Consider the following 144,179-nt stretch of genomic DNA (forward strand, 5'->3'; position numbering starts at 1 on the left):
AAAAACAAAAGGATTTCATGACATATGTGAGTGATGATAAACCTGATTCTGATGTGGGTCTCTATTGTGGACTGAGAGTGGGAAGGGGACAGGGAGAGTGGAATCATGGTTGGGAAAAGGGGAAGGGAGAGGGGAGGGAGCAGGAAGCACCAGAGTGATATTCTGTGATGATCAATAAACCAATAGTTTGGAGTCAAATAACCTTACCTGGTGTCCTACCCCAGCACTCTTTCTCTGCCTCCTGTCTCACATGCTTCCTGCATAACCCACCCTCACCATTCCCAGCATCCCTTGTGCCCGCCAGGTTTAGAAACTTGCTCTCCGCTCCATGTTGTCAAAGACAGGACCGTGCAAAAACCTTAGACACCCTAGCTACGTATAGCTAGGATGCAGCAATAATTGAACTCAATGTCAGTAAGACCAAAGAGCTGATTGTGGACTTCAGGAATGGTAAGACAAGGGATCATGAACCAATCCTCATAGAGGGATCTGAAGTGGACAGAGTGAGCAATTTTAAGTTCCTGGGTGTCAGGATCTCTGAAGATCTAACCTGGTTCCATCATATCATTGCAACTATAAAGAAGACAAGACAGTGGCTATATTTCATTAGGAGTTTAAGGAGATATGGTTTGTCATTTAAAATACTTGAAAACTTCTGCAGATGTACCATGTGGGGGGGAGGGGTTGGTTCTACTGCACAGGGTTTAAAGAAGGTACAGAAAGTTGTAAAATTAGTTGGCACCATCTTGGGAACTAGCCTTTGTCGTATCCAAAACATCTTAAAGGAGAGATGCCTCAGAAAGGTGGGTTCCTTCATTAAGGACGTCCATCACTCAGGATATACTCTCTTCTCATTGCTACCATTAGGAAGGAGGTACAGGAGCCTGAAGGCACACACTCAATGGTTCAGGGACAGTTTCTTCCCCTTTGCCTCCAATTTCTGAATGGACGTTGAACCCATGAACCCTACCTCAGTTCTATTATTTCTATTTTTGCACTATTTTAAATTTAACTATTTATTATACTATTTATTAGTGGTGCTATAAAGTTTGTAAATCCTGTAGAATTTGCTCTATTTCTGCATAAATATGACCTAAAATGTGACCAGATCTTCACATAAGTCCTATAACTATATAAAGAGAACCCAATTAAATAAACAGCACAGAATACATTATACCTGTTCATTTATTTATTGAGAAAAATAATCCAATATTACATGTATGTGTTGGAAAAAGTATGTGAACCTTTGCTTTCAGTAACTGGTTTGACCCCCTTGTACAGCAATCTCTTCAACTAAACATTTCCGGTAACTTTAAAGAGGAACTTTAGGCCATTCTTTCTTACAAAATTGCTTCAGCTCTGGGATGCTGGTGGCTTCCCTGTGTGAACTGCTTGCTTCAGGTCCTTCCACAACACTTCTATAGGATTAAGGTCAGGACTTTGACTCAGCCATTCCAAAACAAGAATTTTCTTCTTTTAAAATCATTTTGTTATTGATTTACTCTTGTGTTTCAAATTGCTGTTTTGTTGCATCATCCAATTTCTATTAAGCTTCAGGTGACTAACTGCTATCCTGACATTCTCCTGTAAAACGTTTTGATACAATTTTGAATTCATTGTTCCCTCAATGATGGCAAGCTGTCCAGACCCTGAGGCAGCAAAGCAGCCCCAAAACATGATGCTCCTTCCACCATGCTTCAGCGTTGGTATGGGGTTTTGGTGTTGGTGTGCAGTGCCCTTTTCCTCCAAACAGAGCAATGTGCATTTCTGCCACAAAGTTCTACTTTTGCCTCATCTGTCCACAGAACATTATCCCAGAACCATTGTGGAATGTCCCGGTGGTCTTTTGCAAACTTGAGACGTGTAGCAATAATTTTTTGGGGAGCAATGGTGTCCTCCATGAATACCATTCTTGTTCAGAGATTTTCTTATAGTGGACACATGAACAGATAATTTAGCAAGTTCTAGAGATTTCTGCAGGTCTTTTGCTGTTACCCTTGGATGCTTTTTCACCTCCTCTGGCTAGGATCTTTATGTCCTCGTTGTCCACGGGAATGTAACCAGAGGATTGGAGGGAGGCGAATGTTGTCCCCTTGTTCAAAAAAGGTAGTAGGGATAGTCCAGGTAATCATAGACCAGTGAGCCTTACTTCTGTGGTGGAAAAGCTGTTGGAAAAGATTCTTAGAGATAGGATCTATGGGCGTTTAGAGAATCATGGTCTGATCAGGGACAGTCAGCATGGCGGCTTTGTGAAGGGAAGATCATGCCTAACAAGCCTGATAGAGTTCTTTGAGGAGGTGATCAGGCATATAGATGAGGGTAGTACAGTGGATGTGATCTACATGGATTTTATTGACAAGGTTTTATTGACAACAATATGTCAACATATTGTCAATATGTTTATTGACAACATTTGACAAGGTTCCACATGGTAGGCTTATTCAGAAAGTCAGAAGGCATGGGATCCAGGGAAGTTTGGCCAGGTGGATTCAGAATTGGCTTGCCTGCAGAAGGCAGAGGGTTGTGGTGGAGAGAGTACATTCAGATTGGAGGGTTGTGACTAGTGGTATCCCACAAGGATCTGTTCTGAGACCTCTACTTTTTGTGATTTTTATTAAAAATGTGGGGGTAGAAGGGTGGGTTGGCAAGTTTGCAGATGACACATAGGTTGGTGGTGTTGTAGATAGTGTAGAGGAATGTCGAAGATTGCAGAGAGACATTGATAGGATGCAGAAGTGGGGCTGAGAAGTGGCAGATGGAGTTCAACCTGGAGAAGTGTGAGGTGGTACACTTTGGAAGGACAAACTCCAGGGCGTGGACAAAGTAAATGGCAGGGTACTTGGGCGTGTGGAGGAGCAGAGGGATCTGGGGGTACATGTCCACAGATCCCTGAAAGTTGCCTCACAGGTAGTTAAGAAAGCTTATGAGGTGTTAGCTTTCCTAAGTCGAGGGATAGAGTTTAAGAGACGTGACGTAATGATGCAGCTCTATAAAACTCTAGTTAAGCCACACTTGGAGTACTGTGTCCAGTTCTGGTCGCCTCACTATAGGAAGGATGTGGAAGCATTGGAAAGGGTACAGAGGAGATTCACCAGGATGCTGCCTGATTTAGAGAGTATGGATTATGATCAGAGATTAAGGGAGCTAGGGCTTTACTCTTTGGAGAGAAGGAGGATGAGAGGAGACATGATAGAGGTGTACAAGATATTAAGAGGAATAGACAGAGTGGACAGCCAGCGCCTCTTCCCCAGGCACCACTGCTCAGTACAAGAGGACATGGCTTTAAGGTAAGGGGAGGGAAGTTCAAGGGGGATATTAGAGGAAGGTTTTTCACTCAGAGAGTGGTTGGTGCCTGGAATGCACTGCCTGAGTCAGTGGTGGAGGCAGATACACTAGTGAAGTTTAAGAGACTACTAGACAGGTATATGGAGGAATTTAAGGTGGGGGTTTATATGGGAGGCAGGGTTTGAGGGTCGGCACAACATTGTGGGCCGAAGGGCCTGTAATGTGCTGTACTATTCTATTAGCATTGCATGTTGTGATTTTGGTGTGATCTTTACAGGATGTCCACTCCTAGGGAAAGTAGCAACAGTACTGAATTTCCTCCATTTATAGATAATTTCTCTTACTGTGGACTGATGAACACTCAAGTGTTTGGAAATGCTTTTGTAGTCTTTTCCAGCTTCATGCACCTCTATATTTCTTCTTCCAAGGTCCTCTAAATGTTGATTTGACGGAGGCATGGAGCATATAAACAGATCTTTCTTGAGAAGAGCAGGCTCTGTCAGTAACCTGACTTTGTGTGTGTTTTTTATAGGGCAGGGCACCTCTACAAACCACACCTCCAATCGCATTTCATTGTTTGCAACACCTGTCTCCAAACAGCTTTTGTAGAAGGCATTTCCAACAAATACATGTAATATTGGATCATTTCTCTCAATAAATAAGTGAACAAGTATAATGCTTTTGTGCTATTTATTTAATTGGATTCTCTTTATCTCGTTTTAGAACTTAAGTGAAGATCTGATGACATTTGAGGTCATATTTATGCAGAAATAGAGAAAACTCCACAGGATTCACAAACTCTCTAGCTCCACTGTGTATATAGTTATTGTAATTGATTTACTTTTTTTTCTATATTTTCTATATTGCATTGTACTGCTACTGCTAAGTTAAACATCTTTATGACATATGCCAGCTACATTAAACCTGATTCTGATTCTGATTTGTGTGCCGAAGACTTTTGCACAGTACTGTCAATCAGGGAACAGAGGGGACTAGAGCACTGGCACATAAGAGGAATCAGGTCAACCGATCACATTGAGGGATAGATCGGCTTGAGGGGCCAAATGGCCTAAACCTTCTCCTATTTTGCAATTTTGGGCAGGGTGTTAGAAGAGTGTAATGCTTTCCAGTGCCAACAGTAGGATTAGGGTTCAATTCCTGCCACTGTCTTTGAGGAGTTTGTACGTTCTCCCGGTGATCCAGGTGCTCCGATTTCCCCCCATTTTCCAAAACCATACGGTTTGGGATTTGTACATTGTGGGCATATAATGTTGACTCTGCAAGCATGGCAACACTTGTGGGCTGCCCCCAGCACATCTTGGATTCTGTTGGTCGTTGACACATTTCACGGTACGCTTCGATGTTTCAACGTACATGTGAGAAATAAAGCTGATCTCTTTCTTCCTAACATCTTTCAAAATTCTGCAGAGGTTACATCAGCATTGCCTCTACAGAATCCAAGTCCACCGTCAGGATAGGCAAACTGATGTCAGATCAATGTCAGTGTGGGAGCCATGTATCTGTTCTCTATCTGCTTTGCATTCTGTGTTGAGCATTTAATATGTTTATTGTGCTGAGTCACATGAGTGGTGACGTGGTAAAGGCAAAGGAAATAAGTTACATTTTCTTGCATATTTCAGGGCAGTTTGTAGCTTGGGACCAGTGGAAGTCATATCTTTTACTGGCCACTTAATATTGATGAATAATGCTTAGCTTACACTTAGCTTAAGTTCATTGCTTCAAGATTGTACGTTTGCTAATTGCTAACAAAGGATTAGGTTCTTTAGAACAATCATTTCATTGGAGCTGAGAGTGCATCATGCAAGTGTAACGACCCTGTGGAGGTCGCAAGCTCATAGCAAATGTTTTGTTATGATTTTACAGCTACAAGCAGGATGTCTAGTGTAACTGGACAGTACATGGTTAATGGCAGTTTCCATTGCTGTGGGGCCCTCTTCAGGGTTTCATCCCAAAAAGTAGACAATTCCTTCCCTCCCACAGATGCTGAGTTTCTCCAGGATATTGTTTGTGAAGCTGGATTTCAGCATTTGGAGTCTTCTTGTGTCTCCACGTTAGGCTCGGTCAGGTGACGTTGCTCACGCACCGAACACCATGTACTCGGAACAAGACACTAATTCCAAGCTCAGTCAGGTGGATAGAGGTACTGGTTGGGTGGTGGTGTGGAGACAGGTCTTGGTAGTTCGGGTTATGATGTGTTTCTGGCTTCTGTTCACTTTTTTTGTTGCTATTTTGGGTGATTTTGATTGGGGCAGTCAATAGATAAAGAATTGAGCTGAGTTGAATTGAATATGCCTCAACTCTTTCAATTTTATGCCTTTTTTCCATTTGTGAAATTTGTTATATTTTCACAAATGAGGGAGGTTGTGGTTGAAGTTTTTCTATGAATGGGTTCAGCCTCAGGCAAGGAACCCTCCCACCAATCAAAATCAGGGTCACGTGAACCCATGGGAGCAGGTAGTGAATGGTCGTGTGAGCAACTGATGCATATCACAAGTCTTGGTTATGTGATCACTGACACCAGGCAGACAATCTCTGAAGAGTATTGATAATGGCTGGGGTCACCCGTCTTGTAAAGACACTGCCCAGAAGAAGTCAATGGCAAACCACTTCTGTCAAAAAATATGCCAAGAACAATTGTGGTCATTGAAATACCATGAGCTCCCATGTCATATGACATGGCACATAATAATGATGGTGAGAGGTAATGGTGCTGCTTTATGATTGTTATATGTAGCAAGATGCAGTGAAAAGCTTGCCTGGTACACTGTTCATACAGAAAAACACAGTGCATTGAGGCAGAAGATGAAACAATAACAATGCAGAATAAAGTGTGACAGCTGCAGAGAAATGCAGTGCAGGTAAACGATAAAGTGCAAGATAATAACAATGTAGATTATGAGGTCAAGAGTCCACCTTATTGTACAAGTGATCCATTAAGTGACTGATAGCAGCAGAATGGAAGCTGTCCTTGTGCCTGGTGGCTTCAGGTTTTTATATCTTCTGTTCGATGTGAGAGTGCAGAAAAGAAGAGATGGGGTGACTCAGGGATATTCTCAATGTATCTTCAGAGGTTTAATATCCAAGCTGATTGAACAAAAGAATGAGCATTGAAAATGAGAGTTTGTTTTTACGAACGTTTATAGTCCATTGAGAACTCCAGTGTAAATGGTGGAAGAAGTGCGCCACCTCCCAAGCTGAGCCTATAGTGGAGTTTCCGGGTTGCACATTGGCTTCATTTGGTATTTTCTGCCCTCAGGAATGGAGCCAAGAAAGAGACAGAGGCTATGCCATACTGTTAGAAAGATCTTTTAAGAAAGTACTGGATTTGACAATGTGGAGCAGACAGCGAATTTGCAAATCTGCTGGAAGAAAAGGATGTTGGGAGTGGCGAGGGTGGAGTGCTGTGGTAGGGGGTGTGGGATAGGTGGCAGAGAAGGAGTGCCAGGGATGGGGAGGGGGTGGAGCAGGTGCAGACATGCCCAGCCCTGAGACACCAAGCAAGGTCATTTGTTTCCAAACAATTGGTTTATTGATCATTACATAATGTCTCTCTGGTACTTCCCACTCCCTCCCCTCTTCCTTCCCCTTTTCCCAACCACAATTCCCCTCTCCCTGCCACCTTCCCATTCTCAGTCCACAATCGAGACTCATATCAGAATCAGTTTTATTCTCATTCACATGTGTCATGAAACTTGTTTGATTTTGCTATAGCAGTACAGTGCAAGGCATAAAATTCCCTCCTTCCAAAATTAGTTCACCTCTTTCTGTTAAATCCGGATATGGAACCAAGTTGCCTCAAGTACAATTTGTTCCTGGCCTTCTTTCTAATTATTGGTTATCCAATAGAAGGCAGAGAGTTGGTATAAATGTATAAATGGGTGTTTCTCTGGTTGACATTCAGTGGTGAGTGGGGTGCCGCAGGGGTCGGTGCTGGGCCCGTAGCTGTTTACCATTTACAATGATGATTTGGAAGAGGGGACTGAGTGTAATGTAGCAAAATTTGCTGATGACAATAAACTGAGTGGAAAAGCAAATTGTACAGAGGATGTGGAGAGTCTGCAGAGGGATATAGATAGGTTAAGTAAGTGGGCCAAGGTTTGGGAGATGGAATACAATGTTGGTAAATGTCAGATCATTCACTTTGGAAGGAATAATAGAAGAGCAGATTATTATTTAAATGGTGAAAGATTGCAGCATGCTGTTGTGCAGAGGGACTTGGGAGTGCTTGTGCATGAATCACAAAAAGTTGGCTGGCTTGCAGGTACAACAAGTTATTAAGAAGGCAAATGGAATGTTGGCCTTCATTGCTACAGGGATTGAATTCAAGAGCAGGGAGGTTATGCTGCAACTGTACAGGGAACTGGTGAGGCTGCACCTGGAGTACTGTGTGCAGTTCTGGTCTCTGTACTTGAGAAAGGATATACTGGCTTTGGAGGCAGTGCAGAGGAGGTTCACCAGTTTGATTCCAGAGATGAAGGGGTTAACCTATGAGGAGCGATTGAGTCGCCTGGGACTATACTCTCTGGAGTTCAGAAGAATGAGAGGGGATCTTATAGAAACATACAAAATTTTGAAAGGGATAGATAAGATAGAAGCAGGAAAGTTGTTTTCATTGGTAGGTGAGACTAGAACTAGGGGACATTGCCTCAAGATTCAGGGAAGAAGATTTAGGACGGAGACGAGGAGAAACTGTTTTTCCACAATCTGTGGAATTCTCTGCCCAGGGATGCAGTTGGGAGCTGAGTTTACGGACAGATCAGCCATGATCTTATTGAATGGCGGGGCAGGCTTGATGGGCCGGATGGTCTACTCCTGCTCCTATTTCTTATGTTCTTATGTTATGTTTATCGTTGTAACGCTGATTAAGAACCATGCAGCAAACCATTACTTTTCATTTAGTAAATAATTATCAAACCATTGCTTTAATTTAGTAAATAATCACTAAATCACTAACTCAGACATTCTCCCTTCTCCGATCTTCAGTTGGATAGAACATAGAAATCTACAGACCATACACACAAAAAATGCTGGTGGAACACAGCAGGCCAGGCAACATCTATAGGGAGAAGCACTGCCGACGTTTCAGGCCGAGATGTCGACAGTGCTCCTCCTTATAGATGCTGCCTGGCCTGCTGCGTTCCACCAGCATTTTTTGTGTGTGTTGTTTGAATCTCCAGCATCTGCAGATTTCCTTGTGTTTGCTCTTTGAACCTACAGGCCATTACAGGCCCTTTGACCACAATGCTGTGCAACCATGTAACCTACTCTAGAAGCTGCCTAGAATGTCCCGAGCACATACCCCTCTATTTTTCTAAGCTCCATGTATCTATCTAAGGGTCTCTCAAAAGAGCCTATTATATCCGCTTCCACCACTGCCGCCGGCAGTGCATTCCATGCACTCACCACTCTCTGTGTCAAAAACTTAACTTTGATAGTCCCTCAGTACCAGTTTCCAAGCACCTTAAAACTATGCCTCCTCGTGTTCGCCATTTCAGCTCTGGGAAAAAGCCTCTGACTATCCACACCATCAATACACCTCTATCAGGTCACCCCTCCTCCTCCGTCGCTCCAAGGGGAAAAGGCTGAGTTCACTCAACCTATTCTCATAAGGCATGCTCCCCAATCCAGGCACCATCCTTGTAAATCTCCTTTGCACTCTCTCTAGAGTATCTACATCCTTCCCATAGTGAGGTGAACAGAACTGAACTCAGTACTCCAAATGGGGTCTGACCAAAGTCTTATATAGCTGTAACATTACCTCACAGCTCAATCCCACGGCTGATGAAGGCCAACACACCATACGCCTTCTTAACAACACTGTCAACCAGCGCAGCGGCTTTGAGTGTCTTTACAAAAACCTGACAGCATGTACGACCAAAATCGAGGACAGCTTCTACCCCACGGCAGTAAGACTATTAAGTGGTTCCCTAGTATAATCAGATGTTCTCTTGACCTCACCATCTACCTTGTTATGATCTTGCATTTTTACTGATTACCTGCGCTACACTTTCCCTGTAGCAGTTACAATTTATTCTGCACTGGTGATGTTTGCTTCAATGCACTGTATAATGATATTATCTGTATTATCGGAAGAAACCCACATGGTCACAGAGAGAACGTACAAACTCCTTACAGGTAGCGGTGGGAAATGAACCTAGGTCACCTGGTTTGTAAAGCGTTGTGTTAACCATTAAGATCCCATGCCCCCTCAATGCCAGTAGAACTCAGGGCTTTAGGAACTCAACTTGAAAATTCCAATGCAACTTTTATCATCCTTGATCAGCTTTCGGCTACAGTACTTTCTTCAGAGGCAGATTAATGAATAGAAACAATCTATTAAAGGTGAAACAAAACACAAAAACACAATGGTGTGGATGTTGGAAAGATGGAGTTGAAAGGACATGCTGGAAATACTCAACATGGCAGGCAGCACCTATACAGAGAGAAATAATGCTCAAAGTCCAAGGTAAAATGTATTATTAAGGTACATACCATAACACATACAACCCTGAAATTCATTTTCCTGTGGACATACTCAAGAAATCAGAGTGTGAAAGGCAACAAACTGTACAAATACAAAAAGAAAGAAATAATAATGATTAATAAGTAATAGATATTGAGAATGTGAGATGAAGAATCCTTGAAAGTGAGTCATAGGTTGTGGGAAAGTTCAATGATAGGGCAAGTGAAGTTGAGTGAAGTTATCTCTCGGTTCAAGAGCATGATAGTTGAGGTGTAGTAAATGTTCCTGAACCTGGTGGTGTGAGCCCTGAGGCTTCTGTACTCCTTCCTGATGGCAGCAGCAAGAAGAGAACACGATCAGGGTTATGGGGGTCCCTGATGATGGGTACCGATTTCCTGCGACAGTGTTTCATGTAGATGTGCTCAATGGTAGGGAGGGCTTTATCCAGGGGTTCCCAACCCTTTTTTTATCATATTGGTATACCATTAAGCAAGGGGTCCATGTCCCCAGGTTTGGAGCCCCGGTCTTTACCCATGATGGGCTGGGCCACCCACTACTTTTGTAGGGTTTTCTATTCAAGTGCACTGGTGTTTCCATACCAGGCTGTGATGCAGCCAGTCATTATACTCTCCACCAGACATCTATGTAAAGGGGGTTTCTTCTTTTTTCTTTGTTACTGTTGGGAAAGGGTTTCTTTTTGTTAACTAGCAGGAATGCTAATTTACTGATACCGAGAATGGTATTCCTTTGTAAACCAAATGGGGATTAATGTTCTTTCTTCTGAGTCTGTAAGCTTTTGTTGACGGGCTTTTGGGCAGATCGGCGCGAGGGGGTCGAGAGAGAGGACGCAATGCTCTAAGCTGGGCGAGGATCGGACCTCAAAGGGGGGGGTCCGAGGCCGGGAGATTCTCCGAGGAGGGGGGGGGATGAAGCTAGATGTGCTTGGTTGACCACTCGGAGGGTCCTGAGCTGTTTGGAGAGTCCGAGGAGTTCGGAGGGTCCTGAGCTGTGAGCCGAGGAGTTCGGAGGGGATCGAATGGTGGCCAGAAGACTTCAGAAATTGAGCTCCAACGGCTGTGCACGAAGTGGTTTGGACTTTGATAAGTTTGGCGCCTTTTCTTTAATTTTCTCTTCATATATACTGTATCGTTATTAATCACTTAGTTATAGTAACCTTTATAAATTGTACTCATTTAATCGCATATGGTGTACTGTCTGTTTTTGGGCGAGGCGGGGACATCACACAGCATCCACACCAGCTGATTACCCAGTTTGTCGGGGCCGAAGGCTGCTCCCCCTAGACGAGAACGAGCTGAGCGAGCCTGAGGCGACCCAGGGAGTTACATTGTGGGGGCTCGTCCGGGATTGATTTCTGTGGAAGCTGTGTGATCACCCTCTTTAAATTGTGTCTGCGGCGAAGAGCTGGTGTGCCTTTGTGGGTGTGTGATTGCTGGTTATCGCTGCGTGTGTGTTGGGTGGGGTGGCTGCTGTTGTTAGCCTCGAGGTCGTTGTTCGAGTTCCAACTAGTGCTGACGAAATGGTGATGGGACCATGGGTTGTCCGTACTGTTTGGAGAGTGAGGAGTGACAGGTTGGGATGTTTCAGCAGTGGTGGGCTCCGCCCGGTTATTGGAATAATGTCCAGCCCTAAAGGGGCGGAAGCGTGGGCGGAGCGGACCTCTCAGTTGTTGGGTGAGTGGCAGTGCTTGGCTGAGGGAAAGCGACAGGGACGGGTTGAAAGTTTGAGTAGGCGGGCTGGTGACTTTGTTAGAACTGTCGGGCGCAATTACCTCGAAGTGACCGCTGCCAGTTCTGGGAAAGTGTGGGAAAATGCGTGTGGTTTGACTGGAAGTCAAATGCCGCAGCTGGGGGGCTTATCATATCCGTGGCAGGAGATTGGTGGGAAGTTTTTAGGGTATCCCTTTTTGCCTAGGGGGGCAGATAAATTGCTTGTGGTGCAAAGGGGATCTGTCAAGGGGATCAGTTGTTCCGTTGATTCGAGAGGTGTCGGGAAACTTAGAGGAGGCCCAGTGGGGGAACGGCTTGGGGTCTCTGGGGGAGCACGTTCCCAGCCATGTACCAACGAACTCCCGAAAGGAACAGACTCTATTCCTGAAGGCTTAGAGGGGCCATGCGCACAGGTGTTGTTACGGATGGATGGAAGTCAAGTTAAAGCCATCCTCAGCACCGGGGCGCCGGTTAAGTTGCTGTACAGTTTGTTTCATAACCGTTATTGGAAGCATTTACCCTTGACGACATTGAGGACACTGGAGATTCAGGGTACCAGTGCCGGTGATTGTCCAGAAGACGGTTGTTGGTCAGTGAAAATGGAGTTCTTAGAGGCAAAAGTGGAGGTGACTGAGGTTCATGAATCGTTAATGCTGATGTGTCCGGACACTGTTGAGACGGGCAGCGTTTCAGTTTTGGAGAGAACCAATATCCTGCTGGTGCGCTTGGGAGCCTGCCCGGAGGAGGCGGGTGAGCGCTGTTTGGAGGCATTGTCGATGCACCCAGAGTTTCGAGCTGCTTGTGCGGACGTGTGCAGCAGCATTGGGCTGATACCGAATTCAAACAAGAGCCAGTGGTGGTACGGCCTGGGGGAAGTATTTGAGGGTGAGACCCTCTTAGTGGACGCTGCGAAATACCACGAGAGAGGGGAGTTGACTGCTGAAGACACCTCGGAGAGAGAGAGGTTGCGGCGACTGGCCCCTGAAGCCGTGGAAGACTTAGGCAGCGTGTGTGTGGATTGTATTGCGTTGAAGAGGCGCACTGTCAGTGACCAGAATATGGCCCTGAGGGCCGGAGAGGCGATGGCCTGTCTGAACGGTGCGATGTGGTTTAAGGTGCTCGATCTGAGGAGTGGATGTTGCCAGATCCCGACAAGGACAAGACGGCCGTTATAAATTCCCTAGGAGTCTTCGGGTCCGAAAAGATGCCACAGGGTATATCTGGAGCCCTTGCAACCTTCCTGCGGGGCAGGTGGAAGACCATAGGGGATATGGAGGCGTTTGGAGTTGTGGTGTATGTGGATGATCTCTTGGTATTTGGATTTGCCTCAGGAGAATATGAAGTGAGGTCGTTGCAGGAGCAGCTGAGAACTACCGAGTTAAAGTGTTTTCTGGACACGTGCCAGGGCTGGCGAAGGTCGCAGCTCGTGAGTGACTGTCTCTACGGAATCAAGTTTGAAATGAAGACGGAGAGACTGGAGAAAGCGATCTGGAACCAGTCGGAAGACTTACAAGTTGGAGGGAATGAAGAAAGTTGTCTGACTGAGGGTAATAGCAAACTGAGAACCCGGAGAGGGGAGTTTGCGGAGGTGAAGAAATTACAGACGAATCTCAGAAGAGAGAAGCGGAAGCTTGAAGGGAACCTGAAGATGACCATCGACAGTTCAAATGAAGTGCGAAACCTGAAAGTTGATCTGGAAGAAGTCATGAGGAAGAAAAAGCTGGAGGGAAGTGCAGTGAATACTGAACAGGAGGCTGAAGAGACTGCGGGAGCAGTGCAGGCCACATGTTTCCGTTTGGAGAAGATCAAACAGCAGCTACCGATCACAGGAATGAGGAAGAATACAGATTCGATGGATGATGTGCTGGATGTGTGGTACATGCTGCCTTTTGCTGACTTTCCCTCGATTGAGGAAGAGACCTTTGGCCCTTCTCCCATTGAGTCAGGTGTAGTGGGGAGGGTTAGCTGTGTGCAGTGTGGGGCATGAGTGAGAGGTTGAGAGAGGAGTTGGTAGTGGGCCCAAGGTATCCCCAGTTGTGTCCGAGCCTGAAGGGTTTAGGTGAGGGGGTACGGAGGCCTCAGAAGGGTTAGGGAACTCCCAGATAGTTGGCCTAAGTAGTGCCTGAGGAACAGGAGAGGTCACTGTTTGTGCTTGGATTACGGTGTGTTGGCAGGAAAGGTGGCGAGTTATTTAGTAGTCATGAGGACATGACTTATTTGGTGGAGGGAGAGTGTAAAGGGGGTTTCTTCTTTTTTCTTTGTTACTGTTGGGAAAGGGTTTCTTTTTGTTAACTAGCAGGAATGCTAATTTACTGATACCGAGAATGGTATTCCTTTGTAAACCAAATGGGGATTAATGTTCTTTCTTCTGAGTCTGTAAGCTTTTGTTGACGGGCTTTTGGGCAGATCGGCGCGAGGGGGTCGAGAGAGAGGACGCAATGCTCTAAGCTGGGCGAGGATCGGACCTCAAAGGGGAGGGTCCGAGGCCGGGAGATTCTCCGAGGGGGGGGGGATGAAGCTAGATGTGCTTGGTTGACCACTCGGAGGGTCCTGAGCTGTTTGGAGAGTCCGAGGAGTTCGGAGGGTCCTGAGCTGCGAGTCGAGGAGTTCGGAGGGGATCGAATGGTGGCCAGAAGACTTCAGAAATTGAGCTCCAACGGCTGTGCACGAAGTGGTTTGGACTTTGATAAGTTTGGCGCCTTTTCTTTAATTTTCTCTTCATATATACTGTATCGTTATTAATCACTTAGTTATAGTAACCTTTATAAATTGTACTCATTTAATTGCATATGGTGTACTGTTTTTGGGTGAGGCGGGGACATCACACAGCATCCACACCAGCTGATTACCCAGTTTGGCAGGGCCGAAGGCTGCTCCCCCTAGACGAGAACGAGCTGAGCAAGCCTGAGGCGACCCAGGGAGTTACATCTATAGAAGTTTGTCAAAGTTTTAGATGTCATGCCGAATCTTTGCAAACTCGTAAAATAACACTGGTTCTTTATAGCCACTGTTCATTTTGAGATATGGTAGAATATTAAGTGATCACTTCTGTAGTTGCAAGTGTAGAAAGGGGGAAGGATCTCATTGACAAGAGTAACCTTTCAGGTTAGTAAACACTTCAGCTTTGAAAGGTGATTCTTTGTGGAATTTATTGGAACGCTTTCTCTAAGGACAATAACTACAAGGATAGGTGGTAATTTTAAACTACATGTAATTTTAGCAGAATGCTTTACAGTATTAATTATGCGGGTTAATTTCCTGCTGCTGCCTATAAGGGGTTCATACATTCTCCCCGTGACTCTGTGGGTTTCCTCCGGGTGCCTTAGTTTCCTCACACAGTTCAAAGGTGTACCAGTTAGTTGGTTAATTGGTCAGTGTAAATTGTTTTGTGATTAGGCTTATGGTTAAATTAGGGGGTTTGATGGGCAGTGTGACTCGAAGGGCTGGAGTGGCCTGTTGCATGATGTATCTCAATAAATAAATACATTTCGATAGATTTTTGTTAAAAGGGTTAAAGGTAGGGGGTAAAAACAGGTGTATTTTGGGAAATCATAGGTCAGCCATGATTGTAGAATAAGTTTGTATGGACATCACCTGTGTTGATCTTCTTAAACTGATCTACCTATTTGGAATTTAACTTTCTAAATTCCAATGGATTCCCTGATCTGCAGAAAGTAGCTTGGGAGTGAAAAGATCAATTGGAGTTTTTTTATTTATTGGAGAGCTTTACTGCTTGCTGAGAGCTTTTTTATCCTTTCTACACACAAGCTGAAAGAGATAAAAGGCAGATGCCAAGTAATCTCTCAAACTTTAAATAATAAGTGTTTGTCTACAGGTACATCCTTTTCGGCATTGGAGAATAATCCTAATCCTGTATAATGGACATCAGTACCAAGATCCGTTCTGTATCTCACCAGAGGAAACTACGGATATAATCCAGAAATGAAACAAACAGGGTGTTAAAAGCATTTTGAAGGTTTTTTTTACTCTAGATGCATCTCGTGAATGCGTATACAGTGCCTCCTTTGTTTGGACATACTTCTTACTGCCGAATTTGAGAAAGAACAAGGGATGAATTTAAAATTATTTTTGATACAAAAGGGAAAGTGAGTTATTGTATAAAACTGGACATTATCTGGTATGGAAGCCTATCAATATTGTCAGGTGTGACAATAAAACTTTAAGATATAAGAGCTGAATTGGGCCATTTGGCCCATTGAGTCTGCTCCACCTTTTCATCATGGCTGATCCATTTCATCATGCTGTGATTGGATAGAAGATGGAATAGGGATAACCTTCTCACCCCAACACAGAGGTTTCACCTGATTCCACAACCTATGGACTCATTTTCAAGAACTCTACAGCTCCTGTTCTCCATAGTTATTTATTAATTATTCATTATTATTATTTTGTTTTACTTTTAGTATTTGCACAATTTGTTGTCTTTTGCATATTAGTCATTTTGTATGTCTTTGTGTAGGTATTTTTCATTGATTCTACGTATTTCTTTGTATTGATTATGAATGCCCACAGGTAAATGAATCTTAGGGTTGTATACAGTGACATATCTGTCATCATCATCATTATGTGTCGTGTCATATGTTGTGGGTGATCATGATTGTTCTTGGCAAATTTTTTTTACAGAGGTGGTTTGCCATTGCCTTCTTCTGGGCAGTGTCTTTACAAGACGTGTGACCCCAGCAATTATCAATATTCTTCAGAGATTGTCTGCCTGGTGTCAATGGTCGCATAACCAGGACTTGTGATCTGCACCAGTTGCTCATACGACCATCCACCACCTGCTCCATGGCTTCATGTGACCCTAATCAGAAGGGGAGGGGTTGCTAAGCAAATGCTACATCTTGCTCAAGGGTGATCTTCAGACTAGCAGAGGGAAGGAGCACCTTGAGCGACCTATGGTAGAGATATATCTCCACTCCGCCACCCTTATACGTATGTAAGTGCATATATGTACTTTGATAATAACTTTACTTTGAACTTTTTGAACTTTGAGTGGTCCAATTTATAGTTAGTCTGCAACTTGGTTTAAAGCACCCTGTTTAGTTGGGTCATGCACAGAAAAGCAGAGTTTAATACTCGCACCAGAGTTTGCTGATAATGTGTTAAAAATATAGGATTACTGTCTGTAAACGTTCCATCGATTAGGTCTCACTTTGGTTATGTTATCTTTACATAGGGGCTGCAGTTACAATCTGCTGTAGTTTAAAATAACGCGTTACAGTACAGGTGACCTGGGTTCAGTTCCCACTGCTTGTATGTTCTCGCTGTGACTGCGTGTGTTTCCTCCGGGTGCTCTGGTTTTCTCCCACATTCCAAAGATGTACCAATTGGCAGGTTAATTGGTCATTGTAAATTGTTTTGTGATTATAGGCATCCGTTAATCATGAGACCATGGATTTGCGCCTTGGAAGGTTTCCAGGGTGCAGGTGTGGGCAAGGTTGTATGGGAGACCGGCAGTTGCCCAAGCTGCAAGCCTTCCCCTCTCCATGCCACTGATGTTGTCCAAGGAAAGGGCACTAGGACCCAAGCAGCTTGGCACCCGTGTTGTCACAGAGCAATGTGCCTTGCTCAAGGACACAAACACGCTGTCTCAGCTGAGGCTCAAACCAGTGACCTTCAGGTTACTAGTCTGATGCCTTGCCCACTAGGCCACGTGCCAACACTTTTGTGATTAGGCTTGGGTTAAATCAGGGGTTGCTGGGTGGTTCAGTTCAAAGGGCCAGAAGGGCCTGTTCCACACTGTATCTCAATAAATAAATAAATACAAACACAAAACTCCACAGAAGCAGGAAATCAAAAGCAATATACAGAAAATGCTGGAGGAACTCAGCAGTTCAGGAAGCATCTATGGAAAAGAGTCGATGTTTTGGGCCAAGATCCTTTTTCAGGACAGCTGCTCATAAGACCATACACTGCCTGCTCCCATCGGGGGGGGGGGGGGGGGGGGGAGAGGCACCAAGCAGGTGCTACACCTTGCCCAAGAGTGACCTGCAGGCTAGTGGAGTGCCTTACCCCTCCTTTGGTAGAGACATGAGCCGTATCTCTACCTCCTCCCCCCCCCACCCCCCCCAAACTCTGTTAACATCAGTCACTGTTTAATTGTGATTAATAAATAGGTGGTGCCTGCACTGGAATGTAATTAAACACTTAGTTTGGTGATATTAGGTTTGCAGCAGTCATGGGGTTAAGGCAATTACCTCTGCAAGATGCATCATCCTGCTTTTATTCGCTGGGCCTGCTTTCACTCTTTTAATTATAAAGGGCAGTTATTCAGAAGCTGATAAGAGGGTAACCCTCAATTTCCTGTTTAGTGGGAGGACTTCTGAGACTTCCAAATGCCGGCAGCTGCCAAACATAAATTTGCTTCTCCCTCTACAAGTTTTATTAAGATCCTTGCTTTATTTTCTTTGGGTGTTATTTCATTTGTGGTGAAACCTGGTGGCATTAAAGAAGTCTGTCTTATAATGCTGCCTTTTCACGTCAGTCAATAATACACCAAGGACAATCCACAATGCTAGCTTTATCGAAGACAAGAAAACCTGTTTGTTTTCTTATCGCTAGGGGATTGAAAAGGTTGTCTGTAAAAACATGATAGAAATTCAGTAATTCTCATTTATCTTGCAATATTGATTTATAAAATAAAATTATTTATTGAGATACAGGCCTTTCTGGCTTTTCAAGCCACACTGCCCGTTAAATCCTCTGATTTAATCCTAGCCTAATTACAATGACCAATTAACCTACCAAATGGTACGTCTTTTGACTGAGTGAGGAAACGGAGCACCCAGAGAAAACCTACACACACACACACACACACACACACACACACACACACACACACACACACACACACACACACACACACACACACACACACACAGAGAAAGGAACGCACAAATTTGCTTATAGAGGATGCCAGAATTGAACTCAATAGAGGAGATGTCTGTAGAAGCGTAGTCTGCCATTATGGCTGATGTGTGACCTCCCACAGTGCACCTGTCTTTGCCCCATATCAGTTAACCCTTTTAACAAAAACCTATCAACATTTATTTATTTATTGAGATACAACGTGGAACTGGCCATGGAGAAGTGGTATCAGGGCAACTGGGATCCATCAATGCTGATTGGTTATTGTTGGACACTGAAGCGAGAAGCATCAGACACTAAGTACAAATGAAAATCATCAACAAAGCATTTTTAGCTATTGCAAAATGTCAACACTGTTATTCAATAAAAGTTAATTACTTGTTTCTCCAAATTCCTATGTGATACAAGTAGTCATGTTCAGCTCCCAGTGGCCTATCATAAACAAAAAGATTCTGAGGAAGCAACACATTTGAAAAAGTTTGCTGTCCAGTGTAACATGAGTAGCGTAAGGCCTCATCAGTGGCGTTTAACTCAACAGAATGATAGCCCACAAGAATTATTTTTGCTCACAATAAACCTGTATTATTAATACTTTATCGGCAAACCAAGGTGCTAGCATTAAGCAATTCCATTCAGTGCATGCCCTAACTAAACAGGGAGCTTTAAGCCAAGTTGCTGACTAACTATAAGTTGAACCTTTCAAAGTTCAGACAGTTCAAAGTAAATTTATTATCAAAGCACATATATGTACTTGTATTTAAGGGTGTTGGGTGGAGAGAAGTCTCTAGCAAAGGAGGTGTAAGACACTCCTTCCCTCTGCTAGCCTGCATGTCACCCTTGGGCAAGGTGTAGCACCTGCTCAGGCCCCCATCGCCAATCAGGGTCGCGTGAACCATAGGAGCAGGTGGTAGATGATCGTATGGGCAACTGGTGTGTATCACAAGTCTTGGTTATGTGACCACTGATGCTAGGCAGACCATCTCTGAAGAGTATTGATAATGACTGGGGGGTGGGGGGTGGTGTTACTTGTCTTGTAAAGACACTGCCGAGAAGAAGGCAATGGCAAACCACTTCTGTAGAAAAATTTGCCAAGAACAATCATGGCCAAAAGACCATGATCACCCACGACATACGATACAGCACATGATGATCTCAACCCCATTCTTCTGCCTGCTTCCCATAACCCTTGATAGCCTTACTAATCAGGAAACGATCAACCTCTGCTTTATAGAAATAAGACAATAGGTGCAGAAGTAGATCATTCGGCCCTTCGAGCCTGCACCCCCAATGACTTGGCCTCCACATGACCCTGATTGGTGGGGGAGGGGTATCTAAGCATCTGCTGCACCTTGCCCAAGGGTAACCTGCGCTCTAGTGGAGGGAAGGAGTGCCTTACACCTCCTTTGGTGGAGACTTATTTTCAGGCCACCACTCAGAACGGGGTTGCCGTTCCTCCCTGCTCCTTGCAGTGCTGATGCACCATCAATAACTCTCGGAGACTGGAGGTGAACGATAGGCTTTTATTAGCAGCTAAAGGGACCACGACATCTTGGAGACTGAGGGAGGAGCAGTGCCTCCAATCGCCTTTATACAGGGGTCTGTGGGAGGAGCCACAGGAGCAGTCAGCAGAGGGACGTGTGTCCAGACGGGTATATGTAGTTTACCGCAAGTGCATCAGGCGGCAACCTTACCGTTTCTTCAGCAGTTGTCTGTGTTTTACGAGACAAGAGTTGCTAGCTCGATATTCAACCCAGCAAGGATGGAAAGCATGCAAGGAGCTTGCTGGATTCATTTGCTTTGAAGTCCAGAGCTGATGGAACTACCCCTCCAGCTGGCTAGAATGTTGAGAGGGGATAATAGATCAGCTCTGATTCTTGATTGCTCAGGTCCTGAAGGGATAGGGGGAGAAGGCAGGAAATTGGGGCCGAGAGGGAAATGGATCAGCTATAATGAAATGGCAGAGCAGACTTGATGGGCCAAATGGCCTAATCCTGCTCAAATATCTTATGGTCTTATGGTTTTAATGTGGAATGGCAAAACGGACTCAATAGGCCAAATGGCCTAATTCTGCTCCAGTGTCTTATGGCCTTGAAATGAGGAAGGCATGGGTTACAAAATGTATGTTCGGCAAGCACTTGTGTTTTATACAGGACTCTGCACAAACCTGAAGACAAATGTTCCGGGATTCAAATCCAGCAGGCTTTCCATCTATGCTGAGTTGAGCATTGAGCTAGCATCTTGCCTCGTAAAAAGCAGACAAATGCTGAAGTGGATGGAATAGGGACTTGTGTTGGTGGGGTGGGGAAAAGCAAGGATAATTTGATTAAATACATTCATGAAAGAACCAGATTTGTGGGAAAGGCAGCTACAATGTCCTGGTTATTTTTCTCAGGGAAAAGACAAACAATTTTATAATGACGGTGTTTGCTTTTGGGGGAGGGTATCTCCTTGTTCCTCCAACTCTTTGTGTGTCTCTCTCTCTAAAAACGCAACCTTCTTAGCACGGACTGAATATTTAGTGGTTTAAAGAGAGGGAAAAATAAAAGGAAGAAGTCAATGTCTGTGGGACAAATACACACCTACAAATTACACACAGCCTCTGTCGGTGGGTAAATAAAGACAATGGTGCATTATAATTTGGTCTATTATCTCTTTCAGTGGCCTTTGTTCTGCATGCAATACCCATAGTAAGCATTTTGATTGGTCCAATTGCTATTCTGCCTTTAAAGGATTCCAACAATGGGCAGCCCCTATCTCTTGCAATCCAAAGTACTGGAATGCAAGTGAAATAATGATTACGTCCAAAAAAAAACAACTTATGTGCACTTAGTTGTGATTACTTGAAGTGAGAGGAGTGAAAGAGGTGCCAGAGGTTTCTGAGGACCTGGGCAACTTCTTTGAGTTCATTCATGAAGCAGCTTAAATCTGTCTCATGTCTGTTCTTTTCCCTTTCAAGGTTGCTGGGCTCAAACTGCGTTCTTCACTGACAGTGGGTTCTCGCTCTTTGGAAGTTGCCGAGCTGCCTGCATTTCGGGATCTCCAGGAGCAGCTTGTAAGAAGTGCACCTTCAGGGTGCAGCCCTGTTCCATGACCTGATTTCCTGCCAATTGAAGCGTCACAGGAGATGGGAACATCGAGACAGCGGGCATGGCTGTTGGAGACCTCTTTACTCTCTCTCTCTCTCGATGGTGAGAGAAAGTCTTGCCGATTCTTGAATCCTGGGATTTGAAACTAGAGATGCTGTAGGCTGTAATATCAAAAGAGCAAACTGTTGGCTCCCCTCTTGCTGTGGCAGGAATGATGTCTCTTTCTCCCTCGATTGTGAGAGAGCCTTGAGATGTCAAGGTGATGAGGTGGACGGTCGTTTTTGACAGACTCCAGACCATGGTCTCTCGGAGCTTGCAGTTGGCATTATAACATTTTCTGGCATTCACTCTTTGGTGTTTTTTTCTGTTTCATGGATGTTTGTGAAGAGTAAGGATTTTAAGTTGTTTACTGTATCTATTCTCTGATGTTAAATTAAACCATTGAACATGGTTCCTTTAGCGTAGTAAGATTTCCGGCGTTTTCTGGAGTCATAGAGGTATAGTGCACTACAGCACAGAAACAGGCCCTTCAGCCTGTCTAGTCTGTGCCAAACCTTTAATCTGCATCAGAATCATAGCCCTCCATACCCCTCCCATCCATGTCCTCTTTATCTCATATTCTTGTTATTTATTGCTATTTCTTTTATTTACAATTGCACAGTTTGTTGTCTTCTGCACTCTGGTTGAACCTTCATTGATCCTGTTTTGGTTACTATTTGATAGATTTGCTGAGTATGCCCACAGGAAAATGAATCTCAGGGTTGTATATGGTGATATACAGTATACGTACTTTGATAATCAAATTTACTTTGAACTTACTTATCCAAATTTTCTCTTTAATGTTGAAATGGACCCTGCACCAACCACTTGCACTGGCAACTCATTCCACACTCTCACCACCCTTTCATTTCCCCTCATGTTCCCCTTAAACTTCTCACCTTTCACCCTCAACCCATGACCTCTAGTTGTAGTTCCACCCAGCCTCAGCAGAAAAAGCCTTCTTACATTTACCCTATCTATACTCTGCATAGTTTAGTAAACCTCAATCAAATCTCTTCTCAATCAAGAGAAAACCAAATTTCTTGGTGTGCACCTGACAGAGAATCTCACCTGATCTCTCAACACCAGCTCCATAGCAAAGAAAGCCCAGCAACATCTCTACTTTTGCGAAGGCTGAGTAAAGTCCATCTCCTATCCCCTATCCTCATCACATTTTACAGGGGTTGTATTGAGAGCATCCTGAGCAGCTGCATCACTGCCTGGTTTGGAAATTGCACCATCTTGGATCGCAAGACCCTGCAGCGGATAGTGAGGTCAGCTGAGAAGATCATCAGGGTCTTTCTTCCTGTCATCACGGACATTTACACTACACGCTGCATCCGCAAAGGAAACTGCATTATGAAGGACCCCATGCACCCCTCATACAATCTCTTCTCCCTCCTGCCGTCTGGGAAAAGGCACCGAAGCATTCGGGCTCTCACGACCAGACTACGTAACAGTTTCTTCCCCCAAGCTATCAGACTCCTCAATACCCAAAGCCTGGACTGACACCTTGCCCTACTGTCCTGTTTATTATTTATTGTAATGCCTGCACTGGTTTTGTGCACTTTATGCAGTCCAGTGTAGGTCTGTAGTTTAGTGTAGCTTTCTCTGTGTTTTTTTTGTGTTAGTTCAGTCTAGTTTTTTGTACTGTGTCATGTAAACCATGGTCCTGAAAAACGTTGTCTCATTTTTACTATGCACTGTACCAGCAGTTATGACAATAAAAGTTGACGACTTGACTTTTATGAATTATAGATTTGATATTGCAATCCTATCTTCTTGGACAAGAAAGAGATACATAGGTATAAAAACATATTCAGTAAATTTGATTGAGTATAAATAAATGGCTTTTTAATCCTATTACCTTCTCCATGGTGATCTCTGGCCTGTTGAGTGACTCCATGATTTTCTTGTGCACATACCTGACTTGTATTTATTGATTTATTGTAATACAGTGTGGGTTAGGCCCTTCCAGCGCCCCCAGTCACATCACAATGCGCTGATTCAACCCCAGTCCAATCACAGGACAACTTACAATGACCAGTTGACAACTTTGCTGTATCTCAAAGTTCAAAGTAAATTTATTCTCGAAGTACATATATGTCACCATTTACAACCCTGAGATTCATTGTCTTGCGGGCATACTCATTAAATCTATAGAATAATACCATAACAGGATCAATGAAAGACTGCCCAAACAGGGTGTTTAACCAGTGTGCAGAAGACAACAAACTCTGCAAATACAAAAAGAAGAAATAAAAAAAATAAATAAATAAGCAATAAATATTAAGAACATGAGATGAAGAGTCCTTGAAAGTGAGTCCATTGGATGTGGGAGCATTTCAGTGATGGGGTCGACCCGTGAACTGTGGGAGGAAACCAGAGTATCGAGAGCAAACTCACATAGTTATGGGAAAACATACCAACTCCTTGCAGGCAGCAGCGGGAATTGAACCTGGGTCACTGGTTCTGTAGAGTGTTGTGCTAACCACTATGCCACCATGCTGCCCAAATCACTGCTGCCATTCCCTGGTATTTATTGACTTCTAGTTGAGCAATGCCTTAATTTTAAAGTTCATAGCCATTGTTTCTCTTACCTTGGTAGAACTCCGTAGCTCTGTGTTTCCCAACACTGGGCTAAACAAGGCAAAAAGTACTGTACAACAAATGACTAAAGGTTTAATAAGAGTCTGCCAAACAGCAGTTGCATAGAGAATCCACAGAGCTGCAGAATGCTACCAAGATACGGAGAGCCAATAGCTATAAACTTTCAAATTGAGGCATTGCTGAACTAGAAGCCAATAAGAGTCAGGGAACATAGCAGTGATTTGTAAATCAGAGTTAAGAATGTGTGCAAAAAATCATGGAATTTCTCAGCAGATCAGAAATCACCTTGTAGATTTAAAAGCCATTTATTCATACTGCAATCAAATTTACTGTATATTTTTTAATGCCTGTGTGTCTCTTTCTTGCCCAACATAGAATTGCAATATCAAATCTGTAACTTATAGTATTGTATAGTATGGGAGCTCTATGAGTTGGCCCAGCTGTTTAAAAACTTTCTAAGATAGACCCACAATTCAATTGCTTCTAATTGCCAAATTGAAAAGATCAGGATGGAGATCAGCTGGAGGCAAGGGATGGGTCAGTTCTGGTGGCTGCTCTGCAAGGTTTACTTTCCTCTGAGCTGAACTGATGCTGTGGCCTGCTCTGGCTGCAGTGATGCCTAACTTCATGTCTGTGGACACACTTTCATAAAACTTAAGTCTGAATGTTATTTGCTTATTTTTACTGTTGCACTGTTTGTTTTTTTTCCTCTCTGAACACTGGGTGTTTGATGGTCTTCTCTCTTTAATGGGTTCTATTGAGTTTCTTTACTTTGTGTAAAGAGACAAATCTCAAAGTTATACTTTAACAATGAATGTACTTTGAACTTTGAAATTAGTTCTCTTTAAGTGCAAGTCACCTTTGCCTTTTGATAGCTTTCATTAGATCTGATCAAACACCTGTAGAATCTCATCTTTCTCTGGTTCTTCTGGAAGTTATTTTACAATGAGCACCTGGATTAGAAAGAACCATTGACCAGGGGTTCTGAACCAATTTTATGCCATAGGCCAATTAAGCATGAGCAGTTATTGCCCTACAACCATCAGGCTCCTGAATCAGTGTGGAAAACTTCACTCACCTCAACACCAAACGGATTCCACAACCTATGGACTTAAGGACTCTACAACTCATGTTCTCAATATTATTTATTTACTTATTTATTATTATTATGAGGTTTTTTTGTATTTGTAGTTTGTCTTCTTTTGCACATTGGTTGTTTATTAGCCTCTGTGTGTAAATTTTCATTGATTTTATTGTATTTCTTTGTTCTACTGTGAATCCTTACTGCCCATCACACCACTGGCATTTAGGGCAGCAATGAACCCTTTTCTGTCTGTCCTTGAGCACACAGATGTAGAAAGATTCTTCATTGTTGTTTCTATAACAGTTTCGTTTGACTAGTCAGGGTTGTCGGCCCTGAGCTAAACCCTCAAACCTGGAGGACTGGTGGACGACGCTTAGTCTGGCCTCTGACCTTTGACCTTTTTGGTATGGGTGACCCTACCGTGAGCCAAAGTATAAAGCTCTAACTCAACCCAACATAAAACTGTCTGGGTCACTGAGGCACACAAACCTTCAAGCCACAACAACATTCTAATGTGAATGCCCTCAAGAAAATGAATCTTAGGCTAACGGTGGTTGTCCATTGTTGTCAACTTTGACAGGAAACTTTGGTAGGAGAGTTTTTAAAGTGGAAAAGTCCCTGCACTGGGGAAATTCTATTCCCCCAGCCTCAGAAGTCCAGATCTAGTGGTATGAACAAGCATCACAAGCTGGGGTCTTCCTTGGTTGCAGTGGATGACCATGACTTCTTTTATGGCATATATGTAATTTGATAATACATTCGCTTTGAACTTCGATCTTTGGATATTTGTGTTTTTGATAGCCCAAACTTTGTGGTGAAATAATCATAACTAATCAATTGTCAATAATTAAAGGAGAAAGTTGTGGCCAATAAGAGATCATACAGGAAATTAACTCACACAGGCAAAGAACGACACATAACTTATTAAAAATATTTTGTTATTGTAACTTACAGTAATTTTTAAAAGTGTATTGCACCATAAAGCCGCCAGAAAGAACAAAATTTCATGACAATCGACCCGATTCTGATTGCGATTCATGGCTCTTTAACAAGGAAGATGATGATGTCAAATATGAAAGAAGTGTGATATAGCTGAGAAATTGTATGGATTAAAAATTGATTCTGGACAGTAGTTTTACAAGTCTGGCTGGCTCAATCTCTGTGCAGATTATAGTAACCCAGGACTGCAGTCGTGCATCTAATTACCAATTTAATGCCATCCCCAACATCAGCATTGCAACATTACAACAACAGCATCCCCAACAACAGTATTACGACATCAACATCATTTTGGGGTCTGTATATAACTTGCATGGGTGGACGTCTGTCTCTACCAAAGGAAGTGTAAGGCTGTCTTTCCCTCCTCAAGCCACTCCCACCTCACCCACCGTTCAGAGTTATGTAAAGCCATGGGAGCAGCTGATGCTTATCACAAGTGCTGGTTATGTGACCACTGACGTCAGGCAGACAATCTCTGAAGAGTATTGATAATGGCTGAGGGATCAGCCACTTTGTAAAGACACTACCCAGAAGAAGGTAATGGCAAATCATTTCTGTGGACAAATTTGCCAAGAACAATCATGGTCATGGAAAGACCATGATTGCCGAAGTCAGATTTAATATCATTGCCATCTGTCGTGAAATTTGTTGTTTATGGCAGCAGTACAATGAAATGCATAATATCAGAGAGAAAAAATATGAAGTACTGTGTACATTTCTCTCTCTCTCTCTATATATATATATAATAGTTAAATGAGAAGTGCAAAAATAGAAATAAAAAAGTAGTGAGGTAGTGTTCATGGGTTCAATGTCCATTCTGAAGTCGGATGGCTGAAGGGAAGAAGCTGTTCCTGAATCATCGAGTGTGTGTCCTCATGTTTCTGCATCTCTTTCCTGATGGTGGCAATGAGAAGGATGCATGATCTGGGTGATGGGGGTCCTTAATGATGGATGTTGCCTTTTTGAGGTATCACTCCTGGAAGATGTCCTGGATACTGCAGAGACTGGTGCCCATGATGGAGCTGACTGAGTTTACTACTCTCTGAAGCTTACATTGATCCTGTGCAGTTGCCCCCACCCCACATCAGACAGTGTCCCGGCCAATTAGACTGCTCTCCATGGTACAGCTGTCGAAATTTGTGGGTGTCTTTGGTGACATACCACATCTCCTCAAACTGCCAATGAAATATAGCCACTGTCGTGCTTTCTTTGTAACTGCATCGATATGTTATGATGATGATGATGATGATATAACTTGTACTAGCCTTCTCCAGCTTTTCGCATTTTTTAGCTCTACCCATGCAGATTCCCCATCACCTCAACTAACATCCTTCCTCCTTAATCTCATTTATAACTGGTAATGTTACCACGTTTTTTTTTCCTTTTTGCATGTCATACATGTCCCTCTTCAACTTCTCTGCAACTTACACTAACTTTTATTCCTTCTTAATTCTAATGAATAATATTCGGCTTGAAATGTTAAAACTGTTTGTTTGTTGCAGGAGCATCACCTCATATTCCATCTGGGTAGCCTCCAACCTGATGGTTTCACCGAGAACCTGCACCTCGTACTCGTTCCCCTTTCCCCACCTTCCTATTCTGATTCTTTCCCCCTTCCTTTCCAGTCCCGATGAAGGGTCTCAGAACGTAATGTTGACTGCTTATTCCACTGCACAGATGCTGCCTGACCTGCTGAGTTCCTCCAGCATTTTGTGTGTGTTGCTTTGGATTTCCAGTATTGTTTGCTGCTTGATCTTTTGGGTGCTTTCAGGATCTTCTGTTCGTTTTTAACTATTTCAACTTGAGAGCTTAGGTGCATCCCACACTTTCCCAGTGGTTCTACAATAAAACATAACTGCAGGCATTCTGGGTAATTTATTTCATAAAAGGAGGCAAAGATTCCAAGTACATTCATTATCCAAGTATGTATGCAGTATACAACCCTGAGATTCAGCTTCTCCACAGACAGCCACAAAACAAAGAAACACCAAGGGACCCGTTCTAAAGAATCATCAAATACCCAATGTGCAAAAAAAAGTGAACAAATTTTGCAAATGGCAAAAAAGTGAAAAACACAGAAATTAAAACACTAAACCACAGAGTCATTGAAACAGTTTAGGAATATTCAGTTTAGCGCTGAGTCATTCATTGACTGCAGGCCGCAGAGCCAGTCAAAATCACATAAAATAGCAGTAAAGAAAATAACCAGAAACACATCAGAACATGAACAGCAGAGTCCAATCCACAAACTGCGTTGATCAAACCTAATACAGAGGTGAAAGATTATATAGAGGTAATGATCAAATCTAGAGCAACACACACAGAATGCTGGAGTAACTTAGCAGGTCAGGTAGCATCTATAGAAATGAATGTTTTGGGCTGACACCCTTCTTCTGGACTGAGAAGGAAGGGGGAAGATGCCAGAAGAAGAAGGTAGTGAAAGGGAAAGGAGGCTAGCTGGAAGGTGATAGGTGAAGCCAGGTGGGTAGGAAAGGTAAAGGACTGGAGAATAATGAATCTGATAGGAGAGGAGAGTGGACCAAGGGAAGGAGGAGAGGATCCAGGAGGAGGTGGTAGGCAGCTGAGAAGTAAAATGTCAGAATGGGGAATACAGGAAGGGAAAGGGATTTTTTTTCCCTGGAAAGAGAAATCAATATTCCTGCCTTTAGGTTGGAGGCTACCCAAATGGAATATAAGGTTTTGCTCCTCCATCCTGAGGGGGCCTCCCCTTGGCACAAGAGGAGTCCATGGACCAACATGTTGGAACACTATCAGATACACTAATTCAAATTAAACAAGTTAGGAAAATTAGTTAATTAAACAAATTAAATCAATGGAATGCCAGTTTATCACACTCAAAACCCATGGCGTGGAACAATAAGATGAGAGTGATGAGTCTTTGTGTTAAATGAAAAGAGAACAATTCTGTCTCCACACACCCTGACTTCTCTCTAGTGTTGTCTACTAAGCACTTGACAACATTGCATCCATTTCCCCAACTTCTCACCTACTCTTTTCCAGGACTGAGTAAGGTCAGAATTACCCTGGTCCTCCCCTTCCAGTCCATCAGCCCTCGGATTCAACAGATTTGAATTACTGCCCATTACGCCGCTGGTGTTTATGGCAGCAATGAAGCTCCTCCAGCTCTGGTGGTGTTCAGGGCTTTCTCCATCATGTCAGTGGCTTCCTCTCAGTTTTCACTACTGTCAGTCATGTAAGTCCTGGATGGAGATTCAGGAATACTGCTGCACTCAGATGTAGAAAGATTCTTCATCGCTGTTTCTGTAACAATTGTTTTTTGACCACCCAGGGTTGTTAGCCCTGAGCTGGACTCCCGAACCTGGGAGACCAGAGGACCACACTTCGTCTGTCTCCTACCCTTTGACCTGTTTGGCATGGGTGACCCTACCAAGAGCCAAAGCATAAAGCCCTGACTCCAGTCCATCAGCCCTCAGATTCAACAGATTTGAATTACTGCCCATTACACCACTGGCGTTCAGGGCAGCAATCAAGCTCCTCCATCTCTAATGGTGTTCAGGGCTTCCTTCATCATGTCATTGAGGCACACAAGCCTCCAAACCCTAATTCAAGGTTGTGATATAAAAGATTATAATCCACAAATTTTACCACTTAAGTGTTTTCAGCTCTTGAAAGGCCAGATACATCTTTCCCTCTCATCCCCTTTTTGCACTTCACACGGTCTGTTCACTTTATGACCTCCTGGTCCAATATACCATGCCCCTACTAAACAATGACCAATCCAGTGGATTGCATTCACTGCTAACTTTGTGGTTACATTTACATTGGAGACACAAAACATTTTTTGGAGATTGTGTTGCAGTGCAATTGCATACAGTCCATACTGGCATCACCGAGCATCCAATTGCCCACCACTTTAACTCCACATCACACCCCAATATTTATATTTATCCCAATATTCATTGAAAGGGGCGTCACAGGTTGATAGGCCGCACATTGGGCTTCATAAGTCAACGTATTGAGAACAGGAGATGGGATGTTATGTTGAAGTTATGTAAAAACATAAAAAATAGGAGCAGGAGTAGGCCATCTGGCCTGTCAAGCCTGCTCCACCATTCATTAAGGTCATAGCTGATCTGGCCATGGACTCATCCCCCACCTACATGCCTTTTCCCCATAACCCTTAATTCACCTATAAGACATTGTTGAGGCCTAATTTGGAGTATTGTGTGCAATTTTGGTCACCTACCTACAGGAAAATATCAGTAAGTTTGAAAAAATGCAGAGAAAATTTACAAGGATGTTGCCGAGACTGGAGGGCCTGAGTTATAGGTAAAGATTGAATAGGTTAGGACTTTATTCTCTGCAGCATTGAAGGATGAGGGGAAATTTGATATATACAACATTATAAGGGGTATAGACAGAGTAAATGCAAGCAGGCTTTACCCACTGCGTATTATAACTAGAGGTCATGGGTTAAGGGTGAGAGATGAAAAGTTTAAGGGGAACATGAGGGGAAACTTCTTCACTCAGAGGGTGGTGAGAGTGTGGAATGAGCTGCCTACACAAAGGGCACAAGTGAGCTTGATTTCAATGTTTAAGAGATGTTTGGACAGATATATGGATGGTTAGGGTTATGATCCCAGTGCAGGTCGATGGGAGAAGACAGTTAAAATAGTTCAGCGTGGACTAGATGGGCTGAAGTGCCTGTTTCTGTGCTGCACTTTTCTATGACTTTATGCCTTATTAGTATGCAGTCCTCTGAAGTGATGCAATGGGGTCAATGGAAATTTAATTAACAGGTTTGGGGTTCAGCTCAGGGCTAACAACCCTGACTGGTAGCAATGAGGAATCCTACATCTGAGTGTGACGATATTCCCGAGTCTCTATCTGGATTTGCATGACTGACAGAAGTGTAAATCAAGAGGAAGCTACTATCATGATGAAGGAAGCCCTGAACACCACCAGAGATGGTGGACCTTCACTGCTGCCCTAAATACCAATAAGTAAATAAGGAACAACACCTCATCTTTCATATGGGCACATTCTGAACTTGCTATTCACTTCTGTAAGCAATTTGATTTCTCAGACTATATCAGTCATCTATCTGTGATATTGACCCAATATTTTGTTTCTTCCCCACTGGGAGTAGGTACAGAAGCCTGAAGGCCCACACAATGATTCAAAAAATTTCTTCCCCTCTGCCACCCGATTTCCTAACAGTCCATGATGCGAATACGATAGGGTCTTTTAAGAGAGTTTTCGATAGGTACATGGAGTACATAGTACATGGATAGGTAAAATAGAGGGCTATGGGGAAGCCCAGTAATTTCTAAGGTGGGGACATGTTCACCACAACTTTGTGGGCTGAAGGGCCTGTATTGAGCTGTAGGATTTCTATGTTTGTATGATAACTATTTTCTTACTTCTTACACTATTTTCTTAGTTTTGCACTATTTATGTGTATGACTTTGTAAGATACCGCTGCTCATATGAGGCCCTCCCCGTTGGTCAGGGTCGACCACGAAAGTTGCATCCTGGCTGTCTACGTGATGCTAGATTTGCTGAGTATTCCCGCAGTAAAATAAATCGCAGGGCTGTATATTGTGACATATGTACTTTGATAACAGAATTTACTTGAATTACCTCATCCTCCGGATGCCTACATTTCCCAGAAGGCGCGGCGGCAGCAGCCGGAAGCTGGAACCAGAGCGCGCTTGCACAGACCGTATTACCGCCGTCGGTGGACATGATGTGACGTGCGTACTTCGGTTGAGAGTCGGTCATCGAGCGTGTGCTGACACCGTGGTTGCCTTGGTAACGAGGGCGGAGCCTCCATGCTGGTGCGGGCCCGGTGAGCTGGGGTCTGGGTGGGAAGGGCGGCGTGACTGGAATGGGGAGGGTTACCTTCCTGCACGGGGTGGAGAGGAGGGGCTCCCTCACTCCACTGGGAGGGAATGGGAGATCCCTCATTCCATTGGGGACTAGACTCAAAGAGTTGTTCAGGCCCTTCAACCCAACGCTTTTGTGGTGACCATTGATTCTATTGTTCCACTGTGAATGCCTGTAAGACAATGAATCTCAGGGTAGTATATGGTTACAAATACTTCTTTGATACTAAGTTGATAATAAATTTACTTTCAACTTTCTATGAGAGGTGGTCCCATTTGCCTGTGCTTGACCTTTATCCCTCTACAAAACCTTTCTATCTATGTATCTGTCTAATGTCTTTTGGATGTCATAATTGTACTGTCCTCGAGCAGGAGTTCCCAACTTGGGGTCCATGGATTGCTTGGTTAATGGCTTTGGTCCATGACATAAAAAAGGGTTTGGAACCCTGTCCTAGAGTCTGCACATGGCAGCTTGTTCCACACACCCACCATCAAAATCAGGTTTAATATCACCAGTATATAGTGTGATATTTGTTGTTATAGGGCAGCAGTATGTTGTATTACAGTCAGTATATATTTTACAGACAGACATACTTTATTGATCCTGAGGGAAATTGGGTTTCGTTACAGCCGCACCAACCAAGAATTGTGAAGAAATATAGCAATATAAAACCATAAATAAATAAATAATAAGTTAATCATGCCAAGTGGAATTAAGTCCAGGACCAGCCTATTGGCTCAGGGTGTCAGACACTCCAAGGGAGGAGTTGTGAAGTTTGATGGCCTCAGGTAGGAATGACTTCCTATGACACTCAATGTTGCATCTCGGTGGAATGAGTCTCTGGCTGAATGTACTCAACCAGTACATTATGGAGTGAATGGGAGTCATTGTCCAAGATGGCATGCAACTTGGACAGCATCTTCTTTTCAGACACCACTGTCAGAGAGTCCAGTTCCACCCCCACAACATCACTGACCTTATGCATGAGTTTGTTGATTCTGTTGGTGTCTGCCACCCTCAGCCTGCTGCCCCAGCACACAACAGCAAATATGATAGCACTGGCCACCACAGCCTCGTAGAACATCCTCAGCATCGCCCGGCAGATGTTAAAGGACCTCAGTCTCCTCAGGAAATAGAGATGCTGTGACCCTTCTTGTAGACAGCCTCAGTGTTCTTTGACCAGTCCAGTTTATTGTCCATTCGTATCTCCAGGTATTTGTAATCCTCCACTATGTCCACACTGACCCCTTGGATGGAAACAGGGGTCACCGGTACCTTAACCCTCCTTAGGTCCACCACCAGCTCCTTAGTCTTTTTCACATTAAGCTGCAGATGATTCTGCTCGCACCATGTGACAAAGTTTCCCACTGTAGCCCTGTACTCGGCCTCATCTCCCCTGCTGATGCATCCAACTATGGCAGAGTCATCAGAAAACTTCTGAAGATGGCAAGACTCTGTGCTGTAGTTGAACTCCGAGGTGTAGATGGTGAAGAGAAAGGGAGACAGGACAGTCCCCTGTGGAGCCCCAGTGCCGGTGACCACTCTGTCTGACACACAGTGTTGCAAGCTCACGTACTATGGTCTGCCAGTCAGGTAATCAATAATCCATGACACCAGGGAAGCATCCACTGTCAGCTTCTCACCCAGCAGAGCAGGGCGGATGGTGTTGAATGCATTGGAGAAGTCAAAAAACATGACCCTCACAGTGCTCACCGGCTTGTCCAGGTGGGTGTAGACACAGTTCAGCAGATAGACGATGGCATCCTCAACTCCTAGTCGGGGCTGATAGGCGAACTGGAGGGGGTCTAAGTGTGGCCTAACCATAGGCCGGAGCTGCTCTAGAACAAGTCTCTCCAGGGTCTTCATGATGTGGGAGGTCAATGCCACCGGTCTGTAGTCATTGGAGTCAGTGGGGCATGGTCTTCAGTGCAGGAACGAGGCAGGACGTCTTCCAGATCACAGGAACCCTCTGGAGACTCAGGCTCAGGTTGAAGACTTGGTGAAGTACTCCACATAGCTGGGGGGGGGGGCACAGGCTTTGAGCACCCAGGGGCTGACACCATCCGGGCTGCAGCCTTGCTTGGATGGAGATGTTTCAGCTGTCTTCTCACCTGTTCAGCTGTGAAGCCCACCGTGGTGGTTTCAGGTGAGGGAGGGGTGTAGTCACCAGAGCAGGGTGGGGGACTGTGAGGAGGGGTAGGAGGGGAGAGTAGAGTATGTTGGTTGAGGGCCAACAGCAGATGAATCATGTGGGGGATGATTAAAAAGTTAAATCGCGCAAAAAGAGAAAAAAAGTAATGAGGTAGTGTTCATGGGTTCAGTGTCCATTCAGGAATCAGCATTGGGGAAAAAGCTGTTCCTGAAACACTGAGTGTGTGCCTTCAGGCTTCAGTACCTCCTCCTCATTGCTAACAAGGCATGTTTCTATGTTTCTATATCCTGGGTAATGGGGGTCCTTTAATGATGGAGACCACCATTTTGAGGTATTGCTCCTTGAAAATGTCCTGGATGCTGGGGAGCATTTTTCTATGTGGAAAAAGTCACTCCTTGGATCTTTAGTAAATATTTCTCCTCTTACCTCTAGTTTTACACTTCTCTACCCTGCGGAGAAAGTACTGCAGACATTCTCCTTATCTACACCCTTCTTGATTTTGTATTACCTCAGAAGGTCACCAGGAGCCTCCCACGTTCCAGAAAGAGGTTTCCTAGCCTATCCAACCTCCTTATAACTCAAACCTTGCATCCTTCTGTGTATGGAGTTCAAAAGAATCAATAACGTAAATCATAGAACACTGCAACACAGTAACAGGCCTTTTGGTCCATGCCGATCTGTTTTCTGCCTAGATCCATTGACCTGCACCTATCCAAATCGCTCTTAAGCATTGGAATCGAACCTGCATTCACCACTTCCATTGGCAGCTCGTTCCACACTCTGAATGAAGAAGTTCCCCCTCAGGCTCCCCTTAAATATTTCAAAGTTCACCCTAACCTATGACCTTCAGATCTATCTCACCAACCATAGTCGGAAAGGCCCTCTTCCATTTACCCTATCAATAATTTTGTATGCATCTATCAAATCTCCTCTTAATCTTCTTTATTCCAAGGGAATAATGTCCTAACCTATTCAACCTTTCCATGTAGCTCAGGTCCTCAAGTCCCTGCAACGTCCTTGCAGATTATTTCTGCACTCTTTCAATCTTATTTATATCTTTCCTGTAGGTAGGTAACCAAAACTGCATATAATACTCCAAATTAGCCCTCATCAAGGTCTTATCCAGCTTCAGTATAACATCCCAACTCCTGAAGATTGTTTAATTCAAGATTGGAGATAGTTTAATGTCATTTCCTGTATACAGTGTAAAAGAGAACAAAAAGTTACTCTGGATCTGATGCAGTACCAAAAAATCCACAGAGCTACTGAACACAATAATAATAAAGCACAATAAATATAAAAACATAAGGTAGCTTATCTTAGCAGTCCATAATCCATCATCAGGGACCCTCACCACCCAGGACATGCTCTCTCTCACTGCTGCCATCAGGGAGAAGGTACAGGAGCCTCAGGAGTCACACCACTGGGTTCAGGAACAGCTATTACCCTTCAACCATCGGGTTCTTGAACTAGAGGGAACAGCTTCAGTCATCTTCACTATCCCATCACTGAACTGTCCCACAGCCTACAGACTCACTTTCAAGGACATTTCACCTCATGTTCTTGACGTTTATGTATTTATTATTATTTTTTCTTTCTCTTTGTACTTGCACAGTGTGTTCTCTTTTGCATGCCTCAGATCCACCTCATTAGTGCGGTCTTTCATTGATTGTATTATGGTTATTGGATTTATTGAGTATGCCTGCAAAAAATGAATCTCAAAGTTGTATAAGGTGACGTATATGTACTTTGATAATATATTTACTTTGAACTTTATATATAGTACTTTGCAAAAGTCTTAAGATCGTGCTGCATTCAATTTCCCTCTCAGCCCGCCCTAATAAATCTATCTGTTTGAATAGATTCTTGATTGGATAGTCTGCCAAAGGTGAAAGGGAGAAGCAGGAGAATGGGGTTAAGAGGGAAATTGAATGAAGCATGATTGCATCATGAAGCAGACTTGATGGGCTGAATGGCTAATTACAATCATAAGACATAGGAGCTGAATTAGGCCCATCAAGACATCAGGGCTGATTTATTATCCCTCTCAATCCTATTCTCCTGCCTTCTCCCCATAACCCTTGATACCCTTATAATCAAGAACCTCCACAGGTATCTGTGGCAATGAATTTCACAGATTCACCACCCTCTGGCTAAATAAACTCATCCTCATCTCTGTTCTAAAAGGATGAGGCTCGATTCTGAGTCTGTGCCTTCTGGTCCAAGACTCTCCCTCTACAGGAAACATCTTCTGCATGTCCACTCCATTCAGGCCTTTCAGTATTTGTTAGATTTCAATAGGATCTCCTTTCATTCTTCTAAAAACTCCAGTGAGTACAGGGCCAGAACCTTCAAATGCTCCTCAAATGTTAACCCTTTCATTTCTGGGATCATTCCTATGAATCTCATAATTCTACTCCTATGACTTATGGTGAGATATTAAAGAAAGCCTATTCTACTCCGACAGAAAACATCCTTGGGTGGTATTTTAAAGCAGAGCAGGGGAACTATCCCAGGTGTTGCCAACAATATCTAGCTCAGAACAAACATGACAAATGAAATACTTCAGTAAGCCCTTGAGTGTTATGCTTCCTACATTACAGATGTGACTGTAATTCCAAAAAACCCTCATTTGACTGAGGTGGTAAAAGTGAGGTTGTACAATCATACAAGTTCCTCTGTTTATCTTTCTTTAAGTGCTGTATTTACAAAGGCCATAAATCCAAGAGCTTCTGCAGATGCTGGAAATCCAGACAACCACTCACAGAAAATGTTGGAAGAACTCAGCATCTATGGAAATGAATAAACAGTGACACTTTGGGCCTAGATCGAAAAGAAGGGGGAAGATGCCAGAATAAAAAGGTGGATGGAGGGAGTGGAAGGAAGATAGCTCAAAGGTGATAGCAGAAGTCAGATGAATGGGAAAGGCTGGAGGGGAAGGAATCTAATAGGAAAGGAGAGTGGACCATGGGAGAAAGGGAAAGAGAAGGGGGCCCAGGGGGAGGTGATTGGCGGGTGAGAAAAAGTAAGAGGCTAAATTGGAGAATAGAAGAGGTGACGGGGAGGAGTGATGCTGCCTTTCAAATGTTGAAAGGCCTCGATAGAGTGGATGTGGAGAGGAGTGGTGAGGGAATGTATAACCAGATGAATCAGATTCAGAATAGAGGGTTGTCCTTTTAGAGCGGAGATGAGAAGGAATTTATTTCGCCTGAGAGTGGAGAATCTGTAGAACAGGTGGCTGTGGAGGCCTTGGGTATATTTAAGGCAGAGGTCAACAGATTCTTGATTAGCCAGGGCATGAAGGGATTGGGGGAGAGAGGGAAAATGGATCAGCCATGATGAAGTGGTGGAGCAGACTCGATGGGCCAAATGGCCTAATTCTGCTCCTATATCTTATGGTGTTATTAAATAACCATACCGTACTTCTGATTTTGATGATGTAAGTGAAGCTCTTCACTAGGTGGTTGAAGTTTTTACTCTTTTCAGCTCGCAACTGAGTGCCAACATGCTAGTGTAACTAATCTTTTTAGAATGTAAGATTAAGCACTAGTGAGTATGCCTTAATAGGGGAATTGGGTTTTGAGGTGATGACACTAGCACAATTCTGTTTCTCTGTGCCCACATAAGATCAGGAACCTATGGTGGTGTTCTCTGTCAATTTTGTTGTGTGACATTGGGTGGCCTGGTGGAGATAACATCTCCTTCCTTCTGCTAGCCTGGTGTAAGGGGTCCTTTCCTTCTGTTAGCTTGCAAGTCACCCTTGGATAAGGTATAGCACCTGCTTAGGAACCCCCCCCCCCCACCCCACTGCCGATCAGGGTCACGTGAAGCCATGGGAGGAGTTGGTGAATGGTCATATGAGCAGCTGGTACATATCACAAGTCCTGGCTATGCGACCACAGACGCCAGGCAGACAATCTCTGAAGAGTATTGATGATGGATGGGGTCACCTGTCCTGTCAAGATGCTGCCCAGAAGAAGGCAATGGCAAACCATGTCTGTAGAAAAATTTGCCAAGAACAATCATGGCCACGGAAAGAGAAACAGTGTAAAGGGGGTCTTCCCCACAGACAACAATCCCTCACGTGGTAGACAGATTAAAGGCATATATAAGACCATGATTGCCCATGTCATACAACATGGCACATAATGATGATGATGATGACATTAGTAATCATTCAACTTAAATTTTAGGTCAGTGAGTACCAACCACCTTTTTTTGCAGGGATAAGAAAAAATATATTTCAAAGTTTGAAGTACATTTATTATCAAAGTATGTATATGTAAAACATAGAACATAGAAGAGTACAACACAGGAAGAGGCCATTTGGCCCACAATGTTGTGCCTAACCAACTAGAAAGCAAATCTAATCCCTCCTACCTACACCATGTCCATATCTCTCCATCTTCCGCACATCCATGTGCCTATCCAAACATCTCTTAAAAAGCCTCTAATGTATTTGCCTCTATCACCATACCAGGCTGCACATTCCAGGCATCCACAACTCTCTGAGTAAAAAATTTAACCCTCACATCCCCTTTGAACCGACCCCCTCTCCTGTTTAATGCATGCACTCTGGTGTTAGGCATTTCTACCCTGGGAAACAGATACACTGTCTACTGTATCTATCCCTCTCATTATCTTATAAACCTTTATTAGATCTTGCCTATCCAGAGAAAACAACCCAAGTTTGTCTAGCCTCTCGTGATAGCACGTGCTAAACCTCCTTCAATAACCTGCAGTAAATCCCATCAGGCCCTGGGGATTTATCCACCTTAGAACTCATTAGGAGGCCCAACACTTCCTCCTCCTAGACCCCTAATTGCCCTAACATATTTATACATTTAGCACTGATCTCCTAGTCCTCCACATCCTTTTTGTTGGTAAGTACTGAAGGAAAGTTCTCACTAAGTACCTCACTCACATTCTCTGCATCCAAGCAAATGTTCCCTCCCCCCCCCCCCCCCACTATCCTTGAGTAGTCCTACCCTCTCCCTAGTTATCTCTTGATATAGAATGCCTTAGGACTCATCATTATCTACTGTATGTTATACAACCTTGTGATTCATCTCCTAGCAGGGAGCCAGGAAACAAAGAAACCCAAAAAAAAACCCCCCATAAAGAAGACAGTCAAATACCCAATGTGCAGACAAAAAAATCAGGCTTCCACGCTGCCTGTGACAGAAGTTGATAGACTCTTGATTTTTCAGGGCATGAAGGGATACGGGGAGAAGGCAGGAGTTTAGGGCTGAGAGGGATATTGGATCAGCCATGATGAAATGGTGGAGCAGACTTGATAGGCCAGATGGCCTAATTCTGCTCTTTTATCATATGGTTTATCATAAATCATGCAAACAATAAACACAAGTGAGTAGCATTCTGAACTGAAGTCCACAAAAAGAGTCCGTCCACAGACCTTTAGTTCAGCACAAAGAGGAGCAGTGAGCTGAACTGGCCCATCCCACACCTTGGCTCAGGCCACAATACCCTGACCTTTTCAATTTGGCCTGGTGCCAAAATTGTGGTCCAAACATGGAGTTCGGTCTCCTTGATCTGCTCTGGGGGCCTGTACCCTGCCGCCTTGAGTCAGTCCATACCCAACCTTTCCCATTCAGCCACACATATGAAACATAACAAGCTCATTGAGACTTATGTAAGACAGCTTACCTTGCAGGAACTTCAATTGTCTGTAGCTGAGATATATTTTACATTCTGTTGCCCTTGGGCACTAAACAGTGAAACTCCACTTAAAGACATACAATGAGGTTTAATTTCATATTGTTGACACTGCTTTCATAACTTGCAATGCAAATATGCCGACAGTTTATAAAGTTCATTTTCCATCCCTCTTAACAGCTGCTGTGTTCAATGTGTGTGGGCTGGTGTAACTATTATGCATGTTGCCACCTATCTACAGTCTGACTCTATTTCCCCAGACAATGGAGGGTACAGGAACCAACAGAGAATGATTATCACATCTTGTGCTGCTTTCAGAGCACACATTTTCAGCTGGAGTGATATTGAAACCCTTTCAAAAGTCAACAGTTAAAAATAATTGCTGTTTATGTTCATTTTCACTAAATAGAAAGAGTCGAGGAAAATTATTTGTTCCGATTTAGATTCATCCATATAAACATAATGTGCTGTCTCTTGCTCAGATTATAACATTAAGTCAATTAATAACCTTTATCTTTGTTGTTCTACTAACATGTCTTCAGGACTTCCGGCTGGCTGCCGGTTGCCAATGGAGTTCTACAGGGGTTGGTGTTGGGACCGCTGCTTTTTATGATGTATGTCAATGATTTGGACTATGAGATTAATGGATTTGTGGCTAAATTTGCTGAGCATACAAAGATAGGTGGAGGAGCGGGTAGTGTTGAGGAAACAAAGAGCCTGCAGAGAGACTTAGATAGTTTAGGGGAATGGGCAAAGAAGTGGCAAATGAAATACAATGTTGGAAAGTGTATGGTCATGCTCTTTGATGGAAGAAATAAACGGGCAGACTATTATTTAGATGGGGAGAGAATTCAAAATGCAGAGAGACAAAGGGACTTGGGAGTCATTGTGCACGATACCCTAAAGGTTAACCTCCAGGTTGAGTCGGTGGTGAAAAAGGCAAATACAATGTTGGCATTCATTTCTAGAGGTATGGAATATAAGAGCAGGGATGTTAAGGCTCGATAAGGCACTCGTGAGACCACACTTGGAGTATTGTGTGCAGCTTTGGGCTCTTTATTTTAGAAATGATATGTTGACACGAGAGTGATTCCAGGAATGAAAGGGTTACTGTATGAGGAACATTTGGCAGCTCTTGGGCTGTATTCCCCAGAGTTCAAGAGAATGAGGGGGGATCTTGTAGAAACATTTCAAATGTTAAAAGGCACGAACAGATTTGATATGGCAGTTATTTCCCATGGTAGGGGAGATCTGGACAAGAGGGCACAACTTCAGAATTGAAGGATGCCCAATTAGAACAGAGATGTGGAGAAATTTCTTTAGTCAGAGGGTGGTAAATTTGTGGAATTTGTTGTCATGAGTGCCTGTGGAGACCAAGTAATTGGGTGTATTTAAGGCAGAGATAGATCTTGTTTAATCAGGGCATCAAAGGGTATGGGGAGAAGGCAGGGGAGTGGGGATGACTGCAAGAATTGTAACAGCCATGATTCAATGGCGGAGAGAGCCCAGGAAATTATAGACCAGTGAGTCTTACTTCAGTGGTTGGTAAGTTGATGGAGAAGATCCTGAGAGGCAGGATTTATGAACATTTGGAGAGGTATAATATGATTAGGAATAGTCAGCATGGCTCTGTCAAGGGCAGGTTGTGCCCTACAAGCCTGATTGAATTTTTTGAGGATGTGACTAAACACATTAACGAAGGAAGAGTAGTAGATGTAGTGTATATGGATTTCAGCAAGGCATTTGATGAGGTACCCCATGCAAGGCTTATTGAGAAAGTAAGAAGACATGGGATCCAAGGGGACATTGCTGTGCTTGCCCACAGAAGGCTGAGTGGTTGTTCATTTCTCTGCAACTTTCATGGTAAATTCCTTTAGAGATGCTCAGAGTCATCTCAAATTTTTGCTGATTTGCCCTCGAATGTCCTTCAATGAAGTTACCTCAGTACTGAATGTTAAGTGCATCATGTCATACTGTGTGTCTTTCTACTTTACCATAGAAATTACAGAGCTGGATTACGTAATTCAGTTTTGGCTCATTGTGCCTCTACTGGCTGTCTGAGTGAGCTGCTATCTCAGCTTTACTTCCCTGACCATGTTGTTACAGTTCTTCTTCTAAAATATTTATGTACTTCCTTTGAAACTGCCTTATCAATCCTTTCTTTATTCATCAGCATCATTATGTGCCATGCTGTATGACATGGGTGATCCTGGTCTTTCCACAGCCATGATTGTTTTCTACACAAATCGTTTTCCATTGCCGCCTTCTGGTCAGTGTCTTCACAAAACAGGTGACCTCAGCCATTATCAATACTCTTCAGAGTTTGTCTGCCTGGTGTCAGTGGTCGCACACCCAGGACTTGTGAAATGTATGAGCTACTCATATGACCGTCCTCCACCTGCTTCCATGGCTTCCTGTGACCCGGATTGTGGTGGTGGGGGGAAGCGAAGCAGGTGCTGCACCTTGTCCAAAGGAGACCTGCAGGCTGGAGAGGGGCCTTTGGAAGAGAGGTATCTCCACCGCACCACCCAGCTGTCCAGTAAAGCCATGCCCAATGCTAGGTCTACTTCTTTCAGTTCAATCCATTTTAGTCATTGAGGGCCCAACATACATTTCAGTCCGTTTAAAAATAATATTCTAATCTGCCTGACGGTGTAAAAGGTGAACATTTGTATATTCCTCAAGTGGGTTGAATACCTGACTATGAATCCTGGCTACTGTTTTGCCGGTGAATGGAAGTTCGAACATAGAACAGTACAGCACAGGAACATGCCATTAGGCCCACAGCTAAAAAGCAAACCCAAAACAGCCAAACGTTAATCGTTCCACCTACACAATGCCTGTATCTCTCAATCTTTCTTAGATCTATATGCTCGTCAAACATTTCTTAATGCTGATAAGTGTGAGATGCTACATTTTGGTAGGAATAATCAAAATAGGACACACATGGTAAATGGTAGGGCATTGAGGAATGCAGTAGAACAGAGTGATCTAGGAATAATGGTGCATAGTTCCCTGAAGGTGGGGAAGAAAGCTTTTGGTATGCTGGCCTTTATAAATCAGAGCATTGAGAGGAGTTAGGATGTAATGTTAAAATTGTACAAAGCATTGGTAAGGCTGAATTTGGAGTATTGTGTACAGTTCTAGTCACCGAATTATAGGAAGGATGTCAACAAAATAGAGAGAGTACAGAGAAGGTTTACTAGAATGTTACCTGGGTTTCAACACCTAAGTTACAGAGAAAGGTTGAACAAGTTAGGTCTTTATTTTTTGTAGTGTAGAAGGTTGAGGGGGATTTGATAGAGGTATTTAAAATTATGAGGGGGATAGATAGAGTTGACGTGGATAGGCTTTTTTTATTGAGAGTAGGGGAGATTCAAACAAGAGGACATGAGTTGAGAGTTAAGGGGCAAAAGTTTAAGGGTAACACGAGGGGGAATTTCTTTACTCAGAGAGTGGTAGCTGTGTGGAACAAGATTCCAGTAGAAGTGGTAGAGGCAGTTTCGATATTGTCATTTAAAGTAAAATTGGATAAATATATGGACAGGAAAGGAATGGAGGGTCATTGGCTGAGTGCAGGTCGGTGGGACTAGATGAGAGTAAGCGTTCGGCACAGAACTAGAAGGGCCGAGATGGCTTGTTTCCGTGCTGTTATGGATATATGGTTATATAATGTGTCTGCCTCTACCACCATAGCAGTGCATTCCTGGCATCCCCGTCTATGTCCCGCCCCCCCACCCCCCCTCCCATATCTGTCTCTGGCCGATCCTATCCCCAGCATCTCTCTCTCTCTCCATGTCACCCCTCTGCCCACCATTTAAAATGCCTTGTTTCACTAAAAGCTGATTGAACTTAAAAAAATGACCATATCTTTGGCAAGATGTCAGCGGAGATGCCAGGAGTCCAGCACCACCCAAATTCCAGAAATCTAATTTGGAGCTATTTTGCTGTTGTCACATGTATGAAGATAGAGTGAAAAGCTGTTGTTTGCATGTCATACAGACTCTCGTTTCCACTCTTCCCCTCCTCTATCCCGGTGTTGACTAATCTGTGTGTTTCATTTTGTTTTTGGTGCTCTACAAGCTGAATGAGTAAAACTGCAACCTCCACAATTTTGCTGATTTCAGAGTAAGGTCTGGAATCAGAAACAGGTTTAATATCACAGGCATATGTCGTTTCTTGTCTTTGTGGCAATAGTACAACACAATGCATGATAATAGAAATAAACGTGAATTACAGTAAGTGTAACAAGTAGTTAGATTAAATAAGTAATGCAAAAATAGGAAATAAAAAAGTAGTGAAGTAGAGTTCATGGGTTCAATGTCCATTCAGAAATCGAATGGCAGAGGGGAATAAGCTTTTCCTGGATCGTTGAGTGTGTTTTTTCAGGCTCCTGTACCTCCTCCCTGAAGGTAGCAACGAGAAGAGGGCATGTTCTGGTTGATGGGGTCCTTAATGATGGTGCTGCATTTTTGAGGCATCACTCCTTGAAGATATCCTGGATACTATGGAGGCTAGTACCCATGATGGAGCTGACAAATTTTACAACTCTCTGTAGCGTACTTATATCCTGTGCAGTAGACCACCCCTCCCCACATACGAGACAGTGATGCAGCCAGTTAGAAAGCTCTCGATGGTACATCTAGAAACTTACGGGAATCAGATTAATCAAAACAGACAGTAAAAAAGTTAGTTGTATTAATAAGCAGAGCATGTGTCACCAGAGTCCAGTGCCAACATTGTTTGGCCACAATATTTGGTAGATCCTGTAGCCGGCTGTGCTGTCAGAATCACGTTTAATATCACTGACATTTGTATGAAATTAGTTGATTTTGTGGCAGCAATACATAATAAACATTGCTCTCTCCCATTTCCCTGTTTCATTTCTCTTGAAAGTTTTATGATTTAGATGAGTTATGGCCTCAGATGTGTTCTTTTGTCATATCTTGTCAGAAGTTCAATTCCTGACACTGTCTATAAGGAGTCTGTACGTTCTCCTCCATGACCACGTATGTAGGTCTTTTGTAGCAGCGAGCGTTTGAAAAACCGGGGTGGGGGGGGCACCTGTACCCTGTCTATACCCCTCATAATTTTGTATATCTTAATCAAATCTCTTTTCAATCTTCTACGTTCCAAGGAATAAAGTCCTAACCTATTCACTCTTTCTTTACAACTCAGGTGCTCCAGTCCCAGTGACATCCTTGTGAATTTTCTCTGTCTTTCTATCTTTGGAAATGTTAATTGTCCCATGATTAAGCGAGGGTTAAAGTTGTAGGTGTGGCTCGAAGGGCCGGAAGAGTCTGCTCTGCATGGTATCTCAATAAAGTAAAATTAAAAAATAAATAGTACTTGAATGTGTCAAAACTTTAAATCACGTGTTTCTTTGAAAAGTTTTATCCATCACGTACACAGTTTTACGCTTTTTCCACTTATCTTGCATAAGCGGAAAGAGAATGTTTTCAGGCCTTACTGACCAGGTGAAATTCCAAGCTCCTGTTTTTATCCATTGAACTGTTTTACTGAAGGTTCATTGCTGGCAATGGTTTACAGCTTGTGGTCACAGCGTACATGGTGAAGGATTAATGGCTTTGTGTTATTCATTGCAAGTTTCATCTGGGGTAATGTTAAATAATTAACTACTGGAAAATAATCCAATCTCAGAGTCAGAATCAGGTTTAATATTACTGGCATATGTCGTGAAATATGTTAACTTTGTGGCAGCTGTACAATGCAATACATGATACATGTAGAAAAAATCTGAATTACAGTAAGTATATATATTAAATAGTTAAATTATGTTATGTCGTGCAAAAGCTGAAATTTAAAAAAAGTAGTGAGGTAGTGTCCAAGGGTTAAATGTCCATTCAGAAATCAGATGATAGAGGGGAAGAAACTGTTCCTGAATCATTGAGTGTGTGCCTTCAGGCTCCTGTACCTCCTTCCTGATGGTAGCAATGAGAAGAGGGCATGACCTGAGTGGTGGGCATCCTTGATGATGGACTCTGCTTTTCTGAGGCATCTTGAAGATATCCTGGATGCTAGTGCCCTTGATGGAGCTGATTAATTTTACAAGCTAATCGGAAATTAATTTCAGTTTCTCTTTTTCAATCCTCTGTAACTTTTTAGATATGGTTCACTCATTCATTACTGGGTCACTGTCATATAATGAACTACAAAGCAATAAAATAGCTTTCTCTGAACTTAACAAGAAACATCCTGAATGCCAAATAAATGTGACATTCTGTAGTATCTGGAATGACAGAACTCATGCCAAAAGTTGGAAATAGAATTGGCAAGACTTGTACAAGTCAACTTTGAAAACTTCCTCAACTTTTAATAGAATCCATGTTTTTAAAACTTTATCTAAATCCTACAGAATCCTCTATAAGTGCTCATGGGTAACAGAATAATGACTCTAATCAATCTGTTCTGTCTTCGTCAAAAGTATAGAATACATTCTTCTGACATTGATCCTGTTCTCCTTACTCTGTCTGTACGCCGTGTTCCGTTATGAATCCATTTTAAAAGTTTAGTACACCATTCATCCAATCTTAGCACACAAAAGCTAATCGGTATCTTTCTGGAGCAGTAATTTGTGAAATAATGCCGGGGTCAAGGGTGCCACTGTCAGTCATACAGACGCATCCACTCCCGAGAATGCATCGTTGGCTCACTGCAATGGGACCCGGATCTTTTGAAGCCAGGAGGAATTGCCAAGCAAGCCCTTCCAAAGGCTGGGCCTGATAGTGGTTTCAATTGAATTAGGGTCTCCGGTCCCTCAGGTGCTGACAGAAGCCCCGGCTCGCGATTATTTCTGATTTAATAACATGAAGGGGAAGCAGGCTTTTGCTTGATAATTAGGCCTAATTAGTGAGAATGTGTTGATGGACAGGCCATCATATGGTCACAAGGAAACAAACTTTCTTTATCCAAGGCTTAGAGTCAGATTACAGTTCCTGTGTTATCTGCTTCTGCCGACTACAAGGCCGACTCATGGTTACTTCTTCAAAGAAGGATAGGATCCACGATATATGGGATTGGGAAGAGAATATTGTAAAAGAATATCTCTTTGATTCATTTTAACTAAATTAATTATACCCTCCCCCCATTAAATTATCACTTTCTTTTAGTTGGAATTACAGAAGTGATCCAATTTCGGGTTTGGTAAAGCAATGAATAAGAATCTTTTATCAATTTATTTCTAAATGAGTTCAAAGCTGCCTATTGCTTAACGCTGATAAGTATTTAGTAATTGTACAGTTTTGATAAAATACTGCCTTTGTTTTTCTGCTGCCTCCTTGAAAGAAAAGAATGGAATGGGCACTGTGAGCCACTAATTGATTTCAGCACTCTTTGTCACGCACTGATCACACAAAGTGGATGTTGTCTTTTCCTGTTTACTAATTTCTAAAATGCTGTATCTCAGGCCATAAGGTGCAAGAACAGAATTAGCCCATTTGGCCTGTCGGGTCTGCTCAGCCATTTCATCATGGCTGGTGCATTTTCCTTTCTGCCCCAATCTCCTGCCTTCTCCCTATATCCCTTCGTATCCCAACGGATCAAAAATCTATCGATCTCTGCCTCAAATATATCCACAGCCTCCTGTGGCAATGAATTCCACAGATTAGCCACTCTCCGGCTAAAGAAATTCTTCCTCAGCTCCTTTCTAAGTGAACATCCCTCTATTCTGAGGTTGTGTCCTTTTGTTCCCCATCATTCTAAGCCGGGCGGCACAGTAGTGTAGTGGTTAGCACAATGCTTTATAGTGCTGGTGACCCACTGCTGCCTGTGAAAAGTTTATATGTTCTCTCCAGGGCCGCCTGGGTTCCCTCCGGGTGCTTTGGTATCCTCCCACATTCCAAAGACGTACCAGTTGGTGGGTTTAATTGGTCATTATAGATTATACCATTATTAGTCTGGGGAATTGGGGAATTGCTGGGTGGCGTGGCTGGAAGGGCCTAGTCCACACTGCATCCCAAATCACAAAGAAGAGGAAATCTGCAGGTGCTGGGTCCAAGCAACACACACAAAATGCTGGAAGGATGAAGTAAAGAGCTAGGAAGTTGATTGGTGAAACAGGGCTGGAGAAGGGGGAGTCCGATAAGAGAGAACAGAAGGCCTTGGAAGAAAGAAAGGGGAGGAGCGCCAGAGGGGGGTGATGGCAGGCAAGGAGATAAGGTGAGAGATGGGGAATGGTGAAGGAGGTGGGGAGCATGACTGGAAGTTCAAGAAATCAATGTTCATGCCATCAGGTTTGAGGCTATCTAGATGAAGTATAAGGTGTTGCTCCTCCAACCTGAGTGTGGCCTCATCATGACACGGGAGGAGGCCATGGATGGACATTTTGGAATGAGAATGGGAAGTGGCCATTGGGAGATTGTGCTGCTTCTGGCAGATAGACTGTAGGTGCTTGGCAAAATGGTCCCCCAGTCGATATCAGGACACACCGATATACAGGAGGCCACACGAAGAGCACCGAACACAGTATATGACCCAAACAGACTCACAGGTGAAGTGTTGCCTCACCTGGAAGGACTGTTTGGGGCTGTTTGTCATGAGGGAGGAGGTGTAGCATTTGTTCCACTGTAAGAATAAGTGCCAGGAGGGAGATCAGTGGTGAGGGACGAATGGGCAAGGGAATGATCCCTGTGGAACGCAGAAAGTTGTGGGGGGAAGAGAGGGAATGATGTACTTGGTGGTGGGATCCCGTTGGAGATGGCAGAAGTTTCAGAGAATTATATGCTGCACATGGAGGCTAGTGGGGTGGTAGGTGTGGACAAGAGGAACCCTATCCCTGGTAGGGTGGCAGGAGGATGGGATGAGAACAGACATACATGAAATGGAAGAGATGCAGTTGAGGGCAGCATTGATGGTAGAGGAAGGGAAACCCCTTTCTTTGAAGAAGGAGGACATCTCCTTCATTTTAGAATGAAAAGCCTCATCCTGTATCTCAATCTGAATCAGGAATTAGAATCAGAATCAGGTTTAATATTACTGGCATATGTTGTGAAATTTGTTAACTTTGCGGCAGCAGTACAATGCAATACATAATAAATGTAGGGGAGAAAACTGAATTTCAGTAAGTATATACAGTGTATGTGTGTTAAATAAGTAGTGCAAAAAATAGGGAATTAAAAAAGTATTGAGGTAGTGTTCATGAATTCAGTGTCCATTCAGAAATCGGATGGCAGAGGGGAAGAAGCTGTTCCTGAATCATTGAATGTGTGCCTTCAGGCTTCTGTACATTCTCCTTGATGGTAGCAATGAGAACAAGGCACATTGTGGGTAATGGCAGTCTTTAATGATGGATGCTGCCTTTTTGAGACATTGCTCCTTGAAGATGCTCAGGATACTATGGAGGTTAGTGCCCATGATGGAGCTGATTAAGTTTACAGTTCTGCAGCTTATTTCAATCCTGTGCAATGCTCCCTCCCCCTGCACCCCCCCCCCCCCAATACGGTGATGCAGCCAGTTAGAATAAATAAATAAATGCAGTCTTAAAAGTTAAAATATTTGAATATTAAACAAACTGGTAAATAATTTTTCATCTTTGCACCCGTTTCTGATACTAAAAATGTCTCACTGCTCATGGTGCAGCCTGTAACATTTTTTTATGTATGTAGATATTCAGCTATGACAGTATTGTGAAATTAATTGCTATTAAAATAACATTCCATATGTTTGACAAAGGAGTGATAAGTGAAAGCCTTTTTGTCAAACATATGTTCAAAGGAGAAATGAGCTAGCACAAAACATACTTCCTAACAGTTAAGAGAACATGGCTGTGAGAACTTCTTAATCCTTCAACGTTTACTTAGGAAGCATTACCCTGCAGTGGCTTTAATTAGGGAGGCTGGGCGGACAAATCTGAGTGGTTGACAGATTAGCAATGCACAATTAAGCCGGGGCTTTTTAACCAAGCAGTTTTCTAATCGCAACAGGATATCCAGGTCCTTTTTTCCTCTAGATGTTTGCGGACATTACTCACCGAGGCCAGTTTGTACGTAGGATCAAAAATAAATCATGAGATTTGCTGTTTGAAGGAAAAAAGTTTTGCCTTCAGTATTCTTAGACTGGGAGTCAACATCTGTCTTGGGCCCAAAATATCGATGCAGTTACAAACGAAAGCACAACAGTAGCTAAAGTTAATTGGGAGTTTGAGGAGATTTGGTATCACTTGCAAATTTCCACTAATGTACCATGGAGAGCATTCGAGCTGGCTGCATCTCCATCTGGTGTGTGGGGGGGAGGTGCTACTGAACAGGATCAAAAGAAGCTGCAGAAAGTTGTGAACTCAGTCAGCTGCATCATGGCAGCCACCAGCCTCAGTAGTATCCAGAGCAATGCATCATTAAGGCGGCATCCATCATTAAGGACCCACATCACCCAGGACATGCCCTCTCCTTGCTGTTAGCATCAGGAAGGAGGTACAAAAGCCTGAAGGCACACACTCAGCTTTTCAGGAACAGCTTCTTCCCCTCTGCTATCCGATTCCTGAATGGACATTGAACCCATGAACACCACTGTTCACCACTTCTTTGCACTACTTATTTCATTTAACTGTTTTATATTTATAATTCTATATCCATTCACAATTTTTATTATGTATGCTATTTTACTGCTGTCGCAAAACAACAAATTCCATGACATAAGCCAGTATTATTAAACCTAATTCTGATATCATTCATAAGAGGGATTGAGTTGGTGGGGAAGAGAAGAATGTTCAAGTCTTTCACGTGATACATACCTTATCCGTTGTTCTTACTGCGTCATGCTGCTGGTCAGCTTGGGCTGGTTCCGGCCTGCAGTCGATGAATGACACAATGCTAAATTGACTGTTTCAAGGACTCTGTGGTTTGGTGTTTTATATTCTGTGTGTTATTTGCTCTTATTTTTGCCATTTGCCCAATTTATTCTTTTTTTTGCGTGTGGGGTGTTGGATGTTTTTTGAACGGTTTCCATGGTGTTTCTTTGTTTGGTGGCAGTCTGTGGAAAGGCAAATCTCAGAGTTGTATACTGCTTATGTAGTTAGATAACAAATATATTTTGATTCTTTTTGAACTTCAATGTTTTCAACAGAGTAGCTTCATGGGAAGTAAGTGCTGTTAAACAGACATGGAACAAACCTGAGGACAAATCGTAAATAGAGGTTATAGGTACCATCCCGTGCAGTCAGTGTAGTTTAGGTCATGCAAGTGTTAAAGAAGATTCAAAATCATTAATCATCATTCTTAAGTACATGAATGTAAAGGAGATCAAAATAATTGTTACTCCGGATTTATTGTAGCATAAAAAACATTAAAAACATAATAAATATATATAATACCAATTGTATAAAACACAATGTACCAATGACTGAGTGTGGCTGTAAGTACACAAGATTAGCATATATACGTATTCTGATTGTATGTACATGAAGTGATGCCAGGCCCAGGAGTTCAAAGTGAATTTATTATCAAAGTACTGAAATATCACCACATGTAGCCCTAAGATTCATTTTCTTGCAGGTATACTCAATAAAGCCAATAACCATAACAGAATCAATGAGAGGGTGGACAGTCAATGTAAAGCAGCTGCTGATTGGTAGGAGGCAAAGAGTAGGTATAAAGGGAGCTGTTTCTGGTTGCCTGCTGATGATTAGTGGTGTTCCACAGGGGTCTGTATTGGGACCAATTCTTTTTGCATGATTTGTCAACGACTTGGATGACAAAATTGAATGGCTTTGTTGCAAAGTTTGTAGACAGTACAAAGATAGGTAGAGGGAGTTGTAGTTTGAGAAAGTAGAGAGGCAACAGAACGATTTAGACTGATTAGAAGAATGGGAGAAGAAGTGGCAGATGGAAAAGAGTGTCAGGAAGTGTATGGTCATGCACTTTGGTAGAAGAAACAAAAGGATACTCTATTTTCTAAATTGAGAGAAAATTCAAAATTCCAAAGGGACTTGGGAGTCCTTGTGAGGGATTCCCTGAAAGTTAATTTGCAGGTTGAGTCTGTAGTGAGGAAGGCAAATACAATGTTAGCATTTATTTTGAAAGGACTAGAATATAAATGCAAGGATGTAATGTTGAGACTTTATAAAGTACTGGAGAGGCCTCACTTGGAGTATTGTGAGCAATTTTGGGCCCTTTATCTAAGAATGGATGAGCTGACTTTTGAGAGGGTTCAAAAGAGGTTCACAAAAATGATTCCACAATTGAAAGGCTTCTCAAATAAAGCTTTTCAATTGCTCTGGGCCTGTGCTCCCTGGAATTCTGAAAATGAGGGGTGACCTAATTGAAACCTATCAAATGTTGAAAGGCCTTTATAGAGTGGATGTGGAGAGGATGTTTCCTATGGCGGGTGAGTCCAGGACCAAAGGGAACAGCCTCAGAATAGATGGGCACTCATTTAGAACGGAGATGAGGAGGAATTTCTTCAGCTAGAGAGTGGTGGATCTGTGGAATTTGTTTCCAAAGGTGGCTGTGGAGGCCAAGTCATCAGGTGTGTTTAAGGTAGAGGTTGATAGATTGTTGATTGGTCAGGGCGTGAAAGAATAAGGGCAGAAGGCAGGAGATTGGAGCTGAGAGGGAAATTGGATTAACCATGGTGAAATGGTAGTGCAGACTCAATGGGACAAATGGTCAAATACAAAAAGAAAGGAATATAATAATAATAAATAAGAAATAAATATTGAGAGTGTGAGATGAAAAGTCCTTGAAAGTGAGTCCATAGGTTGTGGGAGCATTTCAATGATAGGGTGAGTGGAGTTATCCCCCCTGGACAAGAGTCTGATGGTTGAGGGATAATAACTGTTCCTGGACCTAGTGGTGCGAGTCCTGATGCTCTTGTACCTTCTTCCTGATGGTAACAGTGAGAAGACAGCATGACCTGGGTGGTGGGGGGCGCTGATGATGGATGCTGCTTTCCTGCAGCAGTGCTTATTGTAGAAGATGAGCTCAAATGTAGGTAGGGCTTTACCCCTCATAGACTGTGTTATCTCCACTCTGTAGATGTGCAAGTAGATGGATGTTAAATTAAATGTATTGTTGAGAAATGCAAGATATAGCTTTGAAGGGGAGAAGTAAATCACTCTATGATCTTTCTCTTGCACATGGGCAAAAATTCTGTCTTTTTATTGCATTTCTCTTAAGTTACATGGTTAAAGTCAGAAACTCTACCAATGGTAAATGAGATTTACCATACTTGGACTCTGCCCCAGGTATCATGGGCACATTCCTCCCCACCATGGGTAGTATCTGTGGGAGGCACTGCCTCAAGAGGGCAGCATCTATCATCAAAGATCCCCACCGTCCAGATTATGTCAGCTTTTCTTAGCTTTGATATAGAAGCCTAAAGTCCCACACCATCATCTTCAAGAACAGGTACTTCCTTTCAACTAATTGGTCCTTGAAACAATCAGCAAAACTGGAATCACCACAGTTTCTTGTTAAAGATGTGGACGACTTGTGTTTAAATTATGTTTTTCTTGTGAATGCTGCTTATCTGATGCTACACATCTGATTAGGCTACAAGACAGTTTTTCATTGTGGCTGTGCATACATGCACAGTGCCGTGCATAAGTCTTAGGAACAAAACATGGCTAGGGTGCCAAAGAATTTTGCACAGTATTGTAGTAATTTTATGTATTGCTGCTGCTGCTGCAAAAAAAGTTCATGACATATTGAGTGATGATAAACCTGATTCTGATATGAGTCTCTATTGTGGACTGAGAGTGGGAAGGGGAATCTGGTTGGGAAAAGGAAAAGGGCCAGGGAGGGAGCAGGAAGCACCAGAGAGACATTCTGTAATGATCAATAAACGGATTGTTTGGAAAATGACCTTGCCCGGTGTCTCTCTGTGTGTTTGCACCCAGACCACCCACCTCCTGCGATGCTCCACCGCTACCATTCCCAGCATCCTTTGCTCCCACCAGATGTACAAACTTGCTCTCTGCTCCACATTGACAAATATAGTATTGCGTAAAAGTCTTTGGCACCCTAACTATATGTATGAGCCTAAAACTTTTGCATAGGACTGGACAATGACAATAAATTTGATTTTGACCTTTGACCTAAAATTTTGTTTGTTCTAATATATGGTGTTACCAGGAAGATTATTCATTTTAGATACATATCGTACCCAATAATGTCTGTTTTGTACTGTTTCCACTGAGTGACCCTTCCACCTGTATTTTCTGAATCTGCTCTGAATAATTGCTATTAGATGCTTAAATTTGTTATAAAATATATCCTATTATCCTCATGTAGCTCAGAATATGTGAGCTATTTCTATGATTTACCAAACAAAATTTAGAATGTCATCTGGATGTCATAACCAACCTCCCCAGTGCATTGTGAATTATAGAACATTAGAGCAATATTCTTGAAACTCTTCATAAAAAGTAGTAGATATGGCCCGCTCTGTTACGGGTCAAGCCATCCTCACCATTTGGCACATCAACGTGAAATGCTGTTGCAGGGAAGTAGCACCCTTAATCAGGGACCCCTGTCACCTTCCTGCTGCCATCAGGAAGAAGGTACAGGAGCCTCAGGACTCGCGCTACAAGGTTAAGGAACAGTCATAACCCCTCCACCATCAGGCTCTTGAACCAAAAGCCTGTTCACTCAACATCACTTGCCCCATCACTGAAATGTTCGCACAACTTATGCACTCACTTTCAAGGACTCTTCATCTCATAAGACATAGGAGCAGAATTAGGCCATTCAGCCCATCAAATCTGCTCTACCATTCCATCATGGCTGATCCCAGATCCCACTCAACTCTATACACCTGCCTTCTCACCATATCCTCTGATGCCCTGACTGATCAGGAAGCAATTAAATTCTGCCTTAAATGTACCCACAGACTTGGTCTCTGCTGCAGTCTGTGGCCAAGCATTCCACAGATTCACTACTCTCTGGCTAAAAAAAAAAATCCTCCTTATCTGTGTTCAAAAAAATTGCCCCTCAAATTTGAGGCTGTGCCCTCTAGTTCTGGATACCCCCAGCATAGGAAACATACTCTCCACATTCAACCTATCTAATCCTTTCAACATTTGAGAACCCCCACATTCTTCTAAATTCCAGTGAGTACAGGCTGAAAGCTGCCAAATCCTCCTCATGTGTTAAACCCTTCATTCCCAGAATCATCCTTGTGCAGCTCGTCTGGACCCTCTCCAATGACAACACATCTTTTCTGAGACATTGTGCCCAAAACTGTTGACAATACTCCAAGTACAGCCTGACTAGTGAATTTTAAAGGCTCAGCATTATCTCCTTACTTTTATATTCTATTCACCTTGAAATAAATGTCAACATTGCATTTATTGCCTTTACCATAGACTCAACTTGTAAATTAACCTTTTGGGAGTCTTACACAAGGACTCCTAAGTTCCCCTGCACTTCTGATGTTTGAACCTTCTCCCCATTTAGATAATAGTCCACACTATTGTTCCTTTTACCAAAATGCATTATCATACATTTCTCAACACTGTATTCCATCTCCCACTTTTTGGCCCCTTCGTCCAATTTGTTTAAGTCCTGCTGCAATTGTATTGCTTCCTCAGCACTACCTACTCCTCCACCTATTTTTGTATCATCTGCAAACTTTGCTACAAAGCCACAAATTCCATTATCCAAATCATTGACAAACAATGTGAAAAACAGTGGACCCAATACTGACCACTGAGGAACACCACTAGTCACCGGCAACTGACCTGAAAAGGCCTGTTTTATTCCCACTCACTGCCTCTTGCCTGTCAGGCATTCCTCTATCCATGCTAGTATCTTTCCCGTAACACCATAGGATTTTATCTTGTTAAGCAGCCTCATGTGTGGCACCTTCTGAGAATCTAAGCAAATAACATCCACTGCCTCTCCTTTGTCCACCCTGTTTGTTACTTCCTCGAAGAACTCTAGCAGATTTGACAGTAAAATGAATCTCAGGGTTGTATATGGTAACATACATGTACTCTGATTTACTTTGAACTTCCCATAATTTATTGGCTGTTTCTCTCTGCAGAATAGTGGTGCACCCATGGCCTTACATCCCCCTGATCCAAAGTTTGTTCTTCGAGGGACCGGAGCTTCAGTAAACACACTGCATTTCTGCTGCCGAAGCCCAGTGAACTGTGATTCAGTACTCTTCTCAGGGTGAGGAGCATCTCCTGCACCTCCTGAAGGGCATGGAGTTTCGTGATGAAATTTAATGCCAATGTTTCATGTGTGTGAGACCAACAAAGTGGAAGATGAAAGGTGAAAAGATACTGAAAGTGGTGCAGGCACCCTGTCGTGTGAGGCTAAATGAAAAGTGATCCTTAAAACACAAAATGCTGGAGGAACTCAACAGGTCAGGCAGCAAAGTTCAAAATAGATTTTATTATCAAAGTACATGTATATCACCATAGACAACCCTGAGATTCAATTTCCTGTGGGCATACTCAGCAAATCTAAAGAATAGTAATTATAACAACATCAATGAAAGATCAAGTAGAGTGCAGAAGACAGCAAACTGTGCAAATGCAAATATGTATAAATAAGTAGTAATAATGAGAACATGAGAAAAAGAGTCCTTAAGGTGAGATAATTAGTTATAGGAACATTTCAATGATAGGTGTGTAGTTATTCCATTTTATTCAAGAACCTGATGGTTGAGGGGTAGTAACTGTTCTTGACCCTGGTGGTGCTATTTGTTGTTTTCACGATTTGTTTCTTTTCTTTCTCATCACAATGGGTGATGGTCTTTTTTATGGATTGTTTTGGGTTTCTTTATTTTGTGGAGATGAATCTCAAGGTTGTATAACATCATGTATTGGTAGGGAGGGCTTTACACATAAGGTTTACTACTTTTTGTAGGATTTTCCATTCAAAGGCATTTGTATTTCCATACCGGGCTTGATGCAGCCAGTTAATATACTCTCCACTTTACAAAACTTTAGATGTCATGCCAGATCTCCATAGTCTCTTAAGGTGTGAAGGCGCTGTCGTGCTTTTTAGCAATGGCACTTATGTGCTGGGCCCAGGACAAGTCCTCTGAGGTAGCAACACACAAGAATTTAAAGTTATGAACCCTCTCCACCTCTGATCCTCCGATGATGACTGGCTCATGGATCTCTGTTTCTTTCTCCTAAAGCCTATGTGCCTATCTAAGAGTTTCTTAAATCTTTCTAAAGTATCTACCTCTAACAGCACCCCAGATGATGTTAGATGTAGTATCTTCCACACAAGAATATCTCAGTTCTTTGGTCTTGCTGACACTGTGCGAGAGATTGTTGTTGTGGCACCAATGAGCCAAATTTTCAATCTCTGTCCTGTATGCTTATTCATCGCCACGACAGGACTGAAACCTGATGAAGGATTTCGGCCCAAAACAACAACTGTTTACTCCTCTCCATTGATGCTGCATGACCAGCTGAGTTCCTTCAGCATTTTGTGTGTATCTTACTCTGGATTTCCAACATCTGCAGAATCTCTTGTGTATAGATGATCCATAAATAAATTTTTACTGCAAGTTCCCTTATTTTCACCATGCATCATAAGGATGTCATAAGGTTATAATATAATTTTTACACAGAGAGTGCTCTTTAATGTCCAGTGTTCACTGAGCTTGGCAATCAGCTTGTAGACGTTCCATCACCAGTTGAGGTGACATGCTCAGTGTGCAGTAGTTGGTGTTTCTCTCTGGGAGTGCTCACATTTATATAGGCCTCCATTTGCTTGCCTTAGTCCTGACTGGCTACCCTTTCCGTGACCTTTGAATTCTATCGGCTCAAGTTTCTTTGGCTCTTAGGGCTTTGTAAATGGCGTCTATTTCTCTTGTTTGTTTATGGAGATATCAGAAGAGGACCACTCTTCTGAAAATTCTCATGCTTTCTTTGTGTTTGCCTGTGTCAGAACATTCATAGTGTCCCAGCTAAAGTGTTGCTCTTCTGTGTCTTCATGTGGTCCATTGTTGCTGATTTCAGTACATGTCCTTACTGCCAGTTTGTGTTCCCGTAAACTTATTGATAGTTTACATTGTGGCTGATTGATGTAGTTCTTGTTGCAGTCTTCACTGGTGATCCTGTACACCACATTGCTTTTGTCAGTTGTCTTTACTGGTACCTTGTTACTTGAGGCAAGCTTCCTTAAAGTCACAGTTGGTTTGTGAATGATTGTGATGCCAATTTCAAGCTGTCATTTCTGAGATATCCTTGTGTGGAACACACCATCTGAGGTGATGTTAGAGGTAGATACATTAGAGAGATTTAAGAAACTCTTAGATAAGCACATAGAAGAATGGTTCAAAGATTTATTTTATTGTCAAAGTGTACATGTACAGTACAACTCTGATATTCATCTTATTCAGATAGCCACGAAATATAGAAAGACCATGAGAGTTGTGAAAGAAAAGACATCAACTCCCTCTCCTGCTATGAAAAGGAATAAATCTCGCAAACCCTAAAACACCCCCTACCCCTCCCTCGCAGATAAACAGCAACAATAGCATTAAAATCTTCCACCTCCTCCCTGCAGGAAAAAACACCAACAATAATATCAACTCCCCGAAACACTCACTCGCAGAAAAGAACAGTGATGATAGCATTTATACCCCCAACCACCCTCATACACACACACACGCAGACAGATACAGTCAGACACACAGATCACACACACACGCGCACGCACACACACACACACACACACACACACACACACACACGCAGACAGATACAGTCAGACACACAGATCACACACACACGCAGACAGATACAGTCAGACACACAGATCACACACACACGCAGACAGGTACAGTCAGACACACAGATCACACACGCACACACACGCAGACAGATACAGTCAGACAGATCACACACGCACGCACACGCACACACAGATACAGTCAGATACACAGATCATACACACACGCACAGACACACGCATGCAGACATGCACACACAGATACAGACAGACACACAGATCACACGCACACACACACACACGCACACAGACAGATACAGACAGACACACAGATCACACGCACACACACACACACGCACACAGACAGATACAGACAGACACACAGATCACACACACACACGCGCGCACACAGGCACAGACAGACACACAGATCACACACACACGCACAGACACGCACACACAGATACAGACAGACACACAGATCACACACACACACACGCACACACAGACAGACACACGCATGCAGACATGCACACACAGACCGATACAGACAGACACACAGATCACACACACACACAGACACGCACACACAGACAGGCACACAGATCACACACACACATACACGCACACATCACACTCATAGAAAAACACCAACAACACCTCAAAAAAAAGGAAGGAAAAATGGAGTGCTACACGGGAGGGAAGAATCAGATTCATCTTGGAATGGGTTAAAAGGTCAGCACAATATTGTGCACTAAAGGGCCTTTACTGAGCTGTGCAGTTCTATGTTCTGCTGAGTTTTTCCGGTGTTTTGTATGTGTTCCGGTTTTGTGTTTTATTAGAGCCATACAGAGGTACAGCACAGAAACAGGCCCTTCAGCCTTCAGTCCAAGTGTGCCATTTAAACTGCCTACTCCCATATAGAATTACAGAATACTTTTCTAATAACCTTCATACAGCATTCATACAAATGATGAGCAATAAACTGATATCATTTCTAGGTAGAAATAATTCAGAAGATATGTAGCTCAGGTGGATGATGGTTGGGTTAAGTTGTTCTCCAATCTTGGCAATTTACTTGCAAATGCTTTGTCACCACGTGAGGAAAGATTGTCAGTACGCTGTTAATTAACAGTTCACTGATGATGTCTCCTCACTTGGTGATGAAATCTTTGCAAGTGCAAGTAAATTGTCAAGATTGGAGAACGACTCAACCCAAGTATTTCTGGGTTTTAAATGTGGGTCTTCTTTGTGACCTAGAATTTTTTTCATTATATATTTTATATAGCTGCTTGTGGGAGGGGAGGGGAGATTTAGGGTTCTAACGTTTCTGTCATTCATTCTTTGAGTTTTTTTTCTGTTTCGTGGATGTCTGGGAAGAGTAAGGATTTCAGGTTGTATACTGTATATATTCTCTGATACTAAATGGAACCATTGAACCATTGTTTCAGCCCTGTAAGGAGCTACTTTAGAAAACAAATATCATGCTGATTATTTGGAATATTTAATGGTAATACCCCTACAAGGTGGACATTACAGTCTGGTGTTATATCTCTGATCATGGTATTGCATCTCCTGTCTGATAGTTTAACTTTTGCTGATGACAAAAATGAAATAGCACAAATGATATGTAGTATTTATGTGGCAACAGTATGTTTAATCAGCGATACTGTAAAATACCCAGGAGAAGCTAGAACCAAATTTTGGATGTGGTCTGAAAAACTAAGGACTGCTTGGAAATGGGTGCAGAGTTTTTAAATTGGGGCTGGCATCAAGATTGGGGTGTACTGGACAGGGAGGAAGGCTACCATGGCTTGTAGAGGGATCTGCATCAGCTGGAAAAATGGCAGGTAGAATTTTATGCTGACAAGTGCAGTCTAGCACTTTGTTAGGAACGACCAAGGTAGGTCTTACACAGTGAATGTTAAAGCACTGAGGAATTTGGTAGAACAATAAGATCTGGGAATGCAGGTCTATAATTCATTGAAAGTGGTGGCACAGGTAAATAGTGTCGTAAAGAAAGCTTTAGGTACATTGGCCATCATAAATCAATGTATAGAGTACAGGAGATGGGATGTTACATTGAACTTGTATAAGACGTTGGTGAGGCTTTATTTGAAGTATTGAGTGCAGTTTTGGTCACCTACCTTCAGGAAAGATGTAAACAAGGTTGAAGGGAGTACAGAGAAAATTTACAAGGACATTGCTGGGTATGGAGGACCTGAGTTATAAGGAAAGATTGAATAGGTTAGGACTGTATTCTCTAGAATGTAGAAGACTGAAAGGAGATTTGATAGAGGTATACAAAATTATCAGGAACATAGAAAGTGTGAATGCAAGCAGACTTTCTCCACTGACATTGGATGGAGCTACAACGAGGTCATGAGTAAAGGGTGAAATGTGGGAAGTTTAAGGCGAACATGAGAGCAAACTTCTTCACTCAGAGGGTTGTGAGTGTAGAATGAACTCCCAGTGCAAGTAGTGCATGTGAGCTCGATTTCAAAGTTTAAGTGAAGTTTGGATAGATAAATGGATAGTGGAGGTATGGAGGTTCCCATAGTCCCAGTGCAGGTCAATGAGAGAAGGCAGTTTAAGTGGTTTTGGCATGGACTAGATGGGCCAGACTGTGCTGTACTTCTCTTTGACTCTATTTATGAAATGAAATCAGAAGGATTGGTATTGCTAAATGCACATTGAGCAAGATACTGAGGAATAACGTAATTTCTCTGGGTATGAAACTCAGAGTGTTGCAGTGCTGTGTTCACTCTGCACTAACATATGGAAGCAAAAGTAAATGAAGGAAGACTCGAAGCTGCAGAAATATGCTTTTGAGAAGAATGATGAAAATATTGTGGAATGGCAGAAATGACAAAGTGCTGCAAAAAGCTAGAACAAGAAGAGAGTGATATCAGTCAGGAAATGGTAGCTGGCATTTTTGGGACATGTTCTGAGAAAAGAGAAGCTCGTGCTTCTCACAGTGATGGGAAATATTGATGGAAGAAAAAGTCACGGTTGACAGCACATGGCATTCATGAGTTACATCAAATGATGGACAGGCAAAAGTTTTGAAGAGCTTATTAGAAATTCTCAGATTAAAGACATATGGAAAAACATGAATGCCCTTGTCATACGACACGGCAAGTGATTATGATGATGCTATGGATAGAGAGAGTGCACTGTCTTTATCTGACACCCCATTGGCTTTATTAAAGATTTAATTCCTGGTGGGCTTAGGCTAGAATTAATGCTGCATCTCTTGTTCCACTTGAAAAGATGGCAGTGACAGGTGACTAGAGATATTTAAGTAAAGGCAAGCAGTCAGTGGCCCTAGTAATGATTTCACAATGAGGTATACGTAGAGTGAGAACCAATCAACATTAAAACAGAGGGAAAATTTCAATATTCTTTGCCGTGTGATAGCTGTGTTTCTCCCCTCCCTCCTCCCCCCACTTTCTTACTCTGGCTTCTTCCCCCTTCCTTTCCAGTCCTGATGAAGAGCCTTGGCGTGAAATGTCAACTGTTTACTCTTTTCTATAGATGTAGCCTGGCCTGCTGAGTTCCTCCAGCATCTTATGTGTGTTGCTATGGAGCTGGCTGAATCAACAACCCTCTACAGCGTCTTGAAATTCTGTGTGTTGGAGCCTCTATACCTGGCTTTGATACAGCCAGTCAAAATGCCATCCACCGTATACCTATAGAAATCTGCGAGATTCTTTGGTGACATCTCCACAAATTCCTGACGAAGTGGAGCTGCTGGCATTCCTTCTTTGTAATTGCATCCGTGCTGGTCCTAGAATAGTGTTGATCGTCAGGAATTTAAAGCTGTTTACCATTTCCACCATTGACCCTTCCAACAAGGATCAGTGCATGTTCTCCCAACTTCCCCTTCCTGAATCCACAATCAATTCCTTTGCTTTGCTTAATCCAAGTACCATATCTGTCCATCCTTCTACTCGTGAATGCAGTCAAAAACTTGTTCTCCACTTATATTTTGCTGCCCCACCTCAGTGAGCATCGCCATCCAACAGTTTTGAGGGTTGAACTGGTTGTTATTTGTAAATGAGCTTTTGTATAAGGGTCCAAGGAATTCAAACTCTTAAGTTCAAAGTACATTTATTATCAAAGTATGTATATACTTAAGTCAATCAAACATCAGCTTGGGCCCCACTGCCTTGACTCGGATCTGCCACTTCGAATCATCTCCAGGTCTGCTCCAGCAATAGCAAAATTTAGTGTACCTTGAGGTTCATTTCCTTATAAGCAGCTACAAAAAAAAAGAAACCCAGCACCATAACGTAGCAGTCAGCACAATGCTTTACAGTACTAGCAAACCAAATTCAAATTGCGCTGCAGTTTGTAAAGAATTTGCCTATTCTCCTTATGACCGCGCAGGTTTCCTCCAGGTGCTCCGGTTTCCTCCCACAGTACAAATTTGGTAGGTTAATTGGTCATTGTAAATTGTCCTGTGATTAGGCTAGGGTTAAATTGGGGGTTGCTGGGCAACGTGGCTCGAAGGGCCAGAAGGGGCCTATTTTGCGCTGTACTAAAATAAATAAATTAATACATAAATAAGAAAGAAAACTGTCAAACACCCAATGTACAGAAAAAAGGAACAAATCATGCAAACTAAAGTAAGCAAATAACATTCAGAACTAAAGTTCACAAAAGTGAGTTCACAGCCACAAAGCCAGTCATCATTGCAGGCAGTCCAGGAGCCTGTTAGTTGCAGGCCACAGCCTTAGTTCACTGCAGAGATGAATAAACCTGTCCAAGAAGTGAGCTGATTAATGGCCTGTTCCTCGCCTCTGGCCCTGACACCCTGATATTTTCAGTCTGGCTTGGCACTTAAGTCAATCAAACATCAGCTCTCAGGTCTGGGCCCCACTGCCTTGTCTCGGATATGCCACTTTGAATTGTCTCCAAGTCTGCTCCAGCAATGGAAAACTGCTTGTTCCTTGCTCTCGGACCTGGACCCTGCTGCGTCAATTCGACTTGTACATACAACACCACCACCATTGTGCAATTATTCCTTCTGATCTTTTTGATCCAAAGCAATAATTAAGAATAATAGGCATGAAACAAGCTAGATTATAGTTACCACTATTTGTCATTGAGTTGAATGATGGAACTCCTGCTGGGTGTTACCAGTACCAGGTCGTAGGTTGTTGCATCACACCATCATTTACAAAGGCATATTTTGAAACTGGAGAACAGGTAATTTGGTACTGATTTTCAAAATAATTACAATCTTTTAGAAGGAAAGGGATGAACAAGGTCAAGTTTCTTCTTGACTTCAATGCTGGTGCTTTGAATATCTTGCCAAATATCTTTCAGTTTTCAAAAGGACTTAAATAACTCCCTTTATTCAATGTTTCTTAACATTTCCATAGGGATGTTTGAGATTGAAATAGTAGAGAATATGAATTTGTAATTTAATTTGGGTCTGCCTATTTATTATATAATTTCATCAGTTTTAGTTATTTGCTGTAGTATGTTTTGTGTATTTAAGAAATATATGGGTTTTTTTCAGCTAAATGACCCTTAAATGGGTTGGCACGGTGACGTAGTAGTTAGCGCAATGCTTTACAGTACAGGTGACCCTGGCTCAATTTCCACTGCTGCCTGTAAGGAGTTTGTACATTCTCCTTGTGTCCACGTGGATTTCCTCCCACAGTCCAAATATGTTCCTGTCCGAAGGTTAATTGGTCATTGTAAATTGTCCTATGGATTAAATCAGAGGGTTGCTGGGCAGTGTGGCTGGAAGGGCCTATTCTGTGCTGTATCTCAATAAATAAATAAATAAATAATCTGTGCTCTGTCTTGTTACCAGGAAGGGCCAGAGTGGCAGACAATCAGAATCAGGTTTAATATCGCTGGTATATGTCAAGTTAGTTTTTGTTTTGCAGCAGCGGTACATTGCAATACATAATAATACTTAACTATAAATTATAATAAGAATATACAGTATATAAAAAAATTAAATAAGTAATGCAAAATAGTAAGGGAAAAAATAGTGGGCTAGAGTTTATGGGCTCATTGACCATTCAGAAATCTGATGGCGAAAGAGAAGAAGCTATTCCTGAAATGTTGAGTGTGCGCCTTCAGGCTCCTGTACCTCTTCCGTGAACAATAAGAAGAGGGCATGGTAAAGAAATAAAAATCGATGCTGTTCTATTTCTCTCAGCAAAGATCAAGTTCTCCTCCAAGTCCTCCAAGCAAATACACTGTAGTGATCATTCTAACTGGTTGCATCACCGTCTAATACGGAGGGGCTACTGCACAGGATCGGAAAAAGCTGCAGTGGGTTGCAAACTCAGCCAGCTCCATCACGGGCACTAACCTCCACAGCCCTGAGGACTACTACGAAAGGTGCTGCCTCAAAAAGTCAGCATGCATCATTATGGACCTCTGTCACCCAGGACATGCCCTCTTCTTATTATAATTATCAAAGAAGAGGTTCAGGAGCATGAAGACACACACTCAACGATTCAGGAACAGCCTCTTCTATCCATTATCAGGTTTGTGAACAAACAACCCATGAACACTACCTCACTATTTTTACTTATAAAATTTGCACTATTTATTTAATTTAACTTTTAAAATATATTTCTTATTGTAATTTATTGTTTTTTAATGTATTGCACTGTACTGCTGCTGAAAAAGCAACAAATTTCACACCATATCAAAGTTCAAAGTAAATTTTACTATCAAATTACTTATATGTCACTATATACAACCCTGTGATTAATTTTCTTGTGGGTATACTCAACAGATCTATAGAGTAGTAATTATAATCATTTGCAGATGATACTAAGATAGGTGGCGTTGTGGATAATGAAGTAGGTTTTCAAAGCTTGCAGAGAGATGTAGGCCAGTTAGAAGAGTGGGCTGAACGATGGCAGATGGAGTTTAATGCTGTTAAGTGTGAGGTGCTACATTTTGGTAGGACTAATCAAAATAGGACATACATGGTAAACGGTAGGGCATTGAGGAATGCAGTAGAGCAGAGTGACATTGGAATAATGGTGCATAGTTCCCTGAAGGTGGAATCTCATGTGGATAGGGTGGTGAAGAAAGCTTTTGGTATGCTGGCCTTTATAAATCAAAGCATTGAGTATAGGAGTTGGGATGTAATGTTAAAATTGTACACGGCATTGGTAAGGCCGAATTTGGAGAATTGTGTACAGTTCTGGTCACCGAATTATAGGAAAGATGTCAACAAAATAGAGAAAGTACAGAGAAGATTTACTAGAATGTTACTTGGGTTTCAGCATCTAAGTTACAGGGAAAGATTGAACAAGTTAGGTCTTTATTCTTTGGAGCATAGAAGGTTGAGGGGGGACTTGATAGAGGTGTTTAAAATTATGAGGGGGATAGATAGAGTTGACGTGGATAGGCTTTTTCCATTGAGAGTAGGGGAGATTCAAACGAGGACATGAGTTGAGAGTTAAGGGGCAAAAGTTTAGGGGTAACACAAAGGGGAATTTCTTTACTCAGTGGTAGCTGTGTGGAACGAGCTTCCAGTAGAAGTGGTAGAGGCAGGTTCGGTATTGTCATTTAAAGTAAAATTGGATAGGTATATGGACAGGAAAGGAATGGAGGATTATGGGCTGAGTGCAGATCGGTGGGACAAGGTGAGAGTAAGCTTTTGGCACGGACTAGAAGGGCCGAGATTGCCTGTTTCCGTGCTGTAATTGTTATATGGTTATATAACAGGATCAATGAAAGATCAACCAGAGAACATGAGATGAAGTGCCCTTGAAAGTGAGTCCATTGGTTGTGGGAACATTTCAATATTGGGGCAAGTGAAGTTGAGTGATATTAAACCTAATTCTGATTCTGAAATCCTGCATCATCCTGGTTTGGAAGAATACTGTTCTTTCCCTGGGGCAAGGTTCAGACCTCCTCAACCAACAGTGCTGTTGGTGTATCGTCAGTAACTGACTGCCGTGGTTTGAAGTAAAGAGCGTCCTTCACCTCTGTGAATGCTGATGTTACTGTCATTCAGAACAGTGGACTATTTACATGTCCAGTTCCACACCAGACTGGACTCTGATCAGATACTGAAAGACCTGCTCTATGGACAGCTGGCAGAGGTTGCTTGTCTAGTTGTTTGCCCACAGCTTCACTTCAAGGACATCTGCACCGGGGACTTGCATGACTGACAGTAGTGATAACCGAGAGGAAGCTACTGACATGATGAAGGAAGCCCTGAACACCACCAGAGATGGAGGAGCTTCATTGTTGCCCTAAACGCCAGCAGCGTAATGGGCAGGAAGTAAGATCAATCTAACCCAGGCATGGGCAAACTACGGCCCGCGGGCCATATGCGGCCCGTTAAGCTTTTTAATCCGGCCCGCAGAACTTGATGAAATTATATTAATAAACCTTGTTAACGTTTTTCCCCCGCAATTCTGGCGTTTTCCCAACAGATGACGCACTCTATATACATGTATGGCGACCCATTTCCTGGCACATCTGAACCGGCTCACAATTAGCCAGCGTTCTGGCTAAGGGAGGTAGCCTGCGGGGATTTGCGAGCACAGAGCTTTGGAGCCTCTGCGCAGGGGGGCAGGTTGAGGGAGGCTTAAAGTGAGGCTGGGGATTTCGAATAAAGTTTTTTTCTTCAACTGCAGTTACCGACTCCGTGTCGTAATTTTAGCGCTGCATGTAGCACACCACTACACATTGACCTTTGTTGAGGTGCAGCGTATTACTCCACATTTGCGCTTTACTCTTTGTTCGGCTCGACCTATTTGTGTGAACAGGCGTTCAGCGTCATGAACATCAACAAAGTCAGCCACAGATCCAAGTTAACTGACCAACACCTCAGATCCATCCTGAGAATCGCCACAACAAAACTAAATCCAGACTTTGATGCGCTGGCTAAAAAGGGAGACCAATAACACTGTTCCCACTGAAATTAAAAATAAGTTTCTTTGTTGTGTTATGTAAAAAATGCATTTGAAAATATTTTTTTCAATAAGCCTTACATGTTATATGTCATTTCTGTTAAGTGATGGACATGAGTAGTGCGCAGGTGCACGTACGTTCTCAAAATAAAAAATGCGCTCCAGATCAAATAATGCGCTCTGCATACTGTTCTGTCATTGTGTGGGTCGTTGTTGAGTTTTGGCACAGTGGACAATTGAATAAGGAGCAGGACAAGTAGACCTGCATCTCCTACCGTTTTTGAAATAAAGACAGTCAGGAGGAGAGTGATGATGATAATATCTTGAAGGATAACAGAATTTTCGGTGCTTTAAAATAATAACTGTTACTATTAAAAAAAAGCTGTATTTTATTCATTTAATTTTCAGTGTTTTAAAAGTCATTTCAATAAATAGCTAAATAACATGGGACTTCAAAGACAGATATTTTGTTGTAATGCATGTGTTCATTTTCAATTGAAATTAAAGCACATGTTTTCTACATATCCCATGATATTTTATTTTCTCTTATGAGGTGTATTACCAAAACACTCCGTCCATCTGCTCCTGGTCCGGCCCCCCTGTCAAATCTTAGAACCCTTTGTGGCCCTTAAGTCAAAAAGTTTGCCCACCCCTAATCTAACCCCTAAGTCCTTATGTCGACAGTCTGCCTGTGTAGTTCTTCAATGAGTTTGCACTGGAATTTGCACAGAAGTTCATTGCTAAACATCTGACATGACTCTGTATCCATCTGCACACATTATCAGACATTTTGGGTCAACTATCAACTTTATTGGGTGACGAGGAGGAGATGGGTCTCTACCAAAGGAGGAGTAAGGCGCCCCTCCCATCTGCAAGCCTGAAGGTCACCTTTGGAAAAGGAGCCCCCACCCTCTGCCAATCAAGCTTGAGTGAAGCCATGGGAGCAGATAGTGGATGGTCTTGTGAACAGTTGGTGCATTTCACAAGTCCTGGTTATGCGACCACTGACACCAGGCAGATAATCTCTTAAGAGTATTGATAATGGCTGGAATCACCCATCTTGTAAAGACATTGCCCAGAAGAAGGCAATGGAAAACCACTTCTATCAAAAAATTTGCCAAGAACAATCATGGTTACCATGATCGCCCACATCATACAACACAGCACATGATGATGATCAGTTTATGCCTTGGAAATAGCTAAGTGCATGAACTTTGGATTAAATATTCAAATTGGGTTAATTCCATCTAATACTGATGTACAATCTTGTAGTGTAGTAATCATTAGGGGCAGCACAGTAGGTTTAACATTACAGGTTCAATTCCTGCCTCTGACTTTGAGGACTATGTACATTCTCTCCGTGGCTGTGTCGGTTTACTCTAGGTTCTCCAGTTTCCTCCAACAGTCCAAAGACATACAGTTGGTAGGTTACTTGGTTATTATAAATTATCCTGTGATTAGGATAGGATTAAATCGGGGATAGCTGGGCTGTGTGGCTCGAAGGGCCTATTCTGCACTGTATCTCAGTAAATAAGAATAACTACTTTTTTTTCTATTAACAGGTCAGCTAATGGATTAATACACATTTGGAACTTAAAGACACACAGGGCAGATACAGTACTGGAAAGCCATGATAAAAATTCAGTAATATGGATACAAACATTGCAATGGAGATACTCTCTCATCAGGTTAGTATGCACCAGAATTTCACTACTTGGAAGCAGTATATTCAAGAATGTAGATTTCTGCACATTTGTTGAAATTCCTGAGAACCACAATGTTTTAACACAGAGGAAATTGACAGGTTAGATTAGAATAACGCACCAGTCAGGGGTACCAAGGATGCATCTCCTGAATTGTTACCCCAAATAAGATCAGTTAAACACCCAAAATGCTGGAGGAACTCAGCAAGTCAGGCAACATCTATGGAAATGAATAAACAGTTGACATTTTGAGCCGAAACCCTTCATCAGGACTAGAAAGGAAGAGGAGAACTCAGAGTAAGAAGGTGGGGAGAGGGAAGGAAGAAGTGGAATGTGGTTGGTAATAGGTGAAACTGGGAGGGGGTAAACTAAAGAGCTGGGTACTTGATTGGTGAAAGAGATAAAGGGCAAGAGAAGGTGGAATCTGATAGGAGAGGATAGAAACAGTAAGGATTGAACTAGAAATCTCCCTGACACCTGAAGTTGAGCTTCTCATTTGTCATCTCATGGAATTATCAAATACATCACATGGTTTAATTTAATATCAGAGAATGTTTACAGTATACAACCTGAAATTCTTACTCTTTGCAGACATCTATGAAACAAGAAACCCCATAGAATGAATGATAGAAACATCAGAACATTGGATTGCAGACCATAGTCTCTTTGGAGGCTTTGCTATTGCTTGCTTGGTGGGTGGTGGGTGCTGATGCTTCTTGTTGGTACAAGTGGGGGGGAGAGGAGGAGGGACAGTTGATGTTGTGCTGTTGCTTAAGTGTGGGGGGGGGGGTTTGGGGAGGACTTCTGGGTTTTGATGTTTCTATCATTCATTCTTTGATGGATGTTTTATGGATGTCTTTGAAAAGTAAGATTTCAGCTTGTATATTCTCTGATACTAAATGGAACCATTGAACCCCGAAGTCCTTTCTACCCCCTATCGCACAAGCAAACTTCAAAGGGAACATCTTAAATAATTCAATAAGTAACAATGAATTGGGGAACGTTATTTGTGTGAAACTAAATTCTTATCCCACTGATATTTGCTCTGTTTAATCCAGGTGCCACCAACCTTTTTTTAATACTATGGTCCTCAACCAATAACTGAGGGATCCATGGACCCCAGTTTGGGATCCCCTGGCTTAAGTGATTTAGTGAGGACATATAAAGGAAGTTGAAAATACAATCTGTTTCCATTCAGTTTTAGATTTGTATCTTTCCAGGTGTATTTTCTGCAGATTGTTTCATATAGGACTGCTAGGTCCTGGCTCATTCCAAATGACTGTCAAGCACTGTAGCCCAAGTTCTCAGGGCATAAGCCAATTGAACCTGGCCCACTTTTAACTCATGAATCTCCTCGGCTATTGACAATAGTAAGAACCTCTGCCGACCCAGAAAGCCCATAACCTTTGTCTAAGCTGGAACCCAAACACAGCCTCAGCCCAGATCATCAGCAGGCTGGCTCGCTACTGCATCTGACTAACAACTGAAAATCAGTCTTGACAAGAAATTAAAGTTGCTCCAACCTGATGGCATGAATTTCAATTTCTCCTTGCGGTGAACAAATTTCCCCCCTTCCCTCTTTCTCCATTCCCCACTCTGCCCTTTTACCTCTTCTCACCTACCTTTTACTTCCCCTGGGTCTCTTCCTCCTTCCCTTTCTCCACTTGTTCACACTCCTCTCCTATCAGATTTCTTCCTCACTAGCCGTTGACCTTTCCACCCACCTTCCAGCTATCCTCTTTCCCCTCCCTCCACCTTTTTTATTCTGGCACTTCCCCTTCCTTCTCAGTCCTGAAGAAAGGTCTTGACCCGAAATGTTGACTGTTTACTCTTTTCCGTAGATGCTGCCTGACCTGCTAGTTCCTCCAGCATCTTGCATGTGTTGCTTTGGATTCCCAGCATCTGCAGACTTCATTGCAGCATTATCACTGAGGCCTGACTTGGTCATTCTGTCAGAAACCTCAAAGTAGTTGGTGGTCAAAATAGAGCTGACAGTGATTTGGGAAGAACAGATTGAGGAGGTGTCTGAGCATAAAAAAGCCAAATACCAAGAGCTGGTAGAGCAGTGCCAGAGACAAGGTTGGAGGGCACAATGCGAGCATATAGAGGTGGGTGTAGAGGTTTTACTGGCAGCTCGCTGTGCAGAACCTACTCTCTCTTTGGCATTACAGGTAGGGGTGGGGTGATGGGGGACTGCAAAGAAAAGAGCCATCATGAATGCTGAGCGAGCCTCTGGGTGGTTGTGGATCAAGAGGTATGGCCCTTGGAGCAATGCTGCTGGGACACAAGCCCGGCTGGGTCACCTGGGCACGAGTGTCTGATGTTGAGAAACCTGAAACACCCGATGGCCCCAAGTTACATCACTGATGATGCGTTCCAGCGCACCCTAGGATGTATATCAGCATCAGGGAAGTGTGTTTGCACGTGTGTGTGTTTGATAAGATAGATGTGTATTGTGCACAATGCACAATGTGTATTATATTAGCCTTTCTCTTAGCAACGTCTTTTCCAAAAGCTCCCTTCTAGAAAGTCCTATAGGGTTGTTAAATCAAAACCTTCACACTATCCAAAAAATGTCTTTCCCCCCCCCATGCCCCAAGGCTGATAATCTGATTAATCATTCTAGTTAGCCCACTCCCACCCCTTCTATCTCAGTCAGTGCACTGCACAATCTTCAAGCCACATTTATTAATGCTGTTTACATTGTAAATACAGTACCATGTGAAAGTCTTAGGCACATGTGCAACATGAAGATGTTTTCAAAAATAATGAATTGCCAAATTTACCTTAAGAAGCAGTAAACCATAGAACTGTAGAACATTACAGAAACAGCCTTTTGGCCCTTCTTGGCTGTGCCGAACCATTTTTCTGCCTAGTCCCACTGACCTGCACCTGGACCATATCCCTCTATACACCTCTCATCCACATACCTGTCCAAATTTTTCTTAAAGGTTAAAAGTGAGCCAGCATTTACCACTTCATCTGGCAGCTCCATTCCACACTCCCACCACTCTCTGTGTGAAGAAGCCCGCTCCTAATATTCCCTTTAAACTTTTCCCCCTTCACCCTTAACCCCTGTCCTCTGGTTTTTTTCTCCCTAGCCTCAATGAAAGCTTGCTTGCATTCACTCTACCTATACCCATCATAATTTTATATACCTCTATCAAATCTCCCTTCATTCTTCTATGCACCAGGGAATAAAGCCCTAACCTATTCAACCTTTCTGTGTAACTCAGTTTCTCAAGTCCTGGCAACATCCTTGTAAACCTTCTCTGCACTCTTTCAACCTTATTAATATGCTTCCTGTAATTCGGTGACCAAAACAGCACACAATACTCCAAATTCGGCCTCACCAATGCCTTATACAACCATACCTTAACATTCCAACTCATACTTAGTACTTTGATTTATATAGGCAAATGTACCAAAACTCCCATTACCACCCTATCTACCTGTGACACCACTTTTAGGGAATTTTGTATCTGTATTTCCAGATCCCTCTGTTCTACTGCACTCCTCAGTACAGTAAAATAATAAATGAAATCAAGTCCAAGAGCACATCAGAGCGGGAGGGCCAGGATCCAAGAGAGAGGTATGATCCAAGATTAGGAAGATTTAAGCACTGGATGTGATTGAAAAGGCCAGGGTATCAGGGCCAGAGGCAAGGGATGGGTGGTTCCACTCACTGCCCCATGAGGTTTACTTAGCTCTGCACTGAACTGAGGCTGTGGATATAACTAATGGACTCCTGGATCGCTTCAGAGATAACTGGCTTTGTTGCTGTGGACTCACTTTCATCAACTTCAGTTGTTTGCTTGCTTTTATTGTTGGCATGATTTGTTCTTTTTTCTGCACATTGGGTGTTTGGTGGTCTTTTTTAAAAAATATTTTCTGTTGGGTTCTTTGTTTTGTGGCTACCTGTAAGGAGACAAATCTCAAGGTTGTATAATGTATACTTACTTTGATAATGAATGTACTTGGAACTTTGTACTTCATTTGGTGTGACTACCCTATGCCTTTAAAACTACATTAATCCCCTTAGGTACACTGTTGTGCAGTTTTATAAGAAAATCAGTTTGTAGGTGTTTCAGTCATCTTGGAGAATATGCAACAGTTCTTCTGCAGACATTGGGGTTGCTCAGCAATCCCTCAATTTAATCCTAACCTAATTCCAGGACAAAATACAATGACCAATGAACCTACTGTAATGTCCTGGTAAGCTTTGAGTGTCCTATTGACTTGGACCCCAAGATCCCTCTGATCCTCCACACTACCCAGAGTCTTACCATTAATACTATATTCTGCCATCATATTTGACCTAACAAAATGAGCCACCCTCACACTTATCTGGGTTGAACTCCATCTGCCACTTCTCAGCCCAGTTTTGCATCCTATCAATGTCCTGCTGTAACTTCTGATAGCTCTCCACACTACCCACAACACCCCCAACCTTTGTATCATCAGCAAATTTACTAACCCATCCCTCCACTTCGTCATCCAGATCGTTTATAAAAATCACAAAGAGTAGGGGTCCCAGAACAGATCCCTGAGGCACACCACTGGTGACCGACCTCCATGACCCGTCTGCAGCCACTCTTTGCCTTCTTTGGGCAAGCCAGTTCTGGATCCACAAAGCAATGTCCCCATGGATCCCATGCTTCCTTACTTTCTCAATAAGCCTTGCATGGGGCACCTTGTCAAATGTCTTGCTGAAATCCATTTCGTTGTCGTGGCTATCCCTCGAGGTCGAGGATGATTGTCTTTGTTCTGTGATCTATTTATGGGCTCTCAAGTGGCTTATGCCAATCTTGACTTTGAAAGTTCTTCCGCATTCAGCACGGGTAGTTCCAGATGGCAGATCGGGCTTTGGTTGTTGCTGCCTCTCTTTCCATTTTCTTCTCTTTTCTTCTAATTCTGCACATCTGTCAGCTTCAAAAGTTGCTGTTCCTTCTTGGATGATGGCTTGCCAGAGTTTCCTGTCCTTGGCATTGGTTTCCCAATTGTTGATGTACATTTCTACATGTTGGCTTTTAAGACGTCTTTGAATCTCTTCTGTTGTCCGCCTCTTTTACGTTTGCCTTCTTTAAGCTGGGAGTAGAAGATTTGTTTCGGCAGATGTTCATCTTTCATCCGAACAACATGACCACTCCACCTTAGTTGGTTCTTGATGATGTAGTCTTCAATGCTTGTTGTTTTTGCTTCATTTAGCACGCTGACGTTGGTTCTTTTATAACCCCAGCTGATACTTAAGAAGTTTCGAAGTCAGCGTTGATGGAACTTTTCAAGTCCCTTCAGATGTTGTTGGTATGTTGTCTAGGTTTCTGATGCATACAGGAGTGTTGAGATTACCACTGCTTTGTACACCATCATTTTGGTGTTTGTTTGGATATCATGATCATGAAAGACTCTTGTTAGGAGATGTCCAAAAGCTGTTCCAGTGCATTTAAGACGATGTTGGATCTCATCATTAAGGTCGACATTGGAGGAGAGGTGACTTCCAAGATACGGAAAGTGGTCCACATTTTCCAGGGTTATCTTGCCAAGTTGAATTGATGGTTCAATCTGATTTGTCTCAGTTGGTGATGGTTGGTAGATGATCTGAGTCTTCTTGGAATTGATGGTAAGTCCAAGTTTCGTGTATGCACGGTTGAAGGCAGTCAGAATCTGTTGTAGGTGGTTTTCTGAGAGAACTGCAACACTGTTGTCATCTGCATATTGGAACTCGATGAGGGAACTTGTAGATGTCTTGTTTTTGGACTTGAGACAGGCAAGATTGAAAAGTCTGTCATCTGTTTTGTAGATGATTTCGATTCCTGGGGGTAAGTTGTCCTTGATAATGTGGATGATTGTCGAAATGAAGGTAGAGAACAAAGTTGGGGCAATCACACATTCCTGTTTTACTCCTGATCTAACTTGAAAAGGCTCACAGTTACTATTGCTGACCATGACTATGGCAAGCATGCCATCGGGGAGGAGTCTCAAGATTCGAATGCACTTTTCAGAGCATCCATAGGTGGATAGGACATCCCATAAGAGTTCCCTTGATAACGAGTCAGAGGCTTTGGTGAGGTCGATTAATGCCATGTACAAAGGAAGTTGTTCATGACATTTTTCTTGTAGTTGTTGCTTTGTGAAGATCATGTCGATTGCTCCACGTAATGGTCTAAAACCGGCTTGTGTCTCTGGAAGGATGTTCTCGGCTAAAGGCTTGAGCCAGTTGTTCAAGATGGGGGTGAGGATCTTTCCTGCTGTTGCTAACAGGGAAATTCCACAATAGTTTCTGCATTTGGATTGATCGCCTTTCCTTTTGTAGATGGTAACGATTGCTGAGTCTCTAAAGTCTGCTGGTACATCTTCATTTATCCAGATCTTGATGAGAAGTTGATGCAGTTGATAACGAAGCGGGTTAACTCCAATTTTGTAGACCTCGGCTGGTATTCCATTGAGTCCAGTGGCCTTGCTGTTTTTTAAGGTGTTGATGGCTTCCTTGACTTCTTCAAGTGTTGGTATTTTGCTTAGGGAGTCGTCAACGGGTTGTTTTGGAATGTTGTTAATCACATTCCTGTCAAATGAGACAGTTTGATTTAGAAGATCTTCAAAGTGCTCCATCCATCTAGAATTGATGTCAGCATTGCTCTTCAGGATGGTTGAACCATCTTTGCTTTTGAGTGGGGCTTGACCATGAGTGGATGGGCCAAAAATAGCTTTAGTGGCCTTGAAAAAGCCTTGAGTGTCATTGGTGTCTGCTGGTTGTTGGATTTCCTGAGCTTTCTTCCTCCACCATTGGTTTTTCAGGTTTCGGGTGCTCTTCTGGTCTGCAGCCTTGCATTCCTGATAGTGCTTCCTTTTGGAGCTGGTGGTTGGTCATTTTGTAAGGTAATGAAAGCTTTTCTCTTTTCGTCGATGAGCTGTTGTATTAGTTTGCCATTATCATCGAACCAATTCTGATGTTTTTTCATCTTGAACCCAATTGTTTCTTTGCAGGAGGTGATGATAGCATTCTTCAATTGATTCCAGTGTTCTTTTGCAGATAGTGGGATTTGTTGAGGCAGTTGTTCTTGAAGATTTTGTTGGAACTTCTGTACATGGTTGATGTCTTGAAAGATGTCAACATTGAATTTCTTAATAGTGTTCTGATTTTGGTGTTTCCTTTCAGGCCGGATCTTCATTCTCATGGTGGATGAGATGAGTCGATGGTCTGTCCAGCACTCGTCAGCACCAGTAACAGTTCTTGTTATCAGTACATCTTGTTGGTCCCGAGATCGTATGATGTTGTGGTCGACGAGATGCCCGTGTTTGGAGCGTGGATACTGCCAGGAGACTGTACCTGTTTTTCTGGCGAACTAGGGTGTTTGTAATCACCAGGTTGTGTTCAGCACATTTGGTGAGGAGGAGTGTTCCATTGGCGTTGACCTTACCAACTCCTTCCTTGCTTATTATTCCAGTCCAGAGCCTATGATCTTTCCCAACTCTGGCATTGAAGTCTCCCAAGAAAATGATCTTGTCAAGTTGGAAACAGAGGAAAGGATATGGTCAAGTTGGGTGTAGAAGTTCATCTTTACTTCATCTTGAGTGTCCAGAGTTGGAGCATAGGCACTGATGATGGTGGCGTGTTGGTTCTTGACAAGCTGGATTCTCAGAGTGATGAAACGTTCATTGATTCCCAGTGGTTGCTCTGTCAACTTCTGAAGTAGGCTGTTTTGGATGGCAAAACCTACTCCATGAATCCTCGGTTGTTCAGGATCAAGTCCTTTCCAGAAAAAGGTGTATTCACCTTGCTCTTCCTTTAGTTGCTCTTCTCCAGCTGTACGGATTTCACTCAGAGCAATAATGTCAAAGTTGAATTTTTGGAGTTCCCGGGCAACAAAAGCAGTTCTCCTCTCAGGTCAGTCTGAGTTTGGGTTATCCAGCAGAGTTCGTATGTTCCAGGTTCCAAATTTCATAGTTTCACTTCTCGATGTTTTTCAACCGCATGATGGTGATCTGTCTGGATGTGGCTTTCCAGACAGGATGGAGTGAAGCAGACTATTTTTAGGGCACCTTTTCTAGCCCCTTCCCGGTTCAGGGTGAGCAGAGTGGATCCTAAATAGGGCTGCTCAGATGTGAATACTGCTGCTGAACAACTTTCCTGCTTCTGTCCAAACGTTGAGTGAATTCACGGCTTTTGTGCCAGACGAGGAACTTCCAGCTGTCATGTTGCTTGCTCCTGTTGCCCTCCCCCGATTGTCGAAAGACTTGAAGAAGTGACTCACAGAACGAAGATGCCTGTGTGTGTATTTGTTTAACGTGTACTTGGTGTTGCACTCCAAGAAGCACACAATACTTCACAAATCAACCAACTGATTCCAATGGCATGGAAACCACGACAATTGGAGCTGATGGGTTTGTTGCAGCCTCCATCTGCCTTCACAGTCATTGAGTTTGAAGTAACTTCATTTGCCTGTTCCATCGTTGAGGTCTTGGTTGGATTGTTCTTTGTCATGCACCTCACCCTTGACCTTACCACCATGGGTGAACCTACCAGGAGCAGAGCTCCAGATGGCATCACTCTCGGGATCTCAGGACCACACAAGCTTCTCCACAGCAATAAGGTGACAATCCATGGAGAAGACACTACGTTTATATGCATATTAAATAGTTAAATAAGTAGTGCAAAAAAAAGGAAATAAAGTAGTGAGGTAGTGTTCACAGGTTCAATGTCCATTTAGAAATCAGATGGCAGAGGGGAAGAAACTGTCCCTGAATTGCTGAGAATGTTCCTTGAGGCTTTTGTACATGGTGACAGTGAGAAGAGGGCATGCCCCGGGTGATGAGGATCATTACTGATGGACCCAGCCTTTTTAAAACATCACTCCTTGAAGATGTTGAGGATACTATGGAGGCTATTGCTCATGATGGAGCTGACTCAGTTTTCAACTCTCTGCTCTTTGATCCTGTACAGTAGTCCCCCCCCCCCCCCCCATACCAGACAGTGATACTGCCAGCTAGAATGTTTGCCATTGTACATCTGTAGAAATTTACCAGTATTTTTGGTAACACACCAAATCTTCTCAAACTCCTAATGAAATATAGCTATTGTTTTGTCTTCTTTCTAGCTGCATCAATATGTTGGGTCCAGGTTAGGTTCTCGAGATATTGATACCCAGAAACTTGAAACTGCTCACTTTTCCACTTACGATCGCTCTATGAGAACTGAGTCTGATGTCTGGACGATTTAATTGCCAGGCTGAATTGGAAGGGTCAAGTACAGGCTAAATCGAGGCGATGAGGTCCAGGCCCCAGAGCGTATCAAAGTGACTGAACCCAATGTTTGAATGATTTGATTGCCTGTCTGAATTGGAAAGGTCGGGGCCAGGCCCCAGAGCACCTCAAAGTGACTGAACCTGATGTTTGGGCGAATCAGTGCCCAGACCAGATTGTAAAGGTCAGTGCATTGGGATGCAAGGCAAAGGACGAGCTGGTTCTGCTCTGCTGAACTAAGGGTCTATGGACAGGACTGTTTTAGTAGACTTCAGTTCAGAATGCTATTTACTTGTTTATTGTTTGCATGATTTGTTTTTTTTTGTGTGGTTGATGATCTTTTAAAAATTTTTTTTGGAGTTTCTTTGTTTTGTGGCTGCCTGTAAGGAGTCAAATCTGAAGGTTTCTAATGTATACTTACTTTGGTAATAAATATACTTTGAACTTTGAAATAACTAAGTTATGGGTTGAATGCTAATGTTTAAAATCGCTGCAATGAAAGCTTTGTTTGAATGACAGATTATTGTTCATTAATTGAAGAAATGTGTTCAGCATCCTGCTTTGTGTTGATAGGTTCCATATTTTCTTCCAGCCAAGGTCGTGATTCGACTGTCTGCATGTGGGATCTAGCTGAAGGGCGTAAAATGGTCGTGGATTCCATTCCTCTGGATAACTATGGATTTTGCCAGTGTTCACTATTGGATAGAGGTGTTGGCAGCTACCTCTTAGCTTTGCCTGGCAAGGATTTGTCAGAGGTAACTCGATAGATCTGAGGGTCCTATTATACAGAGATGCAGTATCCATAAAACATAGGAGTAGACTTAGGCCATTCGGCTTATCAAGTCTGCTCCACCATTTCATCATGATTGATCCATTTTCCCTCTCAACCCCATTCTTCCTGTAACCTTTCACACTCTGACCGATCAAGAACCTATCAACCTCTGCCTTAAATAAGCCCAATGACCTGGCTTACACAGCTGCTTGTGGCAACGAACTTAACATAAGACCATAAGATATAGGAGCAGAATTAGGCCATTTGGTCCATCTAGTCTGCTCTGCCATTTCATCATGGCTGATTCATTTCCCTCTCAACCCCAGTCTCCTGCCTTCTCCCTGTATCTCTCCATGCTCTGACCAATTAAGAACCTTATCAAACTCTGCCCTAAATATACCCAATGACTTGGCCTCCATAGTCACACACGGCAACAAATTCCACAGATTAACCAACTTCCAGCTAAAGAAATTCTTCCTCACCTCTGTCCTAAATGAACATCACTCTATTTTGAGTTTCTGTCCTCTGGTCCTAGACTCCCCCACTATAGGAAACATCTTCTCCACATCCGCTCTATTGAGGCCTTTCAGCATTTGATTGGTTTCAATGAGATTCCCCTTATTCTTTTAAATTTCAGTGAGTTGGGGCCCAACGCCATTAAATACACCTGAAATGACAAGTTTTTCAATCCTGAAATCATTTTTATGAACCTCCTTTGAATCCTCTCCAATGTCAGGACATAATTTCTTAGATAATGGCCCCAAATTTGCTCACAAAGCTCCAGGTGAGGCCTCACCAGTGCCTTATAAAGCCTCAACATTACATCCTTGCTTTTATATTCTTGCCCACACGACCAAAAAAATCCTCCTCATCTCTGATCTAAGTGGACCGCTCTCTATTTTATGACTATGACCTCTGGTCCTAGATTCCCCCACCATAGGAAACATCCTCTCCTGTAGTCAATCCATGCTTAGGTATTTTTACAAATTCCCCTGAAAATTTTGTTCAAATATTAATTGAATCATGTTGGCTCGATTCCATTCTCTGTATGTAGTCAATGGCTTTGTTTTTAGAAACATAGAATACCTACAGCACAATACAAGCCCTTCAGCCCATAAATTTGTGCTGAACATATCCCTACCTTAGAAGTGACCTAGGGTTACCCATAACCCTCTATATTTCTAAGCTCCATGTACCTTTCCAGGAGTTTCTTAAAAGACCCTATTGTATCTGCCTCCACCACCATCACTGGCACCCCACACTCTTCATCACTCTCTGCGTAAAAAAACTTACCCCTGACATCTCCTCTGTACCTCCTTCCAAGCACCTTAAAGCTGTGCCGTCTTGTGCTAGCCATTTCAGCCTTGGGGATAAAGCCTCTGACTATCCATACAATCAACGCCTCTCATCATCTTATACACCTCTATCAGGTCACCTCTCATCTTCCATCGCCCCAAGGAGAAAAGGCCAAGTTCCCTCAACCTATTCTCATAAGGCATGCTCCCCAATCAATCAACATCCTTATAAATCTCCTCTGCACCCTTTCTATGGTTTCCACATCTTTCTTGTAGTGAGGCAACCAGAACTGAGCACAGTACTCCAAATGGGGTCTGACCAGGGTCCTATATACAGTTGAAGTCAGAAGTTTACATACACCTTAGCCCAATACATTTAAACTCAGTTTTTCACAATTCCTGACATTTAATCGTAGAAAACTTTCCCTGCCTTAGGTCAGTTAGGACCAGTACTACATTTTAAGAATGTGAAATGTCAGAATAATAGTAGATAGAATGATTTATTCCAGCTTTTATCTCTTTCATCACATTCCCAGTGGGTTAGAAGTTTACATATACTTTGTTAATATTTGGTAGCATTGCCTTTAAGTTGTTTAACTTGGGTCAAACATTTTGGGTAGCCTTCCACAAGCTTCTCACAATAAGTTGCTGGAATTTTGTTCTATTCCTCCAGACAAAACTGGTGTAACTGAGTCAGGTTTGTAGGCCTCCTTGCTCTGTTACGTACCTGTGCCTGTCACATGATCATGATGTAATTGAGACTGTGCTGGGCATGATGTAATGGTCTTGTGATGGTAGAGTGACGTAATTTTCCCCACCAGTGAGAGGTCATGTGGTAGTTTTTTTCAACAGGGTATAAAAGGAGAACCCCTCCCTGTGATGCAGGGCAGTTCATGGTTGAATTCATCAGCGACTCTGTTCTGCTGCATATTTGATTTTATGATGCAGTTTCTTTTTATAAGTGGAGTTTTAATTTCTACTGTAAGAATTGTTGTGCCAGCAGTTCTGAAAATCACTGCCAGTTAAAGTCCAGTCGGAGAGTGAAGATTTATCGAAGTTCGGGAAGCTGAAAGTTCGAGGAAAGTTGATGTCAACAGTAAACAGGTTCAACCTTATTTAATCTTCGTACAAGGAATTAGTAATTTGTGTCCAAGATAGCTCCTGCATTTCTGAAAGCAGAAAGAGTTGGATGCAGAGTTTCGCCAAGGAAAGGTCAGTGCCTTTAAGCCGTTTATTTCCTTCAATCGTAAATCCCTCTGCAAAGCATACTTCGGCTGGGATCAGCAGTAATGTCATGAAAGAGGATTTTATTACTTCAAGGAAAGTCTCTCCTAACCGACTGTAAATCATTTTGGACTTTTTGCAATACTACTTAAAAGAACTCAGTTCACATTTCTCGCTTTAAGAACTGTTCGAGCTACCGTATAGCAGTCCACTTCCGGTTAAGTTAGTCGTTTGTTTACTTTTGGGATTTTTTTAGCAGTATTTAATAAGTGCTTTATTTGTTATAAAAACCTGTCTCAATTATATATTCATTGTTGCTGAATTGTAACAGCTCGCACATGCTTTTTCAGTTCTGCCCACAAATTTTCCATTGGATTGAGGTCAGGGCTTTGTGATGGCCACTCCAATACCTTGTCTTTGTTGTCCTTAAGCAATTTTGGGGTCATTGTCCATTTGGAAGATCCACTTGCGACCGAGCTTTAACTTCCTGGCTGATGTCTTGAGATGTTACTTCAATATATAACACATAAATTTCCCTTCTCTTGATGCCATCTATTTTGTGAAGTGCACCAGGCCCTCCTGCAACAAAGCATCCCCACAAACATGATGCTGCCACCCCCATGCTTCACAGTTGGGATGGTATTCATCAGCTTGCAAGCCTCACCTTTTTTCCTGAAAGGCTGATTAGCAAGGAAGAAGCCACTGCTCCAAAACTGCCATAAAAATGCCAGACTACAGTTTGCAAGTGCACATGGGGACAAAGATCTTACTTTTTGGAGAAATGTCCTCTAGTCTGATGGAACAAAAATTGAACTGTTTGGCCATAATGACCGTTGTTATGTTTGGAGGAAAAAAGCAATGCTACCAAATACTAACGAAGTGTATGTAAACTTCTAACCCACTGGGAATGTGATGAAAGAAATAAAAGCTGAAATAAATCATTCTCTCTACTATTATTCTGACATTCCACGCTCTTAAAGTAAAGTGGTGATCCTAACTGACCTAAGACAGGGAATGTTTTCTAGGATTCAATGTCAGGAATTGTGAAAAACTGAGTTTAAATGTATTTGGCTAAGATGTGTGTAAACTTCTGACTTCAACTGTAGCTGCAACATTACCTCTTGGCTCTTAAACTCAATCCTACGATTGATGAAGGCCAATGCACTGTATATCTTCTTAACCACAGAGTCAACATGTACAGCAACTTTGAGTGTCCTATGGACTTGGACCCCAAGATCCCTCTGATTGTCCACACTGCCCAGAGTCTTACCATTAATTCTATATTCTTCCATCATATTTGACCTACCAAAATGAGCCACCTCATACTTATCTAGGTTGAATGCCATCTGCCACTTCTCAGCCCAGTTTTGCATCCTATCAATGTCCTGCTATAACCTCTGACAGCTCTCCACACTACCCACAACACCCCCAACCTTCATGTCATCAGCAATTTACTAACCCATCCCTCCAATTCGTCATCCAGATTGTTTATAAAAATCACGTAGAGTAGGTGTCCCAGAACAGATCCCTGAGGCACACTGGTGACCGACCTCCATGACCCATCTGCAGCCACTCTTTGCCTTCTTTGGGCAAGCCTGTTCTGGATCCACAAAACAATGTCCCCTTGGATCCCATGCCTCCTTACCTTCCACAGAAAGTGTCCATAGCAGGGGTGATTGATAAGTTCATGGCCAAAGGTAGAAGGAGATGAGTTATATCTCTCTCGTTACATGCACATGCAGTACGACTCTTTGAGTGATTATGCAGAAAGTTTGAAGTTAATAACTCATCTCCTACCTCAGGCCACAAACTTATCAATCACCCCATGCTGCGGACACTTCTGGAGGTCCAAGACGACAATTTCCACAAAGAAGGGATCCGTATGCTTCATGACTGCTGGACTGTGTGTGTAAATGTAGGGAAAATAAATGTGCTAGATTTTCTAAAATCGACTCATTCTACCTTAGGCCATGAACTTATCAATCACCCCTCGTAAATGCCAAACAATAAATGTACCACGTGATACAGATGATATTTCTGAAATAAAAATAATCGTTGTGAATATCCTGTTTGCACTAGAGTAAAGCAGTTTGTTTATATTCAAAAACACAATGATGGTATTGATTGAGACACAGTGGAGATAATCAGTATCTCGAGTAGTGACAATGGAGTTTTACTTTCCTATGGGACAACTTTGTGATTTCTAATTATTACCAAATTGTTGCCGGTGACTTTCTGTGTCAGTTAGAGCCTGTAGGCCTGGCATACCATTATATTAATTGCCTTTATTCTATTTGCCACCTTTCTAAATATAGATGACAGCTTGCTATTTGCTAGTTATTACCATATTGCTGCTGGTGGCTTTCTGCGTAGACTACAGCCTGGAAGACTGGCGTGCCATTAAATTGATCGTCTTTATGATATTTAACTCCTTTCTTAAAATATAGGTTAAGATTATAGATCTACCTAACAAGACACCAGTCTGGACCATAAATCCACCAACAGATGCTAAACTGGGCATGCCGATGTGTCTGAAGCTGTGGCAGGTAAAACGCACCGAATGCGTTGCAGAAATCTGTGCACTGACTCATTTTGCCTTGAGCATGTGATTCATGTTTTGTTCAGCTGTTATTTTTTTCTGTTTTCAGCTTGTCTCCCGTTCATCCGCAAAACTAATTTTTTTGGAACACTGATGCACTTATTGTTGCAGACGGTCAGACAGCAGGCGCTGTTTGTTTCGTGCTAAGTGCACGGGTGGGGGCAGAGGGGTGGCTGAGAAGTTTGGCACTTTGTCAACGTCAGGAACAGGAAATAATAATATTGACTTTAGACTATTTTGTGATTAGCAAGATATTCTTTCAAAAAGATGTTTAATTACAAAGCTACTGGTTAGGTACCTTTAATAATAATGATTCTAAACCAGTGAGATCTAGGGTAATCATAAATGGTCTAGGTTCTGTACTTAAGTGACTGAATGTAGAATGGTATACAGTACTCTATAAAAAACTTAGGCACATGTATATAGTTAGGGTGCCTCGGACTTCTGCACAATACTGTATTTCTCAATGTGGAGCAGAGAGTGAGTTTGTAAATCTGGCGGGAACAAAGGCTGTTGGGATTGGGGGCGGGTGGAGCCCCGTGGGAGGGGTGTGGGGCAGGTGGCAGAGAAAGAGTGGTGGGGGTGGGGCAGGTGGTGCAGGTGCAGACGCACCCAACCCTAAGACACCAGGAAAGGTCATTTGATTCCAAACAATTGGTTTACTGATCATTACAGAATGTCTCTCTGGTGCTCCCTCCCTCCCCTCTCCCTTCCCCTTTTCCCAACCTTGATTTCCTTCTCCCTGGTCCTTCCCACTCTCAGTTCCCAATAGGGACCCATGACATGGTAGCTTAGTGGTTAGCACAACGCTTTACAGTACCAGTGATGTGGGTTTAATTGCCAACACTGCCTGTAAGCAGTTTGTATGGTTTCTCTGTGACCATGTGGGTTTTCACTTGGTGTTCTGGCTTAGTTTAATTGGTCATTGTAAATTGTCCCGTGTTTAGGCTGGGGTTAAATTAGGAGTTGCTGGGCTGTGCGGCTCGAAAGGCTGGAAAACGGCCTACTCTGTGCTGTATTTCAATAAGGAAGGAGAAAGAATATCAGAATGAGGCCATGCATGGATATTGTTGACAAATGTTCCTTGTAAACTTTATTTACTTGCTATTGGCACATAGTAATTACAATTTAACAGGGGAAAAAGTACTTGGTGACAAAACTGAAAATATCAGCAGTGGCTTCTCTTTTGATGCTGTTTTTGTGTTACTGAAGTCTTTCTTGGGCCTGTGGACAAAGGAGTTTGTTACACATCTCATTTGTCTTCTCAGAGCCCTGTCCTATGGGATTTGATGTAGTTTTGCTGATGAACCCTTTGAGACTTTTTTCCATCCATTTCAGCTGGTTTCTGTTTTTTGACTGCTTCTTAATGCTCCACACCTGTTGTACTGGATACCCTTCACCCTAATGTGACCTTTATTAGTATTGTGGAAAACATGCACTTATTAAGCAGTTTATTTTAACTTATTTATTCTTGGCTAAAATTTGAACTCATTGAGGGATGGCAAACCATTTTTAATAATAGTATTATTATTAGTTGCCTGTCATGCTGCTGGCGTTTAAGGCAGCAATGAAGGTCCTCCATCTCTGTTGTCTGTCTTTGGTCACATAGAAGAGATCTTCAATTTGTTTCCATAGCATTTTTTTTTAACCAGTCAGGATTGTTAGCCCCAAGCTGGAGGACCGGTGGACCACTTTTAGTTTGGCCTCTTCCCTTTGACCTGTTTGTTATGGGAGACCTGACCAACAGCCAAAGCAAAAGGCCCTGATTCCAGCCAACATAGCTCTCTGGGTCATTGAAGCATGCAAGCCTGCAAACCCCGCAACAACTTTGTGGTCCTCTTGGAGTTTTTAACAGCAATAACATACACAATATGCTGGAGGAACTCAGAGGATCAAGCAGCATCTATGGAAAGGAGTAAAGCGCCAACATTTTGGGCCGAGTCTTGATGAAGGATCATTCAGTTCATTACTCCTTTCCATAGATGCTGCCTGACCTGCTGAGTTCCTTTGGATTTCCAGCATCTGCAAAATCTCTTGTGTTTACCTTTTTAATAGCTGCAGTTTCTATGGACTCCATTATACATTTAATAATGCGATTTATTAAATAAAGGTAAAATATAATGTCACAAAAGTGTTAGGCACATATATATAGCCTGGGGGTCTAAGACTTTTGGACAGTACTGTATTTGTCCATGTGTGGTGGAGAGCAAGTTGGTATATCTGGTGAGGGTGGAAAGTCACAGGAGGGGTTTGGCACAGGTGGCAGAGAAGGAGTGCCGGGGGCGGGTGGCACGGGTGCAGACATACCCAGCCCTGAGACACCAGGCAAGGCCATTTGATTCCAAACAATTGGTTTATTGATCATTACAGAATGTCTCTCTGGTGCTTCCTGCTCCCTCCCCTCTCCCTTTCCCAGCTATGTAAATGTGCTTAAGACTTTTACACAGTACTATAATTATAGGAATCAGTGAAAATATAGAAAGCCTAAAGGGGGCGAACAGAAATAAAAGAGAAATGAACATTTGCAAGATGTTCTCAACAATAATTCTAGCTCTAGAAACACTAGGTCGATAATGTTATCAGACATGATACAGTAAATTTCTGATCATCTGGCATGCCAGGGACTTTGTTGGTGCTGGCCTGATCAACTTTTAGGGGTGGTTATTTTTATCAATATCCTAATTTGGCAAATGCTGTACATTAGCCATGGTTGGCAGCTTGTCTTGGAGAAGGAAAACTCTGACCTTAAGCCGACATTACCTGTACCCAATCATGGGGAAGGCATTGCGAGTAAACCCCAAGTGAAACATCTGGGGGTAAGGCTATCCTACCTTGAGTTCAGTGGAGCTCCTAGACCACAAGACCATAAAATATAGAAGCAGAATTAGGCCATTTGGCCATCGAGTCTGCTCTACCATTTCATCATGGCTGATCCAACTTTCCTCTCAGCTCCAATTTCCTGCTTCCTCCCTGTATCCCTTCATGTCCTGACTAATCAAGAATAGATAATAGGTGCAGAAGTAGACCATTCGGCCCTTCGAGCCTGCACCGCCATTCTGAGATCATGGCTGATCATCTACTATCAATACCTGGTTCCTGCCTTGTCCCCATATCCCTTGATTCCCCTATCCATCAGATACTTATCTAGCTCCTTCTTGAAAGCATCCAGAGAATTGGCCTCCACTGCTTTCCGAGGCAGTGCATTCCAGACCCCTACAACTCTCTGGGAGAAGAAGTTTTTCCTTAACTCTGTCCTAAATGACCTACCCCTTATTCTCAAACCATGCCCTTTGGTACTGGACTCTCCCAGCATCTGGAACATATTTCCTGCCTCTATCTTGTCCAATCCCTTAATAATCTTATAAGTTGCAATCAGATCCCCTCTCAATCTCCTTAATTCCAGCGTGTACAAGCCCAGTCTCTCTAACCTCTCTACATAAGACAGTCCAGACATCCCAGGAATTAACCTCATGAATCTACGCTGCACCTCCTCTATAGCCAGGATGTCCTTCCTTAACCCTGGAGACCAGAACTGTACACAATACTCCAGGTGTGGTCTCACCAGGGCCCTGTACAAATGCAAAAGGATTTCCTTGCTCTTGTACTCAATTCCCTTTGTAATAAATGACAACATTCCATTAGCCTTCTTCACTGCCTGCTGCACTTGCTCATTCACCTTCAATGACTGATGAACAAGGACTCCTAGATCTCTTTGTATTTCTCCCTTACCTAACTCTACACCATTCAGATAATAATCTGCCTTCCTGCTCACACTTATTCACATTAAACGTCATCTGCCAAGTATCTGCCCACTCACTCAGCCTATCCAAGTCACCCTGAATTCTCCTAACATCCTCATCACATGTCACACTGCCACCCAGCTTAGTATCATCAGCAAACTTGCTGATGTTATTCTCAATGCCTTCATCTAAATCATTGATGTAAATCGTAAACAGCTGTGGTCCCAATACCGAGCCCTGTGGCACCCCACTAGTCACCACCTGCCATTCCGAGAAACACCCATTCACCGCTACCCTTTGCTTTCTATCTGCCAACCAGTTTTCTATCCATGTCAATATCTTCCCCCCAATGCCATGAGCTCTGATTTTACCCACCAATCTCCTATGTGGGACCTTATCAAATGCCTTCTGAAAATTGAGGTACACTACATCCACTGGATCTCCCTTGTCTAACTTCCTGGTTACATCCTCGAAAAACTCCAATAGATTAGTCAAGCATGATTTGCCCTTGGTAAATCCATGCTGGCTTGGCCCAATCCTATTACTGCTATCTAGATATGTCACTATTTCATCTTTAATAATGGACTCTAGCATCTTCCCCACTACTGATGTTAGGCTGACAGGACTATAGTTCTCTGTTTTCTCCCTCCCTCCTTTCTTTAAAAAGTGGGATATCATTAGCCATTCTCCAATCCTCAGGAACTGATCCTGAATCTAAGGAACATTGGAAAATGATTACCAATGCATACGCAATTTCCAGAGCCACCTCCTTTAGTACCCTAGGATGCAGACCATCTGGACCTGGGGATTTGTCAGCCTTCAGTCCCATCAGTCTACTTATCACTGTTTCCTTCCTAATGTCAATCTGTTTTATTTCCTCTGTTACCCTATGTCCTTGGTCCATCCATACATCTGGGAGATTGCTTGTGTCTTCCCTAGTGAAGACAGATCGAAAGTACTTATTAAATTCTTCTGCTATTTCTCTGTTTCCCATAACAATTTCACCCAATTCATTCTTCAAGGGCCCAACATTGTTCTTATTTATTTTCTTTCTCTTCACATACCTAAAAAAGCTTTTGCTATCCTCCTTTATATTCCTGCCTAGCTTGCGTTCGTACCTCATTTTTTCTCCCCATATTGCCTTTTTAGTTAAGTTCTATTGTTCCTTAAAAATTTCCCAATCATCTGTTCTCCCACTCACTTTAGCTCTGTCATACTTCCTTTTTTCTTAATGCTATGCAATCTCTGAGTTCCTTCGTCAACCACTGTAGCCCCTTTCCCCCTTTTGAATCCTTCCTTCTCCGGGGGATGAACTGATTTTGCACCTTGTGCATTATTCCCAAGAATACCTGCCGTTGCTGTTCCACTGTCTTTTCTGCTAGGATATCCGTCCAGTTAACTGTGGCCAGCTCCTCCCACATAGCTCCATAGTTTCCCCTGTTCAACTGCAACACTGACACCTCCGATCTGCCCTTATCCTTCTCAAATTGCAGATAAAAACTTATCATATTATGATCACTCCCTCCTAATGGCTCCTTTACTTCAAGATTGCTTATCAAATCCTGTTCATTACACAAGACTAAATCCAGAATAGCCTTGTCCCTGGTCGGCTCTCTTACAAGCTGTTCCAAGAATGCATCCTGTAGGCACTCTACAAACTCCCTATCCTGGGGTCCAGCACCAACCTGATTCTCCAGTTCACCTGCATGTTGAAATCCCCATAACTACTGCGACATTACCTTTGCCACATGCCAATGTTAACTCCCTATTCAACTTGTACCCAATATCCATGCTACTGTTTGGTGGCTTGTGGACAACACCCATTAGGGTCTTTTTGCTCTTACTGTTCCTCAGTTCTATCCACACAGACTCTACTTCTCCTGATCCTATATCCCCCCTTGCAAAGGACTGAATCTCATACATCATAGTTACCCATTCACACCTGAGCTTCAAGCTCATCCGCCTTATTTCTGACACTTTGTGCATTCAGATATAGAAATTTTAGCCCATTTCTCCTCTCTCTGTTTAAATCGCTGCCTATTGTGCTTATTGTGCCTATTGTGCTGGTTCATTGCACAACACCCAATCCAGAAAAGCTGATCCCCTTGTGGGCTCAACCATGAGATGCTCCAAAAAGCCATCTCATTGGCACTCTAGAAACTCCCCCTCTTGGAATCCAGCACCAACCTGATTTTCCCAATCTACCTGCATATTGCAATTCCCATGAATGTTGTAACACTGGTAAGCATTTTCTATTTCCTGTTGTAATTTGTGGACCATATTCTTACTACTGTTTGGGGGTCTGTATACAACTCTCATTAATGTCTTTTTGCCTTTGTAGTTCCTTAACTCTGTCCACACTTTCCAATCCTATATCACCTCTTTCTAAAGATTTGATTTCATGTTTTACCAAAAGAACAACACTGGCCCCTCTGCCTTCCTGCCAGTCCTTTTGATACAATATGTATCCTTGGACATTAAGCACCCAGCTATAATCTTTCAGCCATGAGCTGCAAATTCATCTACCTTATTCTCTATACTGTGCCCATTCAAATACAGCATCTTCAGTCCTGTATTCACCCTTTTCGATTTTGTCCACCTTTTAAGTTGCAACTCATCCTGCTGACTGCAATTTTGCCCTATCAACAGCCTCTTCTCACATTTTGTAAACCAGCTTACCTCATCTTCAGCACTATCATCCACCTTTCCTACGTCATTTCTTGCATTGACATATGGGGAGCTCAGGACACTAGTCAGCCTATGCTTAACCTTTTGATTCCTAACTTTGTCTAAGGTCTTACCAACATCTGTCTCCACAGTCTCTCCACTAACTATTCTGGCATTCTGGATCCCATGCCCCTGCAGCTGTGATCAGCATTAACAAACCGTCCTGCTGGGATATTAGTCCTTCTCTAGCTCAGGTGTAAACCATCCCTTTTTTACAGCTTCTACCTTCCCTGGAAGAGAGCCCGATGATCACTGGTGCTGATCTGTGTCGGTGTCTGTCATTCCTTTAGATTCTTCATCAGCATGGAGAGAGGGAGCTTCTTGCAAGGGCAACAGCTTGCTCTCCATATCGTACTGCCCTGGCTTGTGTATGACAGCTAGAATACAACATCCATGGTCGACCCCGAGCAACAGATGTGTTGTTCATTGTTTCTTCATTTAGTAAATATCTGATTTACCTGTGGAACATCCTGGTGCAATAAGAGCCAATAACAGGATAAATAACTATACAGCAGGGGTTCCCAAACTTTTTTATACCATTAAGCAAGGGGTCTTTGTACTCCAGGTTAGGAACCCCTGCTCTACAAGGTTTATTTATAATCTTTGAGAGAATGAACACTGTGTGCTTTCTGTTATTTCGATTAACAGGTAAAGCCCTCCCAACCACTGAGTACATGTACAAACCGTTTGTACGTAAAACACTGTCGCAGGAAAGCAACTTCCATTATCAGGGATCCTCACCACCTAGGCCATGCTCTCTTATCACTGTTGCCATCAGGAAAAAGGTACAGGAGCCTCAGGACTCACATCACCAAGTTCAAGAGCAATTATTACTCCTCAACCATCAGGCTCTTGAACCAAAGGAAATAACTTGTGCCCCTCTTTGAAATGTTCTCACCACCAATGAACTCATTTTCAAGGACACTTCATCTCATGTTCTAGGTTTTTATTGCTTATTTATTTATTATCGAGCTTTGACCAGCGACCAATCCAGACATCAGAAGTTTGAGAGGAGGAGGTTTCACTCAGATCCACCGCTCAAGTAAAAAAGAGTGCAGCAGGTCATGGCAACACAAAAGAGCTTTGACCAGCGACCAATCCGCATTTAGGATTGATTAACAAGAGCAAATTAAAGGAAGGCAGGGGCAAGCGCAGCAGCTGTTGCCTGAGTGGACAGAGTCAGAGTGGTGATCTTGAGGCTTTGGCTCTTCAAGGCTTCAGTCAGAAAGCAAAAATAAAGAAAAGTTCTAGGTTAAGTTTTTTTTCCCTACCCCTTCTAACATCTGCCTTGCTAGGACAGTAGTGCTGCCAGGTAGGATAGTTGAATGCTCCTCTTGTGGGATGTGCAAAGATGTGGAAACCTCCAGTGTTCCTGGCGACTACAGCTGTGGGAAGTGCATCCAGCTGCAGCTTCTAACAATCCATGTTAAGGAGTTGGAACTGGAGTTGGACAAACTCTGGATTATTTAGAAGGCTGAAGGGTTGATAATTGGACATACAGAGAATCAGTTATACCCAAAGTACAGGAAACTGGGTGACAAGTCAAGAAAGGGAAAGGGGTTAACGAGCCAGTGCAGACTACCCCTGTGGCCTACCCCATCAACAACAGGATACTGTCAGTGGTTAAAGGGAGGGGTGGGGTTGAACTAACAGGATTTGGCTGTCTGGCACTGAGTCTCTCTCTGAAGGGAAGGTGGGAGAAGTATGCTGTGGTGATAGGGGATTTGTTAGTGGAGTGGACAGAAGGTTCTGTGAGTGAGAACAGAATTCCTGAATGGTACGTTGCCCCCCGAGTGCCAGGCCCAGGACATCTCGGATGGAGTCCTCAGCATTCTTAAGTGGGAGGGCAAACAGCCAGCGGTCGTGATCCATGTAGGTACCAATGACGGGTTGGAAGAGTGATGGGATTCTACAGGGGGAGCTCAGGGAGTTAGGTGCTAAGTTAAAGGGCAGGATTGCTACTCGTGCCATGTGCTCATGAGGGCAGAACTTGGAAGATTAATTGGTTTAGTATATGGCTAAGTAGTTGATGTAGGAGAGAGAGCATAAGATTTTTGGATCTTTGGGCTCTCTTCCAGGGAAGGTGGGACCTGTACAGAATGGACAGTTTGTACCTGAACTGGAGGGGGACTAATGTCTTAGCGGGAACGTTTATTAATGCTGCACGGGGTGGTTTAAACTAGATGTGAACCAAAGTGCCAGAACAGTTAGTGGAGATGTCCTGTAGGTAGATGTTGGTAAGACCTCAGAGAAAGTTGTTGATGAAAAGGTTGAGCATAGTGTGACTAGTGTCGTGAATAGTGTATATTTCAAAGCAAGAAGTAATGTAAGAAAGGTCGATAAGCTCAGGGCATGGATCAACACCTGAAATTATGTCATGGTAGCCATTAGTGAGACTTGGTTGCAAGAGGGGCAGGACTGGCGGTGCTCCGTCAGGACAGATTGGAGAACTCAACGAGTGAGCTGTTATGGGTGGAACTGAGAAATAAGAAAGTTATGACCATGTTAATGGGGCTATAATTACAGACCACCCAACAGTCCAGGGATGTAGAGGAACACATTTGCAAGAAACATAAGGTTGTTATGTTGTCAACGTAAGGTTGAACAAGTTAGGTCTCTATTCTTTGGAGCGTAGAAGGTTGAGGGGCGGATTTGATCGGGGTATTTAAAATTTTGAGAGGGACAGATAGAGTTAACGTGAATAGGCTGTTTCCATTGAGAGTAGGGGAGATTCAAACGAGAGGACATGATTTGAGAGTTAGGGGGCAGAAGTTTAAGGGAAATACGAGGGGGTATTTCTTTACTCAGAGAGTGATAGCTGTGTGGAATGAGCTTCCTGTAGAAGTAGTAGAGGCCAGTTCAGTTGTGTCATTTAAGGTAAAATTGGATAGCTATATGGACAGGAAAGGAGTGGAGGGTTATGGGCTGAGTGCGGGTAGGTGGGACTAGGTGAGATTAAGAGTTCGGCACGGACTAGGAGGGCTGAGTTGGCCTGTTTCCATGCTGTGATTGTTATATGGTTATTGCAGATGATTTTAACTTTCCACATATTGACTGGAAGTCCCATACTGTAAAAGGGCTAGATGGGATAGAATTTGTTAAATATGTTCAGGAGAAGTTTCCTTCAACAGTACATAGAAGTCCCAATAAGCCACAGCCACTTCCAGGACAGTGGCTACATGCGGTGCATGTGGAAGGGCATCCAGGACTTCACCAATTACAGGACAACATCACCTGATGCCTCCCTCCCAGATGCGGTAAATAACTTCTATGCCCGGTTTGAGGCGGAAAATGACGTGGCGGTGAGGAAGTCCACCCCTCCTACAAATGACCAGGTGCTGTGTCTCACTGTGGCCGAAGTGAGAAGAACCCTGTGCAGGGTCAACCCACAGAAGGCTGCTGGACCAGACAACATCCCTGGTAGAGTGCTCAGAGGATGTGCAGACCAGCTAGCAGATGTTCTCACTGACATTTTCAACATCTCCCTGAGCAGCGCCACCGTTCCACCGTTCAAGGCCACCACCATTGTCCCTGGCCCCGTTCGGTGTCTTGCCTAAATGACTACCGTCCTGTTGCACTTACATCCATCATCATGAAGTGTTTCGAGAGGCTTGTCATGAGGCATATCAAGACCCTGCTGCCCCCTCACTGGACCCCCTGCAGTTTGCATACCGTCCCAACCACTCAACAGATGACACCATTGCCACCACTCTCCACTTGGCCCTAACCCACCTGGACAAAAAAGACACATACATTCGGATGCTGTTCATAGACTTCAGTTCAGCATTCAACACAATCATCCCTCAGAAAGTGACTGGAAAGCTGAGCCTACTGGGCCTGAACACCTCCCTCTGCAACTGGATCCTAGACTTCCTGACTGGGAGACCTCAGTCAGTCCAGATCAGAGGCAGCATCTCCAACACCATCACACTGAGCACGGGGGCCCCCCCAGGGCTGTGTGCTCAGTCCACTGTTGTTCACTCTGCTGACCCACGACTGTGCTGCAACACACAGCTCGAACCACATCATCAAGTTCGCCGATGACACGACCGTGGTGGGTCTCATCAGCAAGAACGATGAGTCAGCTTACAAAGAGGAGGTGCAGCGGCTAACGGACTGGTGCAGAGCCAACAACCTGTCTCTGAATGTGAACAAAACAAAAGAGATGGTTGTTGACTTCAGGAGGGCACGGAGCGACCACTCCCCGCTGAACATTGTCAGCTCTTCGGTAGAGATTGTTAAGAGCACCAAATTTCTTGGTGTTCACCTGACGGAGAATCTCACCTGGTCCCTCAACACCAGCTCCATAGTTAAGAAAGCCCAGCAGTGTCTCCACTTTCTGCAAAGGCTGAGGAAAATCCATCTCCCACCCCCAATCCTCATCACATTCTACAGGAGTTGTATTGAGAGCATCCTGAGCAGCTACATCACTGCCTGGTTTGGAAATTGCACCATCTTGGATCGCAAGTTCCTGCAGCGGATAGTGAGGTCAGCTGAGAAGATCATTGGGGTCTCTCTTCCCGCCATCATGGACATTGACACTACACGCTGCATCCGCAAAGGAAACAGCATTATGAAGGACCCCATGCACCCCTCATACAATCTCTTCTCCCTCCTGCTGTCTGGGAAAAGACTCCAAAACATTCAGGCTCTCACGACCAGACTATGTAACAGTTTCTTCCCCCAAGCTATCAGACTCCTCAATATCCAGAGCCTGGACTGACACCTTGCCCTATTGTCCTGTTTATTATTTATTGTAATACCTGCACTGTTTTTGTACACTTTACGCAGTCCTGTGTAGGTCTGTAGTCTAGTGTAGCTTTCTCTGTGTTGTTTTTTTTACGTAGTTCAGTCTAGTTTTTGCACTGTGTCATGTAACACCATGGTCCTGAAAAACGTTGTCTGATTTTTACTATGTACTGTATCAGCAGTTATGGTCAAAATGACAATAAAAGTGACTTGACTTGAAGAGAGTGTGTGATTCTGGATGTACTATTAGAGAATGAGATAAGACAGGTGACAGAAGTTTGTGTTGGGGAGTACTTTGCATCTAGTGGCCATATTATCGTTAGTTTCAAAGCAAATATGCAAAGAGTTGGGTCCGGTCTGCAAGTTGAGATTCTAAGTTGGAGAAAGGCCAAATTTGATGGTATCGGAAGTTATCTGGAAAGTGTGGATTGGGACAGGCTGTTCTCTGGCAAAGATGTTTTTGGAAAGTGGGAGGCCTACAAAATTGAAATCTTGAGAGTACAAAGCTTGTATGTGTCTGTCAGAATAAAAGGTAAAGATAACCTTGGTTTTCAAGAGATATTGAGCCACTGGTTTAGAGAAAAATGGAGGTGCAAAGCAGGTATAGGCAAGTAGGAATAAATGAGGTGCTTGTGGAGTATAAGAAATGCAAGAGGACAATTAAGAAAATCAGGAGGGCTAATAGAAGGCAAAAGGTTGCTCCAGCGGTGAAGATGAAGGAGAATTCTAAGGGATGTTAAGAGTTCTATGGGTATGTTAAGAGCAAAAGGATTGCTAGGGACAAAATTTGTCCTCTGGAAGACCAAAATAATAATCCATGTGTGGAGCCTAAACATGAGATCTGAAATGCATTTTTTGCACCTGTATTTACTCAGGAGATGGATACAGAGTCTATAGAAGTGAAGCAAAGCAGCATCATTTGTAGACCCTGTACACATTACAGAGGAGGAGATGTTTGCTACCCTGAGGCATATGAGGGTGGATAATTCCTCAGGACCTGACAAGATGTTCCCTTGGACCCTACAGGAGGCAAATGCAGAAATTGCCAGGGCCCTAATAGAGATACTTAAAACACCCTTAGTGACAGGAGAGGTTTCAGAGGATAGGAGGATAGCCAATGTTGTTCCACTGTTTCAAAGGCTCTAAATAGAAACTAGGAGATTATAGGTCAGTGAGTCTGACAGCAGCTGTGAGAAAGTTATTGGACGGAATACTTTACTTCATTGTCACCAAACAATTGATACTAGAGCGTACAATCATCACAGTGATATTTGATTCTGTGCTTCGCGCTCCCTGAAGTACAAATCGAAGTAAATATAATAAAAATTTAAATTATAAATCATAATTAGAAAATAGAAAAGGGAAAGTAAGGTAGTGCAAGTCAGGTCCAGATATTTGGAAAGTATGGCCCAGATCCAGGCCAGGATCCATTCAGCAGTCTTATCACAGTTGGAAAGAAGCTGTTCCCAAATCTGGCCATACGGATCTTCAAGCTCCTGAACCTTCTCCTGGAAGGAAGAGGGACAAAAAGTGTGTTGGCTGGGTGGGTCGTGTCCTTGATTATCCTGGCAGCACTGCTCCGACAGCGTGCGGTGTAAAGTGAGTCCAAGGATGGAAGATTGGTTTGTGTGATGTGCTGGTCTGTGTTCACGATTTTCTGCAGCTTTTTCCGGTCTTGGACAGGAAAACTTCCATACCAGGTTGTGATGCACCCTAGAAGAATGCTTTCTACAGTGCATCTATAAAAATTAGTGAGGGTTTTAGGGGACAGGCCAAATTTCTTCAGCTTTCTCAGGAAGTAAAGGCGCTGGTGGGCCTTCCTGGCAGTGGTCTCTGCTTGGTTAGACCATGTCAGGTCATTCGTGATATTCAGCCCGAGGAACTTAAAGCTTTTGACCTGTTCTATCTGTGCACCACCGATGTAGATGGGGTCGTGCTACTCCTGAAGTCAACAACCAATTCCTTCGTCTTGCTGACGTTGAGGGATAGGTTATTGTCTTCGCACCATGCCACCAGGTTCTTAATTTCCTCTCTGTACTCAGACTCACCATTACCCAAGATACGGCCTACAATTGTGGTGTCATCAGCAAACTTATATATTGAGTTTGATGGAAACTTGGCTACACAATCATGGGTGTACAGTGAGTACAGCAGGGGGCTGAGTACACAGCCTTGTGGGGCACCGGTGCTCAGAGTGATTGTAGAGGAGAGCTTGTCCCCTATTTTTACAGCCTGGGTCCTGTCTGTGAGGAAGTTGAAGATCCAGCTGCAGATCTGAGTGCTAAGACCCAGGTTCCGGAGCTTAGGAATCAGTTTATTGGGAATGATGGTATTAAAGGCAGAGCTGTAGCCAATGAAAAGGAGCCTTACATATGCGTCTTTATTCTCCAGGTGTTAAAAGGAGGAATGTAGTGCCAGAGAGATGGCATCTGCCATTGACCTGTTGCTCCAGTAGGCAAATCGCAAAGCGTCGAGGTTGACCAGTAGGTTATGGTTGATGTGTGCCATAACCAATCACTCGAAGCACTTCTTAGCAATTGATGTCAGAGCCACAGGTCGGTAGTCATTCAGACATGCCACCTTGCTTTTCTTCGGCATCGGGATTATCGTTGCCTTCTTAAAACACAAGGGGATCTTAGACTGAAGCAGGGAGCAGTTGAAGATGTCAGCAAACACTCCAGCTAACTCGCTTGCACAGGCCCGGAGAACCTGTCCTGAGACGCCATCTGGGCCCATCACCTTCCTTGGATTTATCTTCAGGAAGGCTTTTCTAACGTCTTCCTCGGTGACGATGAATCTCGATGCCACCAGGTCCGGTTCATCCAGAGGGGGCAGGACGCTCCTCTTCTGTTCGAATCTTGCGTAGAATACGTTAAGTTTGTCAGGAAGAGAAGTGGTACAGTTATTGATATTCCCAGCCTTTTCTTTGCACCCAGTGATCTCACTAAGACCCTGCCATAGTCTACTGGCATCCCTCTGGTTAGCCTGGGCTTCCAACTTGGCTCGATATTGCCTCTTGGTGCCCTTAATGGCTTTCTGGAGTTCATGCCTGGATTCTGTGTAGCGACTGGTATCCCTGGACCTAAAAGCCACAGCTCTAGCCTTCAAAAGGGTTTGGACCTCATAATTCATCCAAGGTTTCCAGTTAGGAATTACCCAGATTGTCTTGTGAGACACACAGTCCTCTGTGCATTTCCAGATAAAGTCCGTGACAGCTGAGGCATACTCATTGAGGTTAGCTGCCGAGTGCTTGAATACTAACCAGTCCACCGATTCAAAGCAGTCACGGAGGACCTCATCCGTTTCCTCTGTCCAACGCAACACCACTTTTGACACCGCTTCAGTTTCTGTTTGTAAGCCGGGAGGATGGTCTAATCTTCCGAAGTGAGGTAATTGGATGGAACGGTAGGCATCCTTGATTGCTGTGTAGCAGTGGTCAAGTATATTCGAGCCTCTAGTGGAGCAGGAGACATGTTGGTATAACTTTGGCAGCGCTTTTCTGAGGTTGGCCTGGTTAAAGTCTCCGGCTGTAATGAGCAAAGTCTCCGGATACCTGGTCTCAAGTTCACTGATGTTGGCATTCAGTGTATTCACAGCACACTCCACGTCCGCCTGGGGGGGAAATGTAGACCACTGTCAATATCACCGAGGTAAATTCCCGTGGCAGATAATGGGGAAGACACTTCACCGACAGATGTTCCAGGTCTGGACTGCAGCAGCTTGTCAGTGCCACTGTGTCTGAGCACCACGCAGTGTTGATCAGTAGGCAGACACCTCCTCCCTTCGTCTTGACCAAAGACGCCGTGCGGTCCATCCGATGGATCGAAAATCCCTCTGGTCAGATGGCACAGTCGGGGGTGGTAGGGGAGACCCAGGTCTCTGAATCAGAATACACAGCAGTTCTGCATCTTCCTGCAGTAGGTGAGTCTCCCTTTAAGATCATCCGCCTTGTTCTCTATGACTTGCACATTAGCTAGTAGGCTGGTGGGCAGAGGGACCCTAAAGCCCCTCCGCTTCAATCTGACCACGCTCTTTTCCCACGCTTCCTTGGTAAATAGTGCATCTTTCCAGGTTTCCATCGATGCAGTGTGTTGTTGGCAGCTCTTTGAGGTTGGTGGATGTGTCCCACAGATCGTGTCGTTGGGCACTCCAGGTCGGGCCGAGTGACAGGGGAGGCTCCGCTGCCACTTCCAGCTGCCGGGGGTCTGGGCTTTCGATTGGGTCGGGCCCCAAAGCTGACACTTAATCCCGGAGAGCCAGGCTGCCAGCTGGAACAAGTCCGTGAACTGAGTCATGGTTGCGGAGGCCTCCGCTCCAGCCGAGCCCCAGGCTCGATTTCAGAGGTTGGTGACGGAGGCCTCACTTCCGGCAGCTGTGGATGGCCAGCAACGGGACTATGGTGGTTGCTCCGGGGAAGCTTCTGGGGTACCTTGAGGCCTCCGATGTCACTTCTGTGTGGTTGTCAGCTTCGGAGAGGTGCTGGTTGGAATGGGCAGTGTCTCCAGGTGCTCCGACATGATAGCAGGCCACGGGCCTCCAGGAACGTGGTGGACGTCGGACCAGGCCTCGCTGATCAGGTCCAGGTGCAGTCCGGAGTTGAAGAAGCAATTCTGGCGTGTGGATGATCTCCAGCTGGGTCAGTAGCTTCACCAGGTGTTGTTGATCTCGCTGGATGTAGTAAATTGGAGGTTTAGAAGGGTTTCTTGGGTATAGGATAATGTAGATGGCAGTTTGCTTGGGAGAGCACGCGCAGAGTCGCCAGATACCGGCACCATCTTAATTATTAAGATATGTAAGTACAGGGACTGATAAAAAGATAGCCAACATGGCTTTGTGTGTGGTAGGTCATGTCTAACCAGTCTTATAGAGTTTTTCGTGGAAGTTACCTGGGAAGTGGATGAAGGCAAGGCAGTGGATGTTGTCTACGTGGGTTTTAGGAAGGCATTTGACAAAGTCTTGCTTGGGAAGCTGGTCAAGAAGGTTTAGTCACTTGACATTTTGGATAAGGTAATAGATTAGACACTGGCTTTGTGGGAGAAGCCAGAGAGTGGTAGTAGAGGGTTGCCTATCTGACTGGAGGGCTGTGACTAGTGGAGTGCTGCAGGGATCAGTGCTTGGTCTTTTGTTGTTTGTTATCTATATCAATGATCTAGATGGTGATGTGGTTAGTGGGATCAACAAGTTTACAGATGGCACCAAAATTGGGGGTGTGGTGGACAGTGAGGAAGGCTTATGATGTCTTGCAGAGGGATCTGCATTAGCTGGGAAAAATGGGCTGAAAAATGGCAGATGGAATTTATTGCAGACAAGTGCAAGATGTTGCACTTTGGCAGGATCAACTAGGGCAGGGCACTGAGGAATGTGTGGTAGACCAAAGGGATCTGGGATTACAGGTGCATAATCTGTTGAAAGTGCTATCACAGTAAAGAAAGCATTTGGAACCTTGGCCTTCATAAATCAGTGTATTGAGTAGAGAAGTTGGGATGTATGTCGAAATTATGTAAGACTTTGGTGAGACTTAATTTGGAGTATTGTGTGCAGTTTTGGTCACCTACCTAAGGAAAGATGTAAACAAGGTTGAAAGAGTGCAGAGGAAAATTTACAAGGAGAACCTGAGTTATAAGGAAAGACAGAATAGGTTAGGATTGTGTTCTTTAGAATATAGAAGACTGAGAGGAGATTGGATCGAGGTATACAAAATTACGAGGGGTAGAGATAAAGTAAATGCAGCAGGCTTTTTCCACTGAGGTCGGTTGGGACTACAACTAGAGGTCTTCGCTTAAGAGTGAAAGGTGAGTTTAAGGGAAACATCTTCACTCAGGGTCGTGAGAGTGTGGAATGAGCTGTCAGCACGTGGTCCACGTGAGCTCAATATCAGTGTTGAAGAGAAGTTTGTAGAAGTACATGATAGTAGGGGAATGGAGGGCTGTGGTCCTGACACAGGTCCTTAGGAGTAGGCAGTTCAAATGGTTTTCGGCATAGACTAGATGGGACGAAGGGCCTGTTTCTGTTCTGTACTTCTCAGTGACTCTAACTTTACCGTTATTATTTCTTTTTGTTTTTCCATGGTTTGTTGTCTTCAGCACTTGGTTGAATGCCCTGGTTAGGCGGTCTTTCATTGATTCTGTTTTAGTTATTATTCTATAGATTTGTTGAGTATTCCCACAGGAAAATTGATCTCAGGGTTGCATATGGTGATGTGTATATTTCAATATCATTTATTTTGAGCTTTGAACTTTAATGCAGACCCTTAAGAACAGTGAAGATGGACAAAGCTGCATTAGTAATCACTTTGTGGAAATGGAATTATTACCCAATTCTTACCAATTAGAATTTTTTTTCTTGGAACTGCCCAAATGTGGAGAGGGGGAGCCTGCTGCATAGGCAACAGTTTGCACTCCTTATCTTACTGCCTTGGCTTGCATATCACGTAGACAGCTGGAACACAACATCCAAGGTTGACCCTGACCAACGGAGGGCTTTTCAGATTTCAATACACTTTAAAATTGTTTTTATAGGTGTCACCCAGTATTAGAATTAATTTTGAAGTCTACATGGGAAGCATCAAGGCAATGCATAATGGAGTAGTTACAGCAATGCTTTATGGTGTCAGCTGTAGTATCAGGATTCAATTCCTGTATACAGTTTGAATGTTCTCCCTATGGTCGCTTGCAATTGCTCCAGATACTCCGCTTTCCTCCCATGCTCTAAAAGTGTATGCTTTGGTTGTGGGCAGGTTGAGTTGGCACTGTAAGTGTGTCGACACTGCAAGCCTCTTAATGTGATATGATGCATTTCACTGTATGCTTTAATGTACTTGTGATAATTAAAGCTGATCTTAATGTTTTTAATGTGTGACACAGGGCTTGAATGAACTGCAAGAAACATGGGAACTGAGGCTCTGGTGGTTTCAAAGGAGGATGGGAACCAGGGCCCTGATTGTTCTCGTGGGACCCGGGGCCCTGATGTGTTTCTTGAGAGCCGGGGCTCTGATGGCTCTCATGGGAACCGGGTCCCTGAGGGTCATAATGGGATCCAAGGTTCTCATGGGAATTCAGCTATGGTGAATTTCAGAGGAGAATGAGAAATGGGGCCTCAGAATCTAAAAGGATCAGGGGAAACCGGTGCCCGGCAAATCTCAAGGGAGCATGGGAAATGAGGTTCAAGGGAATTCAGTATCTAGGCTCTGATTATTATCGGGGATGGGAGTGTACAGTTTGGGAGCTGAGGTTCAGTGAGGAACACAGGAAACATAGTTAATATCATATGCCGAACTATCAGACCACAGATGGATAGAAGAATATCAGAGTTTTACCAAGTGGCAATTTGTGTAAGATTATGGGGAGAAGACAGAAGAATGGGTTTGAGAGTGATAATAAATCAGCCATGATGATGGAATGGTGGACAGGCTTGATGGGCTGAATGGCCTAATTCTGCTCCGATGTCTTATGGCCTTTTTAAATCTGTGGACTAGGTCCTTCTGGCACATTGAGCTACATCACCCAACAACTCAATGTCCTCCAATTTAACCCTAAACTAATCACAGGACAATTTACAATGACTATTTAGCCCACCCAGTACATCTTTAGACTGTGGGAATCCAGAACACCCAGGGAAAACCCACGTATTTCACGGGGAGGAAGTTCAGAGACTCCATACAGAATGGCACTGGAAAAGAACTCTGGGACGCCCTGAGCTGTAATAATGTTGCGCTAACCGTTACACTGGTGTGGTGTTCATATATACAGCACTGTGCAAAAGTCAAAGGATGCCTAAGATGTTGCACAGTACTGTATTTGTCAATGTGGAGTGGAGAACAACTTTGTACATCTACCTGGAGCAAAGGATGTTGGGAATGGTGAGAATGGAGTGCTGTGGGAGGGGTGTGGGACAGATGGCAGAGGAGTGCTGGGGTGGTGGGTGGTGCGGGGGCAGACACACCTAGCCCTGAGACACCAGGCAAGGTAATTTGATCAATACAGAATGTACCTCTGATGCTACCAGCTCCCTCCCCTCTCCCTTCCCCTTTTCCCAACCACGATTCCCCTCTCCCTGCCCCCTTCCCACTCTCAGTCCACAATAGAGACCAGATCAGAATCAGATTTGTCATTACTCACTTATGTCATGAAATTTGATCTTTTTTATGGCAGCAGTACAGTGCAATACATAAAATTACTACAGTAATATGAAAATGTCATAGACAACGTAGTCTCTCTCTCCCTCCATTTTATGAATTACATTGTATTGGAGCCAAAAGACAACAAATTACAAGATGCAAGTCAGTGATAATAAACCTGATTTGTATTACATCATTTATTAATGCAGTATAACAATGAATGCAAACAGATTTGACACTGGGTGAGTGCAAAGGCTTCAGGAATTCTGATGGAATAGTGGGAACTACAGGAATCAGTAATAAATCATCCTTAATGATGGTGGTAATGACTTTGATTTCAGATGAGGATAGCAGTTAATTCACAAATAAATGAATACATACCGATTTTAGTGGGACTTAATGAAACAGTTCTGAATGCATCTATTTGAGAACAGCTAGAACACAGGAATAGGATAGGCTCCTTGAGCTTGCCTCATCCATTCTAACAGTCATCATTTGCCTGCTGAGGTTTTATGCTGCATCTCAAAATTAAAGTAAATTTTGTTATTGAAGTACTATATGTTGCCATATATGACCCTTAGTTTGATTTTCCTGTGGGCATGCTCAGCAGATGTGTAGAATAGTAACTAACAGAATCAATGACAGGTCAGCCAGAGAGCAAAAGACTTGTCGCGTGCAAGAAGTCACTGGAGAGACGCAGCTGGTAGATATAGAGCAGTCTCTTTATTCGACAAAATGAGACTCCTTTTGGAGGAGCAGGCTTGCTCGATTCAACACTACATTACATTTAATATGCTGAAAATCAGAGGACAATTCTATATTTAAATGACATGTAACTTTCTTTGAATGACATGTAACTTTCACAGTTTCTTCGTCACACATACACTACAGACAATGCTGATCAACATTGTCCAGATTTTCAATTAACTGTGGTTCACGGTTATTAGTACCTATTGTCCAGTGCTGCATTTTAAATTTAATCTACAGTCCATATTCAGATCTGAAGGTTGGCTGCTAAAGTCAAAATTTACATGTTCTTACCCCAGAAATAGCCTAACAAAGATGACAAACTGGGCACATGCAAATATAAATAAATAGCAGTAAATAACAAGAACATGAGGTATGAGATAAAGTGTCCTTAAAGTGGTATCATTGGTTATTGGAACATCTCAATGGATGGGCAAGGGAGTGAAGTCATCTCCTTTGTTTCAGAGCCTGATGGTTGAGGGGTGGTAACTGTTCTTTAACCTGTGAGTCCTGGGGCTCTTGTACCTTCTACCTGATGGCAGCAGTGACAAAAGGGGCTAACCTGGGTTGAATCCACTACCTTGTTTCTTGGTAATACTGGGTGAACTGTGGGTTGTTTTATTTTTTTTATTGTATTTATAGCTTAACTGAATCTAAGTTTTGAGTCTATCAGTGTACATTACATATTGCACTACTGTCTGTCTCTGCTTTCGTTCTTGACTAGCCTCCTTCCTGTTCTCGGCCTTCAATATTGATTGGATACGAGGATGGATCAGTGACCCTGTGGGACCTATCGGAAAAGAAAATGTTGAGCCGTCTCACCTGCCACAAAGAGCCAATCATGTGTCTTGATTTTGATCCGGAAAAAATCAAAGGCATCTCTGGCTCGTCAGAAAAAGTTGTAGCCTCTTGGAGCCTTGACCAGCAACAGAACCTTAAGGTCAGCACTGTTTATTAGGGGTTACACCAATGGTCTGATAAGCTGAAAAAATATTTTGTCATGAAGAGGAGTAATTGCAGACCCCAGATAATTAATCATGTAACATCTCCAATATGTGTAGCCAGAGCATAGTTTGACAGTTGTCAATTTAGCAGATACTAAACAGTAGTGAGGTAGAGTTTATGGGTTCAATGTCCATTCATAACTGGGATGGCAGAGGGGAAGAAGTTATCCCTGAACCTCTGAGGTATGCCTTCACGCTTCTGTATCTCCTTCCTGATGGTAGCAATGAGAAGAGGGCATGTCCTGGGTGATGGGGATGCTTAATGATGGATGCTGCCTTTTTGAGGCATCAGTCTTTGAAGATGACCTGGATGCATGATGGAGCTGACTGGGTTTACATCTTTCTGCAGCTTATTTTAATCTTGTGCAGTCATCCCAACCCCCACCCGGCCCCACCAGACGGTGATGCAACCAGTTAGAATGCTCTCCATGGTACATCTGTAGAAATTTTCAAGTGTCCTTGGTGACATTCCAAATCTCCTCAAACTCCTAATGAAATATAGTCACAGTCCTATCCTCTTTCCTCTTTTGATACCTCTAGGAGGACTGGTCTGTGTTCCTTCATCCTTTCAGTTATCCTTTCAGTTATCTGGTCCTTCTGACATTGAGTTCAAGGTTGTTGCTGTGATACCAATCAACTAGCTGATATTTCTCTGTCCTGTACTCCCTCTTGTCACCGTCTGAAATTCATAGTTAAAAGTTCAAGTAAAATTTATTATCAGTATACCTACATGTCCCCACATAGAACCCTGAGATTCTTTTCTGTGGGCATACTTAGCAAATCTATCTCTAAAACAGTTACTGTAAACAAACTTGTGTAAATGCAGATATAAGTAAATAGCAATAAACCTTAAATCTTATTTCCAATCCACACAGACTGCGGTCTTTCAGTGAGAAAGTTTAGGATGCAGTTACAGAGGCCCAGGTTTTAGAGCATTTTGATCAGCACTGTAGGAGTGATTGTGTTAAATGGTGAGCTGTAATGAAAAGCAGCTTTTCACAGGTATTAGTATTGTCCAGGTGATCCAAGTCCAAGTGAGGAGCCAGTGAGATTGCATCCACTGTAGACCTATTGTACAATTAATTTCATAACATATGCCCTTGATATTAAACCTGATTCTGATCCTGATGTCCTGTGTCTTATAAAGTCAATAGAGTTAATTTGTTAACAGTAACTTATTAAGCCTAGTTGGATCACGGAGCAAGGAAAAGCTAAAGACAAAGAATGATTCTGAGCACGAAAGATGGCATTTTATACTTGGCTCTTATTCCTCTTTAGTATATTGACCTGCGAACAAAACAAACTGTGGAACACAATCAAAGGATGTCACATATCTGTCACTGTTCATCATAATGAAGAGCATTGCTCCATTATGCTAAGGTGCTTACACTGAAAGATTGAGTCTAAGAGTTTTGATGTTACATTATCCAAGATATGACAGTATTTATTCTTGCTGCAACTTGTTTCAGTTCCCTGAGGTAAAAGTATTCCGTCTGAATTGCTATAGTGCACAATAGGCCTAAAATTGGAATAAAGACCTAAAGAATATTGAAACCGATGATAGCTAATAACTAAATATATTATTATTTTAGTTATTAGTCTACATATCAAATCTTAGAAAATTTAAGACTTTAAAATGCATAAAAAGCTTTGTGGCTAGTACAACCCTTTATAGTGCCAGTGATCATGTTCAACTTGCACCACTGTCTGTAAGGAGTTTGTAAGTTCCTTCCCATGACCGCATGGGTTTCCTCCGGGTGCTCTGTTTTCCTCCCAAAGTCCAAAGACTTACCAGTTGGTAGCTTAATTGGTCATGGTAAATTGTTTTATGATTTGTCTTGGATTAAATTTGGTTGCTGGGTGGTGTGGCTCATTGGCTAGATCTCAATAAATAAATAAAAATAACTAGGAGAAAATTATATCTTGAAAATTTGCCAAAAAAGCTAATTAATTCTAATTTAATTCCTCAGCTGAAGAACGTGGTGAAGTTAGTGAATGCTGGGATAGCTCACACCTGCCTTCGTCAAGACAAGAAGATAGTAGCCACGGGCGGTTGGGATCATCGGATCCGCATCTTTGGCTGGAAAAACCTGAAGCCCCTGGCTGTCCTGCTGTACCACACAGCGAGCATCCACTGCGTGACCTTCTCTGACCATGCCGATCTGAGCGAAAGGTTAATGGCTGCAGGCTCTAAAGACCAGCGCATAAGCTTATGGTCCCTTTACAACGAACCATGAAGAGCAGATTTTCTAAGGAGCCACCATCTGTATTTTCACTCAGAGAAGTTTGTGTGGGCATCATAACTTAATTGGTGACGGACATAAGTCTTGACCATAATTTGTACTGTAATTCAATTACAATAATATTTTAATTTGAACTGTCTCCTGTTGAATCAACTTTTAAGGAGGAAGGAAAACAGCATTGACACAATAGTTCATACAAGGTCATTCACAGCCAGTACATACTTTCTCTTCAGTTATCATCGTTTGGAAGACGGCACAGTAGCTGATTTTACATGTCGTGAAGATCCACAAGTATTCCGTCTGGGTAGCCTCCAGCCTGATGGCATGATTTCTTTCCCCGTATCTTTTTTTCCATTCCCAATTCTGGTTCCCCTCTCAACCTTTCCTTTCTCCTCACCTACCCATTACCTTCTGGTTCCTCTCCTACCCTTCTATGCTCCACTCTCCCATCCCTGTTTCTTACTTCTTCCACCCTCCCCCTCTCCCCATCCATGATCCCCCCTCAATTCGTCTCACTTATCACCTGCCAACTTGTACCCCACCTCCTCCCCCCCCACCTTCTTATTCAGCCTTCTTCCCCCTTCTGTTTCAATGAAGGGTCTTGGCTTGAAATGTCGACTGTTTATTCCTCTCCATAGATGCTGCCTGACCTGCTGAGTTCCTCCAGCATTTTATGTATGTGTTGTTCTAAATAACACATTGTTTTTAAATCATTTTTTTATTATTGAAATACAGAATGAAGTAGGCCATGTGGCTGTTCGAGCTGTGCCACCTAGCAATTTCCCAGTTTAACCCTAGCTTAATCACAGGACAATCGACAAGGACCAATTAACCTACCAACTTTGGACTGTGGGAGGAAACCAGAGCACCCAGATGAAACCCACACAGTCACGAGGAAACATTCAAACTCCTTACCGGCAGTGGCGGGAATCGAACCCTAACCTCCTGTATTGTAAAGCGTTGTGCTAACCACGACACTATCGTGCTGCTTTCGATATTGCTCTTCTTTCCCCTTTCCCCCACCTTCTTATTCCAGCATCTTCACACTTCCTTTCCACTCCTGGTGAGGTGTTCAGAGGGTGGGGGATACATTTTTAAATTGATCACTGCTTTGAAAAGTGCCATGGGATTTTTCTGAAGAATCAGTCTACATGTAGTACCACCTAATAGTGCTTTTAGAGTTTAAAACTTGTTGGTACAAAGTTAATCTTATTTTTAATATTAACTCTGATGCCTCATGAGAGTTTATTGTGTTTAGTGAACTGCTTCCTTTGTAGAGGATACAGAGGTCTTGAATTTTGACACAAATAGCTTCCAGTTATATAGTGCCTTTAATAGCAAAATGCCCTGAGGCACCTAAGGAGTTTTGTAATAAAATTTAATACCAAAGCACTTAAGGAGATAATAAGCAGATGTCGAAATGCTTCATAAAAGAAAGAAGTCTTAAGGGGTATCTTAAAGGAGGAACGAAAGACAAATAGGCAGACAGAACTATTAAGGAGGGAATGTTGTCAGAGTTTAGAACTTGGTAGCTAAAGGCATTCCTGCCGTTAGTGGGGGTTGGGTCGTGTGATTAAATATACGTAGATTTTAGATTGTTAAGAAGTGTTATGATAACTACTTGAGCCCAGAGTGCTTGTGCTGGGGGTGGGTGTGCCAAGGCTTTCATTGGTCAGACTGCCCTTGCAGTATTGTGAGCTGTTTGACCCCCTTATCCAAGAAAGGATGTGCTGGCACAGGATAGCATCTAGAGAAGATTCATGAGAATGATCCTGGAATGAAAGCATTAACGTATGAAAAGTGTTTGATGAATCAGTCTGTACTTGCTGGAGTTTAGAAGAATGGGGGCGGGTGGGGGGATCAAGGGATCTCACTGAAACCTATTGAATATTGAAAGACCTAGATAGAGTGGGTGTGGAGAAGATGATTCCAATAAAGTTCAAATTACATTTTATTATATGTCACTGTACAACCCTGAGAATAATTTTCACATGGACAATCTCATTAAATCTATAGAATAATAGCCATACCAGAATCAATGAAAGACTGCACAGCGAGGGTGCTCAATCAGAGTGTAGGAGACAAGAAACTGTTGTGGGGACATCTCAGTGATGAGTCAAGTGATGTTGAATAAAGAGCCTGATGGTTGAAGGGTGGTGTGGACTTCTGATAATGTATGTTGCTTTCTTATGACAGCATTTTGTGTAGATGTGCTTAATGTTGGGGAGGGGTTTACCCGAAATGGACTGGGCCGTATTGACTAATTTTGTGCAGTTTTCCGTTCAAAGGCTTTGGTGTTTCCATACCAGGCTATGATGCATCCAGTCCATATACTCTCCATCACACATGTTCCTTAGAAATTTGTGAAGATTCAGCATGGCTATATGTCTTACAGACATATGGTCAGGAGCTGGACTGAGATGTCAGAGGCAATTTGAGACACATGCCTTTATAGATAGTGGGAGCTTATCCCCACTACCATCCCCGACTATAACAAACTGAAGAAACACATATAGCAATAAAATCTACTGTAAGTAAGTTAAACTACAAGAAAAATAACAATTCTACACCCCAATTCATCAAAGTGTTAAGGAAACTCAATTTCACTCGACTGGGAGATGAAAAACAGCAAGTTGAAGCTGAATCGGAGAGAGAGCAATGAAATGAGGGGTTTTGTTTGGAGAGGTCACACAATTTAGGCGGAAACATATTCCCGTGGATGGGATTGCCAAACCAAATTCCTGTTGATAGCAGAATGTATTGAAGGGAAGGGACAGTTATGTCAGAAAGAGGGAACATCAGATTGTAAAGGCCAGCAAGCATGTATGGAGGGTAAAAGGGAAAATTAAATTCAAAGAAAATTTTATTATCAAAATAGATACATTATATGTCACCATTTTCAACCCTGAGATTCATTTTCCTGTGGGCATACTCAGCAAATCTACAAAATGGTAACTATAACAGGATCAATGAAAGCAGAAGACAACAAACTGCGCAAATAAGTAGTAATAAATAATGAAAACATGAGAAAGAGAGTCCTTAATGTGAGATCATTGGTTGTAGGAACATTTCAATGATAGGACAAGTGAGTAGTTATTCCATTCTATTCAAGAGCTGATGATTGAGGGGTAGTAACTGTTCTTGAACCTGGTGGTATGACTTCTGAGGTACCTTCTACCTGAAGACAGCAGCAATAAGAGAGCATGGCATTGGGTGTTCATATCTCTGATGATGGATCCACCATCTTTTGTAGGATTTTCCATTCAAAGGCATTGGTGTTTCCATACCAGCTGAGATGCAGTCAGTGAATATACTCTCCACTACACATCTATAGAAGTTTGGCAAAGTTTCAGATGTCATGCCAAATCTCCACAGATTCCTAAAGAAGTAGAGGCACTAAAAATAAGCAAGATTCGAAGTTGTTTAAGATTCAGAATTGTTTAATATACTTTGCTGTACACAAGTGTAAAGGAGAATGAATTAATTGTTGTTCCTGATCTGATACAGCACAAAAAACACACAATAAGATCATCATTATGTGACATGTCATATGATGGGGATGATCATGGACTTTCCATGACTGTGATTGTTCTCGGCAAATATCTCTACAGAAATGGTTTGCCGTTGCCGCCTTCTGGGCAGTGCCTTTACAAGATGGGTAACCCCCAGCCATTATCAATACTCTTCAGAGATAAATGGGATAAAACACAAAAATAATAAAAAAATACAATAAATATAAATACACAAGATAGCTTAGATACATGGATTGATTGTATGTCCATAGAGTGACGCAAGGCACAGGTGCGTCTACGTGAGGTGATTCTGACAGGAAATGATAAAGTAGTGGTGGTTGTGAGTGTGGAGGGGTGATGGGTTGATGAATGAAGGTGTTAATCAGCTTTATTGCTTGAGAAAAATAACTGGTTTTGAGTCTGGTGGTGGTGGAGATACATCTCTGCCAAAGGAGGTGTCAGGTGCTCTGTCCCTCCACTAACCTGCCGGTCACCCTGGGGCAAGGTGTAGCACCTGCTTAGCCCTCCCCCCCGATCAGAGTCATGTGAAGCCATGGGAGCAGGTGGTGGACAGTCGTATGAACAGCTGGTATGTATCACAAGTCCTGGTTATGTGATGGCTGTCACCAGGCAAACAATCTTTGAAGAGTATTGATAATGGCTGGGTCACTTGTCTTGTAAAGACACTGCCTGGAAGAAGGCATTGGCAAAGGATGTTGGGAATGACAAAGGTGGAGCGCTGCAGGACAGGTGGCAGACGATTGCCAGGGGTGGGGCTGGCATGGGTACACACCCATTCCTGCGACACCAGGCAAGGTCATGTAATTCCAAACAATTGGTTTGTTGATCATTACAGAATAACTCTTTGGTACTTCCCACTCACTCCCTCCCCTTTTCCCAACCTTGATTCCCCTCTCCCTGCCTCCTTCCCACTCTCAGTCCACAATAGACTCTCAGACCCATATCAGGTTTATCAGGACTCATGTATGTCATGAAATTTGTTTTTTTATGGCAACAGTACAGTGCAATATATGAAATTTCTCCGCTAAGTCTCACAAACACAATACCAACAAAGAGTGGTTCTTTATTACTTGCAAGGGGAAAGTTCACCTCCACTCCCACCAGGGATGATAGGGGACTTCCAACACACCATTTACTAAGCATTCTTTTTATACGTACATATGGATAAGACGAGGTTACTATTTCCAGTGAGCTCAATCCTTCCGGCACATTAGTTGTAGTTTGCAATCTCTGCTATTTCCTTATTCTTGCACAATGTTCAGTACTTTAGGTGCCTGCAGTTACCTATTCCTTTAGTAAGAACATTTCTTGTAATTTCTACTTGTTACTTCAGCCACGTACATATTAGCTTAGCACTCTGATTTTCTACTCCATTTTGTCACATCAAATGGTTAAAAATGCGAAGTTCAATATATATTTGCACAGTACTGTATTGGCAAGTAATACCAAAGGAAATACAAATATGTTCATAAGTGTGTAAGGGGCAATCAGATAATTAAGGAAATAATAATTGAGACTGGAAATGTGGGTAGGAATCTTTGCAGCTCTGTCCACACCCTACAAGGGAGACTATGACAATGTAGTAGTTAAGGGAGATGGAGTGTGAAATGTTGGATAGATAAATATTGTGGAAGATACTGGAGGACCGCAAATGTTATTCTTCTGTTGTTTGGAAAAAGGATAAGCTGAGTAGTTACCATACATTTGGTTTAATTTCACTGGTAGTCAAATTGGAACATCCAGAGGGACAGGATAAAGTATCATCCAGAAAGTTGTTAATCAATCAAAGAAAGTCAGCGTAGATCTGATAAAGGAAGGTCAAGTCTGCTTAGCTTCATTTTGGGATGTATAACAAGGACAGTCCACACAGATGCACTTGGCGTTGATTTAAGCAACATTTTTGTTGAGGTCAAAAGCCCATGGAGTTGAAAGAAGAGAGGCAAATTGGATCCAAAGCTGACTCTCTGGCAGGAAGCAAAGGCTAATGGTTAACAAATTGTTTTTGCAAATACAAGGCTGTTACTAGTGGGATTTCACAGGACTTGTTGCTTCAACCCTTTATGTTAGATGTGCTGATTAATTAAACTACAGGAAACAAGAGGTTTGACGAGGGTACAGAACTTGGCTGTGTGATTGACAGAGTAAGGCCTTACACTATGATGAATCCGGGCAAATAAACACCAACATCAAAATGGAACTTAATCCTAAGAATAAACAGTACTGTGATAAAAAGTTTTCGTCTACTTGGAACAACCTACCAACAGATTTCTTTATAAAACTACACAACAGTGTACCTCAGAGAACTGATGAAGTTCCACAGTAAATATTGATTTGATTGTGTTTTATTTACTGTTTTCTGCTCTTTGTAGTAATTTTTTTCTCTATTTCATTATTTTTGAAAGCATCCTTGCTTTACAGTTTTGTTTTTAAACATGGTCTTAAAGACTTTTGCTCAGTGCCGTTGTTCTTTGTTGCACCTTATGGTGCATTAGGCAGCATTTTTTTTCCGTAGCATTTGTCTGTTTTTGATAAGACGAAGTTGCTAGCTCGATGCTCAGCTCAGCTCAGCTCAGCATGGATGGAAAGCATGCAGGGACCCAGGACCATTTACCTGATGTCACTGCACCATTGGCCAGCCACAGTGCTGTATAGTCATGCATTTAGGGAAATATTACAATGCAAGGAAACAACCAGCAAATGGGAAGGTACTGAGAGGTGTGTAGATAATGGCGTGTATCCTCACAGATTAAAGATGATAATCAATAAAATGGTTCTGAGTGGCATATACTGTAGGTGTTTTCCTTTATTAATGGAATATAAGAATTATTGTTGGCAGAAGTTTAGATGTTGATGAGATGGCATAAAGGAATGAGATGTATCAGCCATTTGAGTGGTGTTGCAGCAACAAACTTGCACTCAACGTCAATAAGATCAAAGAACTAATTGTGGACTTCAGGAAGGGCAAGATGATGGAGCACACACCAGTCCTCACAGAGAGGTCAGAAGTGGAGAGAGTGAGTAATTTCAAGTTCCTGGGTGTCAATATCTCTGAGGATCTTTCCTGGACCCAACATATCGATGCAGCTACAAAGAAGGCACAACAGCTGCTATATTTCATTAGGAGATTGAGAAAGTTTAGAACATCACCAACGATGCTCTCAAATTTCTACAAACAAACTGCTGTGCGCATTCTGACTACATCACCACCTAGTATGGGGAGGGTTGCGGGAGGGGTACTACCAGTCAGGATCGAAGTAAGCTGCAGAGTCGTGCACGTAGTCAGCTCCGTTATGGGCAGTAGTCTCCATGGTATCTAGGACATCTTCAAGGAGCGGGCCTCAGAAAGTCAGCATCCATTGTTAAGGACCCCATCACCCAGGACACACCTTGTTCTCATTGCTACCATCAGGTAGGAGATACAGAATCCTGAAGGCACACACTCAATGATTTAGGAACAGCTTCTTCCCCTCTGAAATATGATTTCTGAACATTGAACCCATGAACACTACCTCACTACTTTCTTATTTTCATTTTTGCACTACTTATTTAATGTAACTAATATATATACTTCCTGCAGTTCACATTTTCTCTATAATTATGTACTGCATTGCACTGCTTCAAAGACAACAAATTTCACCACATTTAAGTTCAAAATAAAATTTATTATCAGAGTACATACATGTCACCACATACAACCCTGAGATTTTTTGTGTGCAAGGATACTTGGGAAATGTATAGAACTAACTGTAAATGGGATCAGAAACTAAAATGTATACAATTTGTGCAAATGCAGATATAAATATCAAATAATGAGCATGAAATAACAAGATAAAGGAGTCTTTAATTTAGTGTAGTTATCCCCTTTTATTCAAGAGTCTGATGGTTGAGGGGTAATAACTGTTCCTGAACCTGGTGGTGTGAGTCTTGAGGCTCCTGTGTCACCTTCCTGATGAGAAATGAGCATAGCCTGGGTGGTGAGGGTCTTTGATGATGGACACTGCTTTTTTACAGCTACATTTCATGTAGATGTGCTCAATGGTTGGGAGGATTTTACCCATGATGTACTGGGCAATTTTAGACTGTTAGGCCTAATTAGACCATTTGACCCATCGAGTCTGCTCAACCATTTCATCATGGTTACTCCATTTTTCCTCTCAGCCCTAATCTCTTGCCTTCTCCCTGTATCCCTTTATGCCTTGACTAATCACAAATCTATTAAACACTGCCTTAAATATACCCAATTACTTGGCCTCCACAGCTGCCTGTAGCAGTGAATTCCATAGATTCACCATGTTCTGGTTCATCTCCATTCTGAATGGGCGCCCCTCTACTCTGAGAGTGTCCTCTGGTCTTAGACTCCCCACCATAGAATACATCCTCTCCATATACACCCCAGCATTCTATAGATTTCAATTGTGTCACCCTTCATTTTTCTGATATGTACCAGTTGCTCATAAGACCATCTACCACCTGCTCCCATGGCTTCACGTGACCCTGATCTGGTGGTACACCTTGCCCAAGGGTGACCTGTGGGCTAGTGGAGGAAAGGAGTGCTTTACGCCTTCTTAAATAGAGAAATGTCTCCACCCTGCTATCCTCTAGTTTAGACTGAAGGCAATAAAAACAGTTTGACTTTATCAAAATATTTTCATTGAGATTTTTTTTCTAAACTTTTCTTACATCCTTCCCTTTATACCTCCAATCCTGTTTGGCATGCAAAGAAGTGCACAAACAAAAAACAAGCAAATTGTTTTGTTCCAAAAAACAAGAAAGTCTATAGACGCTGAAAAACCAGAGCAACACACACAAAATGCTGGAGGAACTCAGCAGACCAGGCAGCATCAATGGAAAAGAGTAAACAGTCAACCTTTTGGGCCGAGAACCTTCATCAGGACCCAAATTGTGTTGTTACTAGGCATGTAATATTAACCCGATGAAGAGCCTCAGCCTGAAATGTTCACTGTTTATTCCTCTCCATAAATGCTGCCCGACCTCCAGCATTGTGTGTGTTACTCTGCATTTCCAGCATCTCCTACATGTATAATATTAACCTGAATGGGATGAACCTCAGTAACCAAACATATACCACAATTTTAATTTAATCTTTACCAACATATACATTTCATAGGATTTGCTTTCAGATCTGAATTTCATGTTAAATTTGAATTAATTTGTGGGCTTTCATGACCAACATAATACATATTAATATTTACAAACTATTCATTTCTTGTTATTTTGAATTTCAATCAGCTCCCACTCATACTTCCACAGTTTATTTCTTTTGATCACCGTCAACTATTTGCAAAGTGCTAAATGATCTAGCAGATGCTGCTTCCGGGTTAGACTTTTCCTGTCCAAAGCAGACAATGTTTCTGTCAATATTATTCCGGTCATTCTTTGATTTTGTGCTAATGTTCTAATCTATTTCCCCACACACAGAGTACTGTGCAAAACTCTGGGGTACATATACATAGCTAGGGTGCCTAAGACTTTTACACAGTACTGTAGTAATTTTATGTATTGCACTGTACTGCTGCCACAAAAAGAAACAACAAATTTCATGACATGTGAGTGATGATAAACTTGATTCTGATATGGGTCTCTATTGTGGATTGAAAGTGGGAGGGGAGCAGGGACAGGGGAATCATGGTTAGGGAGAGAGGGAGAGGGGAGGGAGCAGGAAGCACCAGAGAGACATTCTGTAATGGTCAATAAATCAATTGTTTGGAATCAAATGATCTTGTCTGGTGTCTCGGGGCTGGGTATGTCTGCACTCACCTATGCCCCCCCAAGACAATCCTTCTCTGCCACCTGGCCCACACCCCTTTGTTCCCACCAGATTTGCAAACTCACTCTCTGCTCCAGGTTGGTACCTGAGCTACATAAATGTGCCCAAGACCTTTCCACAGTTCTGTACATGTGTGTGTGCACACAGATAAAATACACCTACAAATGTACAAGAGCATTGTCACATTGTCATCTAATAGACATCAAAATACTCAACAACTAAAATCCAATAAATCTGAATCTGAAAGCTCTCTCCAGTTGTGTTAATATTGTATTCTTTTTAATGTAGAGTTATTTTATTTATTGTTTAGTGGAGCATACTGACTAGCTGCATCATAGCCTGGTATGGAAACACCAATGTCTTTGAATGAAAAATCCTACAAAATGTAATGGATATGGCCCAGTCCATCACAGGCAAAGCCCCCCATACCCCATTAAGCACATCTACATGAAACACTGTCACAGGAAAGCAGCATCTATTATCAGGGACCCCCAGCACCCACAACATGCTCTCTTCTCACTGCTTCCATCAGGAAGATACAAGAGCCCCAGGACTCACACCAACAGGTTCAGGAACAGTTATTACACCCCAACCATCAGGCTCTTGAACCAAAGTGGATAACTTCACTCACCCCATCAATGAAATGTTTCCACTACCAATGGACTCACTTTCAAGGACTCTTCGCCTGATTTTCTTGATATTGATTGCTTATTTATTTGTTATTATTTGTTTCATTATATGTTTCCATAGATTGTTGTATTTTTCACATTAGTTGAACACCCAGATTGGTGTGGTCTTTTATTGATTCTTTTTGGTTGTTATTCTATAGATTTATTGAGTATGTCCACAAGAAAATGAATCCCAAGGTTGACATATATGTACTTTGATAATAAATTTACTTAGAACTTTCAACATTGAGATAGAGCAAGGTAACACGCCATTTGAAATTCAGGATTGTTTAGTGTCATTTGCAGTCCATAAGCTTAAAGGAGAACAAGGCCAAAAAAATACACACAATAAGACAAAGAACAGAATAATTAAAAAACACAATAAATATAAATAGTAAGAACACACACACACACCATAAAGTGACACGAGGCACAGGAGTGTCTGTACATAGGGTAACTGACAGGAAATGCTAAAGTATTAGTGTTGGGGTTTGTGTAGGGGTGGAGTTAGTGGGTGGAGGTGTTGATCAGCCTTGCTACTTGGAGAAAGTAACTGTTTTTGAGTCTGGTAGTCCTGGCATGGATGCTATTTAGCCTCCTCCCTGATGGGTGTGAGACAAACAGTCTCTATGAACAGGGTGGGTAGGATCCAATCCAGCACCTTTCTGGATATACGTATGTCCTTGATGGCTGATGATGGCCGGTTATATAACTGCTGTTAAGTAATTTACAATTCATCAAGTTTATTGTCATTTATCTATACAGTCGTCCCTCGGTATCCATGGGGGATTGGTTTCAGGACCCCCATGGATAGCAAAATCCGCGGATGCTCGAGTCCCTTATATAAAATGGCGTAGTATTTGCATATAACCTACGCACATCCCCCGTATACTTTAAACCATCTCTAGATTACTTATAATACCTAATACAATGTAAATGCTATGTAAATAGTTGTTATACTGTATCGTTTAGGAAATAATGACAAGAAAAAATAGTCTGTACATGTTCAGTACAGACGCAACCACCGTAGCTCTTCTGGGAACGCTGATGCTGCCTTGGCATCAGCCAATGTCAATTCTCCCATGATCTTTAAGTTCTTGAGGCTGTAGTGCTTTACATAGTTAGCCAGCCATCCTTTCCTAGCCTTAAACTCCTTCCTCTCACTCACAATACAAATAGCAAATGAACAAAATGCAAGGTGAACGATGCTCAAACAACGAGTGCTGGAGGAAGACACATCACTTCTTTCGCGTGGATTCAGCGTAGTGCTCGGCGCGCAGCAAATTCAAGTTTTGCCTTTTGGAACTTTCTGGAATGTTTGGAATATTTTCTTTCCGTGGTTGTCTGAATCTGCAGATGTGGAACTCATGGATACGGAGAGCCAACTGTATACAGGTATACCGTCAAATGAGACAATGATTCTCCAAGCGAGGATGGAAAGCACCGTAATACACATAACACACAATAGCTTTGGAAAGTAAGAATAAAATATACAGATGAATAATGCATAAATAAGCAAAGTGAAGTGTATAAGTTAAATATTGTAAGGTACAGAACAGATTAACCAGTGACACCTCAAATATGATGTGTCAGGGAGTCCAGAAGCCTGATGGTCTGAGTGGAGAAACTGTTTCCCATCCTGACCGTTCCTGTCTTTATGCATCGGAGTCTCCCGCCTGATGGTAGAAAGTCAAAGAGGATGCTGGATGAATGGATGGGCTCCTTGAGAATACTAAGGGTCCTGCAAACACAGCGCTTCTGATAAATGTCCCCAATGGATGGTAGGGAGACTCCCATGACCCTCTCAGCTGTTCTCACAGTCCTTCCAGTCCAACGTTCAGCTGCTCCCAGACCAGGTGGAGATGCAACGCGTCAAGGTGCTGTCAATGGTGTTCCTGTAAAATTCAGTTAGAGGGGGGTGGGGGAGTGTCGCTCGCCTCAATCTCCTCAGGAGGTGGAGGCGCTGCTGTGTCTTATTCACGGAGGTGATATTAAGTTATGGATAGAAGAAGGAAATATAATGAAGTAGGGTTTGTAATTTTGTAAGCTTTTTTGTGACTCACCTCCCAGTTCAGGGTCATGTGAAGCTATGGGAGCAGGTGGTGGATTATCGTATGAGCAGTTGGTACATATCACAAGTCCTGGTTATGTGACCACTGACACCAGGCAGACAATCTCTGAAGAGTATTGATAATGGCTGGGTCACCCATCTTGTAAAGACTCTGCCCAGAAGAAGGGAATGGCAAACCACTTCTGTAGCAAAAATTTGCCAAGAACAATCATGGTCATGGAAAGACCATGATCACCCATGTCATACGACATGCCACATAGTGAACGAGGGAACAGCATCCCCACATCTTATTAACTGTACCCGGGCATCTTTGGAATGTAGGATGAAATTGAAACTGCCAGATTAAACCCACAAGTTAATTGCAAAATCATACAAACTCCTTACATTCAGCAGCAAGAATTGAACCCCGACCTCTAATTGCTGGTGTTTTAACGTTCAAAGTAAAATTTTTATCAAATATATATGTCATCATATACAACCTTGAGATTCATTTTCCTGTGGGCAGACTTAGCAAATCTATAGAATAGTTGCTATAACAGGATCAATGAAAGATCAACCAGAGTACAGAAGACAACAAACTGTTCAAATGTAAATATAAATAAATGGCAATAAATAATGAGAACATGAGATAACAAGATAAACAGTCCTTAAAGTGGTTGAGGGAACATCTCAATGATGCAGCAAGTGAGTGTGGTTATCCCCTTTTGTTCAAGGCCCTGATGGTTGAGGGGTGTTCTTAGACCTGGTGGTACGAGTCCTGAGGCTCCTGTACCTTCTACCCAATGGCAACAGCGAGAAGAGAGCATGGCCTGGATGGTGGGGATCTCTGATGATGGATGCTGCTTTCTTACGACAACATTTCATGTGGATGTGCTCAGTGGTTGGGAGGGCTTTACCCATGATGAACTGCACCAAATCCACTAGCTTTTGTGGGATTTTCCATTCAATGGCATTGGTGTTGCCATACCAGCCTGTGAAGCAGAAATGTGTTGCTCTTACCATTAGGTTACTGTTCTCCATAATGCTTCTGGGCCTCATTATTACCTGCATGTGGCTATATACTCACTGACACCCAGTTTCCTTCTCTTCCTCTTTGTACTTGTCCAGTTTGTTATCTTTTATAATAAATTTTGTTATAATAAATTTTCTTTGAACTTTGACCACTTTATTAGTTACTGTCAGGTTACTGTAGGACATCTGCAGACCAATGAATGCTCTTTTACCAGGATTTATTAAGGAGCACAAGGGCAGCAGTTTTTCAAAAGCAGGAGGCAGGCACAAATCCAGAATGGCAGGCAGAGGTCTTACCCGGGAAAGGCAGTCCGGCAAGAGCAGACGATCCAGAGCACACAAGCAAAAATCAGACTCCAAAACAGGCAAAATCCAGAAACACAGAATCCAGCAAAATCAGTTGGCAGCATCCACAATGGCAAGCTAGAATGACTCAGGTCAGAGCTGGAACAAACTGGCAGAGGATGTGAGTCAAGACCGGGTAATAAGTGAAAACAGAAACAGGTGGGTGCAAGTGAGGAGATAAGTGGGTAATTGGCAAAAGTCCAATAAGGAAAGGGGCTGGGTCAAAACCCACATGGCCAGGTGAAAGAAGGCAGAAATTAAGGGCTGTCGTGGTCCAGAACTATCAGCAGAGGACCTTCGACCCAGTGTTCAGGCTGGATCCCTAACAGTTACCTCCTCTATCAAATAAAGTGGCCACTCTGTTTATGCCTGTGGTCTTCTGCTGCTATAACACATCCACTCCAAGGTTCACCACTGTTGTAACGCATGGTTATTTGCGTTATTGACACCCTCCTGTCAGCTTGAACCAGTCTGGCCATTCTCCTCTGATATCTCTCATTAATAAGGCACTTTTGTCCACAGAGCTGCTGCTCACTGATACTAAACTTTAGAGACTGTTTAAGACCACAAGGTATAGGAGCAGAATTAGGTCATCTGGCCCATCGAGTTTACTCCACCATTTCATCATGGCTGATCCATTTTTCCATCCAGCCCCAATCTCCTGCCTTCTCCCAGTATCCCAACATGCTCTGACCAACCAAGAATCTACCAACTTCTGCTTTAAATATACCCAGTGATGGCCTCCACAGTTGCTTGTCGCAATGAATTTCATAGATTCACCACTCTCTGGCTAAAGAAATTCCTCCTCATCTCAGTTCTAAAAAGACACCTTTCTATTCTGAGGCTATGCCCTCTGGCCCTAGGCTCTCCAACCATAGGAAAACACCCTTCTCCACATCCACTGTATTAAGACTTTTCACCATTCATTAGGTTTTAATTAGGGCGCTCCATATCTTACTCCAATTCCATCATCCAAGTCATTGACATATAACGTAAAATAGAATTCTCCCTAACACTGTAAGACATCAGTGGTCACTGCAGCCAACTAGAAAAGGTTCCCTTTATTCCCATTCTTTGCCTCATGCCAATCAGCTACTGCTTTATCCATGCTAAAATCTTAACTTGTTCATGGGCTCATAACTTGTTAAGCAGCATTATGTGCGGCACCTTGCCAAAGGCTACCCTGCTTGTTATTTCTTCAAAGAATTCCAACAGATTAGTCAGGCAAGATTTTCCTTGAAGAAACCATGCTGCCTATGGCCTATTTGTCATGTGCCTCCAAGTTTCCTAGAACTACGTCCTTAATAATTGATTCCAACATCCTCCCAACCACTGAGGTCAGACTATCTTGCTTATAGTTTCCTTTTTTTCTGCCACTCTCCCTTCCTGAGGAGTAGAGTGAGATTTGCAGTTTTCCTGTCTTTCCAGAACCATTCCAGAATCTAGTGATTCCTGGAAGATCATAACTAATGCCTCCACCATCTCTTCAGTTACATCTTTCAAAACCCTGGACCCTGGGGTGTACATTATCTGGTCCAGGTGACCTACCTACCTTCAGACCTTTCAGTTTCCCAAGACACTTATCCCTAGTACTGGCAACTTCACACATTTCATGATCCCTGACACCTGGAGCTTCCACCATACTACTGGTGTCTTCCACAGTGAAGACTGATGCAAAATATTTATCCAGGTCATCCGCCATTTCATTCTCCCTCATTACTACCTCTCTAGCATCATTTTCCAGCAGTCCAATATCCACTCTCACCTCTCTATTATACTTTATGTATCTGAAGAAACTTCTGGTATTCTTTAATATTATTGGTTAGCTTACCTTTGTATTCCATCTTTCTTTTCTTAATGACTTTTTCAGTTGCCTTCTGTTTTTAAAGCTTCCAAATCCTCTAAATTGCCACTAATTTTTGCTCTATTATATACCCTCTCTTTGGCTTTTATGTTGGCTTTGACGATTCTTCCTAGCCAAGGCTGTGACATCTTGTCTGTAGAATACTTCTTCCTCTTTGGGATGTAAATATCCTGTGCCTTCCAAGTTGCTTCCAAAGATTTCAGTCATTGCTGCTCTGCCATCATCCCTGCCAGTGTTCTTTCCCAATCAATTCTGGCCAACTCCTCTATTATATCTCTGTAATTCCCTTTACCCCACTGTAATACTGATACGCCTGACTTTAGTTTCTCCTTCTTAAGTTTCAGGGTGAATTCAATCATATTCCCCTAAGGGCTCTTTCACCTTAAACTCTCTAATCAACTCTGGTTCATTGAACAATGCCCAATCCAGAACAACTGCTGCCCCAGTGGGGTCAACCATGAGCTTCTCTGAAAATTCATCTCATAGGTATTCTAGAAGTTCCCTCTCTTGGGATCCAGTGCCATCCTGATTTTCCCAATCTACCTACATATTAAAATCCCCCATGACATTGCTGTTTTGGGATGCATTTTCTACCTCCCAGTGTCATTTGTACACCTTACCCTTATTACTGTTTGGGGGTCTGTATACAACTCCCATCAGGGTCTTTTTACCCTTGCAGTTCCTTGGCATTACCCCCAGTGATTTGACACCTTCTGACTCTGTGTCATTTCTTTCTAATGATTTGATTTCATTTTTTACCAACATAGCCTCACCACCCACTCTGCCTACCTGCCTGTCCTTTAGGTACAATATGTATCATTGGATGTTATGTGTGAAGATCCCAGGAGATCACCAGTTTCTGAGATGCTCAAACCACGCTATCTGGGACCAACAAGCAAAGTCACCAAGACCATATTTCTTCCTCATTCCAATGTCTGACACCCAAAATAAATGTTAAGTCAGCATTGTCTGGTTTTCCCATAAACTATGGTTTAGGAACCTATTTCCTTGAGCTGCATTTTAAACTTCATCTACAATCCATATTCAGATCCAAAGATTGCTTGCTGAAGTTAATAGTTAATATTTTGTTGTATGTCCTAACCCCCAAAATGCCCAAAAATACCTTATAAAGTGGCCACTTTGTGTACAGGTAAGCAGCCTGTTAAGGCTGATCTGCTTGTAATCTTAACTCTGCATTCCTCTCTATTCACGGTAACCTTTCATACTCTTGTCTTTCTACCTACTGTCAACAATATTCAAAGGCTGCATCACTGCTCTTTGAGGAAGAGAGTTCTAAAGATGCACAGTGAGTTATAACCACAGCTGCGACAAACTAAATTGAGCTCTGGCCTCGTGCTGTCTGTGTGGAGTTTGCACATTTTCCCCTTTGACTCTGTGGAATTCCCTAGGTGCTCCCATATCCTTTGAGATCAGGAATGGGTTTATTATCACAAATGTACAGTACCCTGCAAAAAGTCTTAGGCACACACATATATACAGAAGGTGCCTAAGACTTTTGCACAGTACTGTATCTGTCAAAGTGGAGCAGAGAGCGTGTTTGGAAATCTGACAGGAGCAAAGGATGTTAGGAATGGTGAGAGTGGGACAGGTGTCAGAGAAGGAGTGCCAAGGGCGAGGGTTGGGGTTGGTGCAGGTGCAGACACACCTAGCCCTGAGACATCAGGCAAGGTCATTTTATTGGCTCAATGTTTCCATTTAATATCAATGTACAACCTGAAATTATTACTCTTTGCAGACATCCACAAAACAGAAAACCCCTAATGAATGAAAGACAGAAAAGGCATTAGAACCCCAATTTCAAACATATTGATCATTACAGAATGCCCCTCTGGTGCTTCCCGCTCCCTCCCCTCTCCTTTCCCCTTTCTCCAACCATGATTCCCCTCTTCCTGCCCCCTTCCCACTCTCAGTCAACAATAGAGACCCATATCAGAATCAGATCTATCATTACTCACATATGTCATGAAATTAGTTTTTCTTCTGCAGCAACAGTACAGTACACAGGAGTGTATGGAATGTCCAGGGAAGGATAGCACCTCTGTTGAATGGGCTTGACATGTCCAATCTGGGGCAGATCACTCACTTTTGTTCCCCACCAGACACTCATCTCTCATCTGTGGCTCAAAGTAGCTGTTTGTACACGACAGTGGCCACACCCTGGTTGACCGCTTCGACAGGTGGGTTAAACCAGGTGAGGATAGCCATACCCCGGTGAAATAGAGACTTTCCAGCCCTGGCATGCAGAGTCGGCTCCGAGAGACTGGATGGATGAGATCTACAGTGAGATCCAATGTGCAGGAAAGCAGTGTGGAGAGAGAAGGATATGATAAGACACAGAGACGTCGTGCCCATCCACTGCAACCAAGGACAACCCCAGTTTGTGATGCTTGTTCGTACCATAGGTCCTGTACTTGAGAGTTGAAGAGGTTGAGAGTGGAATTGCCCCAGTGCAGTGCTGTTTCAACTTTAAAAGCTCTCCTACACAGATTTCCTGTCATCATCAGACACGATCAACAATGCATAAAATATACTATAATTTACAATAAGAAATACAGTGCCTATAAAAGTATTCACAGCCCCTTAGAAGTTTTACAACATTGAATCACAGTGTCATATTAAAGGGGGTAAATACTTAAGCAGTCAATTATTTTGTGTTTTCTGTTTGTGATTAATTTGGGTCACTGTGTAGAGATCCGTTTTCACTTTGACACAGACAAGACTTTTTCTGTTGATCAGTGTCAAAAAAGTCAAGTTAAGTCCACTGCGATTCAATGTTGTAAAACAATAAAACATGAAAACTTCCAATCGGGGTGAATACTTTTTATAGGCTCTGTATATATTTAAAACATCAAATAAGTAGTGCTAAAAGAGAGCAAAAATAGTGAGGTAGTGTCCATGGGTTAAACGTCCATTCTGAAATCCGATGGCAGAGGGGAGAAAGCTGTTCCTAAAACGCTGAGTGTGCCACCTCCCTGACGGTAGTATTGAGGAGAGGGCATGTCCTGGATGATGGGGATCCTTAACGATAGATGCTCCCTTTGAAATTATCCTCAATGGTAGGGAGGCTTGTAGGGTTAGTAGGTTAAATATCCACTGTAAGTTGCCCCTGGCATGTAGATGATGGATTCTAGGAGGAGTAAAGTGGAAGTAGAATGGGATCAACGTAATTAGGTGCCCCTCCCACCCTGGACATTCTCTCTTCCGCCCCCTCACCCCCATTGTGCAGAAGATACTACCAGGTTCATAGACAACTTCTATCCAGCTGTGATACAAGACTATTGAATGGTCCACCATTACAATAAGTTGGACTCTTAGCCTTTCCACCGTTTCAGAGAGAGAAAAAAATCTGGCTTGTCTCTGTCTTTTTAAATAGTGACCCCTAGTTCTCACACAAGAGGAAACATCCTATCCACATTCATCCTGTCAAAACCCCAGAGGATCTCATGTGTTTTAATCAAATACCATCTCCCTCTGCTACAAACTGTAGCGATACAAGTCTAGCCCGTCCACTGCGGTGTAAGTCTAGTCATTTCAGCTAGGTTGAGTAATGTGTGTATGATTGATATGTTTTGCTAAGTTTTCTTGTCCTGTGCTCTGAACCACTTAATAGTAGAAGAGACATACAGGTATTTCAGAATGCCATTAATGGAATGGCGTTGGCTGTGTTAAAATAATGTTCTTTGTATAATGTATTAAGGCAGAAGCCATTGGGTTTCCCAGACCTAATGAAGCGTATCCGCCACTATCATTTCGAATACATGACTGATGATACAATGAAACACCTGGAGGAATTTGCCCCTGTATCTATATTTTGGTAAAAATTTAAGACTAGCCGGGCTAATAGAATGCACTATTTTGTCTGCTAAGCATACAATTTAAAAAATATGCTATCTATTACCTCATGTACTTGTTGAACTAATTAGTACTATTTACAACCATTCTTAACCTGGATTCCTTAAGGTTGTCATAGCTGGGTGGGGGGGCAGGGAAGGGTTGGTTCATGGGGATTATCTCCCACTACCTATTAAATGCTCCCATAGGTGTGTGCGTCAAAAACCCTCTGACAACCAAGTCCAGCTCCTGGCCTTCACCTGTGGCTTAGCCACTGAGGCTGGTAGAGCCATTTCTACTGGCAGGAGAAGGGGAAAAGGTTGGCTACTGGCACCTAAAAACCAGTCGCTTCAGGCAGATGTAGCTCGTCATCCATGGTTGGCAGCTCATCTATGAGAAGGAAATCTTTGATAGCAATCCTCCGCTGCCTTGCAGTTATACCTACCCATGGGAAGGGCTTTGGGAGTGAACCCAGAGGAAAATTCCACAGCTGGAGTCTCTAAGCAGTCCTATGTTGAGTTCAATGCCAACTGGCAACTCCTGTGACCCCTCTTGTTGATGGTGGGATGGGTTGTACCCATGATCAAGTTGACTGAGCGGGCAAACCTCTGCAGTCTCTGGCAGCTTTGTGCATTGGAGCCTCCATAGTAGCCTTTGATACAACCGGTTCGAATGCTCGCCACTGACAAGCCATAGAAAGTAGTAAGAGCAAACCCATGTTCAATTCTTGACTCCTGAACCGGAGGGGATAGTTTCACCGAACTTAATTTGCCCCATCGTTGACATGGACTCACTTTCAAGGACACTTCGCCTCACGTTATTCTGCCCTCACTCAAGAGTTTTCTTAAGCTAGGTAGATACTGTAGATAAACTCCACTTCCACATAGTTGCAGTTTGAAGATGGTTTTATTACTGACCAAAGCAAGGAGCTGAGTAAAGCACTGATTAAAATTCTTTTAACTTCTGACAAAGTGCTTCTAAATAATGGAGACTCAGTGAAATGTACAAATGATATAAAATGGCCGATTGATGATGAAAGCTAGTTGCTTAACAACGCGATGACACATAATCAACATCAGCTGTGAACTTACAGGGAAGCAGTGAGATCTAGTAATTAGAAATAAAAAACAAAACAAATCAGAAAAGACATAACACGTGTTCTCAATATTTATTGTTTATTTATTTATTATTATTGTTTCCTTCATTTTGTATTTGCACAGTTTGTTGTCTTTTGCACACTGGTTGAACACCCAAATTGGTACAGACTTTCATTAATTCTATGTAGCATGGTTATTATTCTATTGTGGATTTATTAAGTATGCCCACAAAAAAATAAATCTCGGGATTTTATAAACTTTGATAATAAGTTTACTTTGAAACTTTGAACTTTGGATTCCTAAAGGAATCCTGGAGTTTTGATCAAGATAGCCAAATGGCCGTTGTAATAATGGCTGTATTGATTGGATCTTCCAAAATTTCATTCATGAACAGTTCCGACAGATGGAAATTTATTTGTTTATTGAGATACAGGACAGAATAGACCCTTTTGGCCCTTTGAGCCACACCGCCCAGCAATTCCCCAATTTAATCCTAGCGTAATCTCAAGACAATTTACAATGACTAATTAACCTACCAACTGGTATATGTTTGGACTGTGAGAGGAAATTGGAGCGCCTGAAGGAAACCAACTGTAAAGCATAGTGCTAACCACTATGCTATCTTATATACTGATTAAAGTGGCCACACAGTGTATGTTTGTGGTCTTCTGCTGCTGTAGCCCATTCAAGGTTCGCTGTGTTGTGCATTCAGAGATGTCCTCCTGCACACCACTGTTTTAATGTGTTACTGTCGCCTCTTGACAGCGTGAACCAGTCTGGCTGCTCTCCTCTGACTTCCCATTAACAAGGCGTTATTGCCCAAAGAACTGTTGCTCACTGGATTTTTGTTTTGTTTTTCATACAAAACTTCATAAACTCTAGACACAGCTGTACATGAAAATCCCAGGACATCAGCAGTTTCTGAGATACTCAAACCACCCCATCTGGTACCAATGATCATTCCACGCTCAAAGTCACTTAGATCACATTTCATCCCCATTCTGATGTTGGGTCTGAACAACAACTGAACCTCTTGACCATGTCTGCATGCTTTTATGCATTGAGTTGCTGCCACACGATTGGCTGATTAAATATTTGCATTAATGAGCAGGTGTACAGGTGTACTGAATAAAGTGGCCACTAAGTGTCCTTCCACTGTTAAAGACGGGGAAAGAGTGAAAATGGGGATCTGAAGACCAACAACAGTAGAGAGGAGCAGCACACAAAATGCTGGAGGAACTCGGCAAGTTGGTCACCTTCTATGGAGGGAAATGGACAGTTGATGAATCAGATTCATCCCCCTCAGCAAATACTGCCTAACCCACTGAGTTCCTCCAGCATTTTGTGTGTTGCTCCAGATTTCGGATTCCAGCACTGGCAGTCTCTTTTGTCTCCATTATTAGAGAGTATTCAACTAGTGCAGCGAACCCTGGCACTAACCAACTCAAGTTCAAACATTTTAATTCCAATTCCCATTCCCGTTCCAACTAGTTGGTCCATGGATTCCTCTTATGTCAAGATGAGGTCACCCTCAGGGTGGAGGAACAACACCTTATATTCCTGACGAAGGGTCTCGATCCGAAACGTTGACTGCTCCTTTCAACAGATGCTGCCTGACCTGCTGAGTTCATCCAGCTTGTTTATACGTCTTGATTTGACCACAGCATCTGCAGTGCACTTTGTGTTTACACCTTATATTCCGGCTGGGTAGCCTCCAACCTGATGGCAAGAAGATCAATTTCTCTTTCACCCACCCCTTCCTCTATTCCCCAATCTGACCTTTTACTTCTTCTTACCTGCTGCAGCTCCCCCCCCCCACCACCCTTCCCTTTTTCCTCTGGTCCACTCTCCTCTCCTAGCAGATTCCTTCTTCTACAGTCCCTGACATTCCCCACCCACCTGGCTACATCTATCAGTTAGCCTCTGGTTATTCATTTCCACAGATGCTGCCTGACCTGCCAAGTTTTCCAGCACTTTGTGTGTGTTACTTTGGATTTCCAGTATCTGCAAGACTGTTTTTTACAATTTCAAGTTTATTGTCACTCAACTGTACACATGTATACCACCAAATGATACAATGTTCCTCCAGACTAAGGTGCACAACATAGTACATATACCACACACAACACATAAATATTACCATAAATACATTAACAAATAATAAGATGCATTTACGACACAAGTAAGCAGTCTAACACTATCGGTGCTTCATATGTGATGAGACCTGGGTAATGGGAGAATCAGAATCAGGTTTACTATCACTGGCATATATCATGAAGTTTTTGTCTTTGTGGCAGCAGTACAAAGGAATACCTAATAATAGAGAAAAACTGTGAATTACTCTAAGTACATTAAATAGTTTGATTAAAATAAATAGTGCAACTATAGAAATAAAAAAAGTAGTGAGGTAGTGTTCATGGGTTCAATGTCCATTCAGAAATCGGGTGGCAGAGGGGAAGAAGCTGTTCCTGAATCATTGAAGCCTTCAAGCTTCTGTATCTCCTCACCAATGGTGGCAATGAGATCCAGGCATGACCTGGGAGTTGGGGGTCCTTAATGATGGGCTCCTCCCTTTTGAGGCACTGTTCCTTGAAGATGTCCTGGATACTATGGAGACCAGTGCCCATGATGGAGTTGATTAAGTTTACAACTCTCTGCAACACACATAAAACGCTGGAGGAACTCAGTAGGCCAGAGAGCATCAGTACAGTCGAGGCCAAAACCCTTCACCAGGACCAATCGCCTGAAACGTTGACTACTATTTGCCTTGACGCTGCCTGGCTTGCTGAGTTCCTCCAGCATTTTGTCTGTGCTGATCCGATTTCCAGCACCTGCAGAATTTCTCGTTTGTGATTGGATTACAATTCTCTTCAGCTTATTTCGATCCTGTGCAGTGCCCCTCCAGTTGGCTGCGGAGCTCGGTCGTCTCACGGCCTGGTACTAACACTACGGGACCTCCCGCCTGATGGTAGGGGTTCAAAGAGATTGTTGGACAGACGGGAGGGATCGTTGCCAGTGCTTGGGTCCATACGTACACGCTCCTGATAAATATCTCAGATGGGTGGAAGGGAGACTCCGATAATCCTCTCGGCAGGTCAGATCTGGTCTGAGTGATTAAATATTGAATAATGAAGAATTGTAAGTATCTGACACCAATTCAATGTGTCTGCTGCTCATTACAAACGGGGAAGAATCCCATTTTAAGAGCAGAGGTGACCTATAATTTACAGGATTTTTTTTTAATTTGCAGGTCACACCTTCCCTCCACAGAGCCAGTCCATGGAGATTCCGTGGGAGAGGAGCGCGTTAATGGGAGTCCAGACGCACGATGGCGCGATAATGAACGCAAGAGATTCTGCAGAGCCTGTAACCCAGAGCCGCACAAAATGCTGGAGGATCTCAGCAGGTCAGGCAAGTCGATGTTTCGGGCGACAGCCTTGCTCAGGACTGAGACCCGAAGAAGGGTCTCGGCCCGAAACGTCGACTGTTGAATCCTTTCCACGGGTGCTGCCTGGCCCGCCGAGTTCTTTTGTGCGTGTTAAGTGGGAATGGCGCACCATGAGTCAGGAAAGTGCCCGCATTTCTCAGAACGGTGAGTCGCGTCGCACCGGTCTGAGCGCTACCCTCTCGAAATACCTGCCTGACACACTGTGACTGTCGGATGATTAATCGAGAAGAACACGGGGTTATTTTACACACCTGCATTTATATTACGCGGTTACCTAGCACCCGTCAGCACAGCCCATAACTGGAATCCAGGATGAAAAGTCCAACAAGCTTCTGAAATGGGGGCAGCCGATTTAACCATTTAATGAACATTTGTTTATAACCCTTCCGTTTGGGGGCAAGGGAGGGGATATATTTCTCTAGGGAAAACCCCAATCAGTATTTCAGTGGGAATGAAATACTCCCAAAAGCAACTTTGCACCCATGAATGAGATTAATATTTTAAAAGGTCAAGATGCAAATAGTCGCCAGCGGGGAATGAGTCACACGTACTATTCATTCATTCTTCGCCGAATGTTTTTACAACAGAAATCTTCATTGCTATATTCTTGGAACTTAATAGCATTGGACGTTTTTTTTCCGAAAGTGTTGGTTCCTTGGAATTTTTTTTTGTTTATGATAGACCGCCAGAAACTGAACACAAATATAATTTAAGACTACAATAACCTTTATTGAATATAATGCTTCTAATTGCATAAGGGCGCTTACCCTTTGCAATAGTTCAACGAAGCCAAAAATGTTTTGTTGATGAATTCATTTGTATTCGGTGTCTGAAGTCTTTCGCTTAAGTATCCAACAATAATCAGCCAGTCAGGGATTCCAGTTGCCCTGATAACATCTCTCCATGATCACAATGTCCTGGTGAAAACTCTCAACGTGGTCACTGACAGCGGGAGGACTGGCAGGGAGAAGTCTGAATGGGAATGCAGAAAATTAATCTTTAGTGACATGTTGCATTTCGTGGTTTTGTGTGTTTGAACCATGTTGTCAACCAGCTCCATGTAGTTTGGTGCTCTGCAGTTGCCAAGAAAATGTTCAACAACATCCTTGAGTGCCTTCCATGTGATTTTCCCCAGTCCCACTGGAAGGTCTTCAAATTGTCTGTTAGAATTGTGGGCTGATAAAATGCCTTCCTTAATGTTGGCATCAGTTATTCTGACATGAATTATGAATTGAAATAACAAATATAGGTGATTTTATAAAGATGATGTGTGATAGGGAAATTTCATGTTTCTTTTCATAATCAGCAGTCCAAAATCTGTAAGATACACCCAAAAGTATTCAGAAACAAAATCTTTGTAGTCCTGTGTAATCAGTCAATCTCCCAAGGTCAGATTGGTGATCTTGAGGCTTAGCTCTTTGAGATTTTAGAGAAGAGATCTCAGAGAAAGCAAAGGAAAGAAAAGGTTGAGGTTAAGTTTTTTTACTTTCTTTATATCTGCTCAGTTAGGACATTAGAGATGCCAGACAAGATAGTAAAATACTCTTCTTGCGGGATGTGGGAAGACTGGGACACTTCCGGTATCCCTGACGACTACAACTGTCAGAAGTGCATCCTGCTGCAGCTTCCAACAATCCGCGTTCTGGAGCTGGATGAACTCTGGATCATTCGGGAGGCTGAGGGGATGACAGATAGGACATATAGAGAAGTAGTTACACCCAAGGTGCAGGTCACAGGAGACTGGGTGACAGTCAGGAAGAGGAACGGGGTAAGGCCATCCCCCTGAACAATAATTATATCACTTTGGATACTATTGGGGGGTGGGGTTGACCTAACAGAATGATCTTTCTGGATGGTATGTTGCCATCAAGGTGACAGGGTTTGGGATATCTTGGACTGAGTTATCAGCATTCTTAAGTTGGAGTGTGAAATTGTGGTCCTTGTAGCTACCAATGACAGGAATGTAGGACAAGTGATGTGGTTCTGCATAAAGAGTTGTGATCTCAGGGTTGCTCCCCATGCCATGTGCTAGTGACACCAGAACTCAAAAGATTCTACAGTTTAATACATGGCTAAGGAGTTGGTGTAGAAGGGAAGGCATAAGAATTTTGGATCATTGGGCTCTCTTTCAGGGAAGGTGGGACCTGCACAGACAGGACAGTTTGCACCTGAACTGGAAGGGGACTAATAACCTAGTTGGAAGGTTTGTTAATACTGCATAGGGGGTTTAAACTAGAGTTGCAGGGGGATGGGAACCAGAGTGCCAGAACAGTTAGCAGTGAGGTTGTGGAGGCAGATGTTGGTCAGACCTCAGGCAGAGTTGCGAATAAAAAGGTTGGGCATGGTGCAACTAGTGTCCTGCGAGGACCTTACAACAGGAAATAGGCTATGCATGCCAAAAGGGCAACGTTACAATTTTGGGGGATTTCAATAATCGAATCATTCAGAATCAGAATCAGGTTTAATATCACCAGCATATGTCATGAAATTTGTTAACTCAGCAGCAGCATTAAATGCAGTACAGTACATGAAAATATGGAAAGAAAGAAATAAGTAAGTCAATTGCAATAAGTATATCTGTGTATAATGAATAGATTAAGAATAGTGCAAAAACATGAATAATATATATTGAAATAAAGTGAGGTAGTGTTCACTGTTTTAATCTCCGTTCAGAAATCAGATGGCAGAGGGGAAGAAGCTGTTCCTGAATGGCTGGGTGTGTACCTTTAGGCTTTTGCACCTCCTTCCTGATGGTAGCAGTGAGAAGAGGGGTGTCCTGGGTGATGAGGGGCCATTCTGAGTCACTCGAAGATGTCAATCTGCAGATGGAATGGGAGAATCAGGTTGGTGCTGGATTCCAGGAGGGGGAATTCCTAGAGCGCCTATGAGACGGCTTTTTAGAGCAGCTTTTCTGGATTGGGTTCCGTGCAATGAACTGGAGTTAATTAGAGAGCTTAAGGTCAAAGGACCCTTAGGGGAAAGTGATCACAATATGACTGAATTCATCTTGAAAATTGAGATGGAGAAGCTAAAGTCAGATGCATCAGTATTACGGTGGAGTAGAGGGAATTGCAGAGGCATGAGAGGGGTGCTGGCCAGAATTGACTGGAAAGGAACACTGACAGCAGCGCAGCATAGGCTGGAATTTCTGGAAGTAATCTGGAAGGTACAGGATATATAACCCCAAAGAGAAAGAAGACGACAGAGGGTATGTCAGGGGTAAGTTTTTTCACACAGAGGGTGGTGGGTCTGTGGAATGCACTGCTGGTGGTGGTTGTGGAAGTGGATACAATAGGGTCATTTAAGAGCCTCTTAGGTACCTGGAGCTTAGAAAAATAGAGGGCTATGTGGTAAGGAAATTCTAGGTGGTTTCTAGAGTAGATTACATGGTTGGCATAACATTGTGGGCTGAAGGGCCTGTAATATGTTGTAGATTTCTATGTTCTATGTTCTATCCGTGGCAGTTCTGTGGGGAAAATGTTAATGAGAGAATTCAGAGAAGACTGGCCAGACTGGTTCAAGCTGACAGGAAGGCAACAGTAACTCTAATAACTGTGTGTTACAACAGTGGTATGCTGAAGAGTATCTCTGAACCTTGAACATTGAACCTTGAAGTGGATGGGCTACAGCAGCAGGTGACCATGAACACACACTCAGTGGCCACTTCACTTGATGCAGGAAGTACCTAATAATGTGGCCACTGGGTGTACGTAGGTCATTTCTTTGCCATAAAATCATCAAGGCCAGATTGCTCAGCCTGGTTATAGATTTGATGTGTAGGGCTTGGTTGTTGCAGAAAATGGGGGGCTGAGCTGGTGGGCTGGAGCGAGGGCAGGAGTCGGCATCTTTTCAATGATTATTATTCAAATAGATCGAATGTTGCAATTCATTTGCTTCGCAGGAGTTAGTATCTTTTCAATGGATGTAATTGTTCAAACAGGTCTAACTTGTGACTGCACAGAGCCCGGATATTGTAAACCCACTATACCCTCCTCCCTACCTCCAATAATTGTAGGTTATTGTTATAATTTTAGTAATTACTATAATAGCTTAGCAAATCATATTTGATCTCTGTGATTGCAAAACATGCAGTCTAAAAATACATATAAAAATATATACCCTGGAATTTACAGATTTATTTACATATTATATTATTATATACTACATTGAACTGTTGCCACAAAGTTAGTAAGTTTCACGACGCATGCTGGTGTTATTAATTCTGATTCTGATTCTTTCATCAGATTCCTTCTTCTGCAGGTCCTGACCTTTCCCATCCACCTGACTTCACCCATCACCTTCTAGCTCTCCTCCCTTCCCTCCCCCACCTTCTTATCCTGGTATCTTCCCCCGTCCTTTTCAGTCAGGAAAAGAGTCTTGGTCTGGAACATTGACTTTATTTCCCTCCATAGATGCTGCCAGAATATGCCCTTTTCTCATTGTTACTGTCAGCAAGGAGGTACAGTAGCCGGAAGCCTCACACTCAGTGATTCAGGAACAGCTTCTTCCCCTCTTCCATCTGATTTCTGAATGGGCACTGAACCCATGAACACTACTTCACTAATTTTCCCTCTCTTTTTGCACTACTTATTTAATTTAATTTTCTTTTTTTTAAATGTACTCCTTATTGTAATTAATAGGTTTTATTATTATGTATTGCAATGTACAACTGTCACAAAACAACAAATTTCATGACACATGCCGGTGATATTAAACCTGATTCTGAAATCTGAGATTTGTAGAACTAAAGAACGTTATATGAATAGGGTTAATAAAATTTACCTCCTCCCTCACCTCCATTCAGGACCTGAAACAGTCCTTCCAGGTGAGGCAACACTTCACCTGCAAATCTGTTGGAGTTGTCTATCGTGTCTGGTGCTCCCGATGCATCTTCCTCTACATTCATGAGGCCTGTTGTAAGTTTTGGGGACTGCTTCATCAAGCAACTCCACTCCATCCACCAAAAGCTGCATTTCCCAGTGGCCAAACCTTTTCTTTCTGATTCCCATTCCTGTTCTGACATGTTGGTCCATGGACTCCTCTTGTGCCAAGATGAGGCCACCCTCAGGGTGGAGGAGAAATACCTTATATTCCACCCGGGTAGCCTCCAACCTGATGACATGAATACCAATTTCTCTTTCTGGTAAAAATATTTTCCCTCCCCCTCTGCTCTTCATCTACTCTCCACTCCAGCAAAAAAAGATTTATGAGGATGTCGCCAAGACTAGAGTCTGAGTGACAAGGAGAAGTTGGCCCAGTGAGGAGTTTATTCCTCGGGACATAGGAAAATGAGGAGTGACCACATTTAAAATTTAAATTATGAGAGATGTAGATAAAGTAGATGGTAACAGTCTTTTTCCAAGGACAGGGGAGTCAAAACTAGGGGCATAGGTTTAGGGTGAGGGAGATCTTAAAGATTTCAGAATGTTGAGTATATGGAACAAGCTGTTAGGGGAAGTGATTGAGGCAGATACAATAATATTTTTTAAGAAACCTTTGGATAGGCTATGTCCAGTTGTTACCAGCATGGAACCTGTTGCACCAGAGCTCCCACCACATGAGGCCATTGCTACACTACGATAAGGAATGCCTATCGTTCCTTCCCGACTCCTCATTTTGGCAAGTGTGATTGTTTGGCTCTAGTCCTGCAACCTATGTACAGACGGAGCCTAAAGAGCAAAGGTCCAGAGATGAAGACAACCAAGAGGTGGTCACGGGAGGCTGAGGAATGGTACAGGATTGCCTTGACTCAGTGGACTGGGCTGTGTTCAAGAAGTCATTTGAGGACCTGAATGACTACACGAGGGTTGTTACAGACTATTATAACAGCTGTGGCTGACTGTGTCCCCACAAAAGTACATAGGGTTTTTCCTAATCAGAAGCCCTGGTTGAACAATGAAATCCAACATCTGCTGAGAGCTAGATCAGCGGCAATCAAGTCCACAGATCAAAAATGCTACAAGAGGTGCAGGTATGATCTCCGGAAAGCCATCTCTTGGGGGAAGTGGGGATTCCAGACTAGATTGGAATCAACAGGGAATGGTTGACAGCTGTGGCAGGGTTTGGATGCCTTAACCTCCTACAAAGTTAAATCTTATGACAGCAGAGCTTCACTTCCAGCAGGCTGCCTTCAAGAGAGTGAATCCGAGGAAAGCATCCAGTCTAGATGGAGTACTCAGCCAAGTATTGAAGAGTTGTGCTGACCAGCTGACTGGTGCATTCATGGATAACTTCAACCTCTAGCTGTGGCAGTGTGTGGTACCCACCTGCGTCGAGCAAGCTTCAATCGTATTGATGCCTAAGAAGAGTGAGGTAACCTGTCCAAATGACCATCGCACAGTGGCACTTACATCCGCAGTGATGAAGTGTTTTGAGAGGTTGGTGTTGAAGCATATCAGCTCCTGTCTGAGTAGTGACTTGGATCTGCTCCAATTCACCTACCATAGTAACAGGTCAACAGCAGATGCCTTCTCATTGGCTCTTCGTACAGCTCAGGAACATCTGGACAGCAAAGGTGCAAACATCAGAATACTCTTTATTGTTTACAGCTCAGCACTTAATACCATCATCCCTTCAAAACTGATCAATAAACTCCAAAACATGGATCTCAATACCCTCTTGTGCAGTTGGATCCTAGATTTCCTCACTTGTAGACCCCAGTCAGTTTGGATTGCCAAAAACATTTCCACAATCTCCATCAGGACAGTAGCAAGGCAGGGATGTGTACTTAGTCCCCTGCTCTACTCACTTTACACCTATGACTGCGGCTAAGCACCATGCCAACACCATATACAAGTTTGGTGATGACACCACTGTTGTGGGCTGTATCAGAGAGGTTGATGAACCAGCATACAGGAGGGAGTTTGAAAACTTGGCTGAGTGTTGTAATGTCAATAAGACCAAGAAACTGATTGTAGACTTCAGGAGAGGGAAACCAGAGATCTCTTTAGAGGATCAGAGGTGGAAAGGGTCAGTGACTTTCCTGTGTGTCATTATCTCAGAGGACCCACTGTATAAATATAATTGTGAAGAAAGCATGACAGTGCCTCTACTTCCTCAGGAGTCTGTGGTGATTTGGCGTGTCATTAAAAACCTTAGCAAACTTCTATAGATGTGTGGTGGATAGTGTGCTGATTGGCTGCGCTGCAGCCTGGTTCTACCTTTGAGTGACACGTCCCACAAAGGGCATGGACTCGGCCCAGTACATCACCGATAAAACCCTCCCAACCATTGAGCACCATTGAACTTAAACATTGCTTTAGAAAAGCAGCACCCATCATCAGAGATCCTTCTCACCCAGGTCATCAGGTAGAAGATACAAGAGCCTCTGGACTTGCACCACCAGGTTCAAGAACAGTTACTACCCCTCAACCATTAGGCTCTTGATCAAAAGAGGATAACTACACTCATCTAAGCACTCTTTAACCGTGTTATTTCATGTTCATTATTTATTGCTATTTATCTATATCTGTATTTGCACAGTTTATTGTCTATTGTTTATAGGAACTATTCTATAGGTTTGCTAAGTATTCCTACAGAGAAAGAATCTCAAGGTTGTATATGTTGACACGTATGTTCTCTGATAATAAATTTTACTTTGGCCTTTGAACCTTGGAGATGCATAGAGGGACTGGAATTGGAAGGATATGGACCAAACACACTAAATTTGGACTAACTAGATGGGAACAGTGGTCACAACTTCCAGTGGTGGAGCATTATGAGGATTCTGAGTTTTTTCTGTTTTTTTTTGTATTCTCTGCATTTTATTAATTATAATTATAATGTATTGTTGTGCTTTGTATTTTTTGTGTGTTATTGTTAGGTCTTCTCTAGTTTATATTTCAGTTGTAATTCTTGGATACTTCCAATTAATTCTCAGGGACTTTGCAGGTGTCCAATTAACTATCCTTGGACTTTTGTCCTTTATTAGAATAATTACTTGTTAGCTTGTCAAGACTCTGGGGTTTTATCAGCTGGGCATGGATTCTTTTGTGCCCTGAAGTGTGTGTATTTAAAGGGGCAGTGCTAATCCTTCATTGGCTCAGTCGTCCTGAACCTTACCTAGTGAAGTTCTGGCCAAGTTATCCTAGACTTTGTAAGTTCTACTGGTTCCATTTGCCTCTTTTGTTAATAAAATTCTGAGTTTAGTTTAACCCTTCTGAGTCTCTGTGTGATCCTGCACTTAGGTCTGAAGGTGCAGCGTAACAGCAGTGGTCGGATTGTACTTTTTGGCTGAAGGGTCTGTATGCATGTTGCATTGCGTTATGACTCTAAGTAAGTCCTTTGGATATTGAGTGTCTACATTCTCTCTGTTGTCCCAGCAGAGGCCAGATTGCTGGATTAGTGATGAAGTTCTTGGAAGTTCACATCATGGATAACCTCTCACCTGGACCCTCAATGTCACCTCCTTGAATAAAAGAGCACGGCAGTGTCTCCACTTCCCAAGGAGACTGACGTGTGTGAGGTTCCCCCTCGCCCCAACGATCTTAACTGAATTTTACAGGAGCACCGCTGAGAGCATCCTGCATCTCCACCTGATTGGAAATCTCTACAAAGGACAGTGAGAACAGCCAAGAGGATCACAGGATTCTCCCTACCATCCATTGAGGTCATTTATCAGGAGCACCATGTACACAGGGCCCTTAGTATTATCAAGGATCCCGCCCATCGATCCAGCATCCTCTTTGACTCTACCATCAGGCAGGAGACTCCGATGCATAAAGACAAAAAGAGTGAGAATGGGAAACAGTTTCTTCCCTCAAACCATTAGGCTTCTGAACTCCCTGCCACATCATATTCGAAATGTCACTGGATAATTTGTACAATATTTAATTTATGCACTTTATTTTGTTTATCTATGTGTAATTAATGTGTACATTTTAATCTTACTTTTCCAAGTTATTGTGTGATATGTGTGTGTTATGTGTACTACTCTGCTTTACACCCCGGTCCAGAGAAATACTGTCTCGTTTGACGGTATACCTGTATATAGTAAAATAACAATAAACTTGACTTGACTAACTTCTTCTTCTCACACAACTGAATAGTTATTTTCAGGTATATTTGCCTTACTCTGTTTTGTGTATGATTCAATAATTTTCAGTTGATATTCTTTAAATCCGTATCAGAGACAAATGGTCTCTTTTTCCTTCTTTCCTCCCTGTGTTCTCCATCTCCTTCATTTACACGACCAGTGGGAAAGAATGTGGATTACTAAACATCTCCAAAGAACTATCACAGCTACAATATGCTGAAGAGTGCATTTCTGAGCTTGTAACATTAGAGTTTTGGAGTACAACAGCATAGAAACAGGCCCTTCCACCCATCATGTTCATGCTGACCCAGTCTTCTGCCTAGTCCCATCTACTTGCACCCAGACGATAATCTCTCTATGCCTCTCTCACCTGTGTACTTCTCTTACATTCAAATTGAACCTGCATCCACCACTTCTGCCAGCTGCCTGTTTCACAATCACATGCTGCAGTCTTGGGGACATATGTATAGCTCGGGTGCCTGAGACTTTTGCACAGTACTGCAGTAATTCTATGTATTGCAGTGTACTGCTGCTTCAAAAAAAAACAAATTTCATGACATATGTGAGTGATGATAAACCTGATTCTGATTTGAGTCTCCATTGTGGACTGAGAGTGGGAAGGGGGCAGGGAGAGGGGAATCATGGTTGGGGAAAGGGGGAGGGAGAGGGAAATACCTTATATTCCACCTCAAAAGCCTTGAACCTGATGGTATACATATAAATTTGTCCTTGTTAAAAAAAATTCCCTCCTCCTCCCCTCTTCTACTAATCCTCATTCTGGCCTCTTACCTCTTCTCACCTGCCTATCATTTCCATAAGACAAAGGAGCAGAAGTTGGCCATTTAGCCCATCAAGTTTGCTCCGCCATTTTATCATGAGCTGATCTAATCTCCCCTTTAGTCCCATTCCCCCGCCTTCTCACCATAACCTTTGATGCCCTGACTACTCAGATACCTATCAATCTCTGCCTTAAATACACCCAATGACTTGTCTCCACTGCTGCCCGTGGCAACAAATTCCTTAGATCCACCACCCTCATCTCTGTTCTGAATGGGCGCCCTGCAATCCTCAAGTCATGTCCTCTGGTACCATGGGAAACAACTTTGCCATATCCACTCTGTCCATTTCCCCCTGGTGCCCTCCTTCCCTTTCTCCTACGGTCCAGTCTCCTCTCTTTTCAGATTCCTTCCTTTCCAGCCCTTCACCTTTCACCTGCCACCTTCTGGCGAGCCTCCCCACCATTTTTTTTTATTCCGTCATCTTCCCGCTTCCTTTCCAGTCCTGAAGCAGGGTCTCTTTCCGCAGCGTCAACTCTTTCCCTGGATGTTGCCTAACCTGATGAGTTCCTCCAGCATTTCGAGTGTGTGCGTGTAGCTATAAAGCTCCCTTGTCGCTGTATTGCTGCCCAAAGAAAGGAATTGCACAGATCCGTCCGTTCTGAAACGAAGTCTACGCCCATCGGTCACGTCTCCGCGTTTGTTGATCGTAGTAATTTACTTTGAAGTGTAGAAAATGTCGTGCTTGCAAGCTGCAGACAATCAATATTACAGGGTTGGTTATTTTTCAATACTGCCCTTCCTCCCAGATGAATATAGCTAGGATGCCTGGTTAACTTGTTCACAGCCGCACTCCTCTCCCTCTTTGCCCGCATCCAGCAGGAAAGGAAATTAAATCAAAGTCTTATGATCTTCAAATAAAAGAAAAATAGGAGCGGTTCGGTTGTGGAAAAATAACATAAAAAGTTGCCCTGCTCTGCTGCTACGACCTTGAGTGTCTGACAGGTTGCCACCACTGAGTCAGCCTTCTACTGCAGAACAGACGCTTAATGGGGTTTCCGTCTATTCTGCGATGAATCGAATTCTTTTAATATTGCAAACAGATGCGCGGAGAGATTTTACGAAAACAGTCGGTGAGGAAATGCCGAGAATCACTTGAGGTAAATTGGGAAGTCAATAAAGGGAAGCCAGGGTAGAAAAGAAAGCAATTCTTTGCTAAGGTTTGGGCTGCAGCCGGGGTCCCGGGTGAGCTTTAATAAAGATTTATTATTCGTAATGGAACGATGGTTTGGGGGTCGGTTTTCACTATTGAAATGAAAATTGTTTCTTTTGGGGATTAACTTGTGAGCGACAGGCTCTGATTCAAGGCCGCAGTTCAAAATCCAGTCCGACTGTGAAGACCCGAGAAGGCGCCATCTTTCCAATGAATTTAAGGTACTATCGGAAGACCAGGGTTTGATTTTCCCTTCAGCGTTCTGGCCTGTATGAATCTATAAATCACCATCAGCTAACAAGTGGATTCTGGTCACCCGCACCAGAATCAGGTTTAATGTCACTGAAATTTGCTGCCTTACCGCTGCAGTACATAGTAATTGTAGGGAGCACATGGAGTATTGCCAGCAGTTCTGGGCCCCAAAGGATGTGCTGACATTGGAGACAGTTCAAAGGAGGTTCACAAAAATGATTCCATGATTGAATGGTTTGTTATATGAGGGGCTTTTGATGGCTCTGGGCCTGTATTCCCTAGAATTCAGAAGAATGAGGGGTGACCTCATTGAAATCTTTCAAATGTTGGAAGATTGGATGTAGAGAGGATGTTTCCTGTGGTGGGAGAGTCTAAGACCAGAGGACACAGTCTCAGAATAGAAAGGAGATGAGGAGGAATTTCTTTAGCCAGAGAGTGATGAACTTGTTGCTATAGCTGGCTCTGGAGGCCAAGTCTTTATGTATATTTCAGGCAGAGCTCTTGATTGGTCAGAGCATGAAGAAATACAGGGAGAAGGCAGGAGGCTGGGGCCAAAAGGAAAATTGGATCAATCATGATGAAATGGTGATGCAGGATTGTCGGGTCAAGTGGCCTATATCTTATAGTCTTATGGTCTTAAAATAAAAAAAATATAAATTACAGTAAGAAACATCCATGAATGCAGAATGCCCAAAAGAGTAAGTGACAGTTAAAATTATTTATTTTGTATAAAATAAATTTGGAAGATGTGGTTGATGGTTTGGTTGATTTGTTCTCTGATGCTGGTAATTTGCTTGCAACATTTCATCATCATACAAGTGAACTGAATTGACTTTATTTCTTACATCCTTTACATGAGTAAAAATCTTTATGTTACGTCTCCATCTAAATGTACAATCATAGTAATTTATAATAAATAGAACAGTCAATGTAATATAGAGTACGCTTAAGTCAGCGTGAGTTGATCAGTCTGATGGTCTGGTGGAAGAAGCTGTCGCGGAGACTGTTGGTCCTGGCTTTTATGCTGCAGTGCAGTACCGCTTCCTGGATGGTAGCAGCTGGAATAGATTGTGGATGGGATGACTTGGGTCCCCAATGATCCTTCAGGCCCTTTTTACACGCCTGTCCTTGTAAATGTTCTGAATCATGGGAAGTTCACAACTACAGATGTGCTGGGCTGTCCGCACCACTCTCTGCAGAGTCCTGTGATTAAGGGAGGTACAGTTCCCATACCAGGCAGTGAAGCAGCCAGTCAGGATGCTCTCAATTGTGCCCCTGTAGAAAGTTCTTAGGATTTGGGGGCCCATACCAAACTTCCTCAACCGTCTGAGGTGAAAGAGGCACTGTTGTGCTTTTTTCACCACACAGTTCGTGGGTACAGACAACGTGAGGTGTGGATGCTGAGGAACAAGAAGCTGTTTACCCTCTCAACCCCAGATCCATTGATGTCAATAGGGGTTAGCCTATTCCTCCTGTAATCCACAACCAGCTCCTTTGTTTTTGTGACATTGAGGAGGCACCAACAGTGCGCTGTTGATTGCAGTGTGTTTTCCATGAACACTTCTGTAAGTAAACACATATACTCGATCCTATCTATCA

The 144,179-nt window shown here is 42.9% G+C and overlaps 1 protein-coding gene across 8 annotated transcripts; it reads left to right on the forward strand.

The window, feature by feature from the left end:
• The first annotated feature begins 31,824 nt into the window (after positions 1-31,824).
• gnb1l (guanine nucleotide binding protein (G protein), beta polypeptide 1-like) lies at positions 31,825-109,779 on the forward strand. Of its 8 annotated transcripts, none has more exons than XM_059994670.1 (7): positions 31,825-32,024; positions 55,906-56,031; positions 69,032-69,157; positions 79,005-79,167; positions 84,151-84,249; positions 105,106-105,321; positions 107,356-109,779. In XM_059994670.1, the coding sequence occupies exons 1-7, from the start codon at positions 31,840-31,842 to the stop codon at positions 107,620-107,622; spliced, it is 1,182 nt and encodes a 393-aa protein (XP_059850653.1). In that variant the 5' UTR covers positions 31,825-31,839; the 3' UTR covers positions 107,623-109,779. The 8 variants fall into 8 exon arrangements, with proteins under 8 accessions (XP_059850653.1, XP_059850654.1, XP_059850656.1 ...); XM_059994673.1 differs by having other exon boundaries at positions 31,886-32,024; positions 55,901-56,031; XM_059943690.1 differs by having other exon boundaries at positions 31,907-32,035; positions 55,901-56,031.
• The last annotated feature ends 34,400 nt before the right edge of the window (positions 109,780-144,179 follow it).

Source organism: Hypanus sabinus, chromosome 18 (genome assembly GCF_030144855.1).
Source record: "Hypanus sabinus isolate sHypSab1 chromosome 18, sHypSab1.hap1, whole genome shotgun sequence".
NCBI classification, from domain to species: domain Eukaryota; kingdom Metazoa; phylum Chordata; class Chondrichthyes; order Myliobatiformes; family Dasyatidae; genus Hypanus; species Hypanus sabinus.

What these genes read in the sequence shown, in the direction of transcription:
- gnb1l (XM_059994670.1), top strand. Translation starts at nt 31,840, where the DNA reads ATGCCTACATTTCCCAGAAGGCGCGGCGGCAGCAGCCGGAAGCTGGAA. An exon ending in GATTCAGTACTCTTCTCAGG is followed by an intron (nt 56,032 to 69,031) that starts GTGAGGAGCATC and finishes TTCTATTAACAG; the next exon opens with GTCAGCTAATGGATTAATAC. An exon ending in ACCAGCAACAGAACCTTAAG is followed by an intron (nt 105,322 to 107,355) that starts GTCAGCACTGTT and finishes TTAATTCCTCAG; the next exon opens with CTGAAGAACGTGGTGAAGTT.